The sequence below is a fragment of the Bos mutus genome, chromosome 1 (assembly GCF_027580195.1).
Source record: "Bos mutus isolate GX-2022 chromosome 1, NWIPB_WYAK_1.1, whole genome shotgun sequence".
NCBI classification, from domain to species: Eukaryota; Metazoa; Chordata; class Mammalia; order Artiodactyla; family Bovidae; genus Bos; species Bos mutus.
In genome coordinates, this window is record NC_091617.1 from 93,691,751 (window position 1) to 93,835,929 (window position 144,179).

General features: G+C 40.3%; 1 protein-coding gene across 2 annotated transcripts; it reads left to right on the forward strand.

Moving 5' to 3' along the window:
• The first annotated feature begins 14,765 nt into the window (after positions 1-14,765).
• NCEH1 (neutral cholesterol ester hydrolase 1) lies at positions 14,766-78,779 on the forward strand. 2 transcript variants are annotated; one of them, XM_070373118.1, is made up of 6 exons: positions 15,021-15,094; positions 41,664-41,734; positions 52,668-52,896; positions 55,843-55,912; positions 72,720-72,891; positions 74,830-78,779. In XM_070373118.1, the coding sequence occupies exons 4-6, from the start codon at positions 55,875-55,877 to the stop codon at positions 75,445-75,447; spliced, it is 828 nt and encodes a 275-aa protein (XP_070229219.1). In that variant the 5' UTR covers positions 15,021-15,094; positions 41,664-41,734; positions 52,668-52,896; positions 55,843-55,874; the 3' UTR covers positions 75,448-78,779. The 2 variants fall into 2 exon arrangements, with proteins under 2 accessions (XP_005889980.2, XP_070229219.1); XM_005889918.2 differs by lacking the exon at positions 41,664-41,734 and having other exon boundaries at positions 14,766-15,094.
• The last annotated feature ends 65,400 nt before the right edge of the window (positions 78,780-144,179 follow it).

Genomic DNA, 144,179 nt, shown 5'->3' on the forward strand with positions numbered 1-144,179 from the left:
AGCAGGGAGCTTTCTGTCTTCTGACTCTAGGCTAGTGCCCAGTACCTCCATTCCTTTCAGAATAAAATGATGCCAGAGTATCTGACTGTCTTTGAATAGCTTGACAGAGCTTGTATGCCTCCTCTGGTCTCTGGTTGAAGAGACAAGAGTCATTCACATCTTCCTGGACTCCCACAGGGGAACAGGCCCCACTTACTTCAGAAGGGGAAGGTGCCCATTTGTGCAGATTCTCCTTCCATTTCCCATAGTCCACCACTGTGGTGTCAGTGAAAGGGGTGGTAATAGAGGTAGGTGCTTGCAATGGCCACCTTCCTCCCCTCCCTGAGGCCCAGCCTAGACAATTCAGGGGCCCAGCATCTCTGCAGGAAGGAGAGGCACATTTGGTCTCTAACCCCAAAGAGGTGGAGTTTGGACTCCTTCCTATCCCTACTAATGATAAATGTGTCTAATTAAAAATCTGCTACCCTGACTTGTCAGCTGTGGAACAGGCCTGGGCTGGATGGACTTAGAAAGTCTACATGGACTTGGAAAGAGTGGAAAGAATAGCATTTTAAAACAACAAAAGTAAAAGAGTTAGCATAAAAGATAATTTAAAAACTAGAGAGATGCAGTTACTAAGTAGGTGATCAAAGAATTTTTAAAATTAATGAGACCTTCATTTACTAGAAATAAGCCAATTATACAATAAAAAGCTCATTATATGTATGTTTTTCAGACTAGCTAGGGAAGTAAATCTCATCTTTACTAGGAGTAGAAAGAACACAACTTCCTTTGTTGGATGCTGAAATCTCTACTACTGATTATAGACTTGGTATAAAGTAACATGTAATGAGTTAGTTATGAGTATTGTAAAAGCTGAATGATTCATTTTTACCTAAGGAAAGGAAAAATAACTTTAGGCCAATAAGTCTAGAAGAGCTTTATTATGGTTCATGTTTTTTTCCAATGGTAGAATTTCTTGCCAAATAAACATTTCTGTAATTTATGATCACCTATTGAACTGACAATATATTTTAATGATTCCTTATTTTTTCCCACATAGATTACTTTTTCTGTGTGATAATTATTGTATTTTTCTTTAAAAAGTACATTTTAGAACTGTAAATTACCTTTTGGCATATAATTAGCCTGTATTTGCTAATGTGACCTGTAGCTCTAGGAGCTAGAAGAAATCTTAGAGATACTAGATCCAAACTATTATTTTATGGATGAAGATGCTAAGACTCAAGAATGATAAGTCATTTTCTCTAGTTCATATAGATAGCCTGTGATAGAGCCAAGTCACTAACTCCCAGCCAGCGTTCTTTCTATTAGGATAGGCTATTTGAGCAAATAAATTATGAAGGATTGTTTTATAAGTATAATTTTAAAATTGGATAAGCAGATGTAAATAGATGCAACTTTGAATGAAAGTCCAGGCTTATGTGGTATAAGATGGCACTTTTTTTTTAGAATTTTTAGTGAATTTTTGTTTCTAAGTTACATTATAGAGTAATGAATGAAGAAAATCAAAGATTTCAAAGTTAGAAAGTAAAATTATTCAAAGTTCTGTTATACAAACACAAATGTATTTGAGGTATGGGTATATTTCTCTCCATTTATTGTATTTGTGTTGTTTTAAACATAATTGTTGCCATAATATTAATATGTATTCGTTCACTTACAACAGGAGTTTTTTTGTGGTGGTGGTACCCTGTTTTTATTTTTATTTATTTATTTATTTTGGTGGTATTGGGTCTTTGTTGCTGCTTGCAAGCTTTCTCTAGTTGTCAAGAGTGGGGGATACTATCTGGTTATCGAATGTAGGCTTCTCACTGCGGTAACTTCTCTTGTTATGGCTTGTGGGCTCTAGAGCACAGGCTTGGTAGTTGTGGCCCACAGGTTTAGTTACTCCATGGCATGTGGGATCTTCTTGGACCTGGGATTAAACCCATGTCCCCTGAATTTGCAGGTAGATTCTTAATCACGGGACTACCTGGGAAGTCCCAGTACCCTGTTTTTAAAAGTATTTTAAGAACAAGGTATTCTATTTACATTTAAATATAATATTTACGTATTTTTTAATATGTAGAAGAAACTTATTTATATACAAATATTTTTCTATAAGAAACCATTTACATTGTTTCCAAGGTGTTTAAAAAAAAATTAAATAACTAATCTTTACCAAAGAATGTTTCCTACATAAAGATTTATATTGTAGCATCATTTATAAAATAAAATTGGATACTGTTTATTTATCTACCTTTCTTAACATTTGTATGATCTATTCTAACTTTATAATTTTTTGGAGGAAAAATAGGACCCTGATGATTATTTTACATTCCCTGACTCTTGGAAGGTTAACATTTTTTAATATGTCTTTTATGTTTCTTTACTAGCTGTGTTTTTCTACTGCTGCTGCTACTGCTAAGTCACTTCAGTCGTGTCTGACTCTGTGCGACTCCATAGACGGGAGCCCACCAGGCTCCCCTGTCCCTGGGATTTTCCAGGCAATAACACTGGAGTGGGTTTGCCATTTCCTTTTCCAATGCATGAAAGTGAAAAGTAAAAGTGAAGTCGCTCAGTCGTGTCCGACCCTCAGCGACCCCATGGACTGCAGCCTTCCAGGCTCCTCCATCCATGGAATTTTCCAGGCAAGAGTATAAACATTGTTCAAATGTATTTATCTTTATCAGTGGAGTTTTATATTGATAAAAAATTTTAAATAACAAATTTTAAGTGTTTAAACAAATGCATCAGAAGTCTACCATATTTTTCCTATGTGTAACAAATTATTACTGAGTTACAAACTCTAGAAGAAAAAAATCCTAAAACACAATGACATGATATAATGCTACAATAGTTGAATCACTTTTCAGGAGTCTTGAAGTTATAACTTGCTGAATTAATTGTAAAACTCCCCTTTTAAGGATACACGTGCACAAGCAAAAATTAAAATCTGACACTTTTAAACAACCTTCCCCCTTACCTTTTAATTCTTGGTTTCAGGAGTTGTTTGTTTGTTTGTTTAAGGGCAGAGGCAGTGATGTTAATATGATAGTGCCATAGACATCCCTCATTTTTGTCTTCCCTCCCACCTCAACAACAAAAAAGTCAGCATACATCCATGGACAGAAGTGCCTTTGAGGGAGCTGTGGATTCTAGCATCATATGTCCAGGGACCCAGGAGGAGTCTTATCCTGTGTCAGGTGACAGGCAGACAAACCTTGATTCTAACTGTGGTCCTTGCAGTGACCCATAAACCATTTTCAGCTTTTCTCGATCAAGATCTGGTAGTCCTTAGAGAACAATGACTTAGACAATCACTCACAAAACAAAGAGCCTTTGTGGAAGTCCATGTTTGTGGAGGAGAAATGCCCATACTCCATTGGAGCAAAAAAAAAAAAAAAAAGATGCATCGAAGAGAACATTTAGTAAAGACTAGAGGAAATGATTGCTACTTCAAATGTGAAGACAGCAACACAAAAATTCAAAAGAACATGATGAATTAAGGACACATGACACCACGAATGATGATCTGGTACTGAACACAAAGACATGGAGATCTCTGGCTTACTGGATAAAGAATGCAAAATAACTGTTTTAAGGAAACTCAATGAGCTACAAGAAAACACAGAGACAATGCAGCAAAATCCAGAAACATGAACAAAATGAATTTGACAAAAAGACAGAAATTGTAAGAAAGAACCAACAGAAATTCTAGAGCTGAAGAATAAAATGGATGAAATTAAATGTTCAATAGAGAACATAAGAGCAGACTTGACCAAACAGAAAAATCAATGATATTGAAGACAAGAACTCTGAAATTATCCAGTCAGAAGAGATAAAAGAAAGAAGAAAGAAAGCCTGTGTGAGTTATAGGATACTATCAAAAGGATCGATTTGTGATCAGGAGAAGAAAAGAAGGACAAAGGGGTAGAAAACTTATTTAGAGAAGTAATGGCTGAGAACTTCCCAAATTTAAGGAGAGAACTGGACATCCAGCCACTTCCCTGGTAGCTCAGTAGTGAGCCTGGTAGGCTACAGTCCATGGGATCGCCAGAAGTAGGGCACAACTGAGTATGCACACATGGAAACTCGACTAAGGATGCACGCATGGAAACAATGTTATGGGGCTTTCTTGATGTCTCAGATGGTAAAAAAAAAAAAACTGCCTGCAATGCAGGAGACCCGGGTTTGATCTCTGGGTCGGGAGAATCCCCTGTAGAAGGGAATGGCTACTCACTCCAGTATTCTTGCTTGAAGAATTCTTTAGGCAGAGGAGCCTGGCAGGCTACAGTCCATCAGGTCACAAAGAGTCAGACATGACTGAGAGACTAAAACACTCCCTTTTGTTCTTGAATATCCAAGTTCATGAAGCTTATAGGTCGCTATACAAAGTCAAAGGAACCCTCTCCAAATATTGTATGATATCCGTTATATGTGGGATCTAAAGGGAAATGAAACAAATGAACTTATTTACAAAACAGAAAGAGACTCACAGACTTAAAAAAGGAACTTATGGTTGCCAGGGGGAAGGCTGGGGGAAGGGACAGTAAGGGACTTTTGAGTTGGACATGTACACACTGCTATATTTAAAATGGGTAACTAACAAGGACCTCTGGTATAGCATGTGGAACTCTGCTCAATGTTACGTGGCAGCCTGGATGGGAGGGGAGAATGGATACATGTATATGTATGTATATACATATACATACATATATATGTATGGCTGAATTCCTTCACTGTTCACCTGAAAATATCACAACATTGTTAACTGGCTATCAGTTCAGTTCAGTTCAGTCGCTCAGTCGTGTCCGACTCTTTGCAACCCCATGAATCGCAGCACGCCAGGCCTCCCTGTCCATCACCAACTCCCGGAGTTCACTCAAACTCACGTCCATCGAATCAGTGATGCCATCCAGCCATCTCATCCTCTGTCGTCCCCTTTTCCTCCTGCCCACAATCCCTCCCAGCATCAGAGTCTTTTCCAATGAGTCAACTCTTCGCATGAGGTGGCCAAAGTACTGGAGTTTCAACTTTAGCATCATCCCTTCCAAAGAACACCCAGGGATGATCTCCTTTAGAATGGACTGGTTGGATCTCCTTGCAGTCCAATGGACTCTCAAGAGTCTTCTCCAACACCACAGTTCAAAAGCATCAATTCTTCGGCGCTCAGCTTTCTTCACAGTCCAACTCTTGCATCCATACATGACCACAGGAAAAACCATAGCCTTGACTAGACGGACATTTGTTGGCCAAGTAATGTCTCTGTTTTTCAATATGCTATCTAGGTTGGTCATAACTTTTCTTCCAAGGAGTAAGCGTCTTTTAATTTCATGGCTGCAATCACCATCTGCAGTGATTTTGGAGCCCAAAAAAATAAAGTCTGACACTGTTTCCACTGTTTCCCCATCTATTTCCCATGAAGTGCTGGGACCAGATGCCATGATCTTCATTTTCTGAATGTTGAGCTTTAAGCCAACTTTTTCATTCTCCTCTTTCATGTTCATCTTTACTTTCTGCCATAAGGGTGGTGTCATCTGCATATCTGAGGTTATTGATATTTCTCCCATCAATCTTGATTCCAGCTTGTGCTTCTTCCAGTCCAGCGTTTCTCATGATGTACTCTGCATATAAGTTAAATAAGCAGGGTAACCATATACAGCCTTGACGAACTCCTTTTCCTATTTGGTACCAGTCTGTTGTTCCATGTCCAGTTCTAACTGTTGCTTCCTGACCTGCATATAGGTTTCTCAAGAGGCAGGTCAGGTGGTCTGGTATTCCCCTCTCTTGAAGAATTTTTCCCAATACAAAATAAAAAGTTGAAAAAAAAAAAAAAAACCCTCTCCAAGACACATTAGAATAAAAATGTCAAAAATCAAAGACAAAGAAAAATCTTAAAAGCAGAAAGGAAAAGGGGGAACTCTCAAAAGGCTATTAGAAGACTTTTCAGCAGAAAACTTACTAGCCAGAAGAGAGTAAAATGCTATATTCAAAGTGCAGAAAGAAAAAAAAGAAAAAAAAAACTGCTGCCAAGAGTACTTTACCTGGCAAAGCTGTCCTTAAGAAAGTAAGGAGAGATGAATACTTTCCTAGACAAACAAAAGCTGAGGGAATTTATCACTACTAGATCTTCCTTCGGAGAAGGCAATGGCACCCCACTCCAGTACTCTTGCCTGGAAAATCCCATGGACGGAGGAGCCTGGTAGGCTGCAGTCCATGGGGTCACTAGGAGGCGACACGACTGAGTGACTTCACTTTCACTTTTCACTTTCATGCATTGGAGAAGGAAATGGCAACCCACTCCAGTGTTCTTGCCTGGAGAATCCCAGGGACGGGGGAGCCTGGTGGGCTGCCGTGTCTGGGGTCACACAGAGTCGGACACGACTGAAGCGACTTAGCAGCAGCAGCAGAAGCAGACCTTCCTTACAAGAAATGCTGATAGGAGGTCTTCACGCTGAAGGGATGATAATTAGTAACATGAAAACATATGACCATATATTTCAACAGATTGCTAAAGTAAATATGTAGTCAAATTCAGAATACTCTAATATTGTAACATGGTAGAGTGTTAAATACTTAAGTCTATATAAAGTGTAAAAGACAATTCTTAAATAAATACACAATATTAAAAAAGATAAACTGTAACATCAAAAACATAAAAGAGGAGTAAAGGATAGAGTTTTGTATGCAATCAAAGTTAAGCTGTTACCAGCATAAGATAGACTGTAACATTTATATTTTATGTAAGCTTCATGGTAACTATGCAGCAGAAACCTAAAGTGGATTCACAAAAGATAAGAAGACAATCAAAGCATACCAATACAGAAAACCATTCATTTACAAAGGAAGGCAGCAAGAGCATAAGAAAGGAACATAGCAACTACAAAACAACCAGGAAACAATTGATAAGATGGCATATATAAGTTCTTACCTATTAATGATCTCTTTTTCACACTGTCAGTCTTTCAGATCTAAATATTATTATTATTATTATTATTATACTTATTTTGGGCTGTGCTGTGCTGTATGTGGGATCTTAGTTCCCTGACCAGAGATCGAACCCCTGCTGGACTGCCAGGGAAGTTCCTCAGATATAAATATTAGACTTTACCAGCTATAAACATCTATTGAACTTCAGCTATGTGCTTAGAACTGAGAAGAGACCTGTTCATAGGGCTTAGAGCAAGCACTGGAGTAGCTAATAACTTTAATTTGTGGTTGAAATTTTTAAAGAGAATACTTTCTCGGAATATGCTAGTGACCTAACAAAAGTAAATGCCAATAGAACTAACCAATGGTTTATTTTTCTAAGATGAGTATTTAAAAACTAAGAGGCAGTAGAAAAACCTAACTGAATACATAACTCACTTGATTTATTTTTAACATATTTAGTTGCTAAAATTAAAATGTCATCTTGACTATTTTACGCAAGAACTTAGCCCAGTAGACATTTTTGCAAGTGAGGAAAAGAGTGGAAGTGTTAGTCACTCAGTTGTCTCCAACTCTTTCGGACCCATAGACTGTAGCCTGCCAGACTCCTCCGTCCATGGGATTTTCTGGGCAAGAATACTGGAGTGGGTTGCCATTTCCATCTCTGTATTCTTTGTTTATTTAAATTTATTTATGGTTGAACTGGGTCTTCCTTGTGTCACATGGGTTTTCTCTAGTTGCAGTGAGCGGGCTTCTCCTTGCTGTGGCTTCTCTCATTGTGGAGCACGGGCTCTAGGCCAGCAGGCTCAGTATTTGTGGCACATGGGCTTAGCTGCCCTACAGCATGTAGGATCTTAGTTCCTGGACCAGAGATTGAATGCATGTCCTCTGCATTGGCAGGCTTTTTCTTAACCACTTGACCACCAGGAAGTCCCTAAATCACTTATTCTTGAGAAGTATACACTGATTATCCTGTCATTGGTTTACATCAATGCAACTAAATCAGTGAAAATTAATTCTGATTGTAAATCGCTGACTCTGGTTCTACCAGTAGTTCAGTTAAGAACAGATTTGTTTACATCATTCACAAATCAACAGAAATTGGTCCTGGAAAGTGTCATGCTCTTCCACCAAACCTTTGACACAATATTCTTGCATCTGCCTTTCTGCCCTTGTCTGTGTACTTCTATGCAGACATTCTTTCTGCACCTCTACTATAAAACTTAGCAAGTTTTCTTCCATTCATTTTCCTGTTTATTATTATTTTAACTTTACTTATTTAATTTTTGGCTGTGATGGGTCTTCCTTGCTGCTCACAGGCTTTCTTTAGTTGCAGTGCTCAGGCTTCTCATTGTGGTGGCTCATCCTGTTGTCGATCATGGGCTCCAGGGCACATGAGCTCAGTAGTTGCAGCAAGGGCTCAGCTGTCCTGCACCATGTGGAATCCTCCTGGACCAGGGGTCGAACCTGTGTCCCCAGCATTGGCAGGCAGATTCTTAACCATTGAACCACCAGGGAAGTCCCTTTTCCTGTGTATTATTTATTTCCTTTTCTAATAGACTGAGAACTCTTTCCTTGCAGGGATATTGTCCCATTCCCAAGCATAATACAGTGTGCAACACTTAACAGGTCAATGGTAAATGTTTGCAGATTTTAGAAAATAAATGACATCTATGTCCAAAGATAAGTTTCAGTTCAGTTCAGTTCAGTCGCTCAGTCGTGTCCAACTCTTTGCGACCCCATGGACTGCAGCATGGCAGACCTCCCTGTCCATCACCAACCCCCGGAGTTTACCCAGACTCATGTCCATCGAGTCAATGATGCCGTCCAGCCATCTCATCCTCTGTCATCCCCTTCTCACCTTCAATCTTTCCCAGCATGAGGGTCTTTTCAAATGAGTCAGCTCTTCGCATCAGGTGGCCAAAGTATTGGAGTTTCAGCATCAACATCAGTCCTTCCAATGAATATTCAGGACTGATTTCCTTTAGAATGGACTGGTTGGATCTACTTGCAGTCCAAGGGACTCTCAAGAGTCTTCTCCAACACCACAGTTCAAAAGCATCAATTCTTCGGTGCTCAGCTTTCTTTATAGTCCAACTCTCACATCCATACATGACCACTGGAAAAACCATAGCTTTGACTAGATTGACCTTTGTTGGCAAATGTAATGTCTCTGCTTTTTAATATGCTCTCTAGGTTGGTCATAACTTTCCTTCCAAGGAGTAAATGTCTTTTAATTTCATGGCTGCAGTCACCATCTGCAGTGATTTTGGAGCCCAAAAAAATAAAGTCAGCCACTGTTTCCATTGTTTCCCCACCTACTTCCCATGAAATGATAGGACCGGATGCTATGATCTTAGTTTTCTGAATGTTGAGTTTTAAGACAACTTCTTCACTCTCCTCTTTCACTTTCATCAAGAGGCTCCTTAGTTCTTCTTCACTTTCTGCCATAAGGGTGGTGTCATCTGCATGTCTGAGGTTATTGATATTTCTCCCGGCAATCTTGATTCAAGCTTGTGCTTCTTCCAGCCCAGCATTTCTCATGATGTACTTTGCATATAAGTTTAATAAGCAGGGTGACAATATACAGCCTTGACGTACTCCTTTCCCAATTTTGAACCAGTCTGTTGTTCCATGTCCAGTTCTAACTGTTGCTTCCTGACCTGCATATAGGTTTCTCAAGAGGCAGGTCAGGTGGTCTGGTATTCCCATCTCTTTCAGAATTTTCCACAGTTTCTTGTGATCCACACAGTCAAAGGCTTTGGCATAGTCAATAAAGCAGAAATAGATGGTTTTCTGGAACTCTCTTGCTTTTTCAATGATCCAGCAAATGTTGGCAATTTGATCTCTAGTTCCTCTGCCTTTTCTAAATCCAGCTTGAACATCTGGAAGTTCATGGTTCACGTATTGCTGAAGCCTGGCTTGGAGAATTTTGAGCATTACTTTACTAGCGTGTGAGATGAGTGCAATTTTGCAGTAGTTTGAGCATTCTTTGGCATTGCCTTTCTTTGGGATTGGAATGAAAACTGACCTTTTCCAGCCCTGTGGCCACTGCTGAGTTTTCCCAATTTGCTGGCATATTGAGTGCAGCACTTTCACAGCATCATCTTTTAGGATTTGAAATAGCTCAACTAGAATTCCATCACCTCCACTAGCTTTGTTCATAGTGATGCTTTCTAAGGCCCACATGACTTCACATTCCAGGATGTCTGGCTCTACGTGAGTGATCACGCCATCGTGATTGCCTGGGTCTTGAACAGCTTTTTTGCACAGTTCTTCTGTGTATTCTTGCCACCTCTTCTTAATATCTTCTGCTTCTGTTAGGTTCATACCATTTCTGTCCTTTATTGAGCCCATCTTTGCATGAAATGCAAAGGTACCTAACCTTTAAAGGAGTAATAACTTTGGGATTCCCAGGTGGCGCTAGTGGTAAAGACTCTGCCTGCCTATGCAGGAGACAAAAGAGATGCTGGATATATCTCTGGGTAGGGAATATACCCTGGAGGAGGTAATGGCAACTCATTCCAGTATTCTTGCCTGGAAAATTCCATAGACAGAGGAGCCTGGTGGGCTACAGTCCTTGGTGTCTCAAAGAGTCAGACACAACTGAGCATGCACACACACCTTTGGTCAAAGATATCAGCTTGTGTCTTACTGCAGAGTATCTTTCTCCTTTGGTAGTACCTGAGCTAATGCTAACCAGATGCTGGTTTAAAAAAATGGTCTCTCATGTTTTCTACTGACCTGATTTACCTTCAGATTTCAAAATTTCTGTATTATTTTAGAAGGTAGGTGTGTGTGTGTGTGTGTGTGCGTGCACACGCGCATGTGTGGATGCACGAGCATGTGCACACAATAGATTCTTTGAGCGGTGCCATGGTCATTTTTGTGTAAAGTAAACAGCCACTGATACTGGCCATGATCCTTCCCACATATACTCTTCTCCAATCAGCCTGAAATCTGAACGGCATAGTTTTGAGTTAGATTTTTTTATCACCCTTCACAATCTATGAGTATGTCATATCTCTCCCATCTCTAAAATGTGTTCTAAATCTGCCCCTTCCCTCTGTTCCACCACAGTGGCCCCTCCAAGTCACCATCCCTCTCTGATCTGGATAACTATTCTCTACAGCACAGCTGTAGTGGTTCTTCTCAAAACAGATCAGATTCTGTTGCTCCCCTGCTGCAAGGTCTCCAGTGGCTCTCCATGGCACCTCATTATCATGTCCTAGATAACCCACCCTTTTGCACCCATGCTACCTCTTGACTGGGCTTGCTCCACCACACCCCTTGCAGAGAAAGCTGTCTCACCAGCTGTCTGTTCCTTGACCCGGTGACATTTCAAGACCACTGCACTTGTTCCCTACGCTCTAGATTCCTGCATGGCTACCTCTTTAGACACTCAGGTCTCAGTTCAAATGACATCTCCTTAAAGAGGGCTTCCCTGATGGCTCAGCAGTAAAGAATCCTCCTGCAATGCAGGAGACCCAGGAGATGCGGGCCTGGAAGATCCCCTGGAGGAGGGCATGGCATCTCACTCCAGTATTCTTGCCTGGAGAATCCCATGGACAGAGGAGCCTGGTGGGCTACAGTCCAAAGGGTCACAGAGTCAGACACGACTGAAGCAACTTAAAGTACTGAAGCGACTTAAAGAAGCATGCACACTCCTTAAAGAAGTCCCTTCCATCACCCAGTTTAAAGCAGCAACCAGCCACAAGGTGTCACACCACACCGTTCTGTTTTCTTCCCAGTCCTAACCTCTTGGCAGCAGAGTTGAGTGGTAAAGCGCATGAGCACAACGGCCAGACTCAATGGGCTCAACTCCCCAGTACACCTCTACTACTTGGGTGAGTTGGGGACAAGCACTTCATCTTTCAGTGCCTTTGTTTTTGGAATAATAAAAGTACATACTTCATGAGAACTGTTGTAAAGACTAAATGAGTTTATACATTCAGAATGTTAACCACAGAACCTGGTTTGTAGTTATATTGTTTATATGTTGTTTGCCTTTCCTTTCTGTACCTTCCTTATTCTCACTTCACAACCACCATCACCACCAAACACGTAAAAATCAGAAAGAGCCGAGATCTTCCTGCCTTGCCCCCAACTCCTTTATTTCCTAGAGTGGACCATTATTTGTTGTTCCTAGTGTGGATCATATTTGTTGAATGAATGAAGTATTAGAAAAAATGATAAAGGTGTTTAAATTTATCTCAGATTGGTTTCTTTTTTTAAAGGAATCTCAGATCTACAGAAGAAGCACTGAAGATTATTAAGATAGTGGTTTCTCTCTCTCTTTTTTTTTTTCTTCTTAGTTTCTATCTCTTAGTGCACTGCTGAAGAGAAGTTGGACAGCATTGGGAGGCAGGAGAAATAAATATTTTTTTTAAATGTTTCTGTTTTTATATTATCAATTCCAACCAACAGTATTTAAAAAATTTATTACCTCATTTATTTCTGGCTGCATTAGGTCTTTGTTGCATGCATGGGCTTTCTTTAGTTGCAGTGCTCAGGCTTCTCATTGTGGTGGCTTCTCCTGTTCCAGATGGGCTTCCCTGGTAGCTCAGACAATAAAGAACCTGCCTTCAATGCTCTTGTTGCAGACCACAGATTCTAGGGCTCTAGTTGCCCTTCAGTATGTGGACTCTTTCTGAGCCAGGGTCAAACCCATGTCCCCTGCACAAGAATCCTGGCAGGAGGATTCTTAACCACTGAACCACTAGGGAAGTCCAGAAAAAATAAATATTACAAACTAGAAGAGACTTCTTGAGGCTGCTCTGGGTCTCAGAAGGCTCATCTATATATCAAGCTTATTACTACTGGCTGAAGATAGAAGGATGGGTCAGGTGTGGGTGGTTTGTTATTTGTTTAGTCATCAGCTCTAAGATCTATGATTTTATGAATACAATCAAAATTCAGAAGAAAAATATTAAAGTCTATAAGGTAAAACTCTGAATTATTTTACAGATTCAATTCACTTCAGTCGCTCAGTCGTGTCCAAATCTTTGCAACCCCATGAATCGCAGCACGCCAGGCCTCCCTGTCCAACACCATCTCCCAGAGTTCACTCAGACTCACATCCATCAAGTCAGTGATGCCATCCAGCCATCTCATCCTCTGTCGTCCCCTTCTCCTCCTGCCCCCAATCCCTCCCAGCATCAGAGTCTTTTCCAATGAGTCAACTCTTCGCATGAGGTGGCCAAAGTACTGGAGTTTCAGCTTTAGCATCATTCCTTCCAAAGAACACCTAGGACTGATCTCCTTCAGAACGGACTGGTTGGATCTCCTTGCAGTCCAAGGGACTCTCAAGAGTCTTCTCCAACACCACAGTTCAAAAGCATCAATTCTTCGCCGCTCAGCTTTCTTCACAGTCCAACTCTCACATCCATACATGACCACTGGAAAAACCATAGCCTTGATTACCTGAAAGCACATTAATGTCATCATTAATGTTAACATTAATTAAAATGTTAATCAATGCAGTTGTCAACTCGATTGATAGCTCTGGGATTATCTGTAATCACCCACAGAGACTAGCTTCTAACTTTATGTACATACACACACCCACAAATTAATATATCTCTGTTCAGAGTTATATGTTTAATGAGTAACTACAAAAAGATATAAAATGATGATCTCAAACTTGAATGCTTGAAACATCATTGAAGTGTACCCTTCGCATAAGTATTTTCTTCCAAACTTTGAATAAGAAGCCAACTTTCTCCCAATAATCTCGTTTTCAGCCCCCAATTTATGATTATTTTATTACTTTGGGTTAGGTTAAATTTAAATTACTATATTAAGTTGCAAAATTATATGTACCAGATGTTTTAAGGCCTTGATCAATAGCTTTGGAGCTATTCTCTATCCACCTCCTTAAAACAGTTCTTCCAAATTTTTCCTTCCGGATCTTTGGCTGTATCTGCTGAAGTTCTCTCTCTGTCTCTGTCTTATTTTATATCCACTCCCCTCCCCCTATCTTTAATAGGAAATCTGGATTCAAATACTTTTTCTTTTACCACTGACCCACTGAAAGAATTTTTTTCACATAGTGTTTCCCATTTATTTCTATTAGTATAGACTCCTAGATATTCATTTTATTTAATGGTTTATAATCCATTAGTATTATTTTGATGCTAAAATTATCCCAGTTTTTGACATTGGAAGACCCTTAAAGCTGCCAACTGTGTCCTTTTGACCAAGTTCTCATTATTTTTTAGCACTTCCTCATCTTCTAGATCAGGTTCATCCTGTTCTTTACCTGCCTCAGCCCTACAATCCGTCTTTTCTCCAAGGAGCCATGGCAGAGTCATGGTTCTTTTTATTGGAGAATGAGATCTGGAAACCAAGATTTATGTGCTTGATGTATTATACTACTGGCTTATCATTCGCTTGAGCTATAAGAATTTCTTATCTTCTCTCACCACATAGCCATGGCAGAGTCATGGTTCTTTTTATTGGAGAATGAGATCTGGAAACCAAGATTTATGTGCTTGATGTATTATACTACTGGCTTATCATTCGCTTGAGCTATAAGAATTTCTTATCTTCTCTCACCACATATCAGATAGGCTTTACATTCCATTGCAAATCTGGCTGTAGAAGTCAGTGGATTTTTATTGTTATCATTTTATTATCTTTCTCACATCTGACTCCATTTTGAGTCAAATGTGCTTTAGACAGACAGAAACTTAATGCACTTAAACTATTCCGGGACTGTTTCCGTTTGGAAACCTGCAGAAGGGAAGCCCGTGGTCACTGGTGTGCAATACACACCTGTGTCCTCCGGAGTCCGCTGTTCTTCGCCCAGCACAGCCCCACAGCTTTCTCAAACCTGGAGTGTCTGCAACACTTTGCAAGGACACAGTGGAGGGGGCAAGTCAGCCCTCCGACTTCCTCCTGACGCCGCCTCTGATTGGCTCTGGGCATACAAGAAACGGGTGAATGAGCGGCTGGCCCTCGCAGAAACTTGCTTGAGGTCTTTGGGTGGTATTGCCCTTTCCTCCTCGTCCGTCCGGCAGGCCCGCCGAGCCGGAGGAGGATGAGGTCGTCCTGTGTCCTGCTTACCGCCCTAGTGGCGCTGGCTGCCTATTACATCTACATCCCTCTGCCCAGCTCCGTCTCCGATCCCTGGAAGCTGATGCTGCTGGACGCCACTTTCCGGAGCGCACAGCAAGTGGTGAGACGCAGCCCGGGGCTGATTCTCTGTCCCTTCTCTTAAGCAATATTTTAGGGGGAAAGAGAATTTCCGGCCTTTGTCCCATGAGATGGATATTTTTGTGGCGCAATAAGGCTATTGCTTTTTAGTGGTTCAGGCTGACATTTTCAGGATGTCGCATTCGCTTCTTGTCTAGCAGCGGGTTAGGTCTGTGTATAGGTCTTCGTCTGTGTTGATTCCGGAGAAGGAAGTTCTTGAGCAGAATTTGACGACTGTTTAAATCCTTCGTCTTTCCTAAATGCCACCTTCTATCTTGGTTTGCAACGTCAAAAATCAAGCTTCCAGCGTTTTATAACCCACCCCTCCCCCATTTTGTTCTCTTATAGAGGGCGGCAGAGAGCGAGTTAAGTGTTGTAGGAAGGCTCTGGTTCCTGGGAATGCAGCCACCTTAAGAGCAGACTTGGCACGGTGATCTCGCACTGTGTCCGACAGTGGAGCCCTCCATTGCCACGGGCAGCAGCCTGGGCTCCCACAGTACTTAGGGGACGGCACAGATCTGCACGTCATGGCCGGCACTCCTCAGCTCAGCCCAACAAAGGAGGCGGAGAGGCCTGGCTGGCTGCGGGAGAGGCTGTGGAGGTAGTGACAGCAGGTGTTTGCATGATGCTCTTGTTTTGCGCCTGCCCTGCAGCGTTTCATGTATGTCCTTAACTGTAGAAGAGCTAACCTTTGCCTGAGTCAGGATATCCAGGCTTAGCCTGGCAGGGTGACAGTTCTTTCCTGTACCGTGAGTGTATATTTTTTTTAAACCCGTAGACAGAAAAATGTAACTTTCTGGTTTATTCTATGTCAGAGGCATTATTTTTAGTGCCAGACAATCTAAAATGTAAACTACAATCAGCTATCAAGTCTGAGCTGTATGACTGAACAGGGTTTTCTGAGCATCCTGCTCTATCTAAACTCCTGACCCTCCCCCCAAACCGAGATTCCTCCCCTCCTCCAACCTTGGGCTTTAACCTCAGGTTATTTTTGTAAATTCCTTTAAAGAATGACAACTAGGGAGAGAGAGAGGAAGAAAAAGAAACAAACAGGATTTTCCTAGAGGATTGATATTCCTTTTCCCTGTGCATTCCAACTGTGTGTAGGATTACCTAGTCTCTGAGGCGTTGTCCTATCACAAATCCCTTAACTAGGGTATTATAGCACATTTCTAGGAAGATTTTGCTTTTCTTGAATCCAGCCACATTTCCACCCTCAAGTCTCGCATTTTCTCTTAGGAAGGGTCTATGAGGCAATAGAGCCTCTTCCTTCCCTCCTGCTTACTACAATGTTGACAAGACGAAAGAATGACAATCCCCTTCTCTAGCATTGGCTCCAAGAAAGGCAGTCTTGTGCAGGATGCTCTGCAATCACTCTCTTCCTCCAGAAATTTTGTAGCTGGGGAGTAGCACCCTTTAAAGATTCTGGGATACAATGATATTTACCTGGGTGGCTTAAATGGCCTTCTACAGTAAAAAGAATAATGCCTAATGATAAGAAAAACAGAAAGAAAGAAAAAATAAGTCAAACTACTGTGTTGGCCACAGAGATTATTCTTTCCTTTCTGATCCAAGGAAATCTTCCCTATCATAAGTAATTTGAAAAAAGCCATGATTGGACAAATGTCTTTCTTCCCCAACAAAGCAACCAGTCCAGTAAGACCTTTGGACCTTACAGTCATCTGCAGCGTGTGCCCTTAGCTGGTGTTTGGGAATGATAATGTAATAGTGCCAGGTCACAGAGACAGATAAGGTAGCAGAGTATCCTCACTGGACACTGTGGCTGGGGTTGAGTTAGCACACAAGTGGTTCTTATCATTTGTCTTCAGAACTGTAAAACATCAGAAAGATCATTCAGCCCACAAGAAAGCATATTCCACCCTGGAAAGCAATTTACCAGTGTCACTTCAAATTGTCCTGGGGAAAAGGCAATGTTCTTGACACTTGGTGGTAAACAGAGCATGACTGTCATGCCTCCCTGAATCCCTCCTCAGCCAGGCCACTTGCTGGCTGAGAGGCCAGCCCATTAACTAACCTTCTCTGACCCTCAGCTTTCCTTGTATAGTAGGGCTGATAGCTTTTGATGCTTTGTAAGAGTGCTGTAATGTATTTTAATGGCTGGAATTGGTTGTAGTTATTCTTCTAAGTGGACTTCCCTGGTGGCTCAGACGGTAAAAGCGTCTGCCTACAATGCGGGAGACCTGGGTTCAATCCCTGGGTTGGGAAGATCCCCTGGAGAAGGGAATGGCAACCCACTCCAATATTCTTCTACATATTGTCCCAAAGGGCCACTGTGGGTTGTGGGGAAAATCTATAGTACTGCTCAACTTTGTTGAAACAATAAAATAAACGTAAACTGGAAGTAGACTACCTCATTGAAACCTGGAATGCTACCACTAAATTGCCTGGCATAAAGTTTTTTGCCCACATCATTTTACTTTGAATTGATTGGCTCCATTACAAAAGCTACTTCAGAGGTAAGGCTTGGTCAACTTAATACAGCAGGCACCTGCCTAATATCAAGAAATGTGAAGGCTTGGGACTTCCCTAGCGGTCCAGTGGTAAGACTCTGTGCCTTTCACTGAAGGGGGCATGGGGAACTAAGATGCCATGTGGTGTGGCCAAAAAAAAAAAAAAAAAGTGAATGCTACTTTTATTCTGTTGTCATTGGCAAATGCTTCACCACTCCCTGTCCCTTCTCATCTCCTTTATCTTCTGCAGATGAGTCAGAGTATTGAGATTATGTTCATTGTGCTTTTCTTCCTTGGGGTCCTTCAATACTACCTAAGAAGAAGTTACTTAGGATCTTTCTCAAGTCATCTCAAACACAGATGCTACATTAGAGTCACCTAGGAAGCCTTCAAAAATCCTAATGCCCAGTTCACAACGTATACCAAATTTATGCAGAATCTCTGGGAGAGGAGTCCCAGGAAGCAGTATTTTAAACAGTTCCCAAGGTGATTTCAGTGCGCAGCAAAAACTGAGGACCACTACTGTGTAAGTTAAATACACTGCTGATGTAGATTATATTTTTGTTAAACTGTTCAAGTTGTATTGCATACATGTTACTGGAAAGGAGCCCTTTACATTAGCATGTTTATCAGATTAGTCAGCTGATACTTTGGCTCTAAGGTGATAAAATAGCCAGGCATCTTTCAGTGTGATAGCAAAGCCATCATAAGACTTGGACAGTGGAAAAACACAGACAAAAATAGTCTGGGAAGGGCAATGGAGAGAGATGTAGATGAAGATTAGGGGAACAAAAGGAAGGAGTTTGGTGGACGTTCTGAAGACATTTCAAAGTGCTGTGCAAGCAAAAATTTTTATAAAATGGTAATCCTGATACAGGTAGAGATACTGAGAAGTATACACTGCTGGAAAAAAATGTAAATTTTAACAACTTTTTTGATGGCAGTTTGGCAGTGTCCATGGGAAGCTGTGGAAGTATTTATTCTTTGACCCAAAAATCCCTCTGGATGAATTCACGTAATTATGCATATAGTCAAAGCTATAGCTATAAAGATAGAAACATTTCATAGGTACAATAATCTTTTTAAACTAGTCCAAAAGCACTGCCATATATGAAATATATGAGAGAACGTTCAGCAACCTTTCTTTTCTTTTTTTTATTTTCAGTGTTATTTTAAAAAACTTAAGAACTATAAAAGACTATGTAAATATGGTAAACCCATATTTTGGAAACTATGCAGTCAAACAGTTAAGTTGTAAAAGTAAAGTTTAATGAGGTACAAGTGATTTATACTGAGCTGTAAGTGAGAAAATGCTACAAAAAGCATATATGCCATTATACCATTTGAAATATCTATACATCAAAACAGATAGCTTTATAAATCTATATATAGATGTATAGAAAAAGCTGGACGTAATTTAAAATATAGTGATTTTTTTTCTGGGCCATAAGATTATATCTTCAGGTTTCCTATCTGTATAGTTTTTCTGCAATGATCATGAAATAAGAAATTAATTAAAAGCTTTTTTTGTAGTAGGTTTTCTACTTCTAAAGTGGAATTGAAATGCACATACATATCAATGTGATTAGTATTTCAGTAATTGTACTATGAAGAAGATAATTTTATTTTATTTTCTATTTTGGCTGTGCCATGTGGCTTGTGGGATCCGACCAAAGATGGAACTCCAGCCATGGCACTGAGGTACTCAAAGCTTTGAGTCCTAACCACTGGACCACTAGGGAATTCCCTAAAATAGATTTCTTTAAAAAAGGCATCCTGGATCCTTTGACCACTATCATGATAGCAGGTTTCATGTGAGGTCACTTAGATGTAACACAGATTGAAAGCTTAGTGCGTGAGTCTGACCCACAGAAATTGCAGCTTAGTACGATGAAGAAGCTATGCTCACGTATAGCTATTAAAAAGGCAAGCGCTGACAAGTATTACAGAAGAGGTACAGTTACAGGAGCTTATAGGAGGGAGTGGTTTTGTACAGTTTAGAGGGGGTGGTAAAGATGTTGACTGAAGGTAATAATGGGCCAGAGCGTGACTTCTTACCTCAATCACCTCTTAACTTTCTAGTTCTTACCCTATGTATCCTTTCAGTGACATAATATAAAAGAGAGATTATTGAAGCTGATATTTCTGCTGAATGCTTCCCCTGTTTCTTATAAATGACAGTGATTTTGGACTAGTTGAACAAGGTATTTCATCCTGTAAAATGTCCTCAAACTTGCTGAAATCGAATGTGACCTCACCTAAATTCTCTGTGCATGATGTGCCTTTGGACTGTGTGGGTATGCTTTAAATGACAGCTCAGCTGGATGTCATGCAGAACTCCAGCTTGGTAACCTTCTTCATGAGCATTCATGAACTGGAATGTTTACTCCTAAATTTAACTTTAAAACATTAGTGTATAATAAGTTTTGCTTATTGCCTTCTAGACTTGCCTTGACACATATTTCTTCATGTAAATTAGAGATTTCGCTCACTAAGCACAGTAATTTTTAGCTGATTTAGTGAAATTTTCTTTAAACACACCTGGCAGCAGAATGGCTTTAAGAATAGCTTGAGGGTACAATATTTAATTAGTATTAGTTCTGACAGGTGAGCAAAATGAGTTGGTCTTGGTAGACAGAACCTGCTGGTGGATCCAATCAAATATTAAAGTCAGGTTGATTCAACTACAAGTGTGTAAGATAATGCCTAATTTGTAGTTCTCCTTTTAATTCTTTATTTTTTAAACTTTTTATTTTGTATTGAGGTTTAGCCAGTTTCCTTTTTACTTTTCCTAAAACTCTACAAATATGGCTCTGAGCACAGAAATGCCAACCTTATTACTTTATTTTAGTGTGATATCCTATTGCTAACATGTGGCCTGAGCTTGATATGAAAATATTTCTGAGGTGTGAAAGTGTAATAATCGTTCTTAACCATCCTATTAATGCACAATTAGTTCTTTTAAATTAGTGAGCATATGTTTACTTTTACTGACAAATGAAACTATATGGTAACTGTCTACCATTTATTTTCTCCTTCATTTATGTTTATAAAGAAAGACATGTAATTAAATATCATGGTGACAGGCCTAACTATCTTCCCTACCTAGTCTAAGATGTGTCATAGTATGAAATTTTAACAGTCTTTTAGTGTTTCCAAAATAAAATCGATATCCTAGCTTAATATCCTATCCTTAATAAAGTTAAAATTCCAAAGTCATCATTAATTCAATGAACAGCAATGCTAGGAGTTGATGAAATAATAAAACACATGTCTAACCTTTACGAGTTTACAGTCCAGTGAAGGGAGATAAGTCTACTGACAGTTATAGAATGTGATGTGACTTGAATGATAGAAGAATTATGATAGAGGCATTTATGGGTTGCTGCCTTAAAAAGGACACCTAATGTTAACCTGTGGAGAAGGAAATGGCAACCCACTCCAATATTCTTGCCTGGGAAATCCCATGGACAGAGGAGCCTGGCGGGCTACAGTCCATGGGGTCCCAAAGAGTCAGACATGACCGAGCAACTAAACAACAACAACAATGTTGACCTTGGCATCAGGAGCAGATGTTTCCCTTTCACAGTGATATCAGCTCTGAATTATCAAAGCTGAGTGAGCATTTACAGTAAAGAAAGTCGCTAGGTCATGTCCGACTCTTTGCAGCCTCATGGACTCTAGCCTGCAGGCTCCTCTGTCCATTGAATTTTCCAGGCAAGAATACTGGAGTGGGTTGCCATTTCCTTCTCCAGGGTATCTTCCTGACCCAGGGATCAAACCTGGGTGTCCCACACTGCAGGCAGACTCTTTACCATCTGAGCCACCAGGGAAGCCCATTTACAGTAAAAATAACGTCTATTAAGCATATCCTGAGCATTTACTCTGTGCCAGATACTGTGCTGTGTGCTTTACATACAGTTCATTTAGTTTGTGCTATAATTCTATGAGATAAGTGTTCTTATTTTCCTTATTTTACAAAGGAGGAAGCTGAACTGTAAAGAAAAATAACTTGCTTTTGATAACAAAACTTGTAAGAGGTGGAGCCTGTGTTACTGTGAGTTTAAGAGCTCAACCGTTGTGCTAGGTTGACTTTCCATAAGAGCCAGCTGAGTGAAAGAGGTGAGGAAGACAAGAAGGAGAGAAAGGAGGGGGGAAAGGGCATCCCAGACAAAGGGAATGTTCCAGTGGGAGAGGATGGTACAACCTAAGGCCCTAAAAGTAGTTCCTAGTGGCTCTGGAGTGCAAAGCTCAGAAGTCAGAGAGGTCGAAAGGAAGCACAGGCCAGGTAATGAAGGGTTCTGTGGGCCAGGAAAGAGCCACTGAAAGGATTTTAGCAGGGAAATCACATGGTCAGATCTGTATATGAGAACGGTTTTCTCAGTGGCAGTATAGAGACTAGAGTTTAAGAAAATAAATGAGGGCAAAAGACCACTTGAGAAGCAATTATCCAGATGAGAGGGGAGAGCATGAACTAATAAAATGGGACGGGTTTGGAGTGAGGCTGGCCAGAGTTGCTGACTGCAAGAGTGAAGGAGAGAAAGGAGTCAAAGATGACTTCTGGGACAGACTCTGTAGTAACTGGGTGAATGTTGATAACAAGCCTGATTAGGAAAAGGAGCAGGTCTGAGGGTGAAGGTCATAGAGTTTGGTACCTTGCTTTGAAGTGTCCATGGGACCAGTTTAAGTGTAGCTGTTCATAAATAGTTTGAATTTGGGGGGGAGAGAGAGCGCTGAGCTTAAGATATGGGCTTGGCAGAGGTCAGTGAATGGGTAATGGTGCGAGCAGTGGGAATGAATGTGTTTAGAGTGAGAGGAGAATGGGGGGATCCTACCAAGAAAACCCCAGGAGCTCACCAGTGAGAGGAAGAGAAGGCCAGCCCTAAGAGAATGAGACCCTGAAGAACATAATTCTTTGGTTATACCTTACATTTTTATAGCACTGCAGGTTTTACAAAGGGTTTCACTTACATGATCTCATTTTACTTTTACAGTAAATAACTGGCTGACATTAGTTATTTCCATTTGTCGAGTGAGGAAACAGGTTCTGAAAGGGTCAATGACACTCCCAAGTTCACATGAGTAATAGTGGCAAAACAGGACTGGAATGAAAATTGCTAGACTCTTAATTTCGTTTTTTCACGGCTGGGCCAAGTGACCTGAAAACAAAGTCCTGCATGATAGATTTGCCCGTTTTTGTCTCTGGTGCTGTCTCTCTGACAGGTACTCATAGCTGCAGGGATGCATGTGGGTATGCTCATGATAACTTTATTATGGGTACATTGTATCCTGACTTTTTTTTGATCTCCAGCTATTAAATAAATCTACGCTGGTGTTTTCCAGACTTTTTTCCTGTAAGAGATGTGATGACCTTTGTAAAACACGCCAGGGGAACATAGAGGAAATACTAGGGGAATCTGTAAGGACTTGAATGACAGAATTCACAGGATTCATAAAGAAAATTATACAAAGCATTCTCAAAGAGAATGCCAACTCTGATAGATTTTGAATAGTTATAAAAAATGCTTTTAAGTTTTTACCTCTATAAAACACCTAACTTTCAGCGTCTTATAGCTCATCTGTAACCCGTTAGCAGCCTGCCTGTTGGCTGCTAATGGCACAGCATGCAAACTGTAAGGAAGCTCTCTTTGCTATAGTTTGTACTCTCAGTCACTCAGTCACGTCCAGCTCTTTGCTACTACATGGACTGTAGCCTGCCAGGCTCCTCTGTCCATTGAATTTTCCAGGCAAGAATACTGGAGTGGGTTGCCATGCTCTCCTCCAGGGGATCTTCCCAACCCCAGGGACTGAACTCGCATCTTTTGTGTTTCCTGCATTGGCAGGCAGATTCTTTACCACTGCACCACCGGGGAAGCCCTATAGTTTGTAACTCTTTAAATACATGTATATTGCTACTAAACACAGAGAGATTGTCCCCAAGTGGCATGTACCTAGGGTAGCCTCAAAGTTGCATGTACCTAGTGTAGCCTCAAAATTTATTATTCAAACCATGCCATGTCTGAGAGTAATAGGGGTTGCTATTGACAATCATGACAGGACAACCATTTTAAACCAGAACTATTCCCAGACGAATTTGGACATATGCTCAGCCTGCATTTATGTGACATGCATTCATCAGCATAATCAACTCAAAGTTATGGAATGATTGCTGTGCTCCCTGCTCTGCTCAGAGTTTACTGTTAATCCTCCAGGGAACCAGCTCCCACCCCTCACACCAGGTGGAATTCCTGTTCTCTAGGATAGTGGCAGAATGAAAGCACTAAGTTCTTTAGCACTTAGGGCCTGCTCCAAACTGGTACCGGTCTGCTGAATCTAGCCTCACAGTGTCCCCATGACCAGCCTGACACCTCTCTGCCTGTTGTCACCTCTGCCTCACATGCCCTCCCACCCTCTTACTTTAGCCAACACCCCACACATCTTTCAACACCCACTCAAAGATCATTTCTTTTGGAAACTTCCCCTCTTCCCCAGTCAACCTTCATCTCTCTCTCCTTCATAAACTGCTAGCATTTTGTTTTTCTTTTATGGCCCTTGTATGTTCCCTAATGTTGATATTTCTTTACATACAAACTCCCCACCAAATCATAAGCTTCCTCACCTATCATAGACATAATTTTTCTCTTACTATTTTGGTATTTTTGTTTTTTGGGTTTTTGAGTGGGGAGAGGGGTTTGAAGATAATGCGTGATAGAGGAAGTAAGAATTCATAGTTCTGCTTTCTTTCAGTCCTCCCTGTTACTTCATTTGCCCCAAACATCAGAACTGGTGCTTTCCTGTGCTTCTGACTCTGAACTTATCCCAAAATGGCTTTTTGTTGTCCTTTGAAACTTTTTTCTGGTTTGTTTTTTGCAAGCCTTGCTGTTTTCTGGGTTTCTGATTTCCTCAGAATATTTTTGTAGATTTATGGTTGTTTTTAAATTTGTAATGAATCATGTGTTTCTAGCTAAATGTTAGTTATATTACAGGCCACCTCCTTAAAAGATAACTGGCAAATTCCCACATTTATTTGGTATCATTCTCTTTTTCTCTTTTCCTCCAGAATGGATAATTGATGAATGCCCCATGAGAAATTAATTTGACCGACACTCTTTTGTGCCACCTGTCCTATAATATTGTCCCTGCCCTGGGACACAAATTACCTTTTTCTTGACCATTCTGAAGTCTACTTTCCTAAAACACAAGATGTTTATTTCACTGTTCCTACTTTATGCATCAGTTCTAAAAATAGAGTCACTCTATCCTAAGGTTTCAGTCACTTCCATTTCATGGCTGTTGGAGAGAAGCCAGTCCAGAGGAGCCGTAATCCCTGCTTCCTTGATTTTCTTCACAAGACAAATCAATTTTGCTTTTAAAAGATGATTGACTTTTAATAGAATAAGATTACTGGTAGGTGCCTGCATAATAATAGATACATTTATTGAATAATAAACACAGTCACCTTGTGAAATAGTAGTTAATGTCCTCAGGTAAGGGACATAGAAACTCAGTGAGGTTGAGTGGTTCACAGACGGGACTGCCTGGGAGGCTGGCTGTGAACCTGGCCTGCTGGATTCCATAGCCCTTTCAGCTATCTTCCACAGCTTCCTGTTAGATTGTTCAGTCTCCCTTTTTCCCCCTTCTTATTCCACCCGCAAATCTTTTGTGTAAATCCGCATTGAAAAAGCATCTCGTGGGCAAGGAGCCTGCTATGTACTGTTTACAAATTTTAGTCCTAGAAGGGTTTTAGTATATGTTATACACTGAAAAGTGTTCATTGGTAAATAAGACTAGGAAATGCTGAGTTAAACAGAGTTAATCAGGGTTTCTTTTTTAATGGTGAAACATTTCAGAATCCCTATCATACTGACATGTATTTTGAATTTTAAAGAAAGAATATTTAGTTGAGTCCCATATTTAATTGACTATCAATCTTTATTTAAACCTCATGGTACTGACGGTTTATTTACAGAATTCGAGGGTCCATTTTCATAGTATTCTAGAGCATGGATTTGGGGGTCAGGGAGACTTGTGCTCAAATCCCAACTTGAGCTATACTAGCTGTGTGATTATGACCTTGTATTTAACCTATGAGTGTTTCCTGATCTAGTAACTGGTCATAATACTTAGCTCCTGAAGTTATTTTGAAGGTTGCAAATGATAATGTATCCAAAGCTTTATTGTTTGTCATCATCCCACAGTAGTTAATATGTAAAACACTTGGAATAATAACCCATCACAAAATTAATATGTTTGGTCCTAGTCTGATTTTTGGCAGTCGTCTGCAGTATACTCCAATAGTAGTGTGCAGTTTTTTATTTTTTAATTTTCACCTTTAATCTTGTCAATCTGCTAATGCTCTCAAATTCATGGATTTCTATACAACTGTAGAAAATTTTTACCTAGCCTGATGTTGGCTCCTGCTACAGGGCTTAAATCATAGCTTTACCATTTACTCGTCATGAGACTAATTGGGCAAGTTCCTTAAACTCTTAAGTAACTTAAAACTTAAAAGGTTTAGTTTCCTTATCTATAAAAGTGGAATAATGACAGTGCTTCCCTCGAGGCTTGTTGTTTTTATTGTTCAGTTGCTAAGTTGTGTCCAATTCTTTGCAACCCCATCAACTGCAGCATGCCAGGCTTCTCGGTCCTTCACGCTCTCCCAGAGTTTGCTCCAACTATGTTCATTGAGTTGGTGATGCCATCCAACCATTTCATCCTCTTCTTCTCCTTGTGCCCTCAGTCTTTACCTGCATCAGGGTCTTTTCCAAAGAGTCAGCTCTTTGCATCAGGTGGCCAAAGTATTAGAACTTCAGCTTCAGCATCAGTCCTTCCAATGAATATTCAAGGTTGATATCCTTTAGGATTGACTGGTTTGATCTCCTTGCTATCCAAGGGATTCTCAGAAGTCTTCTCGACACCATTGAAAAGCATCAATTCTTCAGTGCTCAGCCTTCTTAATGGTCCAAATCTCACATCCATTCATGACTACTGGAAAAACCATAGCTTTGACTATCTGGACCTTTGTCAGCAAAGTGATGTCTCTGCTTCTTAATATGCTGTCTAGATTTGTCATAAGCTTTTCTTCTAAGGAGCAACCATCTTTTAATTTTGTGGCTGCAGTCACCATCTGCAGTGATTTTGGAGCCCAAGAAAATAAAATCTGTCCCTGTTTTCATTTTTTCCCCATCTATTTGTCATGAAGTGATGGGACCGAACGCCATGATCTTAGTTTTTTGAATGTTGAGTTTTAAGGTAGGTTTTTGACTCTTCTCTTTCACCATCATCAAGAGGCTCTTTAGTTCTTCTTTGTTTTCTGCCATTAGAGTGATATCAGCTGCATATCTAAGGATGTTGATATTTCTCCCGGCAGTCTTGATTCCAGCTTGTGATTTATCCAGCCCAGCATTTCACATGATGTACTCTGCATATAAGTTAAATAAGCAGGGTGATAATATACAGCCTTGACATACTTCTTTCCCAATTTTGAACCAGTTCGTTGTTCCATGTCCGGTTCTAACTGTCACTTCTTGACCTGCATACAGGTTTCTCAGGAGGCAAGTAAGGTGGTCTGGTATTCTCATCTCTTTAAGAATTTTCCACACTTTGTTGTGATCCACACTCTTAAAGGCTTTAGTGTAGTCAATGAAGCAGAAGTAGATGCTTTTTGGAATTCCCCTGCTTTTTCTATGATAAATGTGATTGTGTATGTAACATTCTTAGCATAGCAATTGGTATATAGTAAGAAGGAAAAACCTCTTCCTGTAGTTAAAATTTTGGAGTCTATGGGCTTAGTTTGCTGATGTTCTACCTGGATATGTGAGTCATCATCATAGAGGTAACATATGCCATCTAACCATTTCACATATTAACTCAATCTTTATAACAACCCTGTGTTGTTATTAAAGGTCAACACATTTATATTATTGTGTTATTATTATTATTCCTATATTAAAAATGTAGAGATTATTCCTATATTAAAAATGTAGAGATTGAGGCACAGAGAGGTTAAGTAACTTTCCCAGATTACACTCCTAGAGCCAGAATGCTAATTCAAGCGTTCTGGCTTTGAAGTTAGTACTCTAAAAACTGAAGAAATTGCATGTCTTTTAGACCATTACTGTCTTATGTCAAAGATCTTTGTCAGACTCTGCCAAGATATCCGTTGGTTTTAGCATAATATGTGTCCCTGAAAAGAGTTCCTTAGACTTTAAGAATCTAAGGTACAGTTGGTGACATGACATTTTTTTACGTAAATGAAAGTGCTTTACTTGAATTCTGCCCTGATGTGAGCCATTTGACACTTGTGAAGATAGTAAAGAAGCACTTGCAAGCAGGGTTGATACTTTCCTAAACAAAGGGCTTTGAATTTGCTCAAATGATTGCCATCTTTTGCTCAGATCTGACCTATAAAGTTGGAAAATATGACTTTGACCTTTAAAGTTACTAAAGGCAGATGTCTTCAGCTTGACCACCATAATAAAAGAAATTCACCATGGCCTCTATCATTGGTTTAATTGAGTAATCAGTAAATGTCAGGCTCTGGGGTTATAGCAATTCACAAAACAAATAGCACTTGGCCTTCCTGGAGTTAAAACCCTAAGCCAAAAATATATGGCAAGTAATATAAAGGAATGGAGAAGGAAATGGCAACCCACTCCAGTATACTTGCCTGGGAAATCTCATGGACAGAAGAACCAGTCCATTGTGTTGCAAAAAAGTCGAACATAACTTAGCAACTAAAACAACACCAATATAAAGGAAATACAGGAAATATGGAGAAACTTATTGGCAGGTCAATGTAATTGAAATTCCCTAAAGACCTGAAATCCCCTAAGGAAACAGGGTTGAATAAGAGAGTGGTTTTAGAATTGGCGAGAAGAGGTGGAGCCAACAAAGGAGACAGAGCAGTCGTGGAACAAAGGAAAACTGGGGAAACAGCGTCAAAGAAACCAAAACCCACAAAGGCTCCACCAGGAGGGGGTGGTCAGCTGTGTCAGATTTCTCTGAGAAATGAGAAATCTGAGGATGGAGTCAAGCCCTTTCATTGGGCATCCTGGTGGACCTTTTAGTGGGTCAGCCACAAAGCGTACTTTCAGGCAACAGTGGCTTTTACATTTCAGCGTCTCAACCTTTAGCCTCTTTGTTGGAATGATTTCAAAGATGTCTGCCAAAAATAGCGTTTTAACTTTGGCCATGTTGTTACTGAGCTATCACTTATGATGGAAAACAGCCAAAAACTCCTTCATAGCTTGTAATTAAAAGAACCTGACATGGAGTTTACCAATGGATATTACTGAGGTGCTAAACAGGTTTATATATAGATATATAAAAATTATCAATATATAACTATTAGTAGTACATTCGGAGAAGGCGATGGCACCCCACTCCAGTACTCTTGCCTGGCAAATCCCATGGACAGAGGAGCCTGGTAGGCTGCAGTCCATGGGGTCGCGAAGACTCGGACCCGACTGAAGTGACTTAGCAGCAGTAGCACATTAAAGAAGTAAATGTATATTTGAAAATAAAAAATATATTTATAAAACTAAGAAACAAGAGGAAATAAAAAGCCAAGAAACTCTTCTTCCTCAAATGACTATCTTTAAATTTGTGTTGGTTGATTCAACTATGTGGAAACATATTTTAAAATCTGGACTCTTATAGACTAAGTAGCTTTTCCTGTCTGCTTTCCAATGAGGGTCACACCAGATGATTTCCTGGCTCCCTAAAAGCATGTTTTTGGGGAAATCTTAGAATTTTTGCTTAAAAAGTTGGACTTTCATTTGATTGTTGTTAGTGGTTAAATGTCTTCTGCCATTATCTTCCCCATCCCCATTTTTTGTTTTTGTTATTTTATTTCCATTTTCAGATTTCGGAGAACCTGAAACAATCCTGGGTAGCATGTTTTAAGTTCTATATACTTGTGATCCTTAAAGGTGTCTCCTTAAAGATTGGTTCCTGTGGTTTTTAGTGCATGTGGGAGAGCTGGGTTTACGTAAGGTCTTTTGTAACCACTGAAATGATGCTTAATGTATAGTGTTATGCTCTGTTACACTTCTTCCTCTTTCTGTTTATGGAGGAAAATGGTGCATTATGCTTTCTGTAAAGTACCAGTATGCTTTCAGCAATTTATTGATCACCCAGGAGGTGTCACACACTGTAGAGACCTTGAGGTGCTCACGTTTCTAGTTTGGAAAAACCAAGGAAACACTCTCAACAAGGCCTACTAAGTGCTATGGTTCGTGGTACTTAGTGGGTGCTGTGGGAGCCCAGCAGAGAAGCCTCTATGTGTGTGCCAGGGGGGACTCAGGCAGAGGATCCCAGAGGGAGTGCAGGCTCAGCTGAGTCTGGAAGGATGAAAAGAAGCACATCACACAGATGTGGAAAGAAGGGCATTCCAGGAAAAGAAAACAGCAGGTGCAAATCCCTGAGATGGGACAGCATGGACACACACCCAGGAGTTATTTCTTTTGTATTTCAGAGAGCTATGAAACTTGTAAAGGAGATCTTTGCATAACTAGGACATAGGTGGAACTAATCTCAGTCTTGTGTCGTTAAGATATATTTCACTATTTTAATTATGGTAACTTTAAGTAAGCCAATATGATAATGAAAACATACAACCAATATATGATTTTTCAAGAAAATGTACAACTTGGTGAAATAAGCTTTAAACTACTTATTAAAAATATTCTGTGTTACAGACTAGTAGAATAACATTTAAATTCTAGTGGCCAAATATATAATTTGATTGAAAAACAATTTGTCTTTCTACTGTTGTTTGGTTTTAGACGCTTTTTGCCTTAGACCAACTTAAAGAAATTTTTGTTTTTCTTGTTATGTTGCTAAAGTACTGCTTCAGAAAGTATTTCTTTGCTTAAAGTTTGAAAGAAACACTGCAGTTGTTGGCAGCTGTGGTGCCTTATGAGACGAGAACTTCTTGTATGTTCATCAAATGGGTTAGGTGTCTGTGATTAGAAACCTCTTGTTTTAACCACCCAGTCTAGTTTCTATCTCACCCCTATTTTCCTCTCTTGTTCTACCCTGATTTTTCCCTCCATAGAACATATTGCTATTGGCGATTGTTTCTTTTATTCCTTCTAAGTAATTTCTCTCTCTAAGTAATGGTCTCCCCTGCTAGGTTGGAAGCTTTGTGAGGGGAGGAAGGAAGTCTGTGGGCTTCCCTGCTGTGTACCCAGCTCCTAAAAGTACCTGGCAGAAGATAAATACTCTCGTAATTGCTAAGTGAATTGAGGATAAGTAATTCAAAGCCCCTGGACAGCTTCCACAATAAAGAAGATTGGTGATAAAAACCAGACAGGAAATTTTCCCTGTACATCCTACTTCTCAAATAAGGCATCATCATCAATAGGACCAACCAGTAAAATGTGCTTGCTTTTGCCCAGGATTCCTATTTCCTGTCCATGAAGAGCCCAAATAGGAAATGATAAGGAGTAAAGTTCCTGAGAAAGCAGGAATTTGAAGCAACAGTGAAAGAAAGTATAGTCAGCAATATAAGCCATTCATTCAGCAGTTATGTTGTTCAATTGCTAAGTGGTGTCTGACTTTTTGTGACCCCGAACTGCAGCATGCCAGGCTTCCCTGTTCTTCACTACTTCCCGGAGTTTGCTCAAATTTCTATCCATTGAATAGGTGATGCTACCTAGCCATCTTATCCTCTATCACCCCCTTTCCCTTTTGCCTTCAGTCTTTCCCGGCATCAGGGTCTTTGCATCAGGTGGTCAAAGAATTGGAGCTTCAGCATGAGTCCTTCCAGTGAATATTCAGGGTTGATTTCCTTTAGGATTGACTGGTTTGATCTCCTTGCAGTCCAGGGGGCTCTCAAGAGTCTTCCGGATGCCATGATCTTAGTTTTTTGAATGTTGAGTTTAAAGTAGTTTTTTCACTCTCCTTTTTCGCCCTCATCAAGAGGCTCTTTAGTTACTCTTCACTTTCTGCCATTAGAGTGGTATCATCAGCAATTATACTGAGCACTAATTATGTATCAGGCATAATAATAGACCAAGGGGGACAAAGATGGAGACCTTGAAACTCATAATGACAATACAGCAAGTGTCAAAATTAGAAACTTGAACCAGGTCTTAGAGAGCATTGAGGCAGGAGCAACTGTCTGAGAAGTGAGTTGGACAAGGTGTCACAGAGGAGGGGGACATTTGAGATGGTCACTGAAGGAGGAACTGGAATTTGGTAAAGCAGGAGAAATTCCATTAGAAGATGGAGCCCTGCAGTTCAGCTTTCTGTACCTTTGAGGAAAGTAAATACTACGTGGGCAGGACAGGCAAGTTTTACAGGCAGAGGTGTGTACTGGTCAGTGGTGTGTAGGAATATGAGTAGGTAAAAGGTTGTTTGAGCAGTAGGTAGATGTCAGAGGGTGGAGAATGTAATCTCTATCACAGCCACTGAAATTTTTTTCTCCCTAAAAGCATATTTCCTTTAGTAAATTCGAGGACTGAATTATTTTATATAGCATGAGGTACATAATTATGCTATAAAAATTTAGAAAATAGAAAAATTTACCTACAGTCTCACTGTAACACCATAAAGAAACTTTCATTAAAAAAAAATACTTGACAAGTAAAATATTTTTGCAAAACGCATACAGCTGGTAAGCGGCTAAGAAGGAATTTAGACGTGTTTGTTTTTATTTCAGTCCTTTGGTCTTTGCAATCTGCTATGCTGCCCTTCAAAGGGAAATATAGGAGCTTGTTAACAAAGTTCCTGTTCCTCCAGGTATCTTCCTCTAAGCTTTAATCTAATGATGATGCCTTGCTTGTACTCAGAACTTGTCTAAAATATTTTTTAAGAAATTTCATTTCAAGTCATTTCATGAGGTGCATGTGAATGTCCATCTCATTACTTTATGGTCTCATCTTGTTTATGAATGAAGTATGACCCTCAGCTTCATCACACGTCTTGTTATCTAGAGGAATTTTGGCTTTACCAGAAATAAAATCCAACTTCAGGGAAAGAGGATTTGCCCCCATTAAGGGTATAAAGGAGTGAACCAAAGTCTCTGAAAGTAGTTGTAAAAAGTATTTTTGGTCAGTTAGATTACATATGTGAACTCCTTACTTCTTTGTAAGGGTTAGATTTACATGCTATGGAAGCTGCTTTGGTTTTCAGTTTGTGTGAGGACTGTCAGCTTCCACTCCTGTTGGAATTATGGGATCTGCATGTCCAGAGCACCTGTGGGTTATCACCAAATGTTTAACACATCTGTCAACTTCAATAATCCTATCTGACTGAGTGTTCTAAACCTTTTTGATATTTGTTGACAAAGCTTCCTAAATCATTCTAATGAAGAAGATTTCTAGCTAACTTTGGGATGCTTCAGAGGGTCCATGAAACATCCCAAAGAGAGATATTACACTAATTAGATTCATTTTGTATACAGAATTATATAGGGAGTATTGTCAAGTGAGTAATAAGTCTCGGGTTATATTGCATGGTGGACTTCCCTTGTGGCTCAGCTGGTAAAGAATCTGCTTGCAATGTGGGAGACCTGGGTTCGATCCCTGGGTTGGGATGATCCCTGGAGAAGGGAATAGCTACCCACTCCAGTACTCTGGCCTGGAGAATTCCATGAACTGTATAGTCCATGGGGTTGCAAAGAGTCAGACATGACTGAGCGACTTTCACTTTCACAACTTCAAGGAGAAGGGCCAGTGACCCTTAGCACAGTACTGGGCACCGATCATTGTAACACCCAGTCATAAATAGCTGGATGTCACCTCCTGGCATCCTTGGGATGGGAGGGCCAAGAAGGAGGTAGCATTAAGGCAGTTTGGACCTCCTTTCATACTCTTATGTCATATCATATTAGAGTCTCTTAAACATACTTTCCTTTTATCCTCTTACTCTAACCCAATTGTCTCAGAAAAATTAGTTTTTATCCCCCTTTTTTTTTTGTGATCCCTCAAGAATGACCATAATTACTGCTAACAAGACTGTAGTCAAGGAGAAGGAAATCTGTATGGCTTTAAGGGAAAAAGAATTTTTTAATTTGAAGTATAGTTGATTTACAGTATTGTGTTTCAGGTGTACAGCAAAGTGATTCAGTTATGCATATTTTTTCAGATTATTTTCGATTATAAGTTATTACAAAAAATTAAATATAGTTCCCTGTGTTATATAATAAACCCTTGTTGCTAACCTATTTTTTGTATAGTAGTTTGTGTCTGTTAATCCCATATTCCTATTTTTATCCTTCCCCAATTCCCTTTCTCCTTTGGTAACCATAAATTTGTTTGTGAGTCTGTTTCTGTTTTGTATATACATTTATTTGTATTGTTTTTTAGATTCAATATAAGTGATATATTTGTCTTTGTCTGACTTACTTAGTGTGGTATTTTCTAGGTCCATCCATATTGCCAGAGATGGCAATATTTCTTTATTTTTATTGTTGAGTAATATTCCACTGTAGTATATATGTACCACATCTTCTTTAAGGGAAAATAATTTTTAAAAAGAGACAAGTGCATCAGCCTGTACAGTCCTTGGGAGGGTCCATAGCTCTCATTCAGATTCTCCATAATCCCACTGTCACTACTTTCTACTTAAACTACTATGTGTCACTGCAATTTAAAACGTGAAATGAAACCAAAAAAGTCGACGATATCTATTTTTATGCCTTAATTTTGTTATTATTGTCCAAGTTTTGGAATAGGACATTGTATGAAAAAAAAAAGTGATCTGACTGAAACAGCAAGCTTGAGAACTACAGATTGACATGCAGATATGTTATTTTTGGCCCATACTGCTTATTAAACATTTAAAACTTCATTGCCAACACCTAAAATTAAAAATATCTCACACAATAATCTGCACTTCCTACTTTTCTTGAAAAATCAGATCATCTGGTAACACTGGGCCAGAGTTGCCACATCACACAGTCACCTGGGGAGGCCCACAGCTTCTTCCTTATTCAGGGCATTGTTTTTCCAGTTTGCCACAAACCTCCCCACTTCCTGATGTCTTACATCTGTTTTACTTATTTGTGTGCACTATCTTGACCCCTGAAGACACGAGTTCATGACCTATTTTCTACAGTTAACACTCATTTAATGTTTCATGTAGTTAACAAATATTTTTAATTTTGCACAAGTGTTCCAAAAGGTTCCCATGCTTGAATGGTTCAGAATCTATGTCTTGGGGAAACAAGACATAATGTACACAGCCAGTAAAATCATACAGATGCATAAACCTAGAGGTGTCAGGAGGCAATAAGTATACATGGGTAATTTTCAAATGGGCAGTGGAGTTAACAAGGGCTGTAAGCTCAGAGAAGGACTGGATCGACCTTGAGAGGGTTAAAATCAAAGATGTGTCTTGAAGAATGCGTCAGAATAACATTGCAGGCAGGCGAGTGAAAGGGGAAAGAGGAAGAAAAGAATATAAAATGTGAACAAAAGCAAGTTGGTAAGAATGAACAGTTAGGGGAACTGTAAGTAGGTCTGAGAGTTTGGTTGGATAAAGGAGCTGTTTAGCAGACTTTGGGCTGCCCCTCATCAGCGAATACTATCTGACATCCATTCTTTAATTCTTCCCATCATTGTCTATTCACTTTACAATTGTTCTGGAAATGCCCATAGCAAAAGTAGCAAGCAGCTTGTGCAAACACTTGGCCCATCTTTCTTTATGCAAAGCATGTTTTCCACTTTTTAAAAACTCCTTCTTTGTGTTATTGCTTCTTAGCTCTCTCTCCCTCAAGAAAAAATGGACAGGAGACCTTGATTTTTAGCCTAGTAAGGTCTCTAGCACCAACTAGGAAAACTTGGAGAAAATGAAAAGGAAGTGTGGACAGGAAGTGGGGGTAGTTTGGCAAGCACCAGCAAGTTTTAGGAGAGACCCAGGTTTACCTAACTCTTTCACCTAGAGACTAAAGCCCCTATCTGGAGAGTCACCTTCAAATCGCCTCAAATCGTCAAATGCAGAAGATTATGTTCTGCACTTGTTCCTCTAATTCCCTGTAAGCCCTGGGAAGGATCCTTAGGATGGCTTTGCAGGCCTGTGTCCCAGTGTTCAGTGTTGCATAAAGCTGTATAACTGAGGAAACCCAGCACAGTCCTATATTGAATGGATGTAGGATAAAAATGAAATAATATGGGACTTTGCTCTTGGTCCAGTGGTTAAGACTCCACATTCCCAATGCAGAGGGCCTGGGTTAGATATCAGTTCAGCTTTGATTGTAAAACAAAGGGGTTGGACTAGGCAATTCTTCCCAAATCAGTTTTTAAGGAAATTTAATAGATATGAAAAAATGAAGGTGGTGCTAGTGGTAAAGAATCTGCCTGTCCATGCAGGAAACGCAAGAGATGGGTTCAATTGCTGGATTGCGAAGATGCTTTGGAGTAAGAAATGGCACCCTACTCTGGTATTCTTGCCTGGAGAATTCCATAGAGAGAGGATCCTGGCAGGCTACAGTCCATGGGGTTGCACTAAGTTGGACACGATTGAGCACAGCATGCAACACAGCACAATAATGTCATAACAAGTTCACATTGTATTTTAATGAAAAACCTGAGCCTTTCTTAAGTCCACCCATGTTTCTAAATGCTTCAGTTGGGTTTTGTTTTGTTTTCTCCTTTGGTTTTCTTTCTCCTCTTCAACCTGTGTCCCTTCTTACTTCTCTGAGTCATCAGACACTTCGGAGGGGAGATCCTGGGCCCATTGTGTTTGTCTTCTTCTTCCTCCTCCCACCTCTTTGTCCCTGAGTCCTCAGCCTCTAAGGTCCATGCCTGTTCCTCCATTTTACCTGTGTTCCAGTGGATCTTGACAAGTAAGAGTTTACAGATGTCATTATGCTTGTTGCCAGAGATTGAAATTCTTTCAAATTTAACTTCTATCTGATCTTGTTGCTTCTGCAGCTTTTTGAGGGGAATGACTCAGCTTTTCAGAGTGAGTCAAGCTCTCACTGAAGTCATTTTTAGGCTTTGGTACATTCTCTTCTAGGGCCTGAGGCTCCTCTACCAAGTGACCAGCACACTCTCATTCTCCATCATGCACTGGGCATCACGTCACTACCTCCTTCACCATCTGGCTCAGCTCCGAGGGCCCTTAGTTCCCCGAATCTTTGGAGTTAGAGAAGTGGCCAAGGGGAGGGGTGGCTCCTGTGGGGGCCCAGCTGCAGGGAAAGAAACTGGTCCAAGCCTGGGAGGGGCTGGAGGACTGGAAGAGGGCAAGCTTGTGACCGGATCTCCTGCACAAAGGATGCAGGGAAATAGAAGCCTCTCCTGTTCAGCAACTTTGAAGCAGCCATCAGGCCTGCTCCGCATCCATTCATCTCTGTGCACTAGCTGCTCGAATATGCAGATGTCTTCAAATGGGTTCCTACCCTCAAAGAGTTGACGGGGAAGCAGGATACAAATCAAACCTCACACTGAGAGAGGAGAGGTGCAGAAACGGAGATACGTTCAAGCTACATGTTGACACGCAGTGTGACACACGGAGTGCAGAGAAATCCGTTCTGTGCCAAGGGTGGAAGGGAAGCAGACTTTAGAGAGGAGGTGTCTTGAAGGATAAGGAAGGGTTCAGGGGAAGGGATCATTCAAGCCTGAAGGAGGCCAGTGTAGGCCAGATGTTCCTCTATGGCTTGTCATTTGCAAGCCCTGCCCTTGGCAGCTCTGTCCCAGGGCTTTCACACATTGCAAAGAAAATCAGTCACAACAAAAACTGCCTGATGAGAGACTGTTGCACACTTTGAATAGAGTGTGCGTGCATGGTAAATCACTTCAGTTATGTCTGTCTCTTTGCGACTTTATGGACTGAAGCCTGTTGGGCTCTTCTGTCCTTGGGATTCTCTAGGCGAGAATACTGGAGTGGGTTGAAATTTTCTTCTCCAGGGGGTCTTCCCAACCCAAGGATCAAACCCACATCTCTGAAGTCTCCTGCACTGGCAGGCAGGCTCTTTACCACCAGCACCACCTGGGAAGTCCTCAAGCACATAGTATCAGTTCAGTTCAGTCGCTCAGTCGTGTCCAACTCTTCGCGACCCCATGAATCACAACATGCCAGGCCTCCCTGTCCATCACCAACTCCTGGAGTTTACCCAAACTCATGTCCATCAGGTCGGTGATGCCATCCAGCCAACTCATCCTCTGTTGTCCCCTTCTCCTGCCCCCAATCCCTCCCAGCATCAGGGTCTTTTCCAGTGAGTCAACTCTTCGCATGCGGTGGCCAAAGTATTGGAGTTTCAGCTTCAACATCAGTCCTACCAATGAACACTCAGGACTGATCTCCTTTAGGATGGACTGGTTGGATCTCCTTGCAGTCCAAGGGACTCTCAAGAGTCTCCTCCAACACCACAGTTCAAAAGCCTCAAATCTTTGGTGCTCAGCTTTCTTCACAGTCCAACTCTCACATCCATACATGACCACTGGAAAACCATAGCCTTGACTAGATGGACCTTTGTTGGCAAAGTAATGTCTCTGCTTTTTAATATGCTGTTTAGGTTGGTCATAACTTTCCTTCCAAGGAGTAAGTGTCTTTTAATTTCATGGCTGCAATCACCATCTGCAGTAATTTTGGAGCCCCCCAAAGTAGTCTGACACTGTTTCCACTGTTTCCCCATCTATTTCCTATGAAGTGATGGGACCAGATGCCATGATCTTAGTTTTCTGAATGTTGAGCTTTAAACCAACTTCTTCACTCTCCACTTTCACTTTCATCAAGAGGCTTTTGAGTTCCTCTTCACTTTCTGCATTAAGGGTGGTGTCATCTGCATATCTGAGGTTCTTGATATTTCTCCTGGCAATCTTGAGTCCAGCTCATGCTTCTTCCAGCCCCGTGTTTCTCATGATGTACTCTGCATATAAGTTAAATAAGCAGGGTGACAATATACAGCTTTGACGTACTCCTTTTCCTATTTGGAACCAGTCTGCTGTTCCATGTCCAGTTCTAAATGTTGCTTCCTGACCTGCATATAGGTTTCTCAAGAGGCAGGTCAGGTGGTCTGGTATTCCCATTTCTTTAAGAATTTTCCACAGTCTATTGTGATCCACACACTGAAAGGCTTTGGTATAGTCAATAAAGCAGAAATAGATGTTTTTCTGGAACTCTCTTGCTTTTTTGATGATCCAGCAGATGTTGGCAATTTGGTTCCTCTGCCTTTTCTAAAACCAGCTTGAACATCTGGAAGTTCATGGTTCACGTATTGCTGAAGCCTGGCTTGGAGAATTTTGAGCATTACTTTACTAGCGTGTGAGATAGGTGCAATTATGTGGTAGTTTGAGCATTTTTTGGCATTGCCTTTCTTTGGGATTGGAAAGAAAACTGACCTTTTCCAGTCCTGTGGTCACTGTTAAGTTTTCCAAATTTGCTGGCATATTGAGTGCAGCAGTTTCACAGCATCATCTTTCAGGATTTGAAATACCTCAACTGGAATTCCATCACCTCCACTAGCTTTGTTCGTAGTTGACTTCACATTCCTGGATGTCTGGCTCTATAGGCAATTCTAATGTGCAGAATAACTACTTGGAGACATTCCTGGGTCCTACTCCCAGAGGTAAGCCACAAGAATTTGTGTTCAGATGCTGCCAGTCTAGGAAACACCTTTTGTGTAATCTCGGACTAGACAACTTTCCTGATTATGTAATGAGGATAATAGAGATAAGGCACAAAAGAACCAGTTCTCAATCACCTTCTCTTAAAAATAAGTGTATTAAAAAAAAATTTTTATTAGAGTATAGTTGATTCACAATGTTGTGTTAGTTATAGGTGTAAAGCAAAATGAATTAGTTATATATATATACTTTTGTGTCAGGAAGCTTCCTGTGTGCTGTTTTGGATCTGTCAGGAATTCTCTGTTCCTTATTAATTCCTGAAGGAGAGGCAAGCCTCTCCCAGGACTGAGGAATCCAGGCATTTCCTTCATTAGTGTTTCTATATGGTGATAAGTACCCTCTTCCTTCTTGTGAACCATACGGTAAAAGTGATTGTTTACAACTCTCTCTCTCTTTAATATGGATCGCCTATGTTTTGTAAGTCTGGAATTTTAATCTTTACCTTTGCTGAGAATAACTACCTTGTAAGACAGTATATATGCCCACACCATGTTGATTAAAACACCTTTGCTCCATCAGAGCTCTGGTCCCCGTGTCTTTCTTTTTCTTTCTTTCTTTCTCTTTCTCTCCCTCTCTCTCTTTTTCAGGCTGATCCCCTGAGTGCAGAGGCTCTCTGAGTTCACTTTCCTGCCCAGGCTTCTAAGACCCTCTCGAGAAGGTGCTCTGCGCCTTCACCCCATTGAGAGGGTGCCTGAGGCCTCCGTGAACAGAGCAAGCCCTGTGCAGGGGCTTTCTTGGCTTTCAGTGTAAACAAGGAATATCAGCCTCTTTCTCTCCTTTACTTTCTTATTGTTGACTCTGGACCACCAAGTTCCGGTCCATTAAAGGACCTCAACACTTTTGTATTATTGTTAAAGCTGTTGAAGTGTGAGCTGATTAAAACGTCGTTTATTCTCAAAGCATTCCAAAGCAGCTGATAGGGAGGACCATCAGCTTTCCAGCTGAGAAAAACTTCTTTAAATTATTTTTGTTTACAAAAAGAATTCTCTTTGATACAAAAAGTAGAAGGACATACTTTAAAATATAAATTAAATATATTGTGACCTTGCTACCTCTAAGGAACAAAGTTGCCTTAAGGCATTCTATTGATTATTAAGCTTTTTTGTGTATTCCAGCTTCACCCCACTCTATTATAAATAATAGATATCAGTATATTTATGGTAAATAATGTAAGGGATCTTATTTTAGAATTAGCCATCAAAGAATAAGTATAAATTGCTATATTGTGTAAGAGTTCTCTGCTCCATTCCTTCAAATGCAGTTCACAAAGAACCACATTTCCTTGGGGAAAACATAATTTAAACCATAGAGAAGTAACACTTCTTTTCAGGGAAATTGCAGTGCCATCCAAGATATTGGTAGAACTACAGAGCTCCATAAATATCACTGTTGGACTCAAAGATTTGGTTATGTTCATGAACAAGATACGTAAATTAAAAATGCAGTGTGTTAAATGAGACTATATAGCAAACAGGATATGTCTTATAACTTCTACTGTTTTTATATTATAGTTTGGATTTTGGATCTTTTTTTTTTTTTTAAGTGTATTTTTAAACCAAACAATTTACTAACCTATTGGTGTGCCAAACTCCTTTTGTCTCTTCATTTGGGCTCTATATCTTTTGTTGGGACCAGACTTTCACTTCCCTAGGATTGAAACGGGGGTGGGGGAGGAGGCTCAAGCAAGAGAGGAGGAATAGATGTTCTTTAAATGTATCATAAAGAGAGATTCAAAGTCATATCATAGACATGGACCATTTTCCTTATGATGGGATATGTAACTTATAAATTTATGTTAGAACAGAAGTACAGTCGGTCCTTAGTTTCTGCTGTTGCTCACCTGGATCAGTTTTCTATCCTTGAAGCTCTGGATGTGGAGGGCCTACTGCACTATGCCACTTTATATAATGGGCTTGAACACCCACAGATTTTGGTATGTGCTGGAGGTGGTGGTGCTGGAATCAATCCCCTGTGGGTACTGAGGACCACTGTATAGTTATCTCATCTGCTGTACAGATATTTGACTTAGACTTAATAGGTTATGCATTAACCACATTAGATTGTTGTAGCTATGAATCATGAATAAAAGTTTGTAAAGAGTAAATTGTTTCAATTTCCTGAATCTGTTAAATTGAGAAGCCTCTCCTGGGGTAAAAGTAAAACCTCCATCACTGGGGAACGCTTATTCTTTCACAACAGCCCTGCCTTCTGCTCTCCTTCCTGAGCCCGGTGGTCCAGCCTGTCTCCTAATGCCTCAGGCCAACAAGTGACTGAGCTGTATTAACTTGAAACTGCTGGCTGTAGAAATTCCAATTGCTTGTAGAGCCATTGGCTTTTGCACTGATGCCAGTTTTCTTAGGCACTGTTTACCTAGGCAAACTAGTCCTGCTACCCAGCCCAGAAGATCTGCTGGCAAAGAGAAGTTGTAGCTGGTAGGGTGAGATAAATTTCATGACCTTCTTGCACTCTCCAGCCTGATTTTAGGCCTTTTTTATTTGTTTAGGTGTTCAAAACCTGTGTGATGGGAGAAACTCAGCTTTAAACAGTGGTTTAGTTGTGATTTTCTTCTGACCTGTAAGTAATAACATTCAGAGGGATAGGGCAATCAGTTGGGCTTTGGGGTTCTAGTACTTTGTCACTTGGAGTTTTATGATCCTGGGCAAGGCATTTAACGTTTCTAAGCCTGAAACAAACAAAAAATGTAATATCTGCTCTTCCTGTTTCACAGGTTCTTGTGAAATTCAGACAACTGAAAGTTCAAATGATTATAAACTGTAAAACAATATACAGAATAATTATTATAAATATTATACTTTATTATGTATTTTGTATTTTATATAGTATCTATTGAATTATTATAATCACATTCTCAATATACACAAAGAGATCTTAGCTTACTATAGTTAGCATCTGAATCTGGCTCTTCTGACGTGTAGTTAATATCTATAAAAATCATTTGCCTTTTATCTTTTGGGTCTATATGCCATTTAATAAACAGTTTTTCAAAGAAATATCAAATTTTCTTCTCTGCACTTTACATAGAGCAAAAGATTAACTCAACTCCTGCAGTATACTGTGTAACACACTTGTGAAGTCAGGCAGAGGGCATGAGTGGGCAAGCTCTGTACTGTCTATAGCAGAGGAAGTTTAGGAGGTTTTGTTTAGAAGTTTAATTCTTTTGTGCTGCCTTGAGTCAGCTGCTATTTGGAACACTCAGATGAAAACAAATACTACTTGTCCTGGCAATAAGGGAGGCTTTTTGCAGCTTGTGTAGCCTCATGAAGGGCATTTGTTTATGACCATGGACATGGGACACTGGAAAAAAAATTTGATCTCCAAGTCTCAGATCTTGTCTCAAGTTGCTAAAAGGCTTGAGAAAGAAATGTGCTGGTGAGGAAGAGCTGAGAAAAAAGGGGCAGATGGAGGGGCCTCCTCAGCCCAGAGGGTTCATGGCTAGAGCTGCTGATCTTGGGAGAGTCACATATCCATTCCAGGTCTCAGTTTCCCTTTGTGTAATATGGGAAACTTAAGGGTCATTCCAGATGTAATGTCTTCCAGTTTCATGAAGTAGGTTTGAGAATCAATTGACTAGTGAGTGACAGTTGAGGATGATGGCTGAGGTTTCCAGAGCCAGAGTGGATTCCAGTCCAGGCCCCCACTTCATGCCTATGTGACACCTTTCATGGACCACTTGTGGCCTGAGACTTCACGTGAAGAACAGTGATTTGTTGTTGTTTAGTTGCTAAGTTATGTCCGACTCTTCGTGACTCCATTTGCCTGTGTGCAAATGTCAATATGTATGAGCTGTTATCCCCCTCAAATTTAGAGGACTTTTGGAGCTAAGCAAGTGCTTTGGCAATACAGAAATTATCTTCTGTGCAATAGTGAAAAGTAAACAAACATGTTTAGGCACTGGAAAGAGACCAGCTTCTCCTTTTTGTGCTCTCCCAGCTTGAACTGCAATGAGAGAACAAACTGAAGGCTTTAGGGAGAAGGGGTTAGGGTGTCAGATCCCTCTGAGAGTTCTTGCCTTTCTGTCTTCTAGGTTATCTTATCAGTGAGTGGTGGTGAGGTTTTCATCAGGTTTGTTTTGTAGCTTATAAGAAAATCTTAGATGGAGGAATGAACAAATAAGAAATGTAATAGAGCAGTCTCATCAGAGAACCCTACTGTTATTAATACATAATTATATTTGTGCTTCACAGGTTGGCTTAATAATTCCCTCCAGTGCTTTGCTAGAACTCTTTTAGTCCATGCCTATTCTCAGAGTATGGTCCAGAAGGTTTATTTTATGAATGCTGACTAAAGGAAAAAAGGGAGAAAGGACAACTATAGGAAGGTTCCTTAACCAGATGAAAGTGAAAGTCACTCAGTCATGTCCAACTCTTTGTGATCCCATAGACTGTACAGTCCATGGAATGCTCTAGGCCACCATCATTTATAGGGCCAGTGGACAGGAAAGGAAGGAAAAAAAATCAATAAAATATCCAAAAGAGAAAAAGGAGGAATTAATTATTAATGTGGCAAGAGACTGGTGAAATACAGAAGGAAGAAAGCTTCAAGAAAGAACAAGTTTTTTAATACCTGCAGAAGCCAAATATGTCATTGATGTGGGCAGTAGGGTCATGATATCATTGGTGAACCTATTGGGTTCCATCCCTGGTTCAGGGAGATCCCCTGGAGGAGGAAATGGCAACCCTCTCTAGTATTTTTGCCTGGAAAATCCCAAAGACAGAGGAGCCTGGCAGGCTATAGTCTCAGGGGTTCCAAAGAGTCAGACACAACTGAACAACTGTGCATGCATGCACCATATGGCCTAGAGCCTCCCAACAGAGCCCGTCCTTTCATCAGAGTTGGATCGGATTAGAGATCTCCAACCCTCAGTAAATAAAAGGACGTTTTTATCCTTGTAATCTAGGCGACAGTAGGAAAGAGGACTTCAATATATTTTCCTTACTAGAGGAGGAGGATGCTGAACATTTGTAAAGCAAAGTAAAGGTGATGGGCAGAAGGCACAAGTGTAGAACACGTGCTCCACAACCACAAACATCTGTGTGCCTTTTCCCACCCTTCTCTCCTTGTCCAGCCTACTGATCACTCACTCAGTTCAGTTCAGTTCAGTTGCTCAGTCGTGTCCGACTCTTTGTGACCCCATGAATCGCAGCACACCAGGCCTCCCTGTCCATCACCAAATTCTGGAGTTTACCCAAACTCCTGTCCATTGAGTTGGTGATGCCATCCAGCCATCTCATTCTCTGTCGTCCCTTTTTCCTTCTGCCCCCAATCCCTCCCAGCATCAGGGTCTTTTCCAATGAGTCAACTCTTCGCATGAGGTGGCCAAAGTACTGGAGTTTCAGCTTCAGCATCAGTCCTTCCAATGAACATCCAGGACTGATCTCCTTTAGGATGGACTGGTTGGATCTACTTGCAGTCCAAGGGACTCTCAAGAGTCTTCTCCAACACCACAGTTCAAAAGCATCACTTCTTCGGCGCTCAGTTTTCTTCACAGTCCAACTCTCACATCCATACATGACCACTGGAAAAACCATAGCCTTGACTATACGGATCTTTGTTGGCAAAGTAATGTCTCTATTAAACTCTGTTTAATCAGCTGATACTGCCTCCAGGCAACCAGATGAGAGATTCTCTTTTCTTGAAGTCTAGTTATATGGTTGCAAAGAGTCGAACATGACTGAGTGACTGAACTGAACTGAACTGAACTGAGTTATACATATCTTTGTCCTTTAAGTCATGTATCTCTATTTTTTAAGTTTCTGCATCATATCATAAGCTGATAATGGTGCTATAATTCTTAGTATCACTTAGCCTGGACTGACACTTTTGCTGCTTGGTTTGAGCAATCATGATCATGGGAATTCTCTGCAGGTTGGAACAGAAGGCATGAGAAGATCTTGAAATACCCAGGAGGTTGGCAATCATTAGATCTCTTAAGGGAGCAGTAGTCAGAGGGCAGAGCTGGCAGTGATGAGACTATTGAAATAATTGGATTATGCCTCCACAGTGTGCCCAAAACTTCTCCTGGCTAGGAAAAGCATAGTTTCCTCCTTGGTCTATTTCCTTGTCACTGTGTTTTGTTTCTTTGCTAGATCTCTTGAGTCTTACAATTGTCTGCGTTATTACAGATACCTGTGAGCTCTTCCTCCAGGCCTTGCCTCCTTGAATCTCTGACTCTGTCTTTTATACCTGTCTACCTAGATGTTCTTTTATACCTGTCTACCTAGATGTCCTTTAAATGGAATAATTTTAAAACGGAATTTTCTTACCTTTCCTGATTGTTCTTCTGCCTGTATTCTGTGTTTCTCATACCCTAAGTGAAGACTTCCAGGGCCTTTCAGTCCTTTGCCTGTGTCCTACCAGCCTGCTTCCTGATGCCATATCTTACTCTGTGTGCAGTTACCAAGGTGCATCAACTGCCTCAGTGATACCTCTTGAATGTATTCCCTCCCTTATATTCTCCTGGGGCAGACCTTCATTTTCTTCCTGTCGACAGTTGCCAAATGCTATGGCTGTGGTCCTCTAGTCTCCTCTCGCCAATCTACTGTGTGCACCTCAGCTGCATCATTTTGCCCAAAACATAGTCTCATTAAAAAGAGTGTCCAAAATCCTTTCTGTTTAACCATTAACAACTAAGAGCATTTCACCTGCCACCATTTTTCCAGCTGCACCTTTAGTCAGACTGCATCATCTTCTACATTGGAAGTTGCAGCTGGTGGTTTAGTCCAGATTTGGCCTGCAGGCAAGTTTTGTTTGGTCTGCAACTTTAAAAAAAATGATCTGAATCAATGATTTAAAATCAGAGGATTTCCCTTAAAAGCTAAAGTCAGAGAAAGTTTAGTTAACTTTGAAAGCTTAAAGACAGATGGAAATTTGCAGCAGTCAGTCAAGATTTGAATTCTTAACTGCCTAAGTTCTGAGTCCATCTTTCACCTATCTTTGTATTGCTGTCACATATAGCAGAATCTTTACATGTACTCTGTGCGTGCATGCTCAGTCCTCAGTGGTGTCCAACTCTTTGCAACCTCAAGGACTATAGCCCACCAGTCTCCTCGGTCCATGGAATTTTCCCGGCAAGAATACTGGAGTGGGTTACCATTTTCTACTCCAGGGAATCTTTCTGACCCAGGGAAGCAGATTGGCAAGCAGATTCTTTATCACTGTGCCACCTGGGAAGTCCTTACACATACTAGTCAGGGCCTGTTTAATACCTGTTGAATTATTGTTACCTGACTTTTGGTAGTTTCTTGACACAAACATTGAAGTTGTTTGTAGAAAAAAAGTACTGCGTTAGTGAGTCACAGGTGATCTGTACAGTGTTAAAAAGTGCAGGTCATGTAATTTGCACACCGATAGAAATAAATAAATATGCATTTTAAAGTATACTCGAATTTTACAATGTTTAAAAAATGTGACCAGACTATGGCTGATTCTTGTTGATGTATGACAGAAAAACACAAAATTCTGTAAAGCAATTATCCTTCAATCAAAAAATTAAAAAAAAAAATGTGACTGGGACTTCCCTGGTGCTCCAGTGGTTAAGAATCCACCTTCAGTGCAGGGGACATGGGTTCTGTCCTTGATGGGGTGACTAAGCTCCCACATACCGTGAGACAACTAAACCCATGCACCGTAACTACTGAGCCTGTGGGCCACAGCTAGAGAGAAGCCCAGGTGCCCAGAGAAGAACCCATGTGCCACAGCTGAGGATCCCCAAGTGCTGCATCTAAGACCTGAAGCAGTCAAAATAAATACGTTTTCTTTTAAATGTGACTTTATGGTCATGCAGATAAGTTTGTTCTATGAAATTGTTGTCCTATAACAGGCAGGAAAAAGGCAGAATCTGGAGAGGAGAATTAGAAAACTGCTTGACAGGATGAAATGGCCATCAACAGGAAAAGTTGGAGAACCACTTGTGTGGAATACCAACTTTTGAATGTGAGAAGTGAAGCAGGTAGTGAGTTATAATAGATGCTCCAGGTATCTAATGTGGTTGGTTTGTGTTGAAAGTTGATCACACACTGAGTTATTGATGTGTGTGGAGTGTACTAGGACTTTTCCCCACCTCTCCCTCCCACTTTGACATGAGCATGCAAGTGAACTTTTTAGAGATAACAATTTTACATCTTTTTAACCTGTAATAATTTCAGGTAATCATTGTGGTCCTAATAACAAATTATGTAATGGGAAAAAAACGATCATCTCAGTTTCCCTGGAAACATGGGGCTGTCTATCCCTGGACCCACATTTCATCATGCAGGATTTTCCAGATCAGTGATGTGACAGTAACAATAGAAGGCTTAGTAAAAGCCAGGTACTATTCTAGTACCTGTTTTTACTTTTTTAAGCATCACAACAATCTTTTCAACCAATTAGTATTATTATTTCTGTTATATATATGAGAAATTGAAGCACAGAGAGGATGAGTAACTTTCCTGAGATCCCACTGCTGGCAGTTGGGGAAGCTGAGCTTTTAACCCAGGCATCACTGTGGAGTCTATGCTACTGACTTTGGTGTTTGACATGACTCTTGTTATTGTTCAGTCTCTAAGTCATGTCTGACTCTGCGACTCCATGGACTACAGCATGCCAGGTTTCCCTGTCCTTTACTATCTCCTGAAGTTTTTTCAAATTCATGTCCATTGAGTGATGCCATCCGACCATTTTCACCCTCTGCTGCCTTCTTCTTTTGCCCTCAGTCTTTCTCATTATCAGGGTCTTTTCTAGTGAGTTGACTGCATCAGGTGGCCAAAGTACTGGAGCTTCAGTATCAGTCCTTCCAATGAATATTCAGGGTTGATTTCCTTTAGGTTTGACTGGTTGGTTTTCCTTGCAGTCCAAGGATCTCAGCAGTCTTCTCCAACACCACAATTCAAAAGCATCATTCAGCCTTCTTTACGGTCCAGCTTTCACATCTGTACTTGACTACTGCAAAAGCCATAGCTCTGACTATATGGACCTTTGTCAGCAAAGTGATGTCTTTGCTTTTTAATATACTGTCTAGGTTTGTCATGGTTTTTCTTCCAAGGAGCAAGCGTCTTTTAATTTCATGGCTGAAGTCACTGTCAGCAGTGTTTTTGGACCCCTCGGAAATAAAACCTGACACTGACATGCCTCTTACATTGAGCCTTTATTGCCATGCTCTGCATGCCTCCACTTCCCTTGATTACATTTTCTTCCCATAGGCATTTGTCAAACACTTTCACATCTTGGTTTCCTATCCTTTTCCTTACTGTTCGCACTTCATCTTGTGTGTGTGTACACTCAGTCATGTCTGACTATTTGCTCCCTATGGACTGGGGCCTGCCAGGCTCCTCTGTCCATGGGATTGTCTCAGGCAAGAATGTTTAGTGGGTTGCCATTTCGTTCTCCAGGGGATCTTCCCGACCCAAGGATTAAACCCAAATCTCCTGCATTGGCAGGTGGATTCTTTACCACTGAGCCACCTGGGAAGCCCCTTCATCTTCTATTAAGGCACAATTCAAAATAGATGCCTTACTGAATTTCATCTCATCAAGAAGAGGCACAAGTAATTCCTTCCTTCTCTGGGCTTGTGCAACCCTTTATCTAGGTTTCTCTTACTAAACTTGTATTACTTAACTAACTAACATCAGCTATTCATTTACAGTTCTTGGTTCTCTTCTATTTCTCTAAGCTCCAGAAGATTGTCTTTTTCTCCCCCTTAAGTTTCCCTGTCCATTGAATATATTTTCTTATTTGAATGATAAATGAATTAGCAGAGAACAATCCCATTCATAAACACAAAAATGAACAGAGTATAATTTAAGCAGAGTATAGTTTTTGCTTGACTTCCTTTCATTTTGCTTGTCCTATGACCTTTGGTCATCAGACCCAGGTAGGGAACCCGTGGCTAACCTATTTTGTATAACTGGTTCTAGTAAGGTGTAATGAGTATCTCCACCTCCTCAGGCAGAATTCCCTTCTAGATCCTGGAATAGTTATGGGGCAAGTTTTAAGACATCTAGCATTGCCTTAGGGTACTTAAGCCAGCCAAGACTGGGTCAATTCACAACCCATTAAACTCTTAACACTTGGAATGCTTCTTTGTGCTACTGGAGTTTTCTGGCTACTTCTAAAAAGGTTTCAGGAAACAACTTGAGAATGTCTCTTGGGTGGATCTGAATCTCATTTCATGAACTCAATGCAAGAAGTATAACTTGATCTATATTTCAAGCCTTTATTCTTTAGGTAGAACTTAATTCCAATGAATTTAGGTATTCCTCCATCACTGTTTTCTTTCAGGTTTTGGGGTGTTTTATATGTTGAGACATAATACTTTGGGTGGTGGGGGGAGGCATTTGGGTACACATCCTCAGCCCACATTCCTGTTCCACCTGGTCCTTGGTGTTTGGTTCCTACAAGTTGCCCTGGGATATCCTTTGTTCTTACTTATGAGAGCCTTTTAGATCTATTAGTGCTCTCTTCTATTCCTGTTGGACCCTTGAGAATGCATCATGGGCCGTGGATAATGGAGTTGTCTCAGAAACGTCTGCAAGACATTCATGCAACCTTGCTATTTTTGTGCCTTTGGGGCACATGGAATTCTTCTGCTGCTCCTGCACCATCTGGAGCCCAAGGAGCTCTCTGAGGTCATTTGAGGCACCACCTTCCTAGACATATCCTGAAGTCAGTCTTCCCGAGAGTCTTGCCTTTTTCCAGGGTTCTGTCTTGGGCATGAGACACATGTCTATTGCTCTCAGATTCCATAGACATATCTGAGGGTTGCTGTGTCCCAAGATTCTTTTTTCGTTGAATCTCAGATATCAATCCTTACATTCCTCATTTCATCTCCAATACTTTCTCCTTCCATCTGCCACCACCTAGTTTGGAGATTCACTTTCTGTTCAGGCGACTTCTTATTCATCATGCAGTCTTCTAAATTGATGTCTGTTTTTTGTTTCAATTTTCCAAAGGATGTAGGCTTTTGAAAATTAAAAGCAGGAAAACACTCCTGTTTCTTTGCTATTTGTTCTCATATCCCTTCCTTGAGGTAACAACTACAGAAAGGCTTGGCTACTGATTTTATTTGCCAGACAGTAGGGATAGGAGGGGAGCAGTGAGAAAAGCTAAGGAAAGCAATTGATATTAGGGGGAAACGTTGCATACCATTCACAGTTTTATCATGCCACACAATATCACATACACATGAGAATGTCATCCTATCCTGGATAGTTTTCAGAGCAGCTTCCTGGGCGCACACTGTTCTCAACAAGCATCTCTAGGGTAATTCTGTATGTCCTGCAGCCCTCTCATAGTTCCTGGAATCCAGCTTCTATACTGGTTAATCTCTAAGCTTCTTTTCTCTCTTCCTCAGAAGGAGGAAAATAATAGAACTGTAGCCAGAATTCAACAACCTCTCCTTACACTGTAGGCACTCAGGCAGTGATAACTATTATTAATAATAGTAATAATAAATTGGTTAATGACAGATTACTGTTTGATTATCTCTATTTTCAAATTTTGAAACAAACTCACTATTATCTGTAGGATAATGATTTTTCATTCTCAAATTTATCAATGAATTCCAAATATTAGCACAATTTTTACACCCATCTAGCCTAAGATGCATCTACTTACCTTTTTCTCCTTCATAAACAAACTGTCCCTTCTCCAATGAGCACTTTTGTCCCTTGTCGATGTTGTGAACAATGCAGATAGTTGTTCAGAAACCCCATTTAATGTCAGTGATCATAAGCTAATACAGTAGAAGTGCTTTAGGAAAGGTATGGGCAGATTGAGGTAAGTCTGCATGCAATCAGAGCATGCAATACATAAGGGAAACCAGGGGTGGATTCTATGTAAAATGAATAATCTACTGTAATCTGTTTTGTAAAGACAGTTCACTTGTTTTACAGCTTTCCTTTAGTGAAGAAACCCATATAATTTGTTTTAAATATTTAATAAAGTCTTCATTTAGCTAAAAGCAAAAAATGTAGTCCATAAAGTAACTGAGGCAAGCCTGCCATTTCTTTCTTCATATTTTATTGTTTCATGCCTATTGAGCAACTTTGGCTGTGAGAAATAGAATTGATCTTGTGTGTTCTCTGTTAATTCACAAGGGTTTATCATGTGAAGTCTAGAAATCTTAGTGAATACAGAGATTCTCAACTAGGTCCCAGTGAATCTCCGCATTCCCCCATTAGACTGATGTGTTACCACAAAACTCAAATGATGATTACCTCTTCCTAGTTTGCCAAAGACTTTAAACCTTTAATCTTATGATTAGACTCCTCTGTATATGTGTGTGTGTGCACAAACACATTTATTTGTTTCATATCAAGAACAGTAAAAGTTGTTTTAACTTTTTCAATAAATTGGTCGATACACACTGAAATTGAATTATTTTATTAATATTCATTTGCTTTGCTGTTGCATATATTGGCAGCCAATAGATATTAATGGAATTGCTGGAAAAACTGTTCATGGTTAGATAAATCGCTTCTGGTTCTTGCTTTTCATGAACACTGGCTAATTGTTCTATAATGCAGTCTTTCCAGCTCTTTTCATGGCAGGGCATATGTATACAGTAATAATATTTTATATGAGACAGTGGGGTAAACGGCTCAGGAACTTGGCTGCCCAGGGACAGAGAGGATCAGTGTCATAGCACATCTGTGTCCTCTTCAAGGCATAACAGTGTGCTCTATGCATGTGCTGGGAAGCTGTATTATGGTGTATTGCAGACTACATATAGCTCTTATTTCTACTCATGACATTGTCTTCTTGATCTTATGATGGCATTAAATATTTCACTAATCATCAGTGTTCTGTTTCATATTCTACAGAAGCACACTGTTAAATCTTCAGCTGCTCCCCTTCAAGGTTTGAGAGCCACTAGGAGATAAAGTTGGGATCTTCCCTGGTGGCTCAGACAGTAAAGCGTCTGCCTACAATGTGAGAAACCTGGGTTCGATCCCTGGGTCAGGAAGATCCCCTGGAGAAGGAAATGGCAAACCACTCCAGTACTCTTGCCTGGGAAATCCCATGGACAGAGGAGCCTGGTAGGCTACAGTCCATGGGGTCGCAAAGAGTCTTTTATGTGTATTCAAATAAAGTATTCTTCCTTCACTCCTAGTATGTTATTGGAAATGTGATGTGCTAATTTAGGGTGAGGAAAGGGACTAAAAACTGGAATTCACAGTTCCCAGGTTTGAGTTGCAGAACTTCCAATTAACCAGCAAGATGGGCACATTCAGCTAATTCCAAAGCCTACTTCATAAAACAAGACTAGTGACATATTTCCCACTCAGAGATTATCTGAAGATCAAAGAAGATCGCATATAAGAAAATACTCTGGAAGCTCAAGGAAAGAAAGATAGATACATTGTGTTATTTTATTGAAAGTGGCCAGTGAGTCCTCAAGCGTAGTGGCAATTGCATGTAAGAATTCAAATGCTGAGGGTTGGTGAGTTTGGCTCAGGTGACAACAAAGCTGACGCACACTCTCCTTCATCCTCCCCTCATCCTCCAGAGCAACCTGATACACTTCCTGGGCCTCAGCCATCATCTGCTTGCGCTGAACTTCATCATCGTTTCTTTTGGCAAGAAAAGCGCATGGTCGTCTGCTCAGGTGAAGGTGACCGACACTGACTTTGATGGTGTGGAAGTCAGAGTGTTTGAAGGCCCTCCAAAACCAGAAGAGCCTCTGAAACGCAGCATTGTTTACATCCATGGAGGAGGCTGGGCCTTGGCAAGCGCAAGTATGTCCTCACCTTTAGGCTGTTTGGGGTTGTGGCCGGCCCTGGCAGAGATGTATGACTGGGTTGACTTTCTTACTGGGTGAGGAGAAGGGGACCACTGGACTTCGACCCCCTGGCAGTCCCAGTTATCCCTACCATCCAAGCAAAGTTATTCATAGCACCCCCTCCTCCCCACTTTCCATTCTTGAAAGGATCCTGGTTTGGATGATTAATTATATAGCTACCCTACACCAAGAGTTTTGCCTGTTTGTTAATTCAGGCAGACTGTTTTGAAAATATTTCCTGTAATCTAAACCATACACTAACTTATTGTGAAGTAGTGAGGCTGCTTTCTATACCCAAACAAGGTAAAGTTGGGCCAGAATATGAGGCAGGTATCTGTAGCTCTAGACCAACTTGTGTTCTGAAGACATCTTTCTATGAAATAGAACAAGGATTTCTGTGTGTACATGTTAATTCATCAACATTTCATCTGCTTATGAAACCAAAGATGAAAATATAAAACGTATGCCCCAGTTAAAGGGAAATGACCTTGAAAAGTTCAAGAACATTCTTTTTAGCATTGGATAACTTTCATGAGCAGAATACACATTAAAAATCGCAGGCAGCCAAGTGGAGCAGCCAGTGAAAAGCATATTAAGGAGGACAGATAAGGGCCTTACCTCTGCTCATAATTATTACGGAGCTACTTTCTCATCTTCAGCCCAGAAATTATTTTCATCCATTAAGGTTAAAGGCTATGGTGGGACTTCCTTGGTGGTCCAGTAGCTAAGACTCCGCACTGCCAATACAGGGCGCCTGGCTTCAGGGAACTACATCCCACATGCTGCAACATGCCACACTTAAAATCCAGTGCAGCCAAATAAATAAATGTTGTTGTTTTTAGTCACTCGGTCATGTCCAGCTCTTTGCAACTCCATGAACTGTGGCCCACGAGGCTTCTGTGTCCAAGGAATTCCAGACCAGAATACTGGAGTGGGTTGCCATACCCTTCTCCAGGGGGTCTTCCTGACCCAGGGATTGAGCCTGGGTCACTTCCTTTGCAGGCAGATTCTTTACTGGCTGAGCCACCAAGGAAATGAAATAAATAAATAACAGTAAATTAAAAAAAAAAAAAAAAGGCAAAGGCAACTTGTTCTGGTTTGTCTTAAAAAAAAAAAAAATGTGGCAAAGGCCAAAAAGTGTAACTTTCTCTAGTAATCTCATTTCATTTAACTCCATATTCATCACTTATTCTTTTATTCTTTTATGAATAAAAGAATATTTTTTCATATTTCCAACAGATGATTACTGAATAAAAGAATATTTTTTCATATTTCCAACAGATGATTACTGAATATGTAGGTCTGCCCAGGGCTGAGAGGTTTCCTGGGTTATAGGACTTTGGGTATAGAACCTCTAACAGTTGTGTGCAAACCTGGACCTTTGGTCACTCTAATGTGTGCTAGATGATGGGAATACAAAAATGAGTAAAACAGAGTCTCTGCCCTAGAAAGGATAGCATCTGTAGCATTGGACGCTTGCCAGGAGAGACAGTACACCAGAGGCCAGGATGTGGAAGTGCCAGGAATGGTATGGATTATGAGTCAGCCTAGCCTTTTCCACACAATTTTGACTCATCAGTCCCGTCAGAGAGGAAAGGCTCAGTCTGGAGGAGATATGCAACTGTTTATGTAGTTATTGAACTTCTGGTTCTAATACTGCCTTGGAAAGTCTATAAATAAGGTATTCTGTGGCTTTCTGTTGAGACGATCTAGCACTTAATGTAAGAATATTAATATATCCAAAGAACAAGGAATTAAAGTGTTACATATTAAAATATGTAAAAACTTTTGGATTCTCTTTCTAAGAAATGCTAAGACTTCCTAAAACTCTATTTGTTGTATGTTGGTTTAAATGGAATACCATAGTTTTCAAGTTGGTGACTTTTCTGAATCACAGCAAATGAGGGTATTAAAAGAAAAATGTTGGGGTTCTAAGGAGGAACTGCTTATTCACTATGATTTTTAGAAAGGCGTATCTCTTTGAAGAATTACAAAATCAGAATGAATCTAATGTAATTTTTTAATATAAATTTATTTTAATTGGAGGTTAATTACTTTACACTATTGTATTGGTTTTGCCATACATCAACATGAATTTGCAACAGGTATACACGTGTTCCCCATCCTGAACCCCCTTCCCTCCTCCCTCCCCATACCATCCCTCTGGGTTGTCTAAGTGCACCAGCCCCAAGCATCCAGTATCATGCATTGAGCCTGGACTGGCGATTCGTTTCATATATGATATTATACATGTTTCAATGCCATTCTCCCAAATCTTCCCACCCTCTTCCTCTCCCACAGAGTCCAAAAGACTGTTTTATACATCTGTATCTCTTTTGCTGTCTTGCATACAGGGTTATCGTTACCATCTTTCTAAATTCCATATATATGTGTTAGAATACTGTATTGGTGTTTTTCTTTCTGGCTTACTTCACTCTGTATAATAGGCTCCAGTTTCATCCACCTCATTAGAACTGATTCAAATGTATTCTTTTTAATGGCTGAGTAATAGCCCATTGTGTATATGTGCCACAGCTTTCTTATCCATTCATCTGCTGACGGACATCTAGGTTGCTTCCATGTCCTGGCTATTGTAAACAGTGCTGTGATGATCTAATGTACTTTATATAGACGATTATGAAAGAAATTTTTAGTTAACAACACATTTGAAGGTAATCTTGTATGGCTTTCCTGTTATTTATAGCAATTGCATTTTATCAGAAACCAGGTTAATTCTTTTGCATTTGTACTTGTAACTCTGTTAATGAGATGTATGTTCATATTTACTTTTTATTGTTCTTACCATTAATAACTCAAGTCTGAGTCAGTTAGCAGAATTTAAGAATGGACAGTATTAAATAGACTGCATTATAGTGAGTGATTGCTCTCTTGTCTCTTTTAGAAATCAGGTATTATGATGAACTGTGCACAGCCATGGCTGAGGAATTGAATGCTGTCATTGTCTCCATTGAGTAAGTAATTAATAATTGTCATACAAGGAAATTTAACAAAGGATCCTAAGTAACTATTTAGTTACTTTATTTTATAAGTGATAAAATGTAAAATTAAAGTCCAGAGAGGTGAACTGATCTTCCTGAGGTCACAAAAAATGATTTCTGATGTAACTTAGAATTTCTTCAACTAGCTTTATAATGCCTCAAATTATCTTTTTTTTACTTTAGTTTTAGAAACTTCTGGAAAAGGAATTAACTGAGATTTTGAGAGAAATATACAATCTGTTATCTATGCAATCAGTTTGATTACCACCTTTTATATCTAAAAACCAATAAGCACTTTAAGAGAATCTGTCCTACATCCAAGAGTTGGAAAAGGTATTCTCCTGGAGTCAGGTTCTATAACTCAGACCTTGTAAACAGTGATGTGTTCACTATTCTTAGTATAGCCTATTATTATCATTGTTAGAATTAATATCAGTGTTTTGAGTTGCTTCTACCAGTTCTGTATTAGCTGTTTTTCCGGGAGTTTGTGATGGACAGGGAGGCCTGGTGTGCTGCTATTTATGGGGTCGCAAAGAGTCAGACATGACTGAGCAAATGAACTGAACTGAACTGGGAAACTAAGAAGAATGTGCCCAAAGAAAGGCAATGCCAAAGAATGCTCAAACTACCCCACAATTGGACTCATCTCACGTGCTAGCAAAGTAATGCTGAAACTTCTCCAAGCCAAGCTTCAACAGTACGAGAACCATGAACTTCCAGATGTTCAAGCTGGATTTAGAAAAGGCAGAAGAACCAGAAACCAAGTTGCCAACATCCACTGGATCATTGAAAAAGCAAGCGAGTTCCAGAAAAATATCTACTTCTGCTTTACTGACTATGCCAAAGCCTTTGACTGTGTGGATCACAACAAACTGTGGAAAATTCTGAAAGGTGGGAATACCAGACCACCTGACCTGCCTCTTGAGAAATCTATATGCAGGTCAGGAAGCAACAGTTAGAACTGGACATGGAACAACAGTTTGGTTCCAAATCGGGAAAGGAGTATGTCAAGGCTGTATATTGTCACCCTGCTTATTTAACTTATATGCAGAGTACATCATGAGAAATGCTGGACTGAAGCACAAGCTGGAATCAAAACTGTTGGGAGAAGTATCAGTAACCTCAGATATGACACCACCCTTATGGCAGAAAGTGAAGAAGAACTAAAGAGCCTCTTGATGAAAGTGAAAAAGGACAGTGAAAAAGTTGAAAAAGTTTCAACATTCAGAAAACGAAGATCATGGCATCTGGTCCCATCACTTCATGGGAAATAGATGGGGAAACAGTGGAAACAGTGGAAACAGTGGCAGACTTTATTTTTTGGGCTCCAAAATCACTGCAGATGATGATTTAAGCCATGAAGTTAAAAGACTCTTGTTCCTTGGAAGAAAAGCTATGATCAACCTAGACAGCATATTAAAAAGCAGAGACATTACTTTGCCAAAAAGGTCGGTCTAGTCAAAGCTTTGATTTTTCCAGTGGTCATGTATGGATGTGAGAGTTGGACTGTAAAGATCGCGGAGTGCTGAAGAATTGATGCTTTTGAGAAGTGTTGAGAAGTGTTGGAGAAGACTCTTGAGAATCCCCTGGACTGCAAGGAGATCCAACCAGTTCATCCTAAAGGCAATCAGTCCTGCATATTCATTGGAAGGACTGATGCTGAAGCTGAAACTCCAATACTTTGGCCACCTGATGGGAAGAACTTATTCATTGGAAAAGACCCTCATGCTGGGAAAGATTGAAGGCAGGAGGAGAAGGGGATGACAGAGGATGAGATGATTGGATGATGTCACCGACCCCATGGACATGAGTTTGAGTATACTTCGGGAGTTGGTGATGGACAGGGAAGCCTAGTGTGCTGCATTTCATGGGATCACAAAAAGTTGGACACAAATGAGTGACTGAACTGAACTGAACTGAACTGAAGAATGTGAAAAATAGTTTTAACAACTGCAGTGATTGTAGTCACACAAAAATCATGGTGTTCCATGGCAGGCATGGTGCAGGTGCTATGTGTACACTGTTTCTCCTCCTTCAGATCTTTGTCCAAATATTATCCTTTCAACAAGGCCTTCTTTCACACCCCTAAAATTTCAGTCCACTCTTCTTCTGTTTTATTTTTCTCCAAAATTATCAATTATAATTCTCCAAATTTTCAAAACTATCTCCAATTATCAGTGGACTGACAGACCATATATATAACTTATTATGTGTTTATTGTATCAGGTAGAAATAGAAGATGTAAATTTTGTGAAGGCAGAGATTTTAGGGATGGTTGTCTGTTTTGCTCATAGCTGATCATTAGTGTCTGGAATTGTCCCTGGCAGATAGAGGACATTTATGATATTGTGATTTGTAAGAGATATATGTTTGGTCATACCGATAATCAAATATATATTTTTCATATGTACTTGGTATTCATCCAAAGTTCCTGGCTCACAGCTCCCCAGATCTTGAAATTTCCTGTATTCAGAGTATTAAAGGTGTCTTTGTTTTGTGAGTGAGATGACTTTGGAAGCACCTAAGGATGGGGATACTGGTTGCCAGGAGAACCAACTATGTGATTAGAGGGCTGGAACTTTCCTACAGCCTGGTCTCTGAGGAGGGGAGAGGGGCTGGAGGCTGAATCAATTGCCAGTGGCCAGCGATTTAATCAGTCATACCTATGTAATGAATCTTCCATGAAAACCCAAAGGACAGGGTTCAGAAAGCTTCCACTTGGTGAACACATGTAAATGGGAGAGTGGTACACCTGTGAGAGGATGTGGAAGCTCTGAACCCTTCCCGTGTATCTTTCCCTTCATATCTCTTCCATCTGGCTGTTCCTGAGTTGTATTCTTTTATAATAAATCAGTAACCTAGAGAGCAAAACATTTCTCTGAGTTCTGTGAGCTGCTCTAGCATATTAATTGAGCCTGAGGAGGAAGTTGTGGGACCCTCTGATTTATAGCCAGGTGGTCAGAAGTATAAGTAATAACTTGTACTTGGGGTTGGCAGCCTGAGTTGGAGGGATTGTTGGAACCTCCCATCTATAACTTGCTGAGAAGCATAGGTGATTACTTGGGCTTGTGTCCGGTGTCTGAAGTAGGGGGGGATCTACAGTTTTGTAGGTGGTGGTTTAGTCACTAAGTTGTGTCCAACTCTTTGTGACCCCATGGACTGTAGCTTACCAGGCTTCCCTGTCCATGGCATTTTCCAGGAAATAATACTGGAGTAAGTTGCCATTTCCTTCTCCAGGGGATCTTCCCAACCTGACCCAGGTATTGAACCAAGGTCTTCTGCATTTCAGGTGGTCTCCTGCATTGCAGGCAGATTCTTTACTGACTGAATCACAGAGAACAAATGTTGATCCCTTAATCTGTGGAATCTGATGCTATCTCCAGGTAGATACTCTCAGAATTGAGTTGAACTGTAAGACACCCAACTGATGTTTGGTGCATTGCTTGATGAAGGTATGGGACAAGCCCCTCTCCTACCCCAGCCCCACCCCCCACCCCCACCCCCCCGCAACAAACAAACACACATTGAAAATTAGTCACAAAACACCAGAAGAGCATTTAATACCTATTTATGGAATGAATGAATAAAGAGTTTTGCTTAGCTCTCATAAAAGTCATCCAAAATAAGTATTTTGATAATTTTCCTCATAGATGAGGAATTTGAGGTCGATAAAGTTAAGTAATCTGTGTGAAGTCACATAGGTGGAGTGAAGAATTAAATAAATCAGGTGGACTCACACCCTAGGTTCCTATGCTTCTTTGAGCCAGAATTAAACTAACATTAAAGGGCTTCTGGTTCAAAATGGTGGAGTAGAAGGACGTGTGCTCATCTCCTTATGTGAGAATACCAAAATTGCAAATAACTGTCAAACAACCACAGACAGGAGGGTGCTTGAACCCACCAAAAAGAGATACCCCACATCCAAAGACAAGAAGCCGCAGTGAGATAGTAGGAGGGGTACAATCAGATTAAGATGAAATCCCATAACCGCCAGGTGCGTGACCTACAAACTGGAGAATAGTAAAACCAAAAACGTTCTCACATTGTTGTGAAGGTTCTGAGCCCCCTATCAGGCTTCCCAGCCTGGGGATCTGACAAAGGAACTGGGAGTCTCCAGGGAATTTGACTCTGAGGGTCAGTGGGAATTGATTAAGGGACTTTCACAGGACTGGGGGAAACAGAAACTCCAGTCTTGGAGGGTACAAAAAAATCTTGTGTGCACCAAGACCCAGAGGAAAGGAGCAATGACCCCACAGGAACTGAACCAAAACACCTTCTCCTGTGGAGGTTGGATCAGCAGGGGCTTACCACAAGGATGGGGCACTGGCAGCGGTAGTCCTGGAAGGTCCCTCTTGGCATAAGCCCTCTTGGAGGTCACTATTAACCCTACCGTAGAGCCTGTAGTCTTTCATTTTGCTTGTTTTGTTTCTTAGATTCTACATATGAGTGAGACTAGGTGGTATTTTGGAGAAGGAAATGGCAACCCACTCCAGTATTCTTGCCTAGAGAATCCCAGGGACAGAGAAGTCTGGCGGGCTGCCGTCTGTGGGGTCGCACAGAGTCGGACATGACTGAAGTGACTTAGCATGCATGCATGCATGCATTGGAGAAGGAAATGGCAACCAACTCCAGTATTCTTGCCTGGAGAATCCCAGGGACAGAGGAGCCTGGTGGGCTTCCGTCTACGGGGTCACACGGAGTCAGACACAATTGATGCGACTAAGCAGTAGCAGCGGAGCCTGTAGACCCCAGGACGGGGTTGCCTCAGGCACAACTACCAGGGAGGGAGTGCAATCCTACCCATCAGCATATAGTTGGACTAAAGCTTTACTGAGCAAGGCCCTGCCCACCAGAGCAAGACCTAGCTTTTACCACCCTGTCCCTCCCATCAAGAAGCTTAGAGAAATCTCAGCCTCATCCACCAGAGGGCAGATAGAAGAAGCAAGGAGAACTACAATCCCACAGCAGCTAGAAAGAAAACTACGTTACAGAAAGTTAATAAGGTTGAAAAAGCAGAGTTATATCCCAGATGAAAGGACAATAATATAAAACCCCAGAAAAACAACCAAATGAAGTGGAGATAAGCTTCAGTATAATGATAGTAAAGATGATTCAGGATCTCAGAAACAGAATGGAGAAGATGCAAGAAATGTTTATCAAAGACCTAGGAGAACTAAAGAACAAACAAACAGAGATGAAAAATAGCCTAAAAGGAATCAATAGCAGAATAACTAAGACAGAGAATGGATAAGTGACTTGGAGGACAGAATGGTGGAAATCACTGCTGCAGAACAGAATATAGAAAAAAGAATGAAAAAAAATGAAGACAGCCTATGAGACCTCTGGGACAACATTAAACACACCAACATTTTCATTATAAGGGTTCCAGAAGAAGAAGAGAGAGAGAAAGGATCTGAGAAAATATTTGAAGAGGTAATAGCTGAAAACTTCCCTAACATGTGAAATAAATAGTCAACCAAGTCCAGGAAGCACAGAGAGTCCCAGGTAGGATAAACCCAAGGAGAAACACCCCAGTACACATAGTAATCAAACTCACAAAAATTAAAAGACAAAGGTAAAATTCTAAAAGTATCAAGGGAAAAATGACAAATATCATATAAGGGAACTCCCATCAGGTTATCAGCTGATTTCTCAATAGAAACTCTATAGGCCAGAAGGGAATGGCACAATATATTTAAAGTGATGAAGGGGAAGAACCTACAACCAAGAATACTCTGCCCAGCAAGAAGACTCTCACTCAGATTTGATGGAGAAATCAAAAGCTTTCCAGACAAGCAAAAATTAAGAGAATTCAACACCACCAAACCAGCTTTACGACAAATGTTAAAGGAACTTCTCTAGGCAGGAAACACAAGAGAAGGAAAAGACCTACAGAAAGTAAACCCAAAACTATTAAGAAAATGGTAATAAGATCATACATATTGATAATTACCTTAAATGTAAATGGATTAAATGCACCAACCAAAAGACATAGCTGGATGGGCAGATAAAAACATGTGCATGTATGCACTTCCACTTACCACATCACTCTGCTTGACCCCTCAAATTGTATGTAATTATTTTATATTGTTAAGTTAATCATATTCCCACTATGGCTTACAATTATAATTGTCTTTTATTTTTTGTCTGGCTATTGATTGTGAAAACTGATAAACTTCTTTTATTGTGATTAAGTAACTATTACCCATTTACTACCATTGTATCATGATTGATAAACAGAAAAATAATAGAATTCTATATCATCAAAACTACCATTTAATAGAAAAACTTGTAATCACTTTTTAAAATCCAGATGCATATCAGAATTACCTTGAAATTTTTTGAAAAATACAAATGCCCAGGTATTGTTTTTTTTCCTCCAAAGCTCCAAATATGTTTCTAATGAACAGTCATGTTTAAAAACAACTGGACTATTTGATGATTTTATACTTTCATCTAGTTTGTTTCACTTTTTATATTTTATATTCAGTGCTCCCATTTCATATAGTTTATGTTTTCCAATTTTTCCAGCTCTTCTTTTTTTTTTTTTTTTTGGTGTTCTTTCTCATCCTTTATCAAGAGTAGTAGAAAAACTTTTGTATACATATATATGGGGATTCCCTGGTAGCTCAGTGGTAAAAAAAAAAAAAATCTCCCTGCAACGCAGGAGATGCAAGAGATGTGGGTTCAATCCTGGGTCGAGAAGATCCCCTGGAGAAGGCAATGGCTTCCCACTCCAGTATTCTTGCCTGGAGAATTCCATGAACAGAGGAGCTTGGTGGGCTCTTTTGGGTATCAAAGAATCAGACACGACTGAGTGACTTTTAGTTAGTGTGTGTGTGACTGTCCTGTCACATTGATCCAAGTGCAGCAGGAAGTATTAGTTATTGTACAAACTCTGCCTTGTTCTGCCGGAAGGCAACCAAGGGCCAGACAATTGTCAAGAACCACATTAGCCAAGGAAACAAGAGAGGCCCCAAGTCCCATTAAGACTTTACATAGGAGTCAACCTTCTACATCATTTTACTTATCTATTGATGGCACTTGTCTTTTGAATAAGTATCTCAGGTCTTTCACTGGCTCACGGGTGTATTGTTCTTCTGCTATGACCTGCAGGGTTTCTGCAAATCAGTCAGACCCAACTGAACAACTAAGCACACAAACACGTACATATACGTAAATAGTATGTATAATACATATATTTTAGAAAACTTATGAATTTTTGCCTAACTAAAAAATTTATGACATTTTGATTCTACTTGTTTGACTTGGTATCAATAGAATGCTACATTTCTTATTTTTAAAAAGTAGATATGCAACAAGCAACAGAGGTTTACCTTATAGCACAGGGAACTATAGTCAATATCTTTATAAGATATAAGATATAACCTATAATGGAAAATAATTGAAAAAACAAATATAACATTGAAGGAAGCTAATGATGACGAGTGATGGGTTTATGGCAACATTTGCCACTTTCCATGCCCTGACCTTGCCTTACCTTCCCTCTGCCTCTCTCTGCCAGCTGAGATCCCATTCACAGCTTATCTCTTCTTTGCCCCTACTCTAGATCAGGAACCTAAGGGAATCCTTGCCTCTCCAGTCCCTTGGAAGGGCTAGTCTCCAAAGTCACTGAAGCAGCTCTGACCCTGTGAACAAGAGTCTTAGTGGCAGCCTCCTCAGCAAATTTGACACTAGACAGCCCTGGACAACTTCCAGGCCATCCTGGATACTCATCAGGGCCTCCCAGATCACTCAAGGGGCCCCTGGTGCACTTTTATATTGCAGGAAGCATCAAGTAAACCTTTATATCATATGGCCTGGGCAGCTGGTCAGAGGAAGACTGCAGCTATTTAAGCAGATGAAACCCCATTATAGATCAAGGCCCTGAAGCTCAGTGCTAGTGAACTGGCCTCAGGGCCTCTTCAGTGGTTTCCTGTATAGCTCCAGCTCCTCAAAGGCCTGAGGAAAGGACAGAAGGTGGTCTTGTTTTTACTTGGCACCATGAGGATTCTCCACATGAGCCTTATCTTCCAAGTGTTCTTTTAAGCCTAGGCATATCATAAAACAAAGACAGATAGATAGGATGTTTTTAAGATTTTTTTAAAAGAAGTTAAATATAGAACAATAGAATGGGTCTGACTTGTTCAGTTGGGTCTGACAGAAACAGGGTTTCTGCAGGGTTTCTTTTACAGAAACCCTGCAGGTCACAGCAGAAGAACAATACACCTATGAGCCAGTGAAATACCTGAGACACTTATTCAAAAGACTAGAGATCTCTTCAAGAAAATTAGAGTTACCAAGGGAACGTTTCATGCAGAGATGAGCACAATAAAGGACAAAAATGGTATGAACCTAACAGAAGCAGAAGATATTAAGAAGAGGTGGCAAGAATATACAGAAGAACTCTACAATAAAGATCTTCATGACCCAGATAATCACAATGGTATGATCACTCACCTAGAGTTAGACATCCTGGAATGCTAAGTCATGTGGGCCTTAGGAAGCATCACTACAAACAAAGCTAGTGGAGGTGATGGAATTCCAGTTGATCTATTTCAAATCCTAAAAGATGATGCTGTGAAAGTGCTGCACTCAATATGCCAGCAAATTGGGAAAACTCAGCAGTGGCCATAGGACTGGAAAAGGTCAGATCCAACCAGTCCATTCTAAAGGAAATTAGTCTTGAATATTCATTCGAAGGACTGATGTTGAAGCTGAAACACCAATACTTTGGCCACCTGATGTGAAGAGCTGTCTCGTTTGAAAAGATTCTGATGCTGGTAAAGATTGAAGGAGGGAGGAGAAAGGGACGACAGAGGATGAGATGGTTGGATGGCATCACCGACTCAAGGGGCATGAGTTTGAGTAAACTCCGGGAGTTGGTGATGGACAGGGAGGCCTGTCCTGCTGCAGTTCACGGTGTCACAAAAAGTCAAACTGACTGAGCAACTGAACTGAACTGAACTGAATGAATAAATACACTTTGAGTTGGGTTAATGACTTCAGAGAGTTGTTACAAGAATCAGTTTGGACATCTGAGATGAAAGGGCCTTGGATGCTCTAAGGCACTAGGCAAGTCTGGAGACTCAGTGCCCTAGCCCATGTACAGAAAGGTCCAACTTTATTCATCAACATGTTTGGAACTCACAGAACTTTTCTTTGCAGCAATATTGAGCTAAGGAGATTAGGATCCATCCAGGCCAACCACCCCTGAAGAGCCACATAACCTTTATGTTCTAGTTGAGGTATGGCCAACACCATATGACTGTGATGTTTCTCTTGGAAAGTATGTTCAGAGGTCTCCTCTTTCTTCCTTCTTCTATTCCAAAATCTATTGACTTCCTGTAGTGTGCCAGCTATTTTGTTAAATTCTGATGCATAACAGTGAGACAAACATAAACTCTGCCCTCATAGCGTATACAGTCTAGACAGGAAAGCAAATCTTGAACAAATAATGTTAATAATGTGATAAGTGATTTGAAATAGAAAGGGAAGTAGTAATGGAGGCATCTATGTTACCTAGTTCGAAGGTTTGAATTGCACTCCTAAGGATGAGCAGAACCTAGTTAAAAGAGTGAGTTGGTCATGGAAGTACAAAGTGGGGAAATGAGAGGGATTGGGAGGAAAGGAGGAGGATGAGAACATTAAGGAAATGAAACATGAGAGGTGACTAATGGAGGGACTCATGCTTCTGGAAATAACTAAGGAAAATAAGAAATATGGGTGTATACCTGGGAGCCTTCAGAAATATGGTGGACTCTTGATTCTCTTGGAATTCCTTCTCCTAGCAGGGAGGCTGTCTGGACACAACTGCTCCTTATCCTTGAGGCTAACAGGAGTGGGTAGTGATGTCATGGCTTTGTTTCAGTGTGGGGATGGCCTTCTGGAAGGTTATATATAATCTGAGGAAGCTGATAGGCAAGGGTTGAGGATGAAATCACTTCATATGAAGCACAACCATGAGCTGGAACTCCTGAGTTAACATCATTGGTATTGGCTCAAGATTCTGGGGACAGATCTAACAACTTCATCTTTATCTAACAAGGTAGATAAAGATCTCAAGGCATAAAAATAGGCCATGACTTCTATTCAGTAGCTTCAATAACGCTATGCTATTTTTACACATAATTGCACAATAAGTCTCCAGTATTCTTGCCTGGAGAATCCCAGGGACAGGGGAGCCTGGTGGGCTGCCGTCCATGGGGTCACACCGAGTCGGACACGACTGACGCGACTTAGCAGCAGCAGCACATTAAGTATTTGTGAAGTAAATGAAAGAGTTCACCTTATAATATCAAAAATACATGGATGTATCTTCATTTACATAATCTGGGAGGGAAGTTTATGTTTATAAGCTTATTTTCATAAACTTCAGTGTAGTTTAACTACAGTTTATATAATGAAACACAATACTAAAACCATAAAACATCAGGGAGAAGGAATATTTAATTTTTTTGAAAGATAAGATGCTAATGTACAGCATGCGGAATATAGTCAGCAATATTGTATTAACTATGTATGGTGACAAATGGTAACTAGACTTATTGTAGTCATCATGTCATAATATATATAAATGTCAAATCAGTATGTTGTACATACAATATAATATTGTGTGGTCATTGTACTTCAACTACAAAAAGATAAAATGTAAGATAATAACAAAGTATTATTATGCTGGATATTATTAAATTCTAGCTTTTTTGGTTGTGAAAAATGGTTTCAAGTTGTGTTTTGCTTAAGTCTTTGCTACACTCACACTTTCTATTTTGTGTTGATGCAGACCTTTTCCCATCCACCAAATATCAGGTAGCACTATGCACAGAGAACTTAAAACTTGACAGAGCTGTAAAGAGGAATGTTGCTCAGTAGACAGAAAGGAAGCTGGAATGTGTATCTTGGTCTGCTGCTAACAGAGTTATAAGCAATAGGACTTTTATGACTCTGTTTTCCTCATCCATAAGATTAGATGAGTGCAAGCTGACAAAATCACAAAGCTTCTCGGAGGCACAATGAGACATACATGTTGATAGTTGTTCAAACAAGATACTGTGAAAGACACGATGTGACAGTCACCTCACTGTGACTTGCCCTCTGCTCCTTTTCCTGCTCTTCCTCCCTGTCCTGAGTGGAGAAATCCTCACGTATCACCCTGACTCAGGCAGCCCCGGGAGGTGGGCAGACTGAATTCTTGAGGGTTCCCTCTAAGAAAGGGAAGATTTGTCCCAAACTTTCTTTTTACTCAGTCCAGGCCACTGTATTAGCAAACCTAAAGGCCAGTGTTACAAACAGTTTAATGCTACAGAAAGATATTGTGGCTTCTTTTTAAAAAGTAGGTTGTTTTAGATCCTTAACAATCATTAACTAATGAATGTCTCCTTTTTAGACATATTAAGGTAAAGTCTTCTTGACTCTGTTTTTGACTTAAAAAAAAAAAAATCCACTGGTTTCTCTCTTGTGGTTCAGGCCTTTTAGAATTTGTAGGGAGGAGGGTGAAGCTGTACAGAAAGCCTGTGCTGTAAACAAGCAGTAAGGTAGGGAAGCTTAGTTCCACCCACACCTGAGCCCAAAGCTCAGTTTAACTTCTGAAATCACAGAGAAAGTAGGTCAGAGGGACTTTGCACCAAGCCTACTTGGGCTCCAGTGGCCCCCTGAGGGACTGCTTGGCTCTTCAGCGCCCCTTGAGGTTAAAGGCAAGGTTTGTATCTGAATGGGGGAAGGGAGGCTGGGAATCTCCCAGCTGTGTCCATAGAGAAGCCTTAACTTGTAAACAGCATTAGGGAATCACATTGTTTGAATGGATCATAATTCTAGGATCAGTCACTCCTAGGATTTTGGTGATACATCCTGACATCTGTCAGTTCTTTTGAATGTACTTATTGTCCAATCAACCAAGTTTTTGTTAAGCTCAGCTCTCCCTTGCTGAATGACTGATAGTCAAAGCTATCTCTGGAGGCAATTTTGAGAGAAGAAACAGAAAGGAAAATGCTTCCTCAACCTTTATGCACAAACATATTGCACAAATGAAAAGAGAAACAATTATCTATTCACAGTGTTTCATAATTTTATTTTAAATTTTATTATATATTCTTCTAAAGGAAAGGAAGCTTTACTTATTAGAAGAATAAACAGATTCTTCCTCTGGGGTTGTCTCCCTCAAACAGCACAGTAAAAGTGTAATCGTTGATTTGTTTCAGATAACACCTGCTAAACATACAGGTTCTTTAAAACTGAGCAAAATATTAACATTTTTCAAGTTCTCAAGATGAATCTCTTGAGCTCTTCTTGGGAGACAGTAAAAAGGGGGAAAAAAAGGTGGGGGCAGAGGGCAAAAAAGCAATGTGATTTTGTCTTCCTCTTGAATCAAACAGGAGTAGAATTTCGTTCCAGAATATCATGTGTACCTTTCACCCGCCTGGCACTGCATGAATAGAACTCAGTGTCCTTGCCCACTGCAGAAGGCTGTCCTGGTGTTTCCAGGCCAGGTTATTTTGAGGAATAATGCACTTTATAACACTCTCAGAACACTAGTGTCACTCAGGGATTCCACTTCCAGAGTCATCCCTCCTCAACTCTGGACTCATGTATCTACCTTTGACTTAAGGAGTTTGTCAGTCTTTCTGAGCATTGCTCCATCTCTCTGCTCACTGATAAAGTAGGTAATGAATTAATAGATTGTGGAAATGGCACTGCTTATACCTGGACCACTTTAGTACATAATTATGACTTTCTGTCTATTCCTAGAAGCTGGCATGTCTGTTATGACTTATTGTAAGAGAGACTTTGAGGGCTCCAAAAAAGGAGAGCTGCATTTGGCCGGGCTCTTAGAAGTTTTCATGGAGGAAGCTGCATTTGAGATGAGATTTAAAGAATGGGAACATTTGATATGGAATTGCTGGGTGAAGGGCACATGGGATGGAGAGAGGGATCAATGCTTTGGGAACAGGAACAGGAAGATGTGTTCAGAGGATACTGATGGTACGGCTGGATTCAGTGATATTTCAGAACCCTGGCATCACTTGGAGGACTTTTTCTTCAAATACAGATATGTTGGGCCCCACCTCAGATCAAATGGAATGTTTTGTAGAGGAGCTCAAACCTCAGTGTTTTGTTTTTTATAAATCTCCCAAGATTATCCTAAAGTGCATACAGAGCTGAGAAACTCTGAGCTATGCAGAGCCTACAGACAGCCCTTGGAGACGTGCCTGAAGAGTAGGTGATTAGGAACAATTTCTTTTTTTAATGTCTTTAAAGGTATATGGCTTAATATTTCCCCTACTATAACACTGCTGCTATAATGACAGATTTTACACATAAAAGGTATAAAAATTAAAATTTTGTTTGGGATGAATAAAAATATCATTATTAAATTATTAAATTTATTTAAAGATTTATCATGTATGGATAATTAAAGATGTACCATGGGCCAGACGCTGTCTCAGGTGATTTGTTTTGAGAATATCACAAAAACATTGAAATCATGAGAGAAGTTCTGGGATGTGAGAAATCTACAGTTTTGAGAATTTACTGCTTTGACGAGGTAATAAGAACACACAGGTACATTTGAAGTCTGCGGGTTTTGAAGAATGAGAATATTTTAAAAGGATGAGGCATGTGGGGTATAAATTTGGATTGTAGCTTTGCCACTTACTAGCTGTTGTAGGCTGGTTATGCATCCCCTTTGAGCTGCATGTTCACACCCTTAAACCCACAGATTCGCTCTGAGATTTGAGTGAAACCTCTGTAGAGCACCTGGTGAGCAGGAAAAAGTTAATTTTTATAGAGTGTACATATTCATTAAACTGAGTAAACCTCATTCTCAAGTTTACACCAAATTTTGTTCTTCTGGTAGGAGGCACGTGGTGTAATAGGTAGACAGAAGCTAAACACTGCAGAGTCATCTATCCTTCACTGAGTTAGGCAAATTGAGACTGTATTTGCCACAAATTCATCAGGTGCTTTAACTCAATACAACTGGGGAGGGAAAAGGCGGAATCCTCTTTGAGTACTTTGCAGGGACACAGCCTTGAGCAAAAGCAGCAGATACATGTATCTATGCATGCTTTCTTTGAGTATACCACTCATAAATTTCCTCCTGACTCTCAGTTTTCTGTGTCTGTAATGCTATTACAGAACTATTGTGATGCTTCTCAGGTCAATTCTGAGCTACTTTGAAGGCTCATCTTACACTAGGTGACCTCAGAAATATCTAGTTTCACTGCATTCTTCAGTCTGTGAAAATAGTATCCTTTCTTGGTGTCTAAAACTAGAGAATGTTTCCAGAATGAACAAAGATAAGGGGAGGAGCAGTTTAGGAGACTGACCAAGGAAACCAAGAGGACTAGGTTGTTTACTCTGTTGCTTGAGCCAGTTATTAATCAACTCTGGAGGAGGAAATGGCAACCCCCTCAAGTATTGCCTAGAGAATCCTATGTACAGAGGAGCCTGGCAGGGTACAGTCTGTGAAGTCACAAAGAGTTGGACGCGATTGAAGCAACTTAGAGCCATTAATCAACTCATAAGATTTGAGGCAATAGAATGTTTTTTAGATTATAAGTTCCTCTTGGTTCAAAAGTCACTAAGATCTTTTGTGAAACAACATCTGAACATTTGATTCACATGTATGTTCAGAACATAACAAAATATGTTCTCACCCCCTGGGCCACCAGGAAGATAGCCTCTCATGCTGTCTGGCATCTTTCTGAGACAAAACAGCCTTTATTTTCACACCTTGAGTCATAAAGTGCATTTATTCTTATTTCATTGAAAGAATTAAGAATTCCATTTGGTAATAATGAAATTAAAAAATTGAAACCTCATCCCAGAACTGATGGTAAATAGACTCATATGAGATGACTCCACCTATTGGACAAAGTGGTGTACTCCTACTTCTATCACCCGTTATTAATAAATGAACCAAAGATGTGGGAGCTTCACTAAGGCACTGTGAAAATCACCTGGAGAAAAATAATTTCAGATGATTACTTGATCATCACAGATGGAAAAGTAGAAAAGAAATTAGAAAACTTATTTTATCTGTTACAGGGCAACCACTAAGGGGATTTCTTATTGCATTTTATGTTTTAAAATGTCATAATTCCTGAAAGACCAAGACATACATTCACTATTTATCAAGTCTTTCACAAATATTTGTTTATCTGATTGTGTCTGTGTTGTTGATCTGTGTCTGCACAGAATGTCAAGATTTTTTTGGTGGCTGCACTGTGTAGCTTTTGGGATTTTAGTTCCCTGACCAAGGATTGAACCTTTGCTCCCTGAAATGGAAGCATGACATCCTAACCAGCAGACTACCAGGGAATTCCCAGAATGTCAAGATATTTAATTAACTATATATCTGTAATTTAGATGGGGGAAATGAATGGCCTATGTAGAGTAGTATAGAAAAAACTAATTTCTGAGAATAAATATGCTAATTATAAATTTGAAATCAAAGGACTTGAGTATTAACTATTATTAGATTTTAATTAATTGGTTTCTATCCTACCTTATTTTGATTGGTGTTTGATTTATTTTACAAGTTAAATAGCTTTCTATGCCTCAGTTTCATTTGCAAAATGAAGATATATTAATACTCAAAAATGGTTTACTAGATGGATGATTGTGTGCTCAGCACATTGATAAATATACACTGGAAACACACAGTCCCTGATATCAGAGAACACACTCTTAAGAGGAAATACAGAAAGAAGTCATGCTAATATGAGGCAATATAAACAGCAATATACCCCAGCACATAGAATTATCAAGGAATGGTTGCCAGCTCAGCCCCAGAAGCAAGTGGAGTTATACTCAAGGAAGGCTTCTTGGAGGAAGCAAACTCTCAAGTAAAACTTAAAGGATGAGTGAGAAATAATAAACAAGGAAAGGAGGGTGGAGACCTTGGGATGCTCCAAGCTGAGACTACTAATGGATTCATAAGATGACATTACAAGAGGGGCATTTGACAAAACCAAGGTTCTTGGGGCTCTTAGGGAATATCAGTCTTAACTAAGTGTACAGAGTAGAATCCCAAAGAGACTCTAATCTTGAAAAGTAAGGTGGTAGAAGAAGCCTCAGAAGTGTCCCAGAGGGCCTGCCATGGGCCTTCTGGAAACTTGGTTTCCCTTTTACTGGCTGACAGCTGACATTTTAGTTTCAACCTTCCAAGGAGCAAACACATTGCTTGGGCTTAATGTCAGGAAGGCCTGACCTCTTTATTGGAGTACGACTTTATTTATCACATAAGTCATGAAAAATACCATGTGAGCTCGATAAACATGAGACCAATGAAGTGGTTAGTGCTGCCGAGTCACCTTCTAACCCAGAAGTGTTGTGAATGGAACACTGATTTCCAGAAATAGTATTCCAGAATCTGCTATGGTTCTCTTGGTATTTTAATAATCAACATCTGCGTTTTACTTCAAAGTTTTGTTATCTTCCTTGGTGACAGCTGTAGATTTTTGTTTTGCTTGTTTGGTTTGGTGACTGATAGAAAAAATTACTATTACAAAATCATTGTATTTTTGGTAAACTGTTTATTTTGTATTGGGGTTTAGCTGATTAACAATGTTGTGATTGTTTCAGGTGAACAGCGAAGGAACTCAGCTATATATATATATGACAAAATCATTACATTTTTTAAACTAAGTGTTTGAATTATATGAAAATGGTTTATTTTTATATTTATTATAATTCCTTACTTGTTTGTTCATGGCTTCAAAAGAACCAGTTTCCCTTTAACCTTTAAAAGGCCTGTAAAGACTTTGTGTTTTCTTCACAGATACAGGCTAGTTCCAAAGGTTTATTTTCCTGAGCAAATTCACGATGTTGTACGTGCCACGAAGTACTTCCTGCAGCCAGAAGTCTTACACAAGTATTCAGTTGACCCAGGCAGAGTCGGCATTTCTGGTGACAGTGCTGGTGGGAATTTGGCAGCTGCCCTGGGCCAACAGGTAACAGAGATGCCTGAGGTGCTGGTGAAAGGAGGGTGCATGTTAATGTTCAGCAGACAGCACGTGTCCACTAGGTATGGCAAAGGTCTAGCCGGGTAGGCTGGTTACTCAGGGGCCAAGGTATTGAGATGACTGCACTTGGAAACTTCTCAGAGATCTTTCTGAAGTAGGAAAATGGATCATTGAAAGAAGTGTCATCTCTGAGTCTTTGGAAAGGCCCTGGTTACAATTAATGAGAGAAGAGAGCTAGCATTTTAGCATCCTACCCTTGCCCCTCAGGGATATGCCTGGAAATTAAGTTTTCTCTGCTCCTTTTCCATGTTGGACTTGAAAAACAGAGTATTTTTGCTTATGTTTCCATTGCTAAGATTGTTTCCTTAAACTTTGAGCCAAATTAAAAAATTTAAAAGTGTTTGTTAATATAAAAGAAAAAGTTAAATGTTAACTTTTAAGTTAAGTGCTTCAGGCACTTTGAATGTTAAAATATATGTTAATCTGAGTTTTACTTCAGGGACTTCCCTGGTGGCTCAGACAGTAAAGCGTCTACTAGACCTACAATGCGGGAGACCTGGGTTCAATCCTTGGGTCAGGAAGATCTCCTGGAGAAGGAAATGGCACCCCACTCCAGTATTCTTGCCTGGAAAATCCCATGGATGGAGGAGCCTGGTAGGCTACAGTCCATGGGGTCACAAAGAGTCAGACACAACTGAGTGACTTCACTCACTCACTGAGTTTTACTTGGTTAAATTCTGTCTAGCTCTAATGGCATCCCAAATTTTGGGCAGCTGTGTAAATTCAAAGATAAGTACATTTTTTTTCCCTCTAATGGGTTAAATAATTTAAGAATAGCATTTTTGTCTTCTTACCTCCAAATTTCTTTTGGCATTCTCAAATAGCATCTGCCTTTTCATTTGTGGGATGTCCTGATTTCTTCTCTTTCACTGTAATTAAAGAACTCAGTTCTCTGCTTGGCACTGGTAGGTTTGCTATCCACATGTCCTGGTGCACTGCAGAGAGAATCACGGGCTTTAAAACCAGACAGAACTGGGTGGAATCCAGGCCCCCCTAGGGGAGGTGTGCGGCTTTGGGCAAGTCTCAGGAAAATGAAGATAGTGCCATCTGAATGAAAGGCTGTTGCCAGGACTTAGTGAGATGATGTATGTACAGTTCTTGGCATGTATTAAGAACTGCTTTTATAGAGCAACTACATCTTTCCTCAAGATAGGGTTCTAAAGTCTGTTGAGAAACAAAATTGTTTGGCTGAAGTTATCTTGAAGATTGTTTAGTAGCCTGTGAAACACAGTGACCTAGTTAGCTGCCTTTTAGATGTTATGTAAAAAATATATCATTTTAGACACTAGAATTACAAAATGAGGCAATATATTTGCATTTCAGGGAGACCTGGGGGAATGGAGTTCTGCAGTGGTAGGGGTTCAGTCACGTTCCCATCTCAGTTGCACTCTCAGACACACACTCGTGAAGTACAATGGAAGGTGCACTGCCAGCATGATTGAAACTCCCTCCTTCTCACCAGCCGTGAAGACTCTAGGCTCATCAGAGGAGAGACCCTGAGGTCCTATTAAAAGACTTTGGAGTCCCATCATCTGTTCATTTAGCTTTTCATACCCATGTTCTCTGGAAGAGTCAGACTAGTTTTTTCTCCCCAGTAAGGCACTGCCTTTTGGGTCTTTCTTGGGAATACAAAACTATCCATCCATAACACCCAGCATGATGAATATTATGCCAAAGGATAGACAAAGAGTGTTGATGGGTGTTTAAAGACCTAAGAGATCACGTACTTTTGAAATGTTCACTCAAAAGTATGAGTTGCAAACATCACACCTTTCTTAGTAAATATCCAACAGCTTGAAGAGTGGTGGTGATGGTGGTGGCCATTCAAAGTGAAATGAAATAATGTGTTTGCTTTTTCTTCTCCAGTTTAATCAAGATACCAACCTAAAAAACAAGCTCAAAGTGCAAGCTTTAATTTATCCAGTTCTTCAAGCTTTAGATTTTAATACACCCTCTTATCAGCAAAATATGAACACCCCTATTCTGCCCCGGTATGTCATGGTGAAGTACTGGGTGGACTACTTCAACGGCAACTATGACTTTGTCCAGGCAATGATAGTCAACAATCACACGTCACTGGATGTGGATGAGGCTTCTGCCCTCAGGGCCCGTCTAAACTGGACATCCCTTTTGCCCACTTCCATCACAAAGAACTATAAGCCTGTCATGCAGACCACTGGCAACTCCAGGATTGTCCAGGAGATCCCTCAGCTGCTGGATGCCCGCTCTGCCCCACTCATCGCAGACCAGGAGGTCCTTCAGCACCTCCCAAAGACCTATATTCTGACCTGTGAGCACGATGTCCTAAGAGATGACGGAATCATGTATGCAAAGCGTTTGGAGAGTGCGGGTGTGGAGGTGACCTTGGATCACTTTGAGGATGGCTTCCACGGGTGCATGATTTTCACCAGCTGGCCAACCAACTTCTCAGTGGGAATTCGGACTAGGAATAGTTACATCAAGTGGCTGGATCAAAACCTGTGAAGGAGTGAGATTTCTGAAAAGCTTGAGCCCCTGCTGACGACCTACACCTGCTTTGGAAAGACATTGACTCTTTAGTCGACTAATTTCCTCTCATTACTTATGAATTATGGAATCTCTATTCTCTGCAGACTTCATTTTAATTTAATTTTAGGAAATGCTTTTGAGTAACATGAGTGCAGAAACATCTGAATCTTGTTCTGTAAGTGGGCCAGTCTCTCTGTTCATGTTTTAACCAAATTGCTACTAATGCCCACAGCTACAGACAGCAGGGTTAGGAGCTGGAATTCGGCTTGGGACTTGCCTCTGTCAAGTTCTTTTTAGAAGAAATTCTACCCACTGCGGATGACCTTTAATGAGTAAAGAAAATGTGGGCTCTTCTTCAACTTGCTAGAGTTTACTTTGATTTCAGAGCAGTGTTAAATATGTGTACTTCAAGGTCAGTGCTGGGTACCAAATGCCCTCTGTTCTTTATGGATGGGTGGCTTTGTTTCCTATGGGAATTTTGGCAAAGCTGTTCTAGCAAGGACAAGTTTCTCAAATGACTTTCTTCCTTTACTGTTTTAATTTATATGATAGCTATCTATAAGTCCAGTTGGATTATGATAATACTTGAAAGTTACTTTCTACCACTATTATTAGAAAATATGAGGTTGCATGCACTGGATATCTGCACACCGTTGTTTTTTGGTTATGCCATCTCCCTGGGGGAGATCTGGGAGCAAATTTATTTAGATTTAGAATAAATGTTCCTTTACAAAACAAGTAAAAATAGACAAGTGAACCAACCCAATGTTTTCATAATGGCTACATCTGACATAAGTTACTAAGAATAGTGTGTATATAGTTGGCATAGTCAGAGAAGAAGATACATTTAATATTAAAAATATGAAAAATGCCTTTAGAGGGTCTAGTTTATTCTTGAAAACTCAACCTTTTCACTTGTGTAGCTTTAAAATGGGGCTATTTTGGTATATATAATGTATCATTTATTTTTTAAGTTATTTAATGTTAATATATATATAGCTAGACAAGATTTTTCGGATAAAGTCAGTAAAGAATATTAAAGATAATGATGTTTTTTTAAAAAAAAAAAAACTACCTTAAGGTTTAAAAAGTGACTTTAGAATTATATCCACAAATAATTTTATGGAAAGAGGTAAAATAGCTATTAATATTATTATATATTGAATATAAAGCCTAAATATTTTGATGTTTATATGCATAACAAATTAAAATAATTAGACACTATGATTACACCTAGTAAAGTCATCTAAGTTCATAGTTCAGTAACTTAGATGAGATACGCACTGGTCATTTCTGCTCTCTGTGGTTGGAGGAGCTACTTCATACTCTTGTGGTGATACCCTTCATTATCACCTTCCAGCTAGGTCTGAAGTTGCAGTAGACCAAGTTTCATTTCATGTGAAGCCTTCACTGCCAGTGGGACATCCTTGGCACCGAAAGAAGCTCCAATTCTGATTCGACTTGACTATGTTTTTGCTCCTTCCTGCCACTCTTCCTACTGCTCCAATCTGTGCTTCTTTCAGGCACTGCAGAAAGCAGACATACAGCCAAGCCTTGATACAGTAAATTCACCAGTGGAAAGAAAGTAGAGCCTTTTTACTCATTTGGAAGATAGGTATTTCCTACTTATGAGGATGAAATAACAAATGAGAATCTGCATATTTATTATTCATTTATTATTTAAGTTACAAGCATTTTATGTACGGAAGTAAATGCAACAGTGAGTATATGTGTGTGTGCCTGTGTGTATAAGAATAATCATACAGATTAACCTGCTAATGGACTCAGGCAAGTCATTTACCATCTCTGGGCCTTTTTTGGCTGTCCTCTAAAATCAGAGAATTGAACAACTTTATGAGGTATCTTCCAATTATACATTCCAACCATTTTGTCAGACTGGCAAATTGTATTGGCTTCTTCTTCAACAGTGTTTTGTTTTGTAGGTCATTATTTCATATACACAGACATATGCAAGATCAGTTTTTTTTTCCTAAAAAACTTGAACTTTAGTTCTTATTCTATGATAGCTAACCTCCTCATATAATACTATTCTTTTTTACATCATTTGAAGGAACCAATATTTGGATCTTATTTTGAGGTTATCCATCTCTAGGGAAACAAAGAAAATATAATACATGCACAAAATTCCTTAAAAAAGGCATTTCCCCCCAAAGTTGTGAGCCAAATTTTGTAGTAACTACAGACAATAAATCCAGCCCTTCTAGGTCTCCAAAGGGCTCTCTCAGATGAAAAGAGGGAGTGAAAGAAAAAGGGGGTCTTTTTCTTGAGACTTGAATGAATGAAACTTGAAGCATCTCAAGTTTCATTAAAGCTTATATTGGGAATTCCATGGTGGTCCAATGGTTACAATTTGGCCCTTTCACTGCTTTGGCCTGGGTTTGATCTCTGGTCAGGGAACTAAGATCCTGCAAGCCATGTGACAAGGTCAAAAATAAAGCCTTTATGTATGTGATAATGACTTACACTGTATCCCACCTTGCTTGAAGTTTTCCTTGGGATAATAATTGGGAATCATGATACACAAGAACCACTAGATGCAAGAGAGGCTTATTGCTGTTTAATCGCTAAGTCATGTCCAACTCTTTTTGTGACCCCGTGGACTATAGCCAGCCAGGCTCCTCTGTCCATGGGATTTCCCAGGCAACAATACTGGAGTGGGTAACCATTTCCTCCAGGGGATCTTCCTGACCCAGGGATTGAACCCACATCTCCTGCAGTGACAGATAGATTCTTTACCACTGAGTCACCAGGGAAGCCCACAAGACAGGCTAAACCAACCAAAATCTGAGTGCTAAGAATTCCTTTGGGAAACATACAGAGTTTATGTTGAAGATATTTTGGTTTGAAATGAGTTTATTTTAAGTTCTGTTCTTATAAAAAAAGTTTATGCTCTGCAAATTGAGTTTTTTAAGTGTTATGGCTTTGTTTTCCCATTTTAAGAAAAGAAGTGGACAGTCTTTTTATAATGTTTGTGAAATGTGAACATAAATATATGATGAAAAAAATCTGTGCTACAAAATATAGTGAAGTATAAGTTAGTTAATCTTTTATCATTAATTTGTGAAGAAGTTAAAGACTTGTATAATTATATTTGGGAATATAATATTTTGTGCATGATCTTTTAACCTTTGACTTTTTGCTTATTTCTCACTGCAAAGGGGAAGGCAGATTTTATGAAGGATTTTGGTAGCCAATCTACTTTTGTAAGACGAAAATCCACTGTGGAGTTAGGAAAGTATAAATCTGTTTTGATTCATGTTTGTAAATAAACTATCTCTGTCTGGAAATGTGCCTATTTCACTTCCCCTCATTCATTTTCTGGTTCCCATCTCCCTTTCTCTCCATACCCCAGGTCCCTAGCCACAATGCTGCGCAAATCTTCACCCCCTGGAGTCCTCCAGCTCCCTTTCAATTACTGAGAAGGGCTCAGTGGCCTCCTTTATGGCATTCATTTCATGTCTGGATATAGTATGTGCTGCTCATACTGGAAACCTGCCTTGAACTGGCTAGAATAGTCATAAAAACTAGGCACTAGGCAGACCCTGTAACAATCTGAGGACTTTCAATACACATTAGAGGTGTATCACAGTGCATATGAATTTGTATTTGAACAAGTTCAACCAAAGAAGTATTGATACCACTGAAGGCAAGTTTTCACACTAACCCTGACATTACAAGTAAAGCTAATAATTTCATGATTGAGTTTGTTATGCTCAGTTTACTTCAAAATCATAGGAATTAACAAAAAAATTTTTTTCAGAATAAATTGTTTGATTTGGTTCTAAATGGTCACATACATGTGGATAAATTAGATTTTCCTATTCAATTAGAGTTATTTTCATCCTCTCCAACAAAACCTCTGGTGGGTGGCTATATTTTGCTGGTGGGATCCACTAATGGTTCCTTTGGGGCATTTAAAGTTCTCCTTTGGGGCATTTAAAATGCACTGTATGTGTTTTAGTATTGCTTTTTCTTGTGATCTTTCTTTTTTAATCCCCCATTTTAAAAAATCTCATATTTTCCAACAGATCCCTTATTTAAACATCTAGAAGATACTGATATCAGCGCGACATTCCCATGATTTCAGAGGTTGGAAATGTAAATATGATTTACAGTAGGCATACATGTATTGCTCAGCCCTGTCACTCAGCACCAGCATTTTGTCATTAGAGAGAGAGGCTGGTGACATTTTGTGTCTTGTTTGGAATGTTCCTCCCAGATATTTCAGATTGAGAGCTCCATCTTCTCACATAGACTTTCTACCCAGACTAGCTATTTGTTACTGTTTTTCTTTCATAAGAGAGAAAAAAACTCTTTTTCCAGTTGCTACTTGACATGCAGTGGTTTAATATATGGACTGTGGAGGCAAATATGAGAATCCAGATGGCTCCTGTTAGGCCAGACATTAAAAAGTTTTGTAAACACATAAAACAATGCCACACTTCTCACTTGTTTGTGTTTGGAAAATTTAGTAATTTTTTTCCCCCATAGGATATAGCTTAAGCTAACATGTAATAACTAAGTACATTATTAACTATTGAGTTAGCCAGAAATTTTGTTTAAGATGTTATAGAAAAACCCAAATGAATTTCTAGCTAATCCAATATGTTTAAAATGTCTCCGTTTTAATTTCTAATACAGTAAACATCAATAAAGTTCATATGAACAACAGCTGTTTGGGGTCCTCAGTAGTTTTTATAAATATAAGAAAATTATTAGACCAAAAGAGCTGAGAAGTGCTGTCATACAGCATCATTCCTGGGCAAGCCCTGTATGTGGTGCTAGGCTGCAGTCAGCCAACACCAACGTACACTTGTGCACGCACACCATGTTTCTCTTACCTAGTACTCTTCTCTACACTTGCCCTTGCCTTTCCTTGTCTTCCTTTGCCAGTCTGCTCCAGGAAGCCTGTCCTAACTCCTCCCTCCTTGGGGTATTTAGAGATCTCTCCTCTGGCCCTATTTTGCACTCAACACATAGCAGATGATGGCCAGTTAGTGCATCTGACTTCCTCACAAGACTGTGGGATCCTTGATGCAGGGTCATGTCGGCATCAATTCTATAACTTCAGTGCGTGACACAGTGCCTCTCATGGAATAATGACTCAATAAATCTTTGCTGCACGAATGTTTTTATGTTGTCACAATTAAAACACAATGTTATTTTCAATGACCCACCCTTATGGCAGAAAGTGAAGAAGAACTAAAGAGCCTGTTGATGAAAGTGAAAGAGGAGAGTGAAAAAGTTGGCTTAAAGCTCAACATTCAGAAAACTAAGATCATGGCATCCGGTCCCATCACTTTATGGCAAATAGATGGGGAAACAGTGGAGAAACAGTGGCAGATTTTATTTTTGGGGGCTCCAAAATCACTGCAGATGGTGATTGCAGCCATGAAATTAAGAGACGCTTACTCATTGGAAGGAAAGTTATGACCAACCTAGACAGCATATTAAAAAGCAGAGACACCACTTTGTCAGCAAAGGTCTGTCTAGTCAAGGCTATAGTTTTTCCAGTAGTCATGTATGGATGTGAGAGTTGGACTATAAAGAAAGCTGAGCGCCGAAGAATTGATGCTTTCAAACTGTGGTGTTGGAGAAGACTCTTGAGAGTCCCAGGGACTGCAAGGAGATCCAACCAGTCCATCCTAAAGGAGATCAGTCCTGGGTGTTCATTGGAAGGACTGATGTTCAAGCTGAAACTCCCAATACTTTGGCCACCTGATGCAAAGAGCTGACTCATTTGAAAATACCCTGATGCTGGAAAAGATTGAGGGCATGAGGAGAAGGGGACGACAGAGGATGAGATGTCTGGATGCCATCACCGACTCAATGGACATGGGTTTGGGTGGACTCCAGGAGTTGGTGATAGACAGGGAGGCCTGGCTTGCTGTGGTTCATGGGGTTGCAAAGAGTCGGACAGGACTGAGCAACTGAACTGAACTGACTGAAAATTATGCCTGGTGCCATTATATATATATTTGCTTATTTACTCTTAAGACAAAAATTTGTTTGTTTTTGTTCTCCGCGCTTCCCCCCCCCCGCAAATGTTTTTCTTTCTACTAATTCATTAAAGACATCCGGTCAACAAATGAAATCCTGGTGCCTACATAATATTTTTAAAATTCAAGGCAACAGCCAGCAGAGGGCGCGCTTGAAAATAGATGGCATTAGCCGTCCATACAGCAGCTTGTTTCACCTGGAATTTAAAAAGAGATTTCCTAACAGCTGATAAAAGGTAATGACTACCCACTCCAGTATTCTTGCCTGGAAAATTCCATAGAGAGAGGAGCCTGACGGGCTACAGTCCAAGGGGTTACAAAGAGACATGACTAAACAACTAAGAACTTTTCTCCACTATGAAAGGTAAGGGCTGCCCCAAATGGCTTAGCGGGCAAAGAATCCACCTACAATGCAGGAGACACAGAGGATGCAGGTTTGATCCCTGGGTCTGGAAGATTCCCCTGGAAATGGCTACCCACTCCAGTATTCTTGCCTGAAAAAGCCCATGGGCAGAGGAGCCTGGCGGGCTACAGTCCAAAGTGTCGCAAAGAGTCAAATATGACTGAGCGACTAAGCACATATATTAGGTAAATAAAAGGGCATGCTGTATTTAATCACAGAATAAGTTAAACTGAGCGTTTTTAAAATAGAGAGACTTTAAAATCCTCAAAAGTACCTAGAGGGACTTCCCAGGCTCAGTGGGAAGTGGTAAAAAGTCCACCTGCCTGGCGGGCTACAGTCCACGGGATCACAAAGAGTCAGACACGATTGAGCACCCCACATGCACCTAGAGTAAATGACTGCATTTTGTGTGTGTGTTTTAACTTTATTTTATTACATTCTCTTTTTTTAATTTATTTATTTTAATTGGAGGCTAATTACTTTACAATATTGTATTGGTTTTGCCTTACATCAAAATGAATCCACCATGGGTGTACATGTGTTCCCCATCCTGAACCCCCCTCCCACCTCCCTCCCCATAACTGCATTTTCAAAGCAAGGCAAAACTAAAAAGCACTCACACTGATTCTTTGTTAAAGCATGTCTCTGCCTACCAAAGTGTTTTGTCTTTTTTTAAAAAACATGTTTTTATTCAAGGTAGGTGTTTGCCATCCATTTGGGAAAAGGCTGACAGAAAAACAGTGTTCTTCATTTTTGTACCATTTAGTATAGCAGGAAATATAGGACCTTCATCTTTTGTTGTGCTTGCTGGCCAAACCCAGCAGCCAGTGCTGGATGAATCCTTAGTTGAGAAGAAACTGCCTTTGAAAACAATGGGTAAGGCAGAGCTAGATAGCCTTTAAAAGCTAAAGCACATTTTCAATTCATACAAAATTCAGCAGTGACATTTTCATATTGCTATACTTTAAAAAACAGATATGTTCCATGGGCTTCCTTGGTGGCTAAGTGGGTTTAAAAAAAAAAAAAAATCAGTGTGCCAATGCAGGAGATACAAGTTTCATTCCTGGGTGGGGAAGATCCCCTGGAGAAGGAAATGGCAACCTACTCCAGTATTCTTGCCTGGAAAAGCCCATGGACAGAGGAGCCTGGTGGTCTGCAGTCTATGCGGTTGCAAAGAGTTGGACACGACGGAGCAACTGAGCATGTGTGCGCGCTCGTGCACACCAACCCACCCACACACACACACAATATGTTCCATGGTTAAGGGAAAAAGCTTGTCACCCAGCTCACGTTAGAACAGAAGAAACAGCCTTTACTAGAATTAAGGAAACCACGATTCCAGTACTAGCTCTGCTAGAAATTTCTCAGTGAATTTAGGGAATTCTTCATTTGTGTTTTGGTTTCACCATTTAAAATTTGTATTTACCTAAACTTCCTTACAGAAAGTGAAGAGGAACTAAAAAGCCTCTTGATGAAAGTGAAAAAGGACAGTGAAAAAGTTGGCTTAAAGCTCAACATTCAAAAAACTAAGATCATGGCATCCGGTCCCATCACTTCATGGGAAATAGATGGGGAAACAGTGGAAACAGTGGCAGACTTTATTTTTTGGGGTTCCAAAATCACTGCAGACAGTGATTGCAGCTATGAAATTAAAAGATGCTTACTCCTTGGAAGGAAAGTTATGACCAACCTAGATAGCATATTCAAAAGCAGAGACATTACTGTGCCAACAAAGGTCCGTCTAGTCAAGGCTATGGTTTTTCCTGTGGTCATGTATGGATGTGAGAGTTGGACTGTGAAGAAGGCTGAGCGCCGAAGAATTGATGCTTTTGAACTGTGGTGTTGGAGAAGACTCTTGAGAGTCCCTTGGACTGCAAGGAGATCCAACCAGTCCATTCTAAAGGAGATCGGTCCTGGGTGTTCTTTGGAAGGAATGATGCTAAAGCTGAAACTCCAGTACTTTGGCCACCTCATGCGAAGAGTTGACTCATTGGAAAAGACTCTGATGCCGGGAGGGATTGGGTGCAGGAGGAGAAGGGGACGACAGAGGATGAGATGGTTGGATGGCATCACCAACTCGATGGACATGAGTTTGAGTGAATTCTGGGAGTTGGTGTTGGACGGGGAGGCCTGGCATGAAACTTTCTTACTGAAAACTGAAACTTCCTTACTGCCTGAAAATACTTGAAACAGCTGATAATGTAAAAATATAATGAAATAGTGATATAGAAATAGGCACTTATGGCCAAAGAAAAGAACAAAAATATACCAACTAGAAAAATCAGTTGTGGTTAACTTCTGGTTTGGCTCTGAGTCCCCTGGCAGTTAAGGAAAAGAATAAAAAACATAATTAGTGATTTGGTGTTTCTGTCAGTGTTTCTGAGGCATTCAAGTTTCTTAGGGTTGGTGTTTCCCTAACTGAATTAAAAAAAAAAAAAATCCCTCCTTGCAACTTAATGAAAAAATATCCTTAATTATTTTAAAGCAAATACAATAGGAACTCATACATAACTATTTATTTAGTCAATTTTGATGAAAACTGAGGACATCATTTTAAACCTCAGTGTATCCATATGTTCACTCAATGAAAGTAATAGTTCTTACCCTACTGCCCACCTCAAAGGACTATTCAAAGCTAAAGAAAACATTTTTTTTAAAGTTATGAGTTTGTTGACCTGAAATAAGTAGGCAATCAAATATTTCTCCAGCAAAAAATGAGTTTATTTGGGATCAGCAGAGAATTGCAATTCATAGTCTGCAGCCAAGGTGATCCACAGGCAAGTCCCAGCATGGCAAGGGAAAGGAGAGTTTTTACACAGAGGAAAAGGAAATTGGGAGGACTGTGCAGTAAATACCCTGGAGAAGGGAAAGGCCATCCACTCCAGTATTCTGGCCTGAAGAATTTCATGGACTGTACGGTCCATGGGGTCACAAAGAGTCAGAGACAAGTGAGCGACTTTGACTTTCACACAGTAAACAAAGAGCTGGTGGCTTTTCGTTTGTTGAATCGTTGTGGGGAAGAGAAGAGTCTATTTTCTTGTTGTCCTGTGCTCGGTTGTGTTCAACTCTGTAGCTCACCAGGCTCTTTGTCAAGCTGTTTCAAATCCTAGAAGATGATGCTGTGAAAGTGCTGCAGTCAATATGCCAGCAAACTTGGAAAACTCAGCAGTGGCCAGAGGACTGAAAAAGGTCAGTTTTCATTCCAATCCCAAAGAAAGGCAATGCTAAAGAATGCTCAAACTACCGCAAAATTGCACTCATCTCACACGCTAGTAAAGTACTGCTCAAAATTCTCCAAGCCAGGCTTCAACAATATGTGAACTGTGAACTTCCAGATGTTCCAGCTGGATTTATAAAAGGCAGAGGAACCAAAGATCAAATTGCCAACATCCACTGGATCATCGAAAAAACAACAGAGTTCCAGGAAAATATCTACTTCTGCTTTATTGACTATGCCAAAGCCTTTGACTGTGTGGATCACAACAAACTTTGGAAAATTCTTAAAGAGATGGGAATACCAGACCACCTGACCTGCCTCTTGAGGAATCTGTATGCAAGTCAAGAAGCAACAGTTAGAACTGGATATGGAACAACAGACTGGTTCCAAATTGGAAAAGGAGTACATCAAGGATATATATTGTCACCCTGCTTATTTAGCTTATATGCAGAGTACATCATGAGAAACGTTGGGCTGGAGGAAGCACAAACTGGAATCAAGATTGCTGGGAGAAATATCAATAACCTCAGATATGCAGATGACACCACCCTTATGGCAGAAAGTGAAGAGGAACTAAAGAGCCTCTTGAGGAAAGTGAAAGAGGAAAGTGAAAAAGTTGGCTTAAAACTCAACATTCAGAAAACTAAGATCATGGCATCTGGTCCCATCACTTCGTGGGAAATAGATGGGGAAACAGTGACAGATTTTATTTTGGGGGGCTCCAAAAACACTGCAGATGGTGACTGCAGCCATGAAATTAAGAGACGCTTACTACTTGGAAGGAAAGTTATGACCAACCTAGACAGCAGTAGGTAAAGAACTCATCTGCCAATGCAGGAGCCCAAAACTAAAGTTCTATCTAGGCATTCAAGCTGCTCTAATTTATCTTCCATCTACAAACTATTTTCTGTTTTGCCTGAAGTACCAGTTCAGTTTCAGTTCAGTCACTTAATCGTGTCCGACTCTTTTCGACCCCATGAACCGCAGCACGCCAGGCCTCCCTGTCCATTACCAACTCCCGGAGTCTACCCAAACCCACGTCCATTGAGTCAACGATGCTGTCCAACCATCTCATCCTCTGTCGTCCCCTTCTCCTCATGCCCTCAATCTTTCCCAGCATCAGGGTCTTTTCAAATGAGTCAGCTCTTTGCAGCAGGTGGCCAAAGTATTGGGAGTTTCAGCTTCAACATCAGTCCTTCCAATGAACACTCAGGACTGATCTCCTTTAGGATGGACTGGTTGGATCTTCTTGCAGTCCAAGGGACTCTCAAAAGTCTTCCCAATACCACAGTTCAAAAGCATCAGTTCTTTGGCCCTAAGCTTTCTTTAGAGTCCAACTCTTACATCCATACATGACTACTGGAAAAACCATAGCCTGGACTAGACGGACCTTTGTTGACAAAGTAATGTCTCTGCTTTTTAATATGCTGTTTAGGTTGGCCATAACTTTCCTTCCAAGGAGTAAGTGTCTTTTAATTTCATGGCTGCAGTCACCATCTGCAGTGATTTTGGATCCCCCCAAAAATAAAGTCAGCCATTGTTTCCACTGTTTCCCCATCTATTTGCTATGAAGTGATGGGACCGGATGCCATGATCTTAGTTTTCTGAATGTTGAGCTTTAAGCCAACTTTTTCACTCTCCTCTCTCACTTTCATCAAGAGACTCTTTAGTTCTTCTTCACTTTCTGCCATAAGGAAGGGTGGTGTCACCTGCATATCTGAGGTTATTGATATTTCTCCCAGAAAGCTTGATTCCAGTTTGTGCTTCCTCCAGACCAGCATTTCTCATGATATACCCTGCATATAAGTTAAATAAGTAGGGTGACAATATACTGCCTTGACGTACTCCTTTTCCTGATTTGGAACCAGTCTGTTGTTCCATGTCCAGTTCTAACTGTTGCTTCCTGACCTGCATACAGGTTTCTCAAGAGGCAAGTCAGGTAGTCTGGTATTCCCATCTCTTTCAGAATTTTCCACAGTTTATTGTGATCCACACAGTCAAAGGCTTTGGCATAGTCAATAAAGCAGAAATAGATGTTTGTCTGGAACTCTTTTGCTTTTGCGATGATCCAGTGGATGTTGGCAATTTGATCACTGGTTCCTCTGCCTTTTCTAAAACCAGCTTGAATGTATGGAAGTTCACAGTTCATGTATTGCTGAAGCCTGCCTTGGAGAATTTTGAGCTAAAGTACCAAGTGCCCAATAATTACTTTTTGGAACAATGCTATATAAATCCTGAGGGAAACACTAATAATAATAGATATGATGTATTGAATGCTTACATATGTGATAAGCATATTGCAATATTTTCCCCTAACAGTCTCTAGTATCTTGCCTACATAATAGGTAAGTAGTCCCAACCCATCATGATTTTTTTTTTCCAGTTTCCAAATTGGCATGACCTAAAAGAGAAAGAGTTCTGTAAACAAGGGGAAATACTTTGTTGTCCATCAATGGAGAGGTGTCCTATTTCCTCTTTGGCTTACCTTGCCAAATCTGGTACATCAGACACCCAGTGAAGATTCAGGATGTATCAAATCAAAGCACGTGATGGAGGAACATAGAGCATACTAAGTATTAACATCGTGATCTTGTTTGATTTTTAAGACTTTACCAAAAGTTTTAGATACACTTTGGTGATTTTAAAAAAACACTGAACATACCTTAAAAAATACTACATTTAAGCTACTCTAATATATCTTCCATGTACAAACTATTTTCTGTTTTACCTAAAGTACCAAGTACCCAGAGATTACTTTTTGGAACAATAAACTTTTTTATTACTTTTATTACTTTTGGAACAATAAATCCTGAGGGAAACTCTAATAATAATAGATGTGATGTATTGAATGCTTATATATATGATAAGCATATTGCAATATTTTTCCCTAAGAGTCTGCAGTATCTTGTGCTTTGGAGATGAGGGAATTGAGAGGTTAATTAGCTTATCCAAGATCACATAGCTGGAAAGTGGCTGAGATAAGGGATTTGAATCCGAATCAATTTAACTCAAAAGTCTGTGCTCTGTGCTCTTTCATCACATCACTCCAACCCAAAGAAGGTGAGTTTCTGATCCCGACTATAAAGTCCTAAAAGTTTCATTGATTGTTTTGGGGAGTGGAAGGATATCCTATTAAAAAACTAGTGATGGTTAATTTTGTGAGTCAAGTTGACTGGACCAGGAAGTCCAGATATTTGGTCCAACATTATTGTGACTGTTTGTAAGGGTGTTTTGGGATGAGATTAACATCTGACTTGGTAGACTGAGTAAAGTAGATTGCCTTCCCTAAAGTGGATGAAAGTGAAATTTGCTTAGTCGTGTTTGACTCTTTGCGACCCCATGGACTATACAGTCCATGGAATTCTCCAGGCCAGAATACTGGAGTGGATGGCCTTTCCCTTCTCCAGGGGATCTTCCAAACTCAGGGATAGAACCCAGGTCTCCTGCATTACAGGTGGATTCTTTACCAGCTGAGCTACCAGGGAAGCCCCCAATGTGGGTAGGCCTCATCCGAACAACTAAGGTTTGACTAGAGCAAAAAGGCTGACTGACTGCCTGTGAATAGAAAGGGATTTCCTTCTGCCTGACTGTCTTTGAGCTGGGACATTGGTCTTCTCTGCTTTTGAACCCGGACTTGGACTGGAACTTACTCCATTTGCTTTCCTGGTTCTCAGACCTTTGAAATTGAACTAGAATTATACCACCAACTCTCCTGTTTGTAGACTACACATCACGGGAGGCTCAGCATCTGTCATGAGCCAGTTCCTTATTATAAATATCTGAAAATATTTGTTTATACATATAAACATATATGTATATACATATATTACTCTCACATATTATAAATATCTGAATATATACATGTATATACATATATATATATATATATTCAGTTACCCTTGAACAATTTGAATTATGCAGATCCACTTATAAAGATGTGGATTTTTTTCAATAAATATAGTGCCTGTATTTTCATTTTACAGATCTTTATATTAATAAAGCATTGGGAAAAGTTTGTGTTCCATTAAAGATCACAATATGCAGAATAAGCAGAAATAGGGTTTTAGTCCTGATTTTATTTGAACTGTTTCAGCTTCCTGTCCTTGGGTGAGTCATTAATCTATTCTTTGTTTTTGAGGAAGCGATAGCAGTACACAGATTTTTGACTATAGGGGATCAGAAGGTGAGGGTTGGCATTTCTTATTCTCCTACTTGTGCAAGGGTCAACTACATATATTTGTTTGTGTGTGTGTATGTATGTTTGAATATATAGCTCCCATTTCTTATTGCTTTTCATTCTTGGGAGGACTCAAACTAATACATAACTCTTCTCATCAAGTATTCTGAGATCAGCCAATTTGTTATTTATTTCATCTGGTATTCAGCTGTTGTTTAGGTTTCATCTGGTTCACCTCCAAGCCTCTGACACACTCATCTCAGATAACACTCTGGAAATTCCCACTGTACTTCCCTGATGGCAAAATTCACACCCACTTACCTTTGATGTTACTGAGAATTTCAGGAGATAATAATGACTTGTCATCCAAAAAGAACTAAAGCCTATCTTTTAAACTTTTAAACATAAAATTTATTTTTTTAAAAGCTCAAGTTCTTTGGTTCAAAGTAGAAAGTGATTTTATATTGTAGTTTGCATACTTAGTTAAACACTCTTAATAGATAAAATATATTGTATAAATTATCTCAAGTCATACGAAGCTCATCTTTAGGTCAGAAAAGGGGACATTAAAAAATTGAAGTGCATAAAAATCAAAATGGATAATTCACGCAATTTCTAAGACCACATTTTGCATTAGATAGTATAATCAACTATGCCATACCAAAGAGGGTTTTCCCACCAGTCTCCTTAACTATATGGAGGAGTCCGTGAAACAAACAAGTTGAATAGGATGCTACTGTGGGCAGGAGCATTGTGACCCACCTGGGGAAAGGTTGTCTGCCTACTTGCCACCAATGAGCTCTGGCTTGGCTCTCTGACCCATTTTGACATTCAGGGGATTTTTTGTGACTACCTTATCTCTGTGGCCTGTAGGAGTAATTATGCCCACAAAGAGGAGCAAATTAGTTTCCAGTATATTAATGAGATCAGACCCAAGGACAACTGAGCAAGAATCCTGTTTTTAAAATCTCAAAATTTGTTCATGAGTGAAATGCAAGTAGAATCTGCAAGTCATGGGCTGCATTCAAATATCCTAACCAAGGAAGGTATTACTATGTGTTATGATGTATGCCCCCAAGCTCATTTCATAATATATATTAAAAACGTGTATCTGTTTAGCTGTTACATCATTAACTCATTCATTTATTCAATACACACCCATTAAGCATCTTTCATTTTTAACCATTATGCTGGGTACTATAAGAGATTTTAAGATAAGTAATAGAGGCATAGGGGGAAGACGATTGCCCTAAATAATTGAAATGCAAAACAGCTTTATAAGTACAAGTAAAAGGGAGAACAAACAGTTATCAGGATTCAAAACAGGGTTAAGTTTAAACAGAGTACCACATGAAGAAAATTAGGAAATACTTTACGAAGGATGAAGAATATGATTTTAGTGTTGAAGTTGGCAGGAAAAGGGCCCTATGAGTACATGTTTATAAGTGGAAAAGTTCACTGACCAGCACAGTTTGATTGATGAAAAGAGCATGAGTGATTGGAATAGGGTGACGGACCCAACTCATATCAATGGAGAAACCAGAGAAGCATATAGAAATTAAAGATTAAACTTAAGCAGAAAGAAACTGCCCTGTGCACACCATGGCCAGTGTGACATGGTGGAGCAGGTACTGCCAGGTCTGTGAGTCAGAAAACCTTAGCTCTACTCTCGTCTCTCCTTGTCTTCTGGGGGCTTGTTTCACCAGTTTGGGTCTCAGTGTTGATATGTCTGACATAGGAGTACTACTCTGCCTACTTCAGAGTCTTTATGAGGATTAGACAATGCAGATGATTACTGACGACCTGTGTAGATTGGAAGATCAGTTGGTTAGCACCATGCTATTCATTTTCTGAAAGTTTAGAACACGAATTCATTTTTAATGTAAAACCATCCCTCCTTAAACAATGTGACTCCTCGATGTAGAGCAAAACCAGTTTAATCATATATCATAGTAATGATGGTAAAATTTACTTTGATTTATTTATAACCCTCTCGATATGGATACTATTATCATCCCTTGTTGTTGCTGTTCAGTTGCTCAGTCTGACTCTTTGTGACCCCGTGGACTGCAGCACACCAGGCTTCCCTGTCCTTCGCTATCTGAGTTTACTCAAACTCATGTCCACTGGGGCTTCCCTGGTGGCTCAGTTAGTAAAGAATCTGCCTGCCAATACAGGAGGCACAAAAGATGTGGATTTGATCCCTGGGTTGGGAAGATTCCCTGGAAAAGGAAATGGCAACCCACTCCAATATTCTTGCCTGGAAAATTCCATGGACAGAGGAGCCTGGCTGGCTCCAGTCCAGTGTCAGTGATGCCATCCAACCATCTCATCCTCTGTCACCCCCTTCTCTTCTTGCCCTCAATCTTTCCCAGCATCAGGGTCTTTTCCAATGAGTCAGCTCTCCACATCAAATGGCGAAAGTATTGGAGTTTCAGCTTCAGCATCAGTCCTTCCAATGAATATTGAGGATTGATTTCCTTTAAGATTGACTGGATTGATCTCCTTGCTGTCCAAGGGACTCTCAAGAGTCTTCTCCAGTACCATAGTTTGAAAGCATCGGTCCTTCAGCGCTCAGCTTTCTTTATATTCCAACTCTCACATCCATTCATGGCTACTGGAAAAATCATAGCTTTGACTATACAGACTCTTGTTGGCAAATGAAATCTGTCACTGTTTCCACTTTTTCCCCATCTGTTTGCCATGAAGTAATGGGACCAGATGCCATGATCTTAGTTTTTTGAATGATGAGTTTAAGCCAGCTTTTTCACTCTCCTCTTTTACCTTCATCAAGAGGCTGTTTAGTTTCTCTTTGCTTTCTGCCATTAGGGTGGTGTCATCTGCATATATGAGGTTGTTGATATTTCTCCCAGCAATCTAAATTCTAGTTTGTGCTTCATCCAGTCTAGCATTTCACCTGATGTACTCTGCATATGAGTTAAATAAGCAGGGTGACAATATATAGTCTTATATTCCTTTCCCAATTTTGAACGAGTCAGTCATTCCATGTCCAGTTCTAACTGTTGCTTCTTGACCTGCGTACAGGTTTCTCAGAAGGCATGTCAGGTGGTCTGGTATTCCCATCTCTTTAAGAATTTTCTATAGTTTGTTGTGATCCACACAAAGGCTTTAGTGTAGTCAATGAAGCAGAAGTAGATATTTTCCTGAAACTCTCTTGCTTTTTCTATGTTGGCAATGTTGGCAATTTGATTTCTGGCTCCTCTACCTTTTCTAAATCCAGCTTGAAAATATGGAAGTTATTGGCTCATGTACTGTTGAAAACTCTCTTGGAGAAGTTTGAGCAATACTTTGCTAGCATGTAAGATGAGCGCAATTGGGTGGTAGTTTGAACATTCTTTGACATTGCCTTTCTTCAGCATTGGAACAAAAACACCTTTTCCAGTCTTGTGGCCACTGATGAGTTTTCCCAATTTGCTGGCATGTTGAGTGCAGCACTTTAATAGAACCATCTTTTAGGATTTGAAATAGCTCATCACCTCCACTAGCTTTGTTTGTAATAATGTTTCCTAAGGCCCACTTGACTTCGCACTCCAGGATGTCTGGCTCTAGCTGAGTGACCACACCATTTTAGTTATCCAGGTCATTAAGACCTTTTTTGTACAGTTCTTCTGTGTATTCTTGCCACCTCTTCTTAATCTCTTCTGCTTCTGTTAGGTCCTTGCTGTTTCTGTCCTTTATTGTGCCCATCTTTGCATGAAATGTTCCCTTGGTATCTCCAATTTTCTTGAAGAGATCTCTAGTTTTTCCCATTCTATTATCATCCCTTATTCAGAGGAAACTGAAAATTAAAGGGAGTAAATCACTTGCTTACTAGAAATGGACTATAAAAAGGCATAGTTGAGTTTATAAATTCAACCAATCAGTCATGAGTCCATAGCAGGCCACACTGCTTTCATGTAAAGCAAGAAAGACATAAGCTTGCATATGATTTTAAAGAAAAATCATATTCCTTTAGTGTCTGTTGTCCAAAAAAGTATTAGCCCAAAGTGACCTAATAGTCAGTTCTCTCCTTTATTTAAAAAAAAAGAACACAAAAGGAACCATCTTTCATGTTAATATTATAACTCACTGAATTGAAATTAAATGAGATACTACTTTAGTTAACATTTTATAGGATACTTTAAGTTATTTGCATATATTTTTTCCAATTATAAATTGAGATGCTCATCATAGAAAATTGAGAGAATATTGAAAAGCGTGAAGAGGACCATAAAAATAACATATAATCCCAGTATTAAAAATTTATTTTTTTTTTTTGGTTGTGTGATACAGCTTGGGAGATTTTAGTACCCTGACCAGGGATTGAGCTTGTACTCTCCCAAGCAAAAGCATTGGAAAATCCTAACCATTGGGCAGCCAGGGAATTAATTCCCTAACATTTTGTTAAATGTCATTTCAGTTTTTTTAATTTAAGGAGAATATTTTTAGGTTTTCTGTCCCTAGTGAAATATAGGTATTTTGTTAATTGAAAATGTTGACAGAATGTGGTCCACTAAATGGCAAACCACTTCAGTATTCTTGCCTTGAGAGCCCCACGAGCAGTATGAAAACACAAAAAGATAGGACACTGAAAAAAGGAACTCCCCAGGTTGGTAGGTGCCCAAAATGCTACTGGAGATCAGTGGAGAAGTAACTCCAGAAAGAATGAAGGGATGGAGTCAAGGTAAAAACAATACCCAGTTGTGAATGGGACTGGTGATGGAAGCAGGGTTCGATGCTGTAAAGAGTAATATTGCATAGGAACCTGGAATGTCAGGTCCATGAATCAAGGCAAATTGGAAGTGGTCAAACAGGAGATGGCAGTAGTGAACATCGACATTCTAGGAATCAGTGAACTCAGATGGACTGGAATGGGTGAATTTAACTCAGATGACCATTACATCTACTACTGTGAGAAAATCCCTTAGAGGAAATGGAGTAGCCATCATAGTCAACAAAAGAGTCCCAAATGCAGTACGTGGATGCAATCTCAAAAATGACAGAATGATCTCTATTCATTTTCAAGGCAAACCATTCAATATCACAGTAATCCAAGTCTATGCCCCAACCAGTAACGCTGAAGAAGCTGAAGTTGAATGGTTCTATGAGGACCTACAAGACCTTCTAGAACTAACACCCCAAAAAAGATGTCCTTTTCATTATAGGGGACTGGAATGCAAAAGTAGGAAGTCAAGAAACACCTGGAGTAACAGGCAAATTTGGCCTTGGAATACAGAATTAAGAAAAAAAAAAGAAAAGAAAATGTTTGCATCTGAAGATATAGGTTTCTCAGCAACACAATTTTCACTCACTGCTAGTCTTTTCCTTTAATATATATAATTATACACATATGTAAAATATAACATGTATAATAACATATATATTACATGCATGCATGCCAAATCGCTTCAGCTGTCTCCTACTCTTTGAGATACTATGGACTGCCAGGTTCCTCTGTCCATGGGATTCTCCAGGCAAGAATACTGGAGTGGGTTGCTGATGTATGTCTAACTTACATACAAAGTGTACACATCTTGAGAGTTCAACTCAGTTAATTCTTACATACACCCATGTAACCACCACCATGTCGAAATATAAAACATTCCAGGAGGCTCACTGTGTCACCTCCCTGTCAATACTGCCCCCCAACCCAGGGTAACTATTGTTCTCATCTCTCAAACAACCTTCCAAGCGTGGCTTAAATGATTTGATCAACCAATCACAATTTTTATAGTCTGTCTCATCGATTGTGGGATATTATATATTCCACAGTGCAAGAATGTAGGTGATCAAATGAAATTGCAATTCTTGCAAAATGTGCAGAATTCTATGACTTGATAAAAGTGATGTTAGAGAACTGTTTCAATCTCATGTATATTTATGTATCAAAAGACTAGATAGGGCTTCTCTGGTGGCTCAGTGGTAAAGAATCCACCTGCCAATGCAGGAGACATGGGTTTGACCCCTGATCCGGGAAGATTCCACGTGCCACGGAACAACTATGCCTGTGAGCCACGACTATTGAGCCTGTGCTCTAGAGCTCAGGAGCCCCAACTACTGAGCCCATGAGCTGCAATTAATGAAGCCCACACCCTAGAGCCCATGCTCCGCAATAAGAGAAGCCACCTCAATGGGAAGCCTGCACCACAGCTAAAGAGTAGCCCCTGCTCAAAGCAGCTAGAGAAAAGCCCTTGCAGCAACAAAGACCCAACATGCCAAAAATAAATAAATATATATTTTTTTAAAGGCTGGGTAAAAATTGGGGCTTTCCCAGTGGCTCAGATGGTAAAGAATCTGCCTGAAATGCAGGAGACCTGGGTTCAATCCCTGGATTAGGCAGATCCTCTGAAGAAGGGAATGGCAACCCACTCCAGTATTCCTGCCTGGAGAATCCCATGGACAGAGGAGCCTGGCGGGCTATAGTCCATGGGGTCATAAAGAGTCAAACATGACTTTGGCTGTGTGTACTGATAGGTAAAAACTGAAGAATAAAATAAGAGAAAATGGGTAAGGATGATGACACAATAAATGATTCCAAAAGGTACTGTCTTAAATACCAAAGAATTTTAAAAATCTCTTTGGAAGATTGATTAAAACCATTGGTTTTAAAAAATCTTGATTTTTAAATTATTTTGGAAAAATGATCCCCTTTGATAGTGTTACACAGGGTAACATGAACTAAAGGATATTGCATTGTGCCATTCTTCAATTTTGTCCAAGAAAATGTGTCCTCTCTCTCTAAGCCACCTCAGCCCCCTAACATTCTTTGGACTAAGAATTAGCACATTGTTGCAAATAACCATATACTCTGTTGACTTTAAGATAATTATTTTTATTATATACTTTGAAATTTGCTCCTAATTATAAGAGGATTAATTCAGCTTGATCCTTTGCTGCTACCTTTTATCCTTAAATGAGGAGTGTTTCTTGTAACTCTGGTCTCCGTGAAGAAGTTTAGAGAAGATATAATTTATTTATCGAATCTGCACTGTCCTCACTTTGTCGATAACATAGTAGAAGCAGAGAGTACATAAGTGATCTGGAAGGGCCACAGGGACAGTACTTGTATCTATGTGTGTCTGACTCTAGAATCTATTCTCTTTAAATCAGAATTCTTCCCAGGACCTCAAAAGTGGAGGCAGCCAGAAACCCAGGGTGATTCTTTTTCCTTTCCAATCCTCAGTCCTTTGAATAAGAAGTGTGTCTGTGTTCTTATTGTTATCACCGATACTGATGCTTCAATGACTCCAAGGGCAAAATACCTCCACACACATCTCTTTACTACCTTCAGAGAGGTGGAGGAGAAACAGGTGAGGAGGACTCTCAGACTCAGGAAACTGAATGCCTCATCCGAGGAACCCCAGCTCACAAGCAGCAGTGCTGTAACTGGAAGGAACGCCTTTAGACTTAGGAAAGTGCAGTATCCTTTTCTCTTTACAGCTGTCTCCAAGGATGAAAAGAGGTGGGGGAAGTTACAGGTTTATTGACCATGTTAACATCTAAGTAACGTCTCCACTGAATACATGGCCTTCTACTGTGACATTTTTTTGAAGTCTCCCTCCTAGAGGGGTGCACACTACGCCTGCAAGAGGGAGGTATCAAGGTCACATTTCCGCTCCCCCCTCCCCCCCGAGGCTCAAGAAGGTTCTAGCATTTGAATTCTGTATCAGAAAGAAAACCAGCAAAAGGACCTCTCAAAGTTCCTGGCCCACACTGTACTATCCTGGGAAGCCGACAGAGGGCAGAGATGCTGTGAAAGTCAACCCCGGAGTTGTTTTATTTCAAATAGCTTTGTCAGTTTTACTTTCTATTTCTTAACCTAAGTTCTCAATTTCCATTCTTGTCAAGGGAAGGCTGAAGACCACAGAAGCATACACCAGGATTTATAAACCCTGTTTAGCCCTTATTTCTCATAGAACTCTAGGCTCTACAGACGTGTAAGATTTATTCTAAAAAGCCTGGTCAGTGCACACTTCCTCCCCCACTGAATATATCTCGTAGCAACAGAAAAAAGCATCAGGGTGCCCCCAAATTGCAGGGCGTGGCAAAATCACAAACCAACAGTTTTACACTTCAGCCTGTGAGAAGAAGCAGTAACTTGAAACAAAAGCAAACTACTAGAAAATTTAAATACACATTCTGAGCTCACCTACTTCTAAAGCTAGTTTTAAAAAGTTATTATTCCTTTTTTCTTCTCTATCTTGTTTATCAGGATTTCCTCTCCACCCAAGGAAAGATTTTTTTTTTAATTGAAAAGAAATGTGCAGTCTCATAAAATCTTGGACTCAGTTCAAAAAACTTATCTAAGAACTCCACCCTGTCCTTGGCAAAGTCCAGATTAACTTTCCATCAGTAGCCCACCATGCTCCTCTGTCCATGGACTCCTCCAGGCAAGAACACTGAAGTGTGGGTAGACACTTCTCTTTCCAGGGGATCTTCCCAACCCAGGGATCAAACCAGGGTCTCCTGCACTGCAGGTGGATTACCACCTGAGTCACCAGGGAAGTGGTTAATCAGATAAGTAGTGTGTTAGCCACTGAGGGACCAGTTTCTAGATGACTGTACCAGCTTAGCTGAATTCATGGCCCACATGTTCTCTTTACCTGAGGAATAAAGTGTAAAGGGAAAATACTGTTCTCATCTAAAAGAACCATAAGATAGACAAGCTATTTCTACAGCTTTCAGGATACATACATATAAACTATATATATATATTCATTTACTATATGCATGAATATATACCCTATGCAATATCTATCTATCTATATCTTGATAACTAATTATTAAAGTAATAATATTTATTTACCTCTGGAGAACTCAAAGTATAATTACTGTTCTTATTTTCCTGTCTGCATTGTCTTTGGGAGGGAGGGAAGGCAGGACCAAGGGAGGGAAGAAGGGAGGAGAAATCAAAACTGAGATTTCTTAGAGGTCACTCAGGGAATTTGGGTGAGTTTGGACAGACAGGAACACCTGCCTGTTAGACTGACACTTGAGGGGAACTTCAAGGCCCAGAGACTCATAGGCCTTAGTTGCCTTAAGTGACTTAGCGTGGATTTGTCTGGGTTGAATTCTAGAATTTTCAGAATTTTAAGGAGAAACAATAAATTATTTCTTGGTCTTTGCTGTGTTTATAACAAAATCAGCATGGCAATCACATCCTCAGGGACATGGGGAGAAAGTTTTCTCAGGACTCTGAAATTCTGCTTCAGTGCACATCAGCATACACACATTATATAGCTCAGAACTGTGTTCCCATGGTACCTAGATTTGCTGGGCAGAAAAGGGAACCAAACAACCTATCTCTGGCCTCTGGACCCCTGCCCATCTTTCTACCAGGCATCTTCAGCTAGGAAAGGCAAAAGTTTTAAGGAAAGTTATTCAGTAGAGATTCCAGTGCTAAAGAAAATCCACTGGGATATTTTGGACTGAAGCTTACTTTCCTTCTTTCCTTTCATACTATCGTGTGGCAGGAAGTTCATGAGTGACTGAGAAGCCTCACCAAAGGTGAACGAGAGAGAGGCAGCTGGACCTAGGGAAGGAACCGATTGACTAATTCTTCCCTCATTCTACCCTAGCAACTGCAAAACAAAAAGAAACAAACAAAACCAAATCCTTTTAACTGAATGCTTTGCCTGTCAAGATTTGGCTTATCCTGGGGCTTCCATGGTGGTCTAATGGTTAAGAATCTGCCTGCCAATGCAGGGCACATGGATTTGTTCCCTGATCAGGGACAATCCCACATGCTGCAGAGCATCTAAGCCTGTGAGTCAGAACCACTGAGCCTGGGTACTGCAACTATCGAAGCCCACGTGCCTAGAGCCCGTGCCCCACAGCAGGAGAAGCCAACACAGCGAGACACCTGCAAACGACGACCAGAGAGCAGCCCCTGCTCACTGCAACTAGAGGAAGCCCAAGCAGCATCAAAGACTCAGCACAGTCAGTAAATAAATAAAACGGTTTTAAAAAAGAAAGAAAAGAGGAAAAGACTTAAAAGAGATTTACCATATCCTGCTTCATGAAAGAAAAAAAAAGTCATAATAATAAGGAATTGACTCTGGATAGAAGCTGATGTTCTTAAACCCCAATGGTCTTTCCAAAGAATTATCATTATTTCAAAGAAAAAAAATGCATTGGAGAAAATAAATATCCATACTTGTATATTTAATTTGTAAAGATGAGGAATGTTTTCCTCTTTTCTTTAGAAAATGGCCCTACTGATTCTTTATAATGTTTTCATCTTGTAGTAAACACATTAAAGAGATATATTTCTTATGCTCAGACCTAAATCCTTTTCCCGTGTTTTTTCTTTTCTCTCTTCTTCCTTTTTCTGCTCTCCTTTTCTGATCTCTAGTCTCTCTGATTTTCTTTGGTTTTTGAAGATAGAATCAGGAAAAGAAAAGAAGGAAAAAAATTAGGTGTGTATTTACCACACTGCAAGACCTACAAATGTATTTTTACCAAAGTAAACAAATAAGGAAAGAGATGAACCTAAGCCTACCTAGGTAAGCTGGCAAAATTTGCCTTAAATATTCTCAGTTTAGTCTGAGAAGGATCAGTGTACTATAGATCCATATCCCAGAAGTAAATAAATGCCTGTAACACTGTCTCATATTTTGAGTTTAAATAAAATAAGGTGCTTTCATGAGATGGCTTTTCCTTGCGTGTGTCTGAGTGTCTGGGTGGAAGAGTGACTGTAGGGGTCTGTTTGAACGTGTACTTATTTTTTCCGTTTTTGAGCTGATTTCCTAGAATTAGCCTGAAGTAAGTTTCTTTTTACTTAGCTTTCACTTGTAATTTCTCTTACCTCAAAGGACCTAAAGAAGTCTTTGGTTACTTGGGAAATAAACTTGCAGTTTCTCTTCTGGTAGCCTTTGTTGATTTATATCTGTTCAGTTCTGTTATAGCCACACGTTCCAGGAAACAAACTCACTCAGAAGGACAATGCAGATAGTGGAGTGCAGTTTATTATTACACTGGCGGGCTCAAGGCAGAGTCTCCTCTTAGCCAAGGACCCCGACCAGCATTGGTGAAAATCTTTTATACCCCATGTGTACGTGTCTGAACCCACCACTCCAAATTCCTTGAGACTTACATAAACTAAGGAAAATACAATCCCAATAACCCCATCATTCACGTGTTAGGTGCTCATGTGCTCAAACAATCAAACAATTAGCCAATAATCAAGAAACCCAAGGTTACACTCCGATAGATACAGAAAAATTTATGGCCTGTCTGGAGGAAGGGGTGATTAGTGTATGATTTCTCTTAGGCAATGAGTAACCTAGATACGATCTTCAAGATTCCCCTGTCTAGAGGGGGTCTTATCCTTCTGTTGTTTTCTTCATAGGCACTAAACACAGAGTTCAGAGTCCATTGGAAAGGTGGCCGAGCACGATCAGCATAAACAGGCCTAAGATGGAGTCCAGGCCCTATGAATTCCTTCTTTCATTCCACAGATCTTGATGACTTATGGTTCTGGACTCAAAAGCTAAATCTGAGGGGTTCTGTCATATAGCAACAGGTTCTAGAGCTCCATCCATTCTGTAAGTTTTCAGCATTAAACATGGCAGTGGAAAACTATAGCCTGGGTTGGGGAAGACTAGTTCATCTCTTCCCCTTACACCATGTTCTGCATCATGGAATGGTTTCTACAGTGGGGGTAACTGTCATCTCTGTCAATAAAAAGAGCCCCAAAAGTTGTGTTAGTGGCTGAAGAATCAGACTCCTCCAGGTCTCAAACTTATATCAAACCCCTTTCCCCTTTCTTTGCTTCCTCTGACTTTAGTTTAGTTTTTAACTCTGCAAAGCTCAAGTCTGTCTGTCATTCAGCCATATTGGATTTATAGTCATAGCAAAATGTTTCTTAGATAAGCTGTATTTCCTCCTTCTCTGCCTTTTAGACAGGCCACACTTGGTAGAAGCTTCTCACTCATGATTTTACTTAAGTTTCCAGGTCGTAGTCAACATACCCTAACATCCTGATATTGTCCCATCAAGCCACCTTGCCCCCAAATCAAGGCTTAGTACCAGGTTGTGTGCTATGATTTTATTTAAAAAAAAAAACAAACAAACAGAAAGAAAATATTTGCAAAAGGTGTATCTGGTAAAAGACTGTTATCCAAATTTTGTAAAGAATTCTTAAAACTCAACATAAGAAAACAAACAACCTGTTTAGGAAATGGGCAAAAGATCTGAACAGAAAACTCACCAAAGATATACAAATAGCAAATAAGCATATGAAAAGATGTTTAACATCACATGTCATTAGCAAATTGAACATTTAAAATAACAAAGAGATACCACCACACACTACACATGACCAAAATCCAAAATCCTGAAAGCACCACCTGTTGAGGAGGATGTGTAGCAAGAGGAACTCTCCTTCATTGCTGGAGGGAATGCAAAATGGTACAGCCACTTTGGAAGTCAGCTTGGCAATTCCTTACAAAGCTAAACATACTCTTACTATATGCTATAGCAGTCCCACTTCTTGTTTATTTACCCAAGTGAATTGAAAATGTATGTCCCCAAAAATCCTTTACATGATTGTTCATAGCAACTTTATTCATAATTGCCAAAAGTTGAAAGCTACCAAGATGTCTTTCAGTAGGTGAATGAATAAATAAACTGGTACATTCAGACAATGGAATATTATTCAGCTCTAAAAGGAATGAACTATCAAACCATGAAAAGACATAGAGGAAACTTAAATGCATAATACCAAGTGAAAGAAGCCAATCTGAAAAGGTTACATACTGTATGATTCCAAATATCATGACTTTCTAGAAGAAGAAAAGCTGTGGAGACAGTAAAAAGTTCATTCAGTGGTTGCCAGGGGTTGGAGAGGAGGGAGGGATGAACAGAAAGAACACAGAGAATTTTTAGGGCCATGAAAGTACTTTGGTGCTATAACAGTGTGTGGATCACAATAAACTGTGGAAAATTCTGAAAGAGATGGGAATACCAGACCACCTGACCTGCCTCTTGAGAAAATTGTATGCAGGTCAGGAAGCAGCAGTTAGAACTGGACATGGAACAACAGACTGGTTCCAAATAGGAATAGGAGTTCGTCAAGGCTGTATATTGTCACCCTGTTTATTTAACTTATATGCAGAGTACATCATGAGAAACGCTGGACTGGAAGAAACACAAACTGGAATCAAGATTGCCGGGAGAAATATCAATAACCTCAGATATGCAGATGACACCACCCTTATGGCAGAAAGTGAAGAGGAACTCAAAAGCCTCTTGATGAAAGTGAAAGTGGAGAGTGAAAAAGTTGGCTTAAAGCTCAACATTCAGAAAACGAAGATCATGGCATCCGGCCCCACCACTTCATGGGAAATAGATGGGGAAACAGTGGAAACAGTGTCAGACTTTATTTTTCTGGGCTCCAAAATCACTACAGATGGTGACTGCAGCCATGAAATTAAAAGACGCTTACTCCTTGGAAGGAAAGTTATGACCAACCTAGATAGAATATTCAAAAGCAGAGACATTACTTTGCCAACAAAGGTTCGTCTAGTCAAGGCTATGGTTTTTCCTGTGGTCATGTATGGATGTGAGAGTTGGACTGTGAAGAAGGCTGAGCACCAAAGAATTGATGCTTTTGAACTGTGGTGTTGGAGAAGACTCTTGAGAGTCCCTTGGACTGCAAGGAGATCCAACCAGTCCATTCTGAAGGAGATCAGCCCTGGGATTTCTTTGGAAGGAATGATGCTGAAGCCAAAACTCCAGTTCTTTGGCCACCTCATGCGAAGAGTTGACTCATTGGAAAAGACTCTGATGCTGGGAGGGATTGGGGGCAGGAGGAGAAGGGGACGACAGAGGATGAGATGGCTGGATGGCATCACTGACTCGATGGACGTGAGTCTCAGTGAACTCCGGGAGTTGGTGATGGATAGGGAGGCCTGGCGTGCTGCAATTCATGGGGTCGCAAAGAGTCGGACACGACTGAGCAACTGATCTGATCTGATAACGGTGGGCACACACCATTACACATTGTCAAAACCCATATGATGTCCAACACCAAGAGTTACATATACCCTAATGTAAACTATGGACTTTGGGTGATAAGGATGTGTCAGTGTAGGTTAATCAGTTGTAGCAAGTATATACTACTTTGGTGTGGGATATTGATAGTGGTGGAATTTGTGCATGTATGGGAGTAGGGAGTATATGGGAACTCTTTCTACTTTCTTTTTTTTTTTTTTTTTTTGGTCTTGCCATGTGGCATATGGATCTTGGTTCCCCAATCAGGGTTCAAACCTGTGTCCCCTAAGTTGGAAGTGCAGAGTTTTAACCATTGGACCACCAGGGAAATCCCTCACTCCATTTTCTGATAGATTTTGTTCTGAATCTATAAATGCTTAAAAAAATAAAGTGTTTTTTTTTTTTTTTTTTAAAGGTGACCATTTAGCCAGATGCTTTGCTTTCACCTATCAAGAATTGTGCTAAATCACTTCAGTCCTGTCTGACTCTTTGCGACCCTATGGACTATAGCCAGTTAGGCTCATCTGTCCCTGGGATTCTCCAGGTGAGAATACTGGAGTGGGTTGCTGAGCCCTTCTCCAGGGGATCTTCCAGACCCAGGGTTAAACCTGGGTCTCTTAGGTCTCCTGCATTGGCAGGTGGGTTCCTTACCACTAGCACCACCTGGGCCATCTGATATCAAGAATCATCTCTTCTCAATACTTTTGTGAATATGAAACCCAGTCAAAATATCAATCTTGTATAACCCAGGAGAGTTTGAATTAATGAGGTATGTAGACCCATAAGTGAAAATTTTTGCCCCACTTGAGAAGAAATAGTTTCATTTTAGTGAAAGTACAATTAATTATATGACTGATTCATCAACAGTTGAGTTATTTATTAACCAACATTACAGAACTGACTTTTTTTTTTCTAACTTATTTATATACAGTTTGATTTCCAAGATGAAGGAAGCTTCCTTCTTAAGTTAAATTTGAATTCTGTTTCAGGAACAAACATAAGCTGTTTCTTCCTGTATTTTCTTTTAAGGTACTGCTTTCGTTTCTCTGTTGCTTTACTATGAGAAGTAACCCAAAGAGGAACAAGGCTGTTACATGTTTGTATTTCTATACTTGAGTGAATTCTTAAAAATTCCTTCATGTAAGTAGAGTATGTAGTTATAATGTAATTTTCATGTGTTTGCAATAATAAGCATTTATAAGGATTCATCTACCATAAAAGTACAAAGTAAGCTTTCATTGCTCTATATGAATGATTATTCTGCATGATGACCAATATACCAAATGTAAATTGTCTATATCCTTCTTATAGTCATTGTTTCTTTTTATTCATTTTGTCAGGAAAGACCTCACTAATCTCGTACCCACAAATAGGGGAAAGCGAAACCAAGGATATACCTAAACAATGGTCAAAACAGAAACAGGAAAGCAGTCAAAACATAAAATAAGCACATACAAACTAACAAAAGAAACAGGTTATTTCTACATGGAATATTACTTCTGTATACACACACACACACACACATTTAAGAGGCTAATTTCCCCCAGTTCAAGCCAGCTTATCAGTGGTATTTTGTTTTATTCCAAAAAATATCACTTCATCACTCAACCTCAGGAGGAACATCTCACAGGCAAAACTAATCTAACTTATTTTAAACTCTTTGGAATAACTTTTGTGCATTCTAATATTTTTTGCCACATTAGAAGGTGGTTTCTCTAGTATAATAGATAGGGGCAGGCAGAAAAACCGCTGTTTGGCTAACCTGCTTCTTGAACAGATCAAGATCGAGGGGTCTCGCTCAATAGTAAGAGAGGCAGACACCTGAGAGCCCTTAAGAATCACTCAAAGAATGGGGGAAGGGACTTCCCTGGAGGTCCACGTTCCCAATGCAGGGAGCCCAGCTTTGATCCTGATCAGGAAACTGGATCCCACATGCCACAGCTAAAGGACCCATGGGCTGTAACTAAGACGTGGTGCGGCCAAGTAAATAAAAATAAATATTTTTTAATTAAAAAAAGAATATTCCATTAAAAAAAATGGGGAAGCATCTCAGAAAACTGTAAAGGCCTTGTAAATACCATTATCTATGTATAATTTGCTCTTGCCCAAGCACCCTCTAAACAACAAGTAGTAAAATTCCATATTTCCAGTGGGGTGGGTAGAGGGGACCATCTTTGCGGCCCCTGTCTTTAAGAGGAGAGTAAAAAGCAGCTACCATTTGCAGTGTTATAGTGGAGCCAGGGCCACAGGGACAGGCCATAGTGACAAGGAGTAGCCAGTGAACCAGGAAACAAAGAGGGACTGTTTAAAACCAAGATGTGGCCTTATTGACACTAATAGGAGCCATGTGGACACCATGCTTTGCTGTTGTGATAATAACAATAATAGTAATATTAGTAATACTTTATCATAAGTGCTTTAGATATAGTCTTAGCCTCAAAACACCGCTGCAAGGTTAGTACCAGCATTTTGCCATGAGGTACCGTGAAGTTCAGAAATGCAAATCCACCCAGCAAGGCTGGAGCTGAACTCCTCTCAGGTCCCGGGCTACTTGATTTCTCCAAGTCCCTGCTTCTTACACAGTCATACCAAGAAGAACACGTGTGTTATGTGTACCGTTTCACTTAGCACATGCTGGGACACTCAATACATTTTAGCTCCCTTCTTCCTGCCTGTGAATTGCCTGCTGGAAAGACAGTTCTTGGGTCTGATTGCCAGCTGTCTTTATTAGCAACCTATTGCTGCCACACGTTTCATGTCTTTAAACAACACAAATTTATTGTCTTGCATTTTTGGAGCTCAGAAGTTCAAAATCAATCTCACTGGCCTAAAATCAAGATGGTGGCAGGACCAGTCCTTCCTTGAGACTGTAGGAGGGAATGTGTTGCTTTTCCTAGCAGCCAGAGGCTATCTGCCTTTTTTGACTTGTGGCCTCTCATCACACCTCCTTTTCCTCCCTCTGTCTGTCATCACATCTTCACAACTCTCACCCTTTTTTGCCTCTCTTGTTAAACCCTGTGATTGCATTGGCCCACCTGGATAATCCACGGGCATTTCCTTAACTCAAGATCCTTAATTTAATCCCACTGCAAAGTCACTCTTACCATTTAAAGTAAGATATTCACAGTTTCTGAGGATTAGGGTGTGAACATCTTTGAGGGGCCATTATTCAGGTTATCACAGCACCTGAGTGACCACTGGGTGGTCAGGCTGTGCTGCAGGTTAGAGTATAACATGAGTGGGGCCAAGGCTAAAGGGTAGTCATGTCACCCAGAGAAGAAACCAGTGCGTGATTTGAGGTCACTGAGAACAGACAACGCACACACCAAGCTCAAGTGACACAGCATTTATTCATAGCAAGAGGAGAGAAAAAATGCATAAGATCCAGCTCCTAGCAATGTGGCAGGCCCCGGGGCCAGCTGATCCACTTAGCAGCCAATTCAGGGAGTGTGGTTGCACGCCCTCTATTTTGTGCTGCAGTAGAAGGACCCAGACTCTAACCCCACACAGGTGGGCTCTGACTCACAGAAAGCTGGGAGTGTGCTGAGGGCACTGACACAGGCACTTCAGAAAAACAAAGGAGCACACGGAGGGTCTGAAACAGGGAGCTCTATTCCCATGCAAGATGATAAACCCAGCACAGGTGTACAGGCTCTTAGGAAAGCCCATCCATACGTGGCTGAAAGACCGCATGCTCGAGGCTGCCTTTCCCAGTACATTTTTTGATCCCCTTCACCAGGAGCTGGTTTGGGAGCTGCAACCAGGAAGGATAGGAAGAGGGAAATTGCCAAGATGGTGGAGCAGGAAGACTCTGAACTCACCTCCCATGGGCACACCAAAATTACAGCTATTTACAGAGCAACTGTGGATGAGAACAACCCGAAGACTAACAGAAAAGATCTACAACTAAAGATATAAAAGAGGATCCACAATAAGAGGCTAGGGGCAGCAAAGGCATGATGTTGTCAAGACCCACACCTCCAGGTAAGCAACCCACAAACAGGAAGATAATCACAATTGGAAGGATTCTCGTGAAGGACTGAAGGGCCCAAGCCCCGCATTGGGTTCCTCAGCCCCATCCTGCACTGAGAAGATGAACCCCCTAGAATACCTGGCTTTGAAGGCCAGCAGGGCTGACTTTCAGGAAGGCCAGAGTGCTAACAGAAAACACTCTGCTCTAAAAGGGAGCTGGCAGACTCCAAGATCCAAGGCAGAAGCAGTCCGTTAAAGGGAGCCTGGGCCAGACCCACCCACTGATCTTTGGAGAGTCGCTGGAAGCAACCAAAACTCCTGGTGACATAGATGCTGGCAGCAGCCTTTTGCGGAGTTCCTTCTACCGTGAGGACAAAGGTGCTGACTGGCACCATTTTAGAGTCCTTCCTCTGAATTTTTTAGCAGCTGGGACCCAGCCCCCCCACCAGTCCATCTGCACCAGTCCTGGGAACCCCCCAGGCAAGCAGCCAGCAGGCTGCAGTTCCCCTAGGCCCCTGTCAGTCCCCTAGTTATGCCAGGATCCCGCCTTGCCCACCACCAGGCCAACACTAGCCCCATATCAGCCTCACAGGCAGACAATAGCCCCAGGACACGTCTGGGGTCCTGCCTACCTGGGGGTGCCAGTCATGGAGCACACACTTTGGATTTATTTATTACACAAATTTTCCAACAGATAGAAGTATCTTGAGAAAAGATTTCTTGTATAAATCTGCACAGTGGTAAAGTGCAGGCAAGCACTGGCCCTGCTCTGCCCTGAGAAGGAGCAAAAGCTCCTGGGGGTGGAGGGAGGAAAAAGAAGCCTTATCACACAGAAAGCTAGTTCTCATAAAGAGTTCCTTAACCAGCAGCTCAAGGAACTTGGCTTCAGTTCAGTTCAGTCACTCAGTCGTATCTGCCTGTTTGCGACCCCATGGACCACAGCACGTCAGGCCTCCCTGTCCATCACCAACTCCCTGTTTACCCAAAACCATGTCCATCAAGTTGGTGATGCCATCCAACCATCTCATCCTCTGTTGTCCTCTTCTCCTCCTGACCTCAATCTTTCCCAGCATCAGGGTCTTTTCAAACGAGTCAGCTCTTTGCAGCAGGTGGCCAATGTATTGGAGTTTCAGCTTCAACACCAGTCCTTCAAATGAACACCCAATGAATATCTCCTTTAGGATGGACTAGTTGGATCTCCTTGCAGTCCAAGGGACTCTCAAGAGTCTTCTCTAAAACCACAATTCAAAAGCATCAATTCTTCAGCTCTCAGCTTTCTTTAGAGTCCAACTCTCACATCCATACATGACTACTGGAAAAACCTTAGCCTGGACTAAATGGACCTTTTTGGCAAAGTAATATCTCTGCTTTTAATATGCTGTTTAGGTTGGTTATAGCTTTCCTTCCAAGAGGTAAGCATCTTTTAATTTCATGGCTGCAGTCACCATCTGCAGTGATTTTGGACCGCCCCCCCCGCTAAAAGATAAAGTCAGTCACTGTTTCCCCATCTATTTGCCATGAAGTGATGGGACCTGATGCCATGATCTTAGTTTTCTGAATGTTGAGCTTTAAGCCAACTTTTTCACTCTCCTCTTTCACTTTCATCAACAGGCTCTTTAGTTCTTCTTCACTTTCTGCCATAAGGGTGGTGTCATCTGCATATCTGAGGTTCTTGATATTTCTCCCAGCAATCTTGATTCCAGCTTGTGCTTCTTCCAGCCCAGCATTTCTCATGATGTACTCTGCATAGAAGTTAAATAAGCAGGGTGACAATGTACAACCTTGATGTACTCCTTTTCCTATTTGGAACCAGTCTGTTGTTCCATGTCCAGTTCTAACTGTTGCTTCCTGACCTGCATACAGACTTCTCAAGAGGCAGGTCAGGTGGTCTGTTATTTCCATCTCTTTCAGATAATTTTCCACAGTTTATTGTGATCCACACAGTCAAAGGCTTTGGCATAGTCAATAAAGCAGAAGTACATATTTTTCTGGAACTCTATTACTTTTTTGATGATCCAGCGGATGTTGGCAATTTGATCTCTGGTTTCTCTGCCTTTTCTAAAACCAGCTTGAATGTTAAAATAACAGTTACCATTTGAAGATACCAAGTAGACTAACAAGTCACTCCCTTCTTCTGAAATTTTGGCTTGATGGTTTAATTTTCACATTTTAAAATTTGTTTCAGTCTTGGGAAACTTGGAGCAATCCCTATCAAGATCTAGCTGAAGAAATTGCCAGATGAGAAACAGTGACAAGGTAAAGTCTTGTTTCTGTTTTTTGTTTCCTTTCCACTCTCCAGGGCTGCCTTCAGTTCAGTTCAGTTGCTCAGTCATGTCTGACTCTTTGCGATCCCATGGACTGCAGCATGCCAGGCTTTCCTGTCCATCACCAACCCCTGGAGCTTGCTCAAACTCATGTCCATTGAGTTGGTGATGCCATACAACCATCTCATCCTCTGGGCTGCCTTAACTGGGCTCTAATCCTGCACCATGGCTTCCCTGGTGGCACAGCAGTAAAGAATACGCCTGCAATGCAGGAGATGCGGGTTTGTTCCCTGGGTCCAGAAGATCCCCTGGAAAAGGAAATGGCAACTCGCTCCAATATTCTTGCCTGGAGAATTTCATGGACAGAGGAGCCTGGTGGGCTACAGTCCATGGGGTTGCAAAGAGTCAGACATGACTGAGTGATTAAACAACAACAGCAACAATCCTACACCACATTCATGTCAAAAAGCTCTGTCCTCAAAAGGAGGGGAAAAATGGCTTCTCCCTCTTCCCACACCTGCATAACCTCTGTGTTACTCCACCTCATGTATATTCTGTGAAATCTGTGAAAAGAATGGTTTCTTGGTTGCATCACTGGAGCCAACTACTTACTATGGACATACCCAGTGCACAAATGACACAGGGAACTATACTCAATATCTTGTAATAACCTGTAATGGAAAAAAGCTGAAAATGAATATATGTATCACTTTGCTGTACACTTGAAACTAGCACAGCATTGTACATCAACTATACTGCAATAAAAATTTTAAAAGGGAGTCCTACCTATGCTTATCCATGCTGGATGATAATGGTCAGCCAAACGTGAAATATTTTAAAATTTGGAATAGATAAACACAAGTCTCAGAAATCTTCAATATATCTTGAAACATCTAAGGAAAATCATGGAAAATGCTTTTCTTGCCTAGATGGATTGATGGGGTGTGTGTGTATGTAGTTGGGGGAGATGAAGCTTACTACCCAAGACCTCACTGAAAACCTCAAGGAAAAAAGTCTAAGTGGACACCTCAAGTACCTTTAAAATTCTGGAAAATGGCCCCCAAGACTATCCTCTGGTCTCCACCCTACCCTACACTTGACTAGAGCATAAATCAGGTCAGTTAGGCTTCTCTCCTTCTCTGCTCCCCAAATCCCCTAGACCCTCCCTGTTCTGAACCCTTAGGAGCCTCTCAGTTAACTATCCCCTGAGACTCCCGGATACCATACATCAGGTTGCCTCATAAGTTTGAGCCTTCGAGGCATTATCTCTAAAATCTCAAAACACTTTGGAAGAAACACTCTGGAAATAATGGACTCAATACCTGGAAGATTTTATCTTCATAGTTGGAAACTAGAAATAGTCAACATCAAGTAGCTCCATCCTCAGGCTAAGCCTAGAATAGAGGATACAGCAACCGCTTTATCAAAGAATTTGAATCTAACAAGTTGCAATGATTCTGAGACTTGAGTAAGTGTAATTGGGAGCAACTTGGCCTTTACATGTGAAGTAATTTTTGTTTTTACAGATTTAATTCCATAGGAACTTAGATATAATAACATATTAATACTTTATAATTACAGAATATTAAAGGCAGAACTGGTTTGCCCTGCTGGGACTTATGCATTTGAATCTTAAACATACCATTCATTTAGTTACTGGTGATGGACCAAATGAAATTTGAATGAAATTTATACACAGAACTTTACAGATTCAGTAGCTGATTTTCCCCTCCTATCTCTTAAGGGACTTTTGTTCTTCTCTGAAATAAAGCTAAAATTCTCCTAAAACCTGAGAATGTCACCATAGGAATATGAACTACCTCAAATTGAAAAGGAACAAACAATTGCACATTAGGTAAGTGTTTTATAACATGTTAAGAAATGAGTGATTGTGAATGATTGTAGGCCAAAATAAGCTGACAATGTATTCATAGTGAGATACATAACAAGTGAAAGAAAATTGTGAACTTCATCCTATCATCTCTTTTAAATATATATATATATATATATATATATATATATATATATATATATACTATTTATTCTCAGCTATGCTGGGTTTTTGTTGCTGCACTTGGGCTTTCTCTAGTTGTGAAGAGCTGGGCTACTCTTTGTTGCCCTTCATGGGCTTCTCATCACGGTTGTTTCTCTCGTTGCGGAGCATGGGATCTAGGGCACTTGGGCTTCAGTAGTTGCGGCACACAAGCTTAGTTGCCCTGTGGGGTATGGGACACATGGAATTTTCCTGGATCATAGGCTGGACCTGTGTCCCCTGCACTGGGAGGCGGATTCTTTACCGCTGTACAACCAGGCAAGTCCCTATCATCTTACTGTTTGTATTAATGGTATTATTGTTTTGAAATCATTTTCTTTTTATAGTTAGGTAAAAACTATTAGCAATAATATTTATTTTGTTAAAAATCAAGATTTTGGTTTCAGCATAAAAGAAATGGAAATAATTATAGAAAATATTTTAAGAAATAACACAATAGTGTTAGAACTGAATTTGAAAAATCAATATAAACACATGCCTTAAGAGGAAGCAAATTGTATCTTTTCTAGGATAATCCACTAAAATCGTTTTCTAAAACTGGCATCCCAGATGGACTGCAGCTAATATGCACATTTAGTATACATGTTATAGTTTATAATACCATCTTTCCAACAGAACAAACGAGGGCATCTTGGAAAAATAACCAATTCCATGCCTGGGCCTAGAAAGGTGTAAGAGGCAGAAGATGGAGAAACTTCCCAAGATAAACCTGCATAGGTGCTTTAAATTTTTTTTTTTTTCATTTTGATAGAATTTCTGTCTTACAAAAAAAAAAAAAAAGAATTTCTGTCTTACAGAGAAGTTGCAAGATTATTACAAAGAATTCCTGAATGCTCTCCATCCCAATTTCCCAAATGTTAATATTTTAGTGCATTTGCTTCACTTTTCTCTCTCAATATCTATTCTGAAATATTTGAAAATAAATTTAAGGCATGATACCTATTACCATTAAATACCTTTGTACATTTTGTATAATCACACAATAATGAAAACTAGGAAATTAACACTGATAACAATTTTGTTATCTAATGCTGCCAAGTCGCTTCAGTCATGTCCGACTCTGTGCGACCCCATGGACTGCAGCCTACCAGGCTTCTCTGTCCATGGGATTCTCCAGGCAAGAACACTGGAATGGGTTGCCATTTCCTTCTCCATGTTATCTAATATACAGATCTTAGTTTGATGTGGCAAGTTATTCTGATAATGTCTTTTATAACAAATGAAAATCTTGAATCATGCATTGCATACAATTATTATGTCATTTATGTCTCCATTAATCTGATTTCACTGTAATTGCCCAGTTTCAATTTCTGGTTAGGGTACTAAGATCTGCAAGCCATGAGGCATGGCCAAAGAAAAAGATAAGTGATCTTGCAAAAGATAATAATAGCCTCTACTTCTCTATTTAATATAAATTAAACTATTTTGTTCACTTATCTGCTTTACTGACTAAGCCAAGGACTTTGTGTGGATCACAATAAACTGTGGAAAATTCTGAAAGAGATGGGAATAACAAACCACCTGACCTGCCTCTTGAGAAGTCTGTATGCAGGTCAGGAAGCAACAGTTAGAACTGGACATGGAACAACAGACTGATTCCAAATAGGAAAAGGAGTACATCAAGGCTGTATATTGTCACCCTGCTTATTTAACTTCTATGCAGAGTACATCATGAGAAACACTGGGCTGGAGGAAGCACAAGCTGGAATCAAGATTGCTGGGAGAAATATCAAGAACCTCAGATATGCAGATGATACCACCCTTATGGCAGAAAGTGAAGAGGAACTAAAAAGCCTCTTGAGGAAAGTGAAAGAGGAGAGTGAAAAAGTTGGCTTAAAGCTCAACATTCAGAAAACTAAGATCATGGCATCTGGTTCCATCACTTCATGGGAAATAGATGGGGAAACAGTGGAAATAGTGGCTGACTTTATTTTTCTGGGCTCCAAAATCACTGCAGATGGTGACTGCAGCCATGAAATTAAAAGACACTTACTCCTTGGAAGGAAAGTTATGATCAACCTAGATAGCATATTCAAAAGCAAAGACATTACTTTGCCAAAAAGGTCCATCTAGTCAAGGCTATGGTTTTTCCAATGGTCATGTATGGATGTGAGAGTTGGAGTATAAAGAAATCTGAGCACAGAAGAATTGATGCTTTTGAATTGTGGTTTTAGAGAAGACTCTTGAGAGTCCCTTGGACTGCAAGGAGATCCAACCAGTCCATCCTAAAGGAGATCAGTCCTGGGTGTTCATTGGAAGGACTGATGTTGAAGCTGAAACTCCAATACTTTGGCCACCTGATGCGAAGAGCTGACTCGTTTGAAAAGACCCTGATGCTGGGAAAGATTGAAGGCAGAAGAAGGGGACAACAGAGGATGAGATGGTTGGATGGCATCACCAACACAATGGATGTGGGTTTGGGTGGACTCCGGGAGTTGGTGATGGACAGGGAGGCCTGGCGTGCTGTGGTTCATGGGGTCACAAAGATTCAGACACAACTGAGCAACTGAACTGAACTGTTCACTTATCATCTGCATTGAAAAGAAAGTTCTCAATACCATGAGAGGTGACCTGAATATGACTGCAAAACAAAGTCATATATCAGTATTGGAGGTAACAGCAGTAAATAATCCTCTAATCTGAATTCAGGGGCATTCTCACCAATCATGCTGGCAGAAAGTACAGCAACATTTCTGTTACCCACAGCAATCTCCACTTGACTAGTAACCATGAAGATATGTGATTCATTCTGCTGAAAATATATTAACTTGAAATCTCACCCAGGAGACACCAGTAAGTATGTTTCTGTGGCATTCCATTTTCTAATTGCAACTTCACTTTTATCAAACTCTTTCTCATATCTAGATTTTTAACTTATAAATACAGTTGCCAAAACGTGAAGAAAAATTTATTAGTTTTCTTTGGTTGGCCATTTTCTTTGGCTTGGTGTTACATAATCCAGAAGTGAAAGAGAATTAGAACATTGATAAATAGTTAAACTTCAATTGTTTAACAATTTGAAAAAGGCCCAATTAGTACGAAAGAATTCTCATAGGAGGCTCTCAAGTCAGTGTCTATTCCTGGAACTTTCCCCACTTCAGGGAACCCAGGAGCAGGATAGCAAACCCACCCAATCATTCCACTTCATTCCCATCCCCCATGTCACACTCTCCCCCTACACCCTCCCCCCACCTCTCTCTCTCTCCCTTTGACTCTGCTTTCTGTTTTCTGACTCATTCCTCTTTTGTGAAAACAATCTAACAGAAACTTGAAAAGAAAGGTTAGATGCTGACAACCTTAAAACAACTTCTGAGAGAAAACTTGTATGTAAAAAAGTATATGTAAATATATATGTAAATGTTTTTCTTCTTATATGTAAATGCAGATGGTTTTTTCTTCTTTAGCAACATAAGACTGTTATTATTAGGATTCCTGATTAATTTATACTGACTTGCTTTTCATCACCAAGGCTAGCCTGTAATCAAAGTGTAAAATGGGTGTAGTTTTGTTTCATTTCCTCCCTTTCAAGAATATGTTTTCTGTTTGACTCTGATAATTATTCACAGGTATTATTTAGTATTCAGACTGTGTAGATTTTTTTAGTCAATGGCAAAAGCACTTAGACAAACTCATTCCAGGTCCAGGAGCCTAGAGAGCTTTAAATAGGTCAACACAATGAATCCAAAGAGATCATACTGATACACATTATAATTAAATTGTCAAAGTTTAGAGACAAGGAGAGAATCTTAAAAGCATCAAGAGAAAGACAACCTGTATGTATAAGGGAATCTCCATATAACTATCAGCAAACTTTTTAGCAGAAAATTTTCAGGCCAGAAGAGAGTGGCAAGATATATTCAGAGTTTTTGAAATAAAAAAAACTGCCAACAAAAAATACTTATTCAGCAAAACTGTTTTTCAAAAATGAATAAGGGATAGGCTTTTCCAGATTAACAAAAGCTGAAGAAGTTCATCACCATTAAACCCACCTTCAGTTCAGTTCAGTTGCTCAGTCATATCTGACTCTTTGCGACCCCATGAATTGCAGCACGCCAGGCCTCCCTGTCCATCACCAACTCCCTGAGTTCACCCAGACTCACGTCCATCGAGTCAGTGATGCCATCCAGCCATCTCATCCTCTGTCGTCCCCTTTTCCTCCTGCCCCCAATCCCTCCCAGCATCAGAGTCTTTTCCAATGAGTCAACTCTTCGCATGAGGGGGCCAAAGTATTGGAGTTTCAGCTTTAGCATCATTCCTTCCAATGAACACCCAGGGCTGATCTCCTTTAGAATGGACTGGTTGGATCTCCTTGCAGTATGAAAAGGCAAAAACCAACCTTACAAGAAATATTAAAAGGAGTTCTTCAATTTGAAATAAAAAGATGTTAAAAAGCAACAACATGGTAGCATAAGAAAGAGTGTAAAACTTGTTGATAAAGATAAATATATGGATAAATACAGAATATTATTGTAATGGTAGATATTAAGAATAACTATAACCTTAAAGATGTTAATGGGCACACAGTGCAAATAGACATAAATTGTGGCATTAATAACCAAGTGCATGTGGTACAGGAAATTGTTCTGGTGGCTCTGATGGTAAAGAGTCTGCCTGCAATGTGGGAGACCCGGGTTCAATCCCCAGGTTGGGAAGATCCCCTGGAGAAGAAAATGGCAACCCACTCCAGTACTTTTGCCTCCTGGAAAATCCCATGGATGGAGGACCCTGGTAGGCTACAGTCCATGGGATTGCAAAGAGTCGGAGACGACTGAGCGAAATCACTTTCACTTTCACTGTGGTACGGAAAGAAGTAAATGTGTAGAGTTTTTATATGTGATTGAAAGTAAGTTCTCATCAACTTAAACTTTTTAAGACTATGGTAAGCTCTATGTGAAGAAAGCTGAGCACCGAAGAATTGATGCTTTTGAATTGTGGTGTTGGAGAAGACTCTTGAGAGTCCCCTGGACTGCAAGGAGATCCAACCAGTCCATCCTAAAGGAGATCAGTCCTGGGTATTCATTGGAAGGACTGATGCTGAAGCTGAAACTCCAATACTTTGGCCACCTCATGCAAAGAATTGACTCATTGGAAAAGACCCTGATGCTGAGAGGGATTGGGGGCAGGAGGAGAAGGGGACGACAGAGGATAAGATGGCTGGATGGCATCACTGACTCGATGGACATGAGTTTGGGTGAACTCAGGGAGTTGGTGATGGACAGGGAGGCCTGGCGTGCTGCAATTCATGGGGTCACAAAGAGGACACAACTGAGCGACTGAAATGAACTGAACTGAACTGAACTGATGGTAACTATAAAGAAAATACCTATAGAAGCTACACAAAAGAAAAAGAGAAAGAAATCAAAGCATATCAATATAGAAAATAAATGAAATATGAGAAAAGCAAGGGGAAAAAGATGAAAGAACTACAAAGCAAACAATACAAAATGCCAATAATAAATCCTTTAACAATAATTACATTAAATGTACATGAATTAAATTCCCTAATCAAAAGACACAGAATGGCTGAATGGATATAAGAATAAGGTATAACAAAGTTGATAAACTATCAACAAGGAACTCACTTTAGGTCTAAAGACACATGTAGACTGAAAGTGAAGATATGGAAAAAGATATTCCATGCAAATTATAATCAGAAAACAGCATGAGTGGCTATACTTTTCTCAGACAAGATAAGCATTAAGTCAAAAACTGTCACCAAGAAAAAAAATCTGTCACAAGAGACAAAGAAAGATGTTATATAATGATAAAAGATCAGTTCAACAGGAAGATACAATGTTCTTTCAATATCAGAGCCCTAACTATATGAAGCAAACATTGACAGAACTAGAGAAGAAATAGACAGCAATACTCTAATATTATAGTATATAGAGATTCAATACCTCACTTTTAATAATGGCTAGAGTAGCCAGACAGAAAAATCAACAAAGAAACAGTGGACTTTAAGAACACTATAGACCAAATAGACCTCACAGATGGGTATAGAACATCCCACCCACAGCAGCAGCATATACATTCTTCTCAAGTGTTCACAGAACATTTTCAAGGATAGATCCTATATTAATCACAAAACAAGCAGACAACTTATCTGATTCCACAGGTTCATAGCTGGAAAGGAATTTTGCTTCAGGATGAATCATACCTCAAGTCTCACCCACACTTGATTTAGATATTTAGATGAGATTTGGGATTTAGAGTTGATGTTCAGAGTCAAGACTTTGGGGCTGTTGGAATTGGAGAGTGAATGTTTTTTGCATGTGAAAGGACATGAGTTTGGGGAAGCAGAATATCATGGGCTGGGTTGTGTGCCCCCGAAATTCATATGTTGAAGCTCTACCCTTAGTGCTTCAGCATGTGTATGTGGAGATCGGAGTTTTAAAGATTAAGTTAAAATGAGGCATCATGCTATGCGCTAATCCAATCTGACTGGTATCTCTATAAGAAGAGAAAATTTAGACACACAGAAGCCAGATATGTGTTTGCACAGAGGAAAGATCATGTAGAGACATAGCAAAAGGGCAGTCATCTGCAAGCCTAGGAGAGAAGTTTCAGAAAAAACCAAACCTGCTGACATCTCAGTCTTTGAGTTCTAGTCTCCAGAACTGTGAGAAGATTCATTTCTGTTGTTTAAGCCACACAGTCCATGGTGTTTTGTTATGGTAGCCCTAGTGGGCTAACACAGGAGTCTACTGTGGACCTCTGTCTCACCATGTGACCTTATCAGGACCCTCCTGCTCTCCAGGCTGTGGTTTCCACATCTGAAAATGACAGTTTGGATTCAGTGGAATATGAAGCCATCACCTTCCCTGGTGGCTCAGACAGTAAAGACTCTGCCTGCAATGCAAGAGACCCAAGTGTGATCCCTGGGTCAGGAAGATCCCCTGGAGAAGGGAATGGCAACCCACTCCAGTATTCATGCCTGGAGAATTCCATGGACAGAGGTACTGTCCATGGGGTCACAAAAAGTTGGATACGACTAACACTTTTCAATTTCAGACTTATCATTGATTTTGATCTGATAAATGTTACTGTGAGAGGATAATCACTAAACAGGTGTGCTTCTGTTTTTTTAATTTGACTTCCCATTGTTTCTTATCTCTAAAAGCAGAGAGGTTATAATTAGGTGCATGTGTCTAAAATCCCTCAGCGTCTGTATTTATTTGCCAGGCCTGCTATAACAGTATCACAAAGTTGATAGCTTAAACAACAGAAATTTGTTGTCTCATAGCCCTGGAGGCTGCACATCTGCGGTGTTATCAGGATTGGCTCCTTCTGAGATCTGTGAGAAAGAATCTGTTACCGCCTCTCCCCTAGCTTCTGGAGTTTCGCTGACAGTTTTTGGCATTCCTTGGTGTACAGAAGCATCACCCTGATCTCCGTTTCTGCCTTCAGCTTCATGTGGCATTCTTCTGTATGCATGTCTGTGCCAAATGCCCTCAGCACCAATCATTGGATTAAGTTGTGTGTTAGTCGCTCAATTGTATCTGACCCTTTGCAACCCATGGACTGTAGACCACCAGGCTCCTCTGTCCATGGGATTTTCCAGGCAAGAATATTGGAGTGGGTTGCCATTTCCTCCTCCAGGGGATCTTTCCAACCCAGGGATCAAACCCATGTCTCCTGTGTCTCCTGCATTGCAGGCATATTCTTAACCTGCTGAGCCATTGAGGGTCCACTCTAATGACCTCATAGTAACTTAATTACTTCTGCAGTGACCCTGTCTCCAACTGAGTTCACATTCTGAGGTACTAGGTATTAGGACTCCCCCATAAGAATTTGGGAGTGAACACAATTCAACCCATAAAAAACAGCATCCCTAATGATTCACTTCCCATCTACCAAAGAAATGATCGCAGAGAATCTTCCAGGTCAGCCTCCTGCCATGGTTCATCTCACATCCACATGTCCATCCTGGGTTCTCTTGCCTGCTGCTGTGTGTCTATTACCTGATTCTTTCTCTCTCTCTGAAAGCTCCAGAGTCAGCAACAACTCGATCCGTTTGATAATCATCCTCACCTTCCATCGGCGGTTATGACAGTGCAGGTGCATATCTTCCCCCAGCCCCCCTTAGATCCATATTCTTAGGCCCATGGACAGGCCCATTTTCAAAAACCCATGTGGGCCAAAACTCCCCACCTGAGTCAAAACTCTAGATCCCACCATCCCAACTCCATGCTCATCTGAGAGGAGGGTGTGAACCAGAAAATTCACAGATCCTGAGAAGGTAGATTTAAAAATGACCTCTAAACAATAGGCAGATATAGGCCAAGGAGAAACACCTCAATTTGTAAAAACATTTATTTTGCCATACCCTAACAATGGAAACAGTGTCAGACTTTATTTTTCTGGGCTCCAAAATCACTACAGATGGTGACTGCAGCCATGAAATTAAAAGACGCTTACTCCTTGGAAGGAAAGTTATGACCAACCTAGATAGCATATTCAAAAGCAGAGACATTACTTTGCCAACAAAGGTCCGTCTAGTCAAGGCTATGGTTTTTCCTGTGGTCATGTATGGATGGATGTGAGAGTTGGACTGTGAAGAAGGCTGAGCACCAAAGAATTGATGCTTTTGAACTGTGGTGTTGGAGAAGAGTCTTGAGAGTCCCTTGGACTGCAAGGAGATCCAACCAGTCCATTCTGAAGGAGATCAGCCCTGGGATTTCTTTGGAAGGAATGATGCTAAAGCTGAAACTCCAGCACTTTGGCCACCTCATGCGAAGAGTTGACTCATTGGAAAAGACCCTGATGCTGGGAGGGGTTGGGGGCAGGAGGAGAAGGGGACGACAGAGGATGAGATGGCTGGATGGCATCACTGACTTGATGGACGTGAGTCTGAGTGAACTCCGGGAGTTGGTGATGGACAGGGAGGCCTGGCGTGCTGCAATTCATGGGGTCGCAAAGAGTCAGACACGACTGAACGACTGATCTGATCTGATCTCCTTTCTGTTGTTGCATCACTAAGTCCTGTCCAACTCTTTGCAACCCCATGGACTACAGCATGTCCACCTTCCTTGTCCTTCACTATCTCCCTGAGTTTGCTCAGATACATGTCCATTGAGTTGGTGATGCTATCTAACTATCTCTTTCTCTGTCGCCCTCTTTTCTCTTTGCCTTCAATCTTTTCCAGCATCAGGGTCTTTTTCAATGAGTCATCTCTTTGCATCAGATGGCCAAAGTATTGGAGCTACAGCTTTAGCATCAGTCCTTCCCATGAATATTCAGGGTTGATTTGCTTTAGGATAGACTGGTTTGATCTCCTTGATGTCCAAGACTCTCAAGAGTATTTCCCAGCACCACAGTTTGAAAGCATCAATTCTTCAGTGCTCAGCCTTCTTTATGGTCCAGTTCTCACATCTGTATATGACTATTGGAAAAACCATAGTTCTGACTAGACAGACCTTTGTCAGCAAAGTGATGTCTCTGCTTTTTAATATACTATCTAGATTTGTCATAGCTTTTCTTTCAAAGAGCAAGTGTCTTTTAATTTCATGGCTGCAATCAACATTCACAGTGATTTTGGAGCCTAAGAAAATAAAATCTGTCATTGCTTCCACTTTTTCCCTATCTATTTGCCATGAAGTGATGGAATAAGATGCCATGATCTTAGTTTTTTTGAATGTTAAGTTTTAAGCCAGTTTTTTTAGTCTCCTCTTTCACCTTCATCAAGAAACTCTTTGTTTCTCTTCACTTTCTGCCATTAGAGTGGTATCATCTGCATATCTGAGGTTGTTGATAATTCTCCCGGCAATCTTGATTCCAGTTTGTGTTTCTTCCAGTCCAGCATTTCTCATGATGTACTCTGCATATAAGTTAAATAAGCAGGGTGACAATATACAGTCTTGACATACTCCTTTCCCAATTTTGAACCAGGCCATTGTTCCATGTACAGTTCTAACTGCTTCTTGACCTGCATACAGGTTTCTCAGGAGACAAGTAAGGTGGTCTGGTATTCCCGTCTGTTTAAGAATTTTCAACAGTTTGTTGTGATCCACACTGTCAAAGGCTTTAGTGTAGTCAATGAACCATAAGTAGATGTTTTTCTGGAACTCCCTTGCTTTCTCTGTGACCCAAGGGATGTTGGCAATTTGATCTCTGGCTCCTCTGCCTTTTCTAAATCCAGCTTGAACATCTGGAAGTTCTTGTATCATATACTGCTGAAGCCTAGTTCGAAGAATTTTGAGCATAACCTTACTAGCATGCGAAATGAACACAATTGTATGATTTGTATTCTTTAGTATTGCCCTCTTTGGGGAATTGAATGAAAACATCTTTTCCAGTCTTGTGGCCACTGCTGAGTTTTCCAAATTTGCTGCTATATTAAATGCAGCACTTAAACAGCATCATCTTTCAGGATTTGAAATAGCTCAGCTGGAATTCCATCACCTCCACTGGCTTTGTTTGTAGTAATGCTTCCTAATGCCCACTTGACTTCATGTTCCAGGATGTCTGGCTTTAGGTTGAGTGACCACACATTCATGCTTATCCAGGTCATTAAGACCTTTTTTGTAAAGTTCTTCTGTATATTCTTGCCACCTATTTTAATCTCTTTTGCTTCCTTAGGTCCTTGCCACTTCTGTCCTTTATTGTGCCCATTCTTTAATGAAATGCTCCCTTGATATCTCCAATTTTCTTGAAGAGATCTCTAGCCTTTCCCATTCTATTTTTCCCTCTATTTCTTTGCACTGTTCATTTAAGAAGACCTTCTTACCTCTCCTTGCTATTCTCTGGTACTCTGAATTCAGTTGGGTATATGTTTCCCTTTATCCCTTGCATTTTGCTTCTCTTCTTTTCTCAGCTATATGTAATGCCTCCTCAGACAACCATTTTGCCTACTTGCATTTATATTTTTATTCTGGATGGTTTTGATCACTGCCTCCTGTGCAGGGTTATGAACTTCTGTCCTAGTTCTTCAGGCACTCTATCAGATCCTAATCCCTTGAATCTATTCATCACTTCCACTGTATAAGCATAAGGGATTTTATTTAGGTCATACCTGAATGGCCTAGTGGTTTTCCCTACTTTTTTCAGTGTAAGCCTAAATTTTTAATAAGGAGGTCATGATTTGAGCTACAGTCATTTCCAGGTCTTTTTTGTTGCTGACTGTAGAGAGCTCCTTCTCCATCTTCAGCCGCAAAGAACACAATCAATCTGTTCTCTTGGCAAAACTTAGTTAGCCTTTGCCCTGCTTCATTTTGTGCTCCAAGGCGAAACTTGCCTGTTACTCCAGGTATCACTCGACTTCTTACTTTTGCTTTCCAGTTCCCTATGATGAAAAGGACATCTTTATTTGGTGTTAGTTCTAGAAGGTCTTGTAGGTCTTCATAGAACCATTCAACTTCAGCTCCTTTGGCATCACTGCTTGGGACATAGACTTGGATTACTATGATGTTGAATGGCTTTGTCTTGGAAATAAACTGAGTTCATTCTATTGGTTTTGAGATTGCACCCAAGTACTGCATTTCAGACTTTTTTGTTGACTATGAGGGCTACTCATTTATTCTAAGGGATTCTTGCCCACGGTGGTAGATATAATGGTCATCTGAATTAAATTCACCCATCCTGGTCCATTGTAGTTCACTGATTCCTAAGATGTTGGTGTTCACTCTTGCCATCTCCTGCTTGACCATGTCCTATTTATGTTGATTCACCTACCTAACATTCCATGTTTCTATGCAATATTGTTTTTTACAGCATCAGACTTTACTTTCACCACCAGGCACAACCACAGCTGAGCATCATTTCTGCTTTGGCTCAGTCACTTCATTCTTTCTGGAGCACTTCATAATTGCCCTTCATTCTTCCCCAGTAGCATACTGGACACCTTCTGAGTGGGGAGCTCATCTTCCAATATCATATCTTTTTGCCTTATCATACTGTTCATGGGGTTCTCGCAGCAAAAGTACTGGAGTGGGTTGCCATTCCCTCTTCCAGTGAACCATGTTTTGTCAGAACTCTCCACTATGACCCGTTCATCTTGAGTGACCTGAACGACATGGCTCAGAACTTTCCTGAGTTATGTAAGCCCCTTTGCCATGACAAGGCAGTGATCCATGAAGGGCATCTCCTTCCTGGCAAGCTGTTTTGTTTTGTTTTTAATTGGAGGACAATTGCTTTATACACTGTTGTGTTGGTTTCTGCTGTACCTCACCATGAATCAGATATAAGTATACATATATCCCCTCCTTCTTGAGCCTCCCTCCCACCCCACCACCACTCCACCTCTCTAGGTTATCACAGAGCACTGAGCTGAGTTCCCTGTGTTATACAGCAGCTTCCTACTAGGTATCTATTTTACACATGGTATTGTGTATATATATATCAATGCTACCCTCCCAGTTCGTCCCACCCTTTCCTTCCCCCACTGTGTTCATAAGTCCGTTCTCTACATCTAGTAAGCTGCTTTTCATGTTCTCAGAGGCTTGCATGTGGAGAGTTCTGCAAGTCAACAGCAGCCTCCTTATTTCATAAACAAGAAGAAATGTTACTCAGGACCAGGCAAGAAGACCAATTCATATTCTCTCAGCCTTTTGGAAGCTCTGGTTTAAGAATTCATTCACTCCACTGGGAAAGCACAGTTTTCATTTTTCACTTAAGGATGCTGGTGCACTGAAGGAGAAGAATTCAGTAACATATGTAAAAAAAGATGATTCCTTCAAAGAAAACTGATCCCTACATAAATGTTCCTTGATACTCAGTATACCAAGGCACAATTAGAAATGACATTTTCCAGAGGCAACATTGAGATTGCCAGAGTAAGAGCAGTTTTTTTTTAATGCTACCTAGAGTAAAAAAGTATTGGAAACATGTACAGTTTGTTATGTTCTAAACACTAGCATAGAGATGTTTTTCCTTTTCTACAAAGGAGAATTTAATTGAAAATAAAACTTCCTATCCTAGACCACGGTTCCCCACAAAGTTTCTCATTTCAAGGAGAACTGCAAACGTATTGAAGGGTGGGGTGGGATGCTACGCTGTATGACATGTCAGTGAGGGAGCAGCAGGGTTCCTTGTGTTTGGCCTGAGGTGCTGGAGAAAACCTCACCTCCCTGCCAGGGTTGTTGCAGGCCCATGCAGTCAGCAGCTATCTCCTTTTCCCCTGGCCCTTATATCTGTTATATGTTATCTCTGTTTCTTGCTGGGTCAAGCTGGTCTCACAGTTTAATGCCTGTCAACTCTGAAGTTGCTAAAGAGAATTCTCTTGCACAAAAATATGTAGACTTGCTGAAAATGTCAAAGGGGAAATGAACAAGATGAGTTTGCATTGCACAACTCCTCTCACTCCTCATCTCATTTTTTTTTTTAAATCTCTATTAGGTATTTCTTTCTTCAATGTTCCTTCTGTAGCTGTTTTAGTCGCCAAAAACTTGACCCGTGGACTTTCTGCTCCCTGGCCCAGGTTTACTGGCCACTGTCTGTTTCTCCCGAATCCCTTCTCACCATTGTCCCACCTCCCTTCTATTAATATTTGGTGGAAGAATTCAGCTCTGTCTTTACTCCTACACCCAAAATTGCATAATCGAAACTGTCATGAGATTCAGGAAAAGTCCTCTGTTACATAAAGGGTAGAAACACCCTGTGTTATTTACTCCCTAGCCCCTGGTAGGCCCTCAGGAGACTAGGATTAGTAGGCTCCTAAGGCATCACCTCAGAGAAGGCAATGGCACCCCACTCCAGTACTCTTGCCTGGAAAATCCCATGGTCAGAGGAGCCTGGTGGGCTGCAGTCCATGGGTCACACAGAGTCGGACATGACTGAGCGACTTCACTTTCACTTTTCACTTTCATGCATTGGAGAAGGAAATGGCAACCCACTCCAGTGTTCTTGCCTGGAGAATCCCAGGGACGGGGGAGCCTGGTGGGCTGCTGTCTATGGGGTCGCACAGAGTCGTACACACTGAAGCGACTCAGCAGCAGTAGCAGCAGCAGCAAGGCATCACCTTCCTAGGGTCACCACTGAATGCCCAGAGGCTACAGATGTCCTTTCATTCAGAGTAGCTGCAAACATCTTCCAGCTCTCCGAATCTCTGACAGTTGTTCAGCTCACAGCTCCCTGGTGGTTTTTCTTTCCTCAGTAGTAGTTCTCCTTTGTCTAGCCTCATGAAACTGCGTCCAGGGAATGAGCAGGCTAGGACACAGAGACCAAAGGACCAGTGTGTAGGCTTTTTCATGTAGCTCCCTTCTCCCGGGTGGTACTCAGCTCGGGGAGGGGGCCATGCTGTACTTGGGTTTCCCGTTAGTGCTGCAGTCTCAAAAGTGCCTCCAAGCACAGAGCTGGGTGATCTCTGAGTTCCCCTTGTTTGTTTCCTTCTTTCAAGGATCACTACAACTCCCTGCAGTTCAACATCTGAAAATAGTCATTCATGCATGCATCTAGTTGTTTAATGGTAGAAAGATGGGTCGAGGACAAGTTACCCCATTGTGGTTGGAATAGAAAGTTTTATTAATTTAAATCTACATTCTATCTGAATTGAGCATATACGCCTGAGATTTATAGTAACCTTTAAAAACCTATAAGTGTTTCTGCTGTTTCTCTTAGATCAAAAAAAGGGACCTGGTTAAGTAGCATAATTAACTTGTAGAAATAGATGTTTCTTCAGTGCAACAAGTGGTAATCAAGGTGTTCAGGCTCTCCGGGGATTTTGTACCTGCATTTCTGTGCCAGCCTGAACAAGGTCAAAGTATTTAATGAGACCAGTAGTCCACACCCTTTGTCATGACCCCTTAGATTTAGGATCCCAGTGGACTCCTTGCCCAGTAGATTTCCCTGAGTATTACTGTTCACTGACTCTCACTAGGAAGTGAGGCTGAATTCTGCCATTAGAATTTATTGAGTTTACCTGAAGTAAACTGTTTACGAAAGATACAGGTTGAGCCCGTTTTTGATAGAACAGAGTTTGGACTTCATCAAGCTAATAAGGGCGGCTGCAATAACCATTGCTGGTGTTTGTTTGTGTAGCAGAATGCTAACTGATCCTTGATGTCATTGTTACCTGGAAGGCAGGTTATGAGAAGAGGAGAGTTCTAGCTCTGAACTAAATATTAGAGGTTCCCCAAAAGAATCTGATTTCTATAATCAGCCAAACATGCTCAAGTCAGTTCACAACACTCATTAGCTCATAGACAGTTAGAAGTTTTCACTTTTGCTTAGATCCCCTGGGCTCCATGAATTATAGATGCACTAACATGGCAGCAGCACTGTTTTCTTCTGACAATTCTATCACGGATGGAGTCAAGAGGATATGTGGGAGTTGTGGATGTCTCTGACTAATTTTCAGGCAGGTGCCCTGGACAAGTCCTCTACAGACTCATTTTCTCTAGCCATTGTCTTCTGCCTGAGGTAATACAATCAGAGGAACTAATACGTCATCATCTGTAGACTCAGGGGAAGTCACGCTTTTATCCTCACTTTATTTGGAATTCTTGCCTCAGAGATCACCCTTCACTTATTCATCTGTACTCTCCAATCCATAACACCTGTTTTTGTGGGGTTTTTTGTTTGTTTTCTTAAATACTGTTTTGCAAACAAAATTTGGAAATGCCTGACTCTTTCAGTTTTTTCAGTAGATAATAGTAGTCACTGAAAAAGGTTGCAGAGAGTTCGGGTCATTAAGTCCATGCAACTTTGCTGCCAGGTTATAATGAAAGCCAAGTATCAGATTGTAGCCAATTTACGTATCCTAAAAACCTTCATTTCACCAGTGAAATTCATTTCTATCATTTGTTAGGCTAGTTAATCAGCCATTATTTTCATCAAAAAATTTCTCATATTTACTCTGCCAAAATTGTTTGTTTGTTTGTTTGTTTGTTTGTTTTTGCCATGCCATGCAGCATGTGGGATGTTAGTTTTCTGATCCCATGCCTGCTGCAGTGGAAGTGCAGAGTCTTAACCACTGGACCTCCTGGTAAGTGCCAAGAGAAGCATTTGAAATAATCACTTCTGGCATTTAAAATGTTGGCTGGTCAGCAATGTTGGCTGTGGCCCATTCTTTTAGGGCCACAGTTTGAGTCCATGCTGAAGTTAAAGTGCAGATATCATTACATATTTTCAGACCCAATTACAAGTATTTCTATTGTAAAAAGCTGTGCTAAATAAAACTCAACAAGTTTGAAGCCTCTTAAAACCTTTACAATGCTATCTATGCACAGTGTAAATTTCCAAAAGGATAATCAGGAGGGTGGTGGTGGATCCAATAGGCAGTGTTTCCTAAACTTAGCTGACCATGGAAACCTTTTTGATTGTGTGGCTTGTGAAATTAGTGTTCCTTAGAAACCATGAGAGTTGGGCCACAAAGTTGAGCACTGAAGAATTGATGCTTTTGAATTGTGATGTTGGAGAAGACTCTTGAGAATCCCTTGGACTGCAAAGAGATCCAACCAGTCAATCCTAAAGAAAATCAGTCCTGAATATTCATTGGAAGGACTGATGCTGAAGTTCCAATACTTTGGCCACCTGATGCAAAGAACTGACTCCTTGGAAAAGACCCTGATGCTGGGAAAGATTGAAGGCAGGAAGAGAAGAGGATGACAGAGGGTGAGATGGTTGGATGGCATCACCGACTTGACGGACATGAGTTTGAGCAAGCTCTGGGGGTTGGTGAAGAATAGGGAAGACTGGTGTGCTGGAGTCCATGGGGTTGCAAAGAGTTGGACACACTGAGCAAGTGAACTGAACTGAGAAACCATTTTGGAAAATGCCAGTCCAGCTGAATTTTGTAAATAGATGTCAAGAGAAAAAACCCTAACGACTGGCAGACTGGATATAGTGCCATAGCAGATACTACATAATAGCTTAACTAAGAGTGGGGAAGTGAGACATCTTAAAAAACCCAATTAGAAACTTAAAAGAGAGAAATGAAATAACTTGGCATATTAGCATTACTCTGTGACTGTAGAGACAGGCTAAGCCTTTAGAGTTATGCAAACTGACATGCAATGTTATCTAAGTATCTATAAGTATTGTGATCCATCTATACAGGGATAACATAAAAACAATTCAATATAGAATCCAGAAGTTAACATATGAGATAGATTCAATCAAGTGGTGAAGCCTGGTGAAGCAAGATCTGTGTGTGTGTGTGTGTGTATGTGTGTGTATGTGTGTGTGAGTGTGCTTAAGATGAGATGTGAAGCAGATTTAAATTTGCTCCCCTTCACAAAGAAACCCCTCAATAGAACTGTTTCTTCTTACTGTCTATTTATTTTCCTCCCATCCACTGTTGCACTGAAATCAGTCTTGTCAAGGTCATCAACTACCTAACTGCCAACTCAAGTGGGTGATTGTAAGTCATTCTGAGTCCATTCAGTATATTATTTGTTTTCAGAAGTTCATCTACTTCATTTAAATTTTTACATCTATTGGCATAAAATATTTCACAGTGTCCTTTTATTGTCTTTTAAACCTCTACAACAATCCCAAATTAGTTGTTAATCCCCACCTAGGTCTAGCTCCTGTGCCTGTGTGCTAAGTCTCGTCAGTCACGTCTGACTTGTTGCAACCTCATGGACTGTAGCCCTCCAGGATCTTCTGTCCATAGAATCCTCCAGGCAAGAATACTGGAGTGGGTTGCCATTTCCTCCTCCAGAGGTCTAGCTTCTAGACCCCTTAAAATATGCATATTAACATTCACCATGGTACCTTTCCTTTAATTCTTTGCATCATTTTCAGCAGTATTACTTACACAACTTTAGTGAACCATTAATGATTTTAAGTATTTTACAAAATACCAAAGAAATTGCAGAAAAAGAAGTTACAGTGAAGTAAATTACATGTGTTACAGAAATCAGAACTCAGAATAGCATGCCAAAGTGCTCACTGGTTAATAGTCTTTGCATTTTCAATTAAAGCTCAATGGCCAAGAGTGTACACAACATCTGTAATCCCTGTTTTTGTTTCCTGAAAATATACATAGCACTCAAAAGAACATATAAATGTTAATATACAAATAAATATGCTACATTTGCATGAATCTACACACATATTTAAATAACTTATTTCTGAGATAAATAGTATTATAACCAATCAGCACTACTTCAGCATATAATGAGGTATGCTTATATATATGAAAGGACAAGAATGTCTGAAAGACAAAATAAAAAAAAAGCCCTGAAGACCTCATAGGTACAGAATTCTTATGATAGTACCCAGACACTGAGTTCCCTTCATGGATCACAGCCTTGTTGTGGAGAAGGGGTTTGCACAACTCAATGAAGCTATGAGTGGTGCTGTTCAGAGCCACCAAGAAGGACAAGTCATAGTGAAGAATTCTGATAAAACGTAGTCCACTGGAGGAGGAAACAGCAAATCACTCCCGTATCTTTGCTGTGAGAACCCCATGAGGACTGCAAAGGACCAGGAAGCCTGGTGTACCGCAGTCCAAGAGTCAGACATGACTTAGCAACTGAAACAATAAAAGACACTGAGCAGGGCCTGGTTACTTTAGGTGACTAGTTTTGCCCTTTGAATTTTCAGTCCATCCAATTCAACTAACAATCCATACATAGTTAGTATAAGGCACTGGCATCTGTAGTATACATTGCAGGCTTTGATGACAATCGTTCCTTCAGCATAAAAGGCAATAGTATCTGTTCCCTGGGTGTAGGATACTAACATACCCCAATCTCGACTTATTGAGTTACCCTTCCTAGGTTTTGCCATGGAGTTAGTGCAGCCATGGTGAAAGCTGGGAATAATGATAAGGCTCTTCTGTGCTGGGCCCCAGGCAAGTATGTGGCCAGAGCCAACTTGTCATTAGGCATAATGAGCGCCATAACTCAGGTCCACTGTGCTTTTACAGGCCCATAGAAATGGGAATTAACTTCTTTCAAAATCAGAAAAAAACCCTAAACTTTTAGGTTAAAATAAAAATTTTAATATGTAATATTGATATATTCTTCTTTATACCAATATAGTCATAAAATGTAACAATATTTTTATGAAGGAAGGGTCCATCAAGCCAAAGTGCCTTGAGCCCAAGAGAGTCATTGTGTAGTTCTGGCTGTGGCCTGAGGGAAAGGTAATTCTTTGACCTGCAGTCTTTTGTAGTAGAAGACAGGGAAACCTGCAGAGAGATGGCCTTTGGAGGTTTTCCTATAGCAAAAGGAAGAAGTAATGCTTTAACAACATCCCCATATATTGGCTCTTTCTGCCCCAAATCACAGGGTTAATCCATAACATGTTGCCAAAGTATGGAGTATACAGAGCTGTTTCCCACTTAGAGAGGTGGCATGACTCAGTGAGGGATAAAGAGTGGATTGGCTAGTGAATGGAGTGTGCAGTGGCAAAAAGAACACCCATGACAGGTGTGGTATAAGCATCATCATCAAGCTTTTACACAAAGAGAATCAAATATTTGTTGTTAATAATTTGAAATGGTGTGGGAGTTGTGGGGGTGGGGGTGGTATCCAAGAACTATTCTGTCTAGGACTAAAGCCATCCAAGAAATAGTTAGGTTAGAGCGGATGAGAGGAGTACAATGCAGAACAGTGTCACTGGATGAGCTGTTCTACCCTATCACTGTCCTGGAAGTGAGTGGATATCAGAATCATCTGGAGAGCTTTTAAAAAGTGAGGGACCTCCTCCTCCCACATGGGAAGTCTTATACCCTCCTTTTAAAAATCACTGCCATAATAAGCAACCATTACTGACGAGCACATTGTATTTCTCACTGTGATGAGAAAAATTAATGACTGATATAGAAGACAAAGGAATACTGAGATACTGAGAGCCAATACTTCCCTTTTGTTTGCTATGCCCAGTTATTACAGTGCTTTACATATTTCAACTCATTTAGTTTTCACAATAATCCAACAAGGGGGTTATTTATTATAACTACTGCCATTTTATAGATAGAAAAACTAAGACACAGCGAGGTTAGGTAACTTGACTATGGTCACACAGCCGATGAATGGCTATGCTGGTATGCAAACCCAGGCAGTCTGGCTCTGGAGTTAGTTCTGTTACTAGTCCCTGACTAAAGAAATCAGCAGTTAAAATGACACTCTTTTATGTTAAAATAGCTGTCCATATGAACTACTTAGTAAATCACTGTGTTTTTCTCAACTCTTTGTTTTATTAAACCATAGGAAAGAAACCTACTTTATTATCACTGAAACAAGAATTCTGAAATTCTAGGTGGATCCAGCGGTTTATCTGAAGGCCCTAGCAGAGAACTATCTTGTTTCAGTCTTGCCAAATGATGAAGCAACTAAATTCATGCTTTGAGATGTCACACGTATTGAAACAAGAATGGAATTATTCATATTTGTAATTATTTACCCTAATGTTTTGACATGTTTTTACTATCTCCAGTGAATTTTGGAATTTAGTCCAAATAGATTTCTCAACAACTGGATCTAAACCTGAGTATTCAGAGGGACTCCAAGATCTTTCTCTAATATCCCAACTTGAAGAGGTATTAGAAGCTCATTGCTCTTGTTCATTTTATTTTCTTATTTTTTCTGTTGCTTTACTGGGACCTCAAGTAGGTCTGCAGTGGCACCAGCCTACTCTTTCTCAGCTTTTCCTGCCCTGCCCCCTATACTGCTCTTGTATTGGCCTCTGATCAGTCTTTGTGCACTAGCCCCATGCCCTTCTCCCAGTCTAATGAGAATCTTACCTCTCAAGGAAGAAGCCTGTCCTGTTGAAAGCTCCTCTTTTAAAGGTATTTCAACCATCTGAGAAGCATAGAGAATGCTTTTTCTGAAGGCACATCACCCCTCACCTAATTAACTGTCTCAACTAATAGCCAACCTTGATTTAAGAGTGGACAAGGAGATCCAACTCGTCAGTCTTAAAGGAAATCAATCAATCAATCAAGCCAAAGCTCCAGTATTTTGGTCACCTGATGCGAATAGCCGACTCATTGGAAAAGTCCCTCATGCTAGCAAAGATTGAGGGCAAAAGGAGAAGAGAGTGTCAGAGGATGAGATGGCTGGATGGCATCCCCACTACAGTGGATATGATTTTGGGCAAACTTTGGGAGATAGTGAGGGACAGGGAGATCTGACAAGCTGCAGTCCATGGGGTCACAAAGAGTTGGACATGACTGGGCCACTGAACAACAAAAACAACAACAATAAATTATTTTATGTCCATGACAATCTGCCTACTTTCAAATGAAAATGGCCCCATGACAAGAGTTGTGGAAAGCTGTGAGGGAAAGCAAAGTGCAAATACACTCCCATGTCTTTTTACTGAGTTGTATGTACATATTGTTATTGTTTTTAGTTACTAAGTCATATCTGACTCTTTTGTGACCCCATGGGCTGTAGACCACCACGCTCCTCTGTAATTTTTCAGGCAAAAATACTGGTGTGGGTGTCCAGTTCCTTCTCTAGGGGATCTTCCCGACCCAGGGATCAAACTTGTGTCTCCTGCTTCGGCAGGTGGATTCTTTACCACTGAGCCACCAGGAAACCCAATGATTACAAAAATAATACATGATTACCAGGAAGACAAAGTCATAAAGATGAGTATAAAATAATCCATACTTCCACAGCCAGAGATAATATGTGTTAAGTCATAGATGTATATCTATCCAGTCACTAAAAAAACACGTCATATTCACTGCTTTGTTATGATGTTTTTCTCTAATCAGTATGTTGTGATTTTTTTCACATCATTAAGTGTTTTTTAAATACATGATTCTTTATTGAAGTATCTTCTTTATTGAAATATATGGTCTAAAATCAGATCTAACACAATATATTTAATATATATTTAAGTTGAACTACATAAAATTGCCATTTTGCAGGTCAAAATAGTTGAATATGGGAAGATCCCTTGGAGAAGGAAATGGCAACCCACTCCAGTATTCTTATCTGGAGAATCCCATGGACAGAGGAGCCTGGCAGGCTACAGTCCACGGGGTTGCAAAGAGTCAGATATGACTGAAGCAACTTAGCACAAGTTGAATATCATCAACTTTATGTGTTTCAACCCAATATTTCCCTCTTCATGGATTCCTAGGTTATTTCCAGTTTTTTATTTTATAAATAATGATGCAGTGGGAATTTTGCAGATAAATCTCTTTGAAGACTCTGTTTTCTTAGGATAAATTCCTAGTAGTGAGATTGCTAGATCAAGAAAGATGGATGTTTTGGCCCTGTATTATGGCCTGTGATAGGTGTTTCCAGTTTTTCCTCTAGATAATGCTGATTTATTTAGCATTGTCACTACTTTTTAAAAAGTTATTATGTTATTGAGTTCAGCTAGGAACCCTTTTCAGTGTTCTTGCCTGGAGAGTTCTGTGAACGGAGGGGCCTGGTGGCTACAGTCCATGGGGCCACAAAGAGTCAGACATGACTGAGCAATTAACAATTAGTCAGTCCTCATACTAATACCATGAAATCATGCAACTATTAGTCACCTTCCCAGCATAGGCTTCCAGTTTAAATTTTAGGAAACAGTATTTTTGTGTGTTCAGAACCTTTCTAAATCCTTAGTTAATGTAGGTCTGAGGATGAAACTTGCTCAAATACAGTCATGCAGCTATTTAGTTCTTGAGAGCCTCTTTAAAGAACTGGGAAAATTACCTTATCTTCAAATCACTTCCTCTAGACATACCCTCTAGACCAGATATGATTCTAAGCGTAGTGTCCAGTGCTTAATTTATGGTTATCAAGTTAACCTTCACCGGAAGATGCAGTAGCCACACTTTTGGGCTTGCTTCTTAGATGCCTTAAGTGGAGACTGGTGAAGGAAGGCTGAGGGGGATGTGGTATGGTAAATGTGTGTGCATAAATATGTGTATGAGTGTATATTAGAGAATCCTGAAGTTCATTCTTCTACAGGTAACAACTGACTGGGTATAAAGGAAAGCTGTTATTCTCTCTAAAGTATCAAGTACAAAAAAAATTTTTTTTGAAGTGTGAACCAGCCATGAAAGGTCAAAAGCTTGGGGGAAAACCTGTCTGAAATTTCACATGGAGTTACCCAGTCACACGAAGAAATTAGTCAACAGAGTATTTCTCCTTTCCTACAGTAGGCTAACTCACACTAGATATTTTTCTGATAAAGAATGTTTTTAAAATCATTGGTTCTCTTCCAACAAGCTGTGCATTTGTAAATCTGAAATAAAAGATGAGTGACAGCTTTAATCATCAAAGCAGAAACAGAATTTATATCTTAAAGCCGGGTAAATCATCATTGAGATGATAATTATCAACTCAGTAAAGGTTTTCAAAAAATACAATATTGAGATTGGTATTCTTATGCAGTGCTGGTGAGAATGTAAATTAGTATAACCTTTCTGAAAATAACTTGACAGTATGCTTCAATAAACTTAAAATTTTTATATCTCTTAACCTAGTAGTTCTGCTACAAGGTAATTTGGTATGTGGGGAAGGAAATAGTCATGAATAAATGAAATTTCACAATATTATTTTAGTTGTAATATTTGGAAGCAATCCAAGTGTTATCAGAGAAATGGATAAAAAGTTAAGTCACATGATAGAATATTATATAATAAAAATGATATCTTCAAATAGCTTTATAAAATGGAAAATTAAAATATTAAGTGGGTAAAGCAAAATGTACGATATACATATTATACATATATTGTATGTATGTAAATATTTCCCTTCATTGTTAATTTCTTATCACAATTTTGTTGCTACCAACCTAAATGAACAGGAAAAAATCTTGAAGGAAATATATCAAAGAAACAAAACAAAAGACCTATGGCAAGTACAATTACTGATTATTGCTTTCTTTTACATTTTTGTCCATTCTAATCCCTTAAATATATATATATATATATATATATATATATTAAATTTTCTTAAATAAAAGTTGTAAAAGAAAAAGACAAAGAATGAAAGAAAGGAAGGAAGTGTGGGAAGGATGGAGGGACAGATTTCCATCTGATGGAGGAAGGAAGGAAATATTGATTTCAGAGTGGTTTGGAAGTAAGTAAATATCTTTTAAAATTTTGTTTATTTTTGACTGTGCTGGGTCTTCATTGCTGCAAGGGATTTTCTCTAATTGTGGCAAGTGGGGGCTACTCTCTAATCATGTTGCACAAGCTTTTTATTACAGTAACTTCTCTTGTTGTGGAGCATGGGCTCTAGGGCATGCAGTCTTCAGTAGGTGCGGTTCCTGGGCTCTAGAGCACAAGCTTAATAGTTGTGGCACATGGGCTTACTTGCTTCAAGGCATGTGGGATCTTCCCAGACCAGGGATTGAACACATGTCTTTTGCATTGGCAGGCAGGTTCTTTATCACCAGGGAAGCTCTATATCTTTTTTTATATATATATATATATTCTGGAAAAGAAGAAAACATAAAAATTTTGGTTGAACTGCTAAATGTGGCAATATAGATAAGAGTATTTTTCCTTTTCAAAGTGTTTCATGGCATGAGGAGGAAAGGCAAACGAATTTAAATGAAATGGAAAGCCAGTAGGTGGACTTTGGTCCCTGAAGTTTATAAACAAAAGATGATGGGGACAAATATGGTGTCAGTGTTTGTTTGTAACTTCAATAACAAGATATCAGTTCAGTTCAGTTAAGTTCAATTCAGTCGCTCAGTCATGTCCAACTCTTTGCGACCCCATGAACCGCAGCACACCAGGCCTCCCTGTCCATCACCAACTCCCGGAGTTCACTTCTTGAAATAGTAAAATCTCTTCCCTTTAATGAGGCTCTTCCCTACTTGGCCAGGTTATATGAATGCCTGACACATGGATTCATTTCCTTACACTATCTTGGCTTGGTAATTCTCTTTCTAAAGGTCTTTCTGTGTCTGTTATCCAGCACTACCTACCTTTCCAGTTTTCATTGATATTAACAAAAGAATGGATTTGTCATGATTCTTGCAAAACCAAAAACTGATTCTAGATAACTTAGTAAGAAAAGGAAATCATTGAAAGAGTCTTGGGTTGCTGACAGCATTAGAGAGAAGTTCAAACAGCCAGATCCCAGCAAAATCAAGGGAGGAAAGCACAGCCACAACCTTCTCACAGTAACTGCCTCTTAGGACAGAAAAGAGGTATCTTTTTCTTAGATGTAGAAAAACATTCTACTTCTGCTTTATTGACTATGCCAAAACCGTTGACCGTGTGGGTTACAACAAACTACGGAAAATTCTTAAAGAGATGGGAATACCAGACCACCTTACCTGCCTTCTGAGAAATCTGTATGCAGGTCAAGAAGCAACAGTAAGAACTGGACATGAACAACAGACTGGTTCCAAATCAGGAAAGGTGTACATCAAGGCTGTATATTGTAACCCTGCTTATTTACTTATATGTAGAGAACATCATGTGAAATGCTGGGCTGGCAGAACACAAGCTGAAATCAAGATTGCTGGGAGAAATATCAATAACCTCAGATATGCAGATGACATCACCCTTACAGCAGAAAGTGAAGAAGAACTAAAGAGCCTCTTGATGAAAGTGAGAGAGGAAAGTGAAAAAGTTGGCTTAAAGCTCAACATTCAGAAAATGAAGATCATGGCATCTGGTCCCATCACTTCATGGCAAAAAGGTGGGGAAACCATGGAAACAGTGAGAGACTTTATTTCTTTGGGCTCCAAAATCACTGCAGCCATGAAATTAAAAGACACTTGCCCCTTGGAATAAAAGCTATGACCAACCTAGACAGCATATTAAAAAGCAGAGACATTACTTTGCAAACAAAGGTCCATCTAGTCAAACTATGGTTTTTCCAGTACTCATGTATGGATGTGAGAGTTGAACTATAAAGAAAGCTGAGGACCGAAGAATTGATGCTTTAGAACTGTGGTGTTGGAGAAGACTCTTGAAAGTCCCTTGGACTGCAAGGAGATCCAACCAGTCCATCCCAAAGGAAATCAGTCCTGAATATTCATTGGAAGGACTGATGTTGAAGCCAAAACTCCAATACTTTGGCCACCTGATGCGAAAAACTGACTCATTTGTAAAGACTCTGATGCTGGGAAAGATTGAAGGTGGGAGGAGAAGGTGATGACAGAGGGTGAGATGGTTGGATGGCATCACTGACTCCATAAACATGAGTTTGAGCAAGCTCCAGGAGTTGGTGATGGACAGGGAAGCCTGGCATACTGCAATCCATGGGGTCACAGAGTCAGACACAACTGAGCAACTGAACTGACTGAACTGCCTCTTAGGACATCATCTGTTATTGCCGATGCTGCTGGCTGACTCTCATCTCAGCTTTCTGTGCTGCAGGACTCTTCCACCCTCAGGCCCTGGAATCTAGACTTTGTAGCTGTAGCTGCAGTAACTGAGAGCTATGTGAGTCTACTTTGAGAGTCAAGAATTGGTAGAGGCATCTGCTTGGACAATCCAGCTGCCGGGGCTAGGGGAAATGTCATGTCTATTTCCCTGGCTTCTGTAGCAGGTGTTGAAGCCTGATCTCTCACTATCGTTGATAGTCTCCATTAGTGTCCACCAAAAAGCATCCATCACAGAAGAAGCACTAAACAAACAAGTGGACAGGATAACTCAGAAAGCAAATGTCAGGCAGCAACTGTCTCAACCACCCCAACTGTGCAATGGGCTCATGATAGCAGAGAGGGACTTACACATGTATCCAACTGTGCAGACTCTCATCAAAATGCTTGACTGCTGAATATCCACCCTGTTGGTACAGAGATGAATGCAGAGCCCCTGACCTGAAACCATTCCTTGAAGGGGCTCACCAGTCACCTGGTAGCAAGTGGATTACATTTTTGCTTTTGATATTTCAATTAGCACCACCACTCAAGGCCTAATCTACCAATATGGGATTCTATATAATATCACCTCAGCCCAAAGGATCCTCTTTATAGTATAGCGAGTGAGTTGGCAGGAAAATGGCAATGGGACCCACTGACCCTACCACATAATGTTCCTTCTGGAAGATGCTGACCACTAAGTGTGCTAGGATGGCTTTTTGAAGCTGAGACACCAGCTTGGAGGTAACCCCCCCCTCCCCCCACACACATATAATGATGAGGCACTAAACTTCAAGGTGCAATATATACCCTAAACCAATGGCCAGTCTGTGATGCTGAACTCAGTAAGTAGAATACATGAGCCTGGGAAACAAGATGTAAAAATCAGAAGAGCACCACTTGACATCATTTTCAAACTCATTTGGGAAATTTATACTTGCTATTCCTGTAGCTTTAGTCTCTGTAGGTCTGAATATCCTGGTTTCCCAATGGTCAATTACACTATTCACATAGTAAGGGTACCACTAAGTTTGAAGCTTTAGCTGCACCCTGGTCATTTTAGGGTGCTTGCACAAATGGAGCAATAGCTACAAAAAGAGCACGCCAGCAAGAGTTCAGTTCAGTCACTCAGTAGTGTCCAACTCTTTGCAACCCCACGAACTGCAGCATGCCAGGTCTCCCTGTCCATCACCAATTCCCGGAGTCCACCCAAACCCATGTCCATTGAGTCGGTGATGCCATCCAACCATCTCATCCTCTGTCATCCCCTTCTGCTCCTGCCCTCAATCTTCCCAGCATCAGGGTCTTTTCAAATGAGTCAGCTCTTCGCATCAGGTGGCCAAAGTACTGGAGTTTCATCTTCAACATCAGTCCTACCAATGAACACCCAGGACTGATCTCCTTTGGGATGGACTGGTTGGATCTCCTTGTAGTCCAAGGCACTCTCAAGAGTCTTCTCCAACACCACAGTTCAAAAGCATCAATTCTTCAGCACTCAGTTTTCTTTAATTGACAGATATTCCCTAAGATGCAGAGCTTATACTACATAATGGGAATATATTTGGTTCTCATGTGTTCTACTAGGGCATATATTAGCACTCTGTGCTGAATTTTAGCTGTATGTGGGCAAGGGCAGCAACCACAGCCTGTTTTGGCCACAGTCACCAATGGCTCAGATCACCCCAGAGATGATGGTCTGGGACACTTAACCAGACCAGCCTAAGTATTAATAGACAAGGATGGCAACTATTATCAGTGGGGGAGGAAGATAATTGAGCATAATTTATGTCCCAGGACCAACTGCAACAGTGGACACTGTAGTTCATCCCATCAAATCTTTTTGTAAACTTTCCCAGGAATTTTGATCAATGAGGACCCTAAAGAATCTATACCTAGACAGAGTGAAATTAATACAAGGAGCAAGTGGATTTGACCAGTACATAGAGAGGACAGAGTAGGTGCTCTTCATATCTCAGATCTCCTCTAGAGAGCTGGTGACCCAGTCCCCAGCCCTCTGCCTTATTGGCTGTTCAGTCTCCAAAGAATTGTCTTTAGCCAATGGGAGCTGCCTCAAGAAGCTATGCCCTCCCATCTCTCCTCCCCATAGGAGCAATGTGAAACAAATCACTGACTGATACACAGCACAAAAAGACAGTCCCCTTGTCTTGGTGGGCTTCCCTGGTGGCTCAGATGGTAAAGAATCTACCTGCAATGCAGGAGATCTGGGCTCGATCCCTGGGTTGGGAAGAGCCCCTGGAGAAGAGAATCGCAATCCTCTCCAGTATTCTTGCCTGGAGAATCCCATGGACAGAGGAGTCTGGCAGGCTACAGTCCATGGGGTCACAAACAATCAGACATGACTGAGTGACTAACACTTTCACTTGTCCTGCTGTGGGATAAACGATGTGGTGAAATTCATGCTCCAGAGCATCTCTTGGGATCAGCTCAAAGCTAAGCCTGTGTTGAGGCTTCATCTGTGCCCAACTTCTTCCCTTGTTCTGTCCTGCATGCTCAGGGGACCCTTTCCCTCTCCTGAGAACACTCTTTATCATATCCCTTGCATAAGAACCCCCATCTCAAGTTCCGCTTCTAGGGTGACCCCAAACAGTCACCATTCACGTGACTTAAAAAACTTTCTGATTAATTACATTTTAATTCAGTTCAGTTCAGTCACTCAGTCGTGTCCGGCTCTTTGTGACCCCATGAACTGCAGCACGCCAGAACTCCCTGTCCATCACCAACTGCCGGAGTTTACCCAAACTCATGTCCATTGAGTCGGTGATGCCATCCAACCATCTCATCCTCTGTTGTCCCCTTCTCCTCCTACTCTCAATCTTTCCCAGCATCAGGGTCTTTTCAAATGAGTCAGTTTTTTGCATCAGGTGGCCAAAGTATTGGAGTTTCAGCTTCAAGATCAGTCCTTCCAATGAACGTCCAGGACTGATCTCTTTTAGGATGGACTGGTTGGATCTCCTTACAGTCCAAGGGACTCTCAAGAGTCTTCTCCAACACCACAGTTCTAAAGCATCAATTATTCGGCCCTCAGCTTTCTTTATAGTACAACTCTCATGTACATACATGACTACTGGAAAAACCATAGCCTTGACTAGACAGATCTTTGTTGACAAAGTAATGTCTCTGCTTTTGAATATGTTATCTAGGTTGGTCATAACTTTCCTTCCAAGGAGTAAGCGTCTTTTAATTCCATGGCTGCAATCACCATCTGCAGTGATTTTGGAGACCAAAAAAGAAAGTCAGCCACTGTTTTCCCATCTATTTGCCATGAAGTGATGGGACCAGATGCCATGATCTTCGTTTTCTGAATGTTGAGCTTTAAGCCAACTTTTTCACTCTCCTCTCTCACTTTCATCAAGAGGCTCTTTAGTTCCTCTTCACTTTCTGCCATAAGGGTGGTATCATCTGCATATCTGAGGTTATTTATATTTCTCCCAGCAATCTTGATTCTAGCTTGTGCTTCTTCCAGCCCAGCATTTCTCATGATGTACTCTGCATATAAGTTAAATAAACAGGGTGACAATGTACAGCCTTGACGTACTCCTTTTCCTATTTGGAACCAGTTTCTTGTTCCATGTCCAGTTTTAACTGTTGCTTCCTGACTTTCATACAGGTTTCTCAAGAGGCAGAGGAAACAGAGATCAAATTGCCAACATTTTAATTAGTGGCATTTTAATTGTGCTTTTATAAAAAGATACTTGTCACCCATTAAAACTGGTATATTTGCAGCATTTTTTTCCTCCAGTTTTAAAATTTCTCTAGGGTATGTTTTGTGGAAAACATTTCTCAGGTTAATTTGACACTCAAGAAAGAAAAAAAATTGGTAAAATACTTTGTGTTAAGTGGCAGATTTGTGTTCAAATCCTAACTCAGCCACAAATCATTAGTTAGGATCATCATTTAACTTTTCTGATCCCAGGTTTCTTACATATAAAATTTATTAGCACATGACTGATAAATACACTGCAAGAATTAAATGATAGAATGCATAAAAGGCACTTAGCACAGTGTCAGGCACAAAGTCAATCAGGACAAGTAAATAAATAGAAGTGCCTTGGGTTACAGGGGCAAGAAAGGACTGTTTACTATTCTTAAGCAACAGAGAACTTTCTCTTTTTAAATACAACCCAGAGAAACTCCATGAGTTACATTTTACAAAATACTGATTCAGTAAAATTGAACCATGCTTACTCACCACAAAGTAGAGAGTATTATCTGAAGAATTTGAACTGGGTAAACAATTAAGCAAAAATAACTTTGGACAGATATCCCTATTGACAATCCAGAGATCTCTGCATTTAAAAAAATAATTATTATTTTAATTCTAGGAAAATTAGCATCTACCTTGCTAGTGTTTTCCAAATCAACATCAATTTTCCACCTTGGCCACATAATATTCTGGCAAAAATACTCTTGACTTTTGTTTACTTAATAACATGTTATGTGTTGATGTGAAAAACTGCAGTCCACCTGCATCTCAAGTCCGGGTGACCCTACCTTTACAGTATCCCCTGAACTCCTGAGAGGAATCCCAGGGGACATGGAGGCCAGAGTAAGAGGCTCCACTCTCAGATAGGAGAGTTTGGCCCAAGATACATACACAGGAAAAGCAGTTAGCCAGAGCCCAAGACAGCCAGGTGAAGGTTTTTGTACTTTGTTTAATAGAGAAAGGAGACTTCAGACAGAATATTTTTTATAGAATTAAGACAATAAAACATTTAGAGGGATAATGAGTAATTTTTAGATAAGGAGATTCAATAGATACTGTATTCATTTCTTAGGGCTGCCATAATAAAACATCCCAGACTGAGTGGCTTAAATAACAGGAATTTACATTTCTATATATATTTGCATTCTCATAGTTCTGGAGGCCAAACATGTAAGATATGAGCAGACTTAGTTTCTCCTGAGGCCACTCTCCTTGGCTTGTAGATGGGCACCTTTTCACTGTGTCTTCCTATGGCCTTTTCTCTGTGTGTGCCCATCTCTGTGGTTTATTCTTTTTCCTATGAGGACATCAGACATATTAGATTAGTGCTCCATTCTTATAACCTTCATTAATTACCTCTATAAAGCTTCCATTTGCATTTCTAAGGTACTGGAGATTAGGTTTCAACATATCACTTTGGAAGGAACACAATCAGACCCATAACAGATACTAATATAGATCAAACATACTTTTTGATGTACTGCCAAAAATTCTATCTCCTGAAAAATATTTATTAACCTTGAACTCAGACATAAATATTTACTTCTGTGGTATATGAAATACATGATTTCCCTCTCTGCACTCCTAGGAAAATGCTATCGCTATCTGCATTTGAAATACTTGTTTTAATATCATTTAGGAGAGAGTGCATTTCCTGTCTCCCATAGGCTTCCCCCAAAGGCTATATGGATCAGATTTATTTATTTCTATGTGGAGAAAGACGGCTTCCCTGATGGCTCAGTGGCAAAGAACCCACATTCCAAAATAGGAGATGTGGGTTCAATCCCTGGGTCAGGAATATCCCCTAGAGAAGTAAATGGCAACCCACTCCGATGTTCTTGCCAAGGAAATCTCAAGGACAGAGGAACCTGGAGGTTTTCCATGGCGGGGGGAGGAGGGGGGAGGGGGGGAGGGTAGGAAATAGCTGGATATGACTTAGTGACTAAACAACACCAACAGTGTGGAGGAAGAGCCAATCAGGAGTCTGGGAATCAGAATTCTAGTCATGGTTTTACCTCTGTCTAGTTGGATAATCTAAGGAAAATTCCCTGCCTCTGTAGGGCAAGGCAAAGTCACCCTGCAGCATTCACTTGGGAAGGAGGCTCCCTTTCAGCATTTTCACTTAGGTTCAAAATGTTTCAAAGATCATTGGTGCGTTACTGTTTTCATGCAGTTCCTTTGTCATCATACCTAACATTTGGATGGCATACAAAGCAGCAAAGCAGGTTACTATGGCAAGATTCCAGGCTCCTTCCTAACCAAACAACTTAATTGAGACTCTGATTTCAACAGAGAGAAGAGAACACAAAGGTTTTTTGTTTTTTTTTAATTGGCACAGATGTGGTGGGTCATTTTTATGTTTCCTGTTTCTTTAAAGGAGATACTATCTCTTCCAAGTTTTTCTTTTTTCTTCCCTAGACGAATCACCTTGCAGTTATCTGTTTTTGTTTGTGTGAGGTTTTTGTTGTTGTTGTTGATTTAGGTTTTTTGTCTTAAAAATGAACATTTATTTCTCACAGTTCCGGAGGCTGGGAAGTCCATGATGAAGGTTTTGGCTGACTTGGTGTCTGGTAAGCGTGTCCTTGGTTTGCAGACAGACATCCTCTTGCTGTGTCCTCACATAGTACAGAGAAAGGTCATCTTTCTCAACACTGTGTTTCAGATGTACAACACAGTGATTCAGTTATACATATTTTTTTTTCTGATTC

What these genes read in the sequence shown, in the direction of transcription:
- NCEH1 (XM_005889918.2), top strand. Translation starts at nt 14,957, where the DNA reads ATGAGGTCGTCCTGTGTCCTGCTTACCGCCCTAGTGGCGCTGGCTGCC. An exon ending in TCCGGAGCGCACAGCAAGTG is followed by an intron (nt 15,095 to 52,667) that starts GTGAGACGCAGC and finishes CTCATCCTCCAG; the next exon opens with AGCAACCTGATACACTTCCT. An exon ending in CTGGGCCTTGGCAAGCGCAA is followed by an intron (nt 52,897 to 55,842) that starts GTATGTCCTCAC and finishes TGTCTCTTTTAG; the next exon opens with AAATCAGGTATTATGATGAA.